This window comes from Carcharhinus amblyrhynchos, chromosome 16, assembly GCF_965287045.1.
Source record: "Carcharhinus amblyrhynchos chromosome 16, sCarAmb.v2.hapA, whole genome shotgun sequence".
Classification (NCBI taxonomy): Eukaryota; Metazoa; Chordata; class Chondrichthyes; order Carcharhiniformes; family Carcharhinidae; genus Carcharhinus; species Carcharhinus amblyrhynchos.
In genome coordinates this window covers 4,786,076-4,930,254 of record NC_137339.1, presented here as the reverse complement: position 1 = coordinate 4,930,254, position 144,179 = coordinate 4,786,076, and the positions used below count along the sequence as shown (strand labels likewise).

At 48.8% G+C, this 144,179-nt stretch overlaps 1 protein-coding gene across 1 annotated transcript; it reads left to right on the top strand.

Annotated features, from left to right (window-relative positions):
* Nucleotides 1-34,875: 34,875 nt before the first annotated feature.
* raly (RALY heterogeneous nuclear ribonucleoprotein) lies at nt 34,876-143,325 on the top strand. Its single transcript, XM_080204602.1, has 9 exons — nt 34,876-35,002; nt 103,976-104,240; nt 106,725-106,797; nt 107,705-107,755; nt 119,907-120,067; nt 121,771-121,884; nt 132,698-132,861; nt 140,316-140,360; nt 141,903-143,325. Exons 2-8 carry the CDS (start codon nt 103,985-103,987, stop codon nt 140,355-140,357), a joined length of 861 nt encoding a protein of 286 aa, XP_080060728.1. The 5' UTR covers nt 34,876-35,002; nt 103,976-103,984; the 3' UTR covers nt 140,358-140,360; nt 141,903-143,325.
* The last annotated feature ends 854 nt before the right edge of the window (nt 143,326-144,179 follow it).

The following is a 144,179-nucleotide window of genomic DNA, read 5'->3' as shown; positions in this document are numbered from 1 at the left end:
ACTCTTAAATAGCTCAAAAACCTCACGTGTGAAAGTCGATTTAGGATTTGCTGAACAAAATGGGTGTCATTGAGTCAGAGTGGTCTACAAAATAGGAAAAGGCCCTTCAGCCCATCAGGTATTAGAACCCTACAGTGTAGAAACAGGCCCTTCAGCCCATCGAGTCTGCACCGAACACAATCCCACCCGGGCCCTACCCCCCATATCCCTACACATTACACCCACTAATCCCTCTAACCTACACATCCCTGGACACTAAGGGGCAATTTTTTAGCATGGCCAATCAACCTAACCCACACATCTTTGGACTGTGGAAGGAAACCAGAGCACCCGGAGGAAACCCACGCAGACACGAGGAGAATGTGCAAAAGACAAGCCACCCAATGCTCTAATTCCATTTTCCAGCACTTGACCTTGTATGCCTTGGCATTGCAAATGCACATCTAAATTCTTCTTAAATGTTATGAGGGTCTCTGTCTCTGCCACCCTTTCAGGCAGCGAGTTCCAGACTCCCATCACCCTTTGGGTGGAAAAAGTTATTCCTCACATCCCCTCTAAACCTCTTCCCCCTTACCTTAAATCTATGCTCCCTGGTCTTGATCCCTCCACCAAGGGGAAAGGTTTGATCCTGTCTACTCTATCTATGCCCCTCATAATTTTATACATCTCTATCATGTCCTCCCTCAGTCTCCTTTGCTCCAGGGAAAACAATGCCAGCCTATCCAATCTCTCTTCGTAAGTAAAACTCTCCAGCCCAGGCAGCATCCTCTGCACCCTTTCCAGTGCTGTCACATCCCTCCTGTGGAATGTGGATTCCAGAACTGCACACAGTACTCTAGCTGTGGCCTTACCAATGCTTTATATAGTTCCAACATAACCCCCCTACTCTTAAACACTATGCCTCGGCTAGTAAAAACAAGTATACCGTAGGCTGCCTTAACCTCTTGATCCACCTGTCCAGCTACTTTAAGGGACCTGTGCGCATGCTGGAAAGGATTCTCTAAGAGATGGTATCAGATTTGCTGCCAACCTCTGACCTGCTTTACAGGACAGTTTGTCATGGTTATTAGTATTCTACGTGTGACCCAGAAATGTTGCATGTTCGCTGTAATGGATGCTGAGTGAGATTTCAAAGATTGGCACAGAATTCAAACCCCTGTTTTTCCTCCTTGGAACCAAAGGTTTGGGGTTTATAAGAACGTGAGAAATAGGAGCAGGAATAAATCATTTCATCCTCTCGCCTGCTCCATCATCGAAGCAGGGCTAGACTGCAACTTAAACTCGCTAATATCCCATTTCCCTTAGCACACAATTCTGATTTGATTGGATTTATTATTGTCACATATATTAGCATACAGTGAAAAGTATTGCTTCTTGCACACGATACAGACAAAGCATACCATTCATAGAGAAGGAAAGGAGTGCAGGGTGTTACAGTCACAGCTAGAGAAAGATCAACTTAGTGCAAGGTAAGTCCATTCAAAAGTCTGACAGCAGCAGGGAAGAAGCTGTTCTTGAGTCAGTTGGTACGTGACCTCAGGCTTCTGTATCTTTTTCCCGATGGAAGAAGTTGGAAGAGAGAATATCCGGGCTGTGTATTTGCTGCATTATATAAAACATACAGCAGAGAAATCTGAACCAACATGTCTATACTGGTGTTTATACTTTATACAAATCTCCAGCCTCTGTACATCATCTATCACCATATTGTTTTGTTTCTTTCTCCCTCATGTATTTGTCTCACATTCCCTTAAATGTGTCAATAGCATTCACCTCACCCACTCTCCGTGGTAATGAGTTCCACCACTCACTGGGTGAAGCAGTTGGATTTATTGGTGACTATCTGATATCGATCACTCGGAGGTTTGAAACATCCTATTGAAACCACCCGTCATTTTAAAGATCCCACTCAAGTCACCCCCTCAATCTCCTGTTTAGCAGGGAAAAGAAACCCCCTCTGATGACACTGTGGAAATATCCGATCTCTGTAGGATCCCAGCGGAAAGCTGTTGATATCTCTTGGCTGATACAACAGACACTCACCTCATTTGTTGGATTTATTTGGAAAGGAGAGAGAATATTTTACCGCTAAACTGTTCATCCCATAAAGACAAAAAATAGAGTTGTTGAGATGATCTGCGCAAAAACCCAGCTTGCAGGTGCAGCAGGTGGTCAGGAAGGCTAATGGGATGTTGGCCTTCATAGCGAGGGGGATTGAATATAAAAGTAGGGAGGTCTTGCTGCGGCTGTATAGGGCATTGGTGAGGCCGCAGCTGGAGTACTGTGTGCAGTTTTGGGCGCCGTACTTACGCAAGGATATTTTGGCCTTGGAGGGAGTGCAGAGGAGGTTTACTAGGCTGATGCCGGAGTTGAGGGGGTTGAGCTATGAGGAGAGGCTGAATAAACTAGGCTTGTACTCGTTAGAGTTTAGAAGAATGAGGGGAGATCTCATTGAGACGTATAAGATGATGAATGGGATGGATAGGATAGAGGTAGAGAGACTCTTCCCGCTCAGAAAGGACAGTAGGACTAGGGGGCACAGCCTCAAGATAAAGGGGGGGCGGTTTAGAACGGAGTTGAGGAGGAACTTCTTCACTCAAAGGGTGGTGAATCTCTGGAATTCTCTGCCCGTTGAAGTGGTGGAGGCTGCCTCGCTAAATATTTTTAAGACGCGGGTTGATGGGTTCTTGATAAGAGAGGGGATTAAGGGTTATGGGGAGAGGGCGGGAATGTGGAACTGAGCCAAGACAGATCAGCCATGATCTTATTGAATGGCGGGGCAGGCTCGAAGGGCTAGATGGCCTACTCCTGCTCCTATTTCTTATGTTCTTATGTTCTTTATGTAAAAGATGTTCCCCATCCTTTCAATAAAATGTTTAGGTTTGGGTGAAGAGTGCATTTACCTAATCTCCGCTGCACAGAATACTGACCCTCTAGCTGACTGGCTTCCATCTAGTTCCTTCTTTAAGTCACACAGCGTCCCTTCCTGGACACATCTCTGCTGGATCTCCACCACCACCGTGTCAAAATCTAAAACTCCCCGTCACAAAGTGAGTGGAAAGACCTTCGCTACACAGACTGCAGTGACTCAAGAGAAAAGGTACCTACCTGACAGCAACTAAGGACAATAAATGTCTCACAACACCAGGTTTATCTGGAATCGTGAGTTTTCACTGCTCTGCTCCTTCAGCAGGCGAAAGCTCGTCACTCCAAATAAACCTGTTGGACTTTAACCTGGCGTTGTGAGACTTCTGACTGTGCCCAGCGCAGTCCAACGCTGGCATCTCCACATCCAGATTAAATATCAACCATGCCCACATCCCATTTTTAAAAGTGAGTCTGGTTGTAATCTCTGGGAGAACAGTCCAGTTCCTGAGTAGCCCAAGAATCTCAGGCAATTGCTTCAGTTTCTGGAGCAGAATCGACAGGAACCCTCCGCCTTCTTGAAAGGGCTCCTACACTGGCTCAGTCCACAGGATTCCTTCACATGAGAGACCAATGTTAATGGTCAGTACGGTGAGGATGGACAGTTTACCTGGATCTGTTTTCTACTCTTGTACGGTGGGATCTTATCACCTCACTCACGCTGAAACTGTAAAATCCCCACCCCAGCTCAACGACCTTCCCATGATCCACCCCTCTCCCATCCTGATTCCTGTGGGGAGCGGGAAGGAAAAATTCCAGCCGTAATCCTAGTTCACTCGATACCTCGGCCAACTGACATGACAAAGTAAACCCAGGAAGTTATTATTCTGACTTTTCACCTCTAACTTCATGTCACTCATTGTCCAGTTGGCAGAGGGGAGGGTTCTTGAATCAGGGCTTATAGCTTCATGTCCCACTCCAAAACATCGAGTGGATAACCAGCTGACACTCCAGTGTTGAGGGAGTGCAGCATTGTTGTAAGGGCCATCTTTTGGATCAGATGTACAATCCATGACCGATCTGTCTTCTCAGATGGACAGAAGGGCAGGGAGTCCACCCCACTGTCCTCCCAAAAATTACCCCTCAGTCACAGATCTGGTCATTTTCACATCGCTGTTTAGCACAAAAACTGCCTGCAGAGTTTTTTCCCACATTGTAACAGCAAGTACGTTTCAAAAGTAGGCGATAAAGTCAGCTGTGATATCCTGAGCTCCTGTATAGAAGTTAGTCTTTCTTTGGTACGGAATGATATTGCACCTGTACATGTACTCGGTCATGCTGTACTCAGTATGCATTGTGCTGCAGATTGATAACTGAATGTTGGTGGGGGCCCTGATGGGGATCAGCAACCGCAGCAATAAATTCCAGGGCCTCCTCTCTCAGATTGGATGCTCTTTCCAGAGAGGAGGGTGAGTGAGTGAGTTTGCAGTCGGTGTTAACGTCACACCCACAGGGGCTGAAGGCAGCCGTTTCATTAGCACACCAGCTTGACAGTTTATTGGACGTGTGGCCATTGAGGTCGAGTCTGATTTATGAGGTGCCTGAGTTTACTCAATCTGATGCTAAGTGATTAAAATTGTGGCAATATTTTGTCCTCGATGTTAGAGTCTCTCATCTTAATGAACACGAAACTCACCAAGAAAACAGGATGTCCCAGCTAATCAAAAATGATTTGTCGCCATCATATTTTCTGGTTGTTTTACACTGCCTGCATTAACCTTGTGTTAAATCTTTCCTTATAATTTTTATTTTTGGCAAGTGCTTAAGATGTTTCAATTTTTCTTTTGAGTTTCTATCAATAGCTAGTTCACAAGAGTACATTTAATTTATATTGAGTGCCTATTAATAGCCTCACCTTTGGATCAGATGAGCTAACAGTACAGGGTAATTGCAACATCTGAATCAGTTCAATCAATGTAATTGGGAGAAAGTGCTTACTAATAGCTGATTTTAACTCAGAGTTAGACTACAGCCACAAACAGTCAGCAACCCTAAGGCAGCAACAATAATTCGCATTTACACAACACCTTTAAAGTAGTCAAATACCCCAAAACCAGGAAATGGCAAATGGAATTTAATGTTGGCAAGTGTGAGGTGGTCCACTTTGGTAGGAAGAATGGTAGGAAGGACTATTACTTACGTGGCGAAAAACTGCAGCAGGCGACGGTGCAGAGGGACCTCGGGGTCCTTGTGCATGAGTCGCAAAAACCCAGCCTGCAGGTGCAGCAGGTGGTCAGGAAGGCGAATGGGATGCTGGCCTTCATAGCGAGGGGGATTGAATATAAAAGTAGGGAGGTCTTGCTGCAGCTGTATAGGGCATTGGTGAGGCCGCAGCTGGAGTACTGTGTGCAGTTTTGGGCGCTGCACCTGCGCAAGGATATTTTGGCCTTGGAGGGAGTGCAGAGGAGGTTTACTAGGCTGATACCGGAGTTGAGGGGGTTGAGCTATGAGGAGAGGCTGAATAAACTAGGCTTGTACTCGTTAGAGTTTAGAAGAATGAGGGGAGATCTCATTGAGACGTATAAGATGATGAATGGGATGGATAGGATAGAGGTGGAAAGACTCTTCCCGCTCAAAAAAGACAGTAGGACTAGGGGGCACAGCCTCAAGATAAAGGGGGGGCGGTTCAGAACGGAGTTGAGGAGGAACTTCTTCACTCAAAGGGTGGTGAATCTCTGGAATTCTCTGCCCGTTGAAGTGGTGGAGGCTGCCTCGCTAAATATTTTTAAGAAGCGGGTTGATGGGTTTTTGATAAGAGAGGGGATTAAGGGTTATGGGGAGAGGGCGGGAAAGTGGAACTGAGCCATGATCAGCCATGATCTTATTGAATGGCGGGGCAGGCTCGAGGGGCCGGATGGCCTACTTCTGCTCCTATTTCTTATGTTCTTATGTTCTTAAAACTATTTTGGGATATCCAAGATCTGGAAGGGTCATCCAGACTTGAAACGCTGGCTCAGTTCTCCCCCCACAGACATATTTTACTTTGATCCCAAACTGATTCACAGAAACGTTATCAAACAACATTTGAGACTGAGTCACAGAAGGAGATGTTAGAATAGGTGGACAGGATTTTGGTCACACAGGTCAGTTTTCAGAAGCAAAAGTACAAGAGGAAGGAAAAAGGTTTTCAGGAACAGCTTAAAAAATGTTCTTCTCCTACCCTGAGGAGATGCCGTTAACACTGGCACTGCTTACACTTGAAACTCTCATTAAAACAGGAAGGAGACAGCGGGGTGGGTGTTGTGTTGCAGCTGCAGTATGTGGGGTATCTGGACACCAATGTGATCTACAGCACCAGTATCGGCTGTAAGTGCCTGCTGCTCGAAGAACCTCAGCTCAGAGTTGCTGAGCTGGAGTCTGATAGTCCGACCCTGCGATACGCTTCGGAGAGGCAAAGTTATCTAGACACTTAATCCAGAATTCTTTGGCTGTTTGCTCCCGATGGATTCTCTGATCCCACCGGCAGCACACATCTCCAGCAGGTTTCCCAGGAATGGGGTGACTACAATGGGAACTCCCTTTGTCAGCAGCAAGACCTGAAGATCCGACTACTAGATAGCAGTGCTCCATCTCTCACAGCCAAGAAGCCCGCTGATGGGAGGATAGAGAGTTCTAGTCTCTATCTCCTGAGACTGTCACATCAGCGAGGTTGGATACTTCAGGTTTTGTCCATGGTCAGAGTGGTTATGACTATGTGTGTTCAGGAAGAATTTGGGACTTGTGTTCTGTGCTGCAGAGGACAGTATCTGTCCTGCTCACTGTGCTGTCTCCTACAGCAAGTACAGTCCTTCTCACTTCCTCCAATTGAATGGCCCTCTGTATCACACTGCGGTGGTTAGTGGGTTTATCCACTCTACAGCCCCTGCTCTCATCCACACAGACTAGATCTGTTAGATATGTTTAAGGCCTGAGGTTCTCCTGTGCTACCACCTGGATCTCCATACTTGCCTTACGCATAGTCATAACCACTCTGACCATGGACAAAACCTGAAGTATCCAACCTCGCTGATGTGACAGTCTCAGGAGATAGAGACTAGAACTCTCTATCCTCCCATCAGCGGGCTTCTTGGCTGTGAGAGATGGAGCACTGCTATCTAGTAGTCGGATCTTCAGGTCCCGTTGCTGACAAAGGGAGTTCCCATTGTAGTCACCCCATTCCTGGGAAACCTGCTGGAGATGTGTGCTGCCGGCGGGATCAGAGAATCCATCGGGAGCAAACAGCCAAAGAATTCTGGATTAAGTGTCTAGATAACTTTGCCTCTCCGAAGCGTATCACAGGGTCGGACTATCAGACTCCAGCTCAGCAACTCTGAGCTGAGGTTCCTCGAGCAGCAGGCACTTACAGCCGATACTGGTGCTGTAGATCACATTGGTGTCCAGATACCCCACATACTGCAGCCGCAACACAACACCCACCCCGCTGTCTCCTTCCTGTTTTAATGAGAGTTTCAAGTTTAGAAATATCACTCACAGATTATTGATGGGTTATTTCATGTAGTTTAACTGGGGCAGTTATTAATTTAGTTTGTTGATTATGTCTCCCTGTTATCAGTTTAAATTTACAGGCTTAGTTCAGAAAACAAAACTTTAAAAATCACCAACCAAATAACTATCGAATTGATGCCTCTGGTGTTGACTTGCAGACCTTACTGTCACTCACTCCCTCACTCGTATCTCAGTTTGTTCTGTAAAAAATAGACCAGTATCTCTTGCTTCGATCACTTGCCCGGGTTAAGTAATGAATCCTCCAGATAGACTTCATGCCACTTACTCCAGTTACTCATGGCTTGAAGTGGTTGTTAACAGAAATTTTATCCGGTCACCTTCAGATTCTTGTTGCCTGGCTGATGCCTCATTAAACGGGAGAGCGTTTTGTTTAACACCCAATTCTCATGTTTTGAAAGAAGTGTCCAGCTGTAAGGATAGACGTGGCTGGAGGGAAATGATTTTTATTTAGCCATAATCCTGGATTTCAGATTCTCTCCTCCTGGAGAGACAGGAAGCTCCGTTGCCTTAAACCCTTGAAGCAATGATGATATTGAACTCACTGCCACAGGGTTAGAGCTGATAGGATTAAAGAAGGTTTAATGTTTATAAAGAGGGAAAGAATAGAGGGGCGAGGGGCAGAGGTCCGAGGTCAGGCTGAGGAGGTGCAGATACACTGACACAGGCCTGTTGGATTGGATGGCCTCTTTCTGTGCGGTACTTTGAGGTGGGATTTTTAAAAATATATTCACACAATATGGCACCATCGTCATGGCGTTCTTGAGAAGGTGGCATTGATAACGGATTGGTTTGTTTGGTCAAAGTTAATCCCATTCAGACCGAGTAAAGACATTAGTGAGCCTGGTGCGTTGTCATGACGATCTGACGGGGCAGGGTTTAACTCCAGGGTGAGTTTGGTGGTGTGTGGAACCTACCCCCACCCCCCCACAAGCCTGCCTCTACTCCGATTAAAGCTGGGGGTGGGCTTGGGGGGAGGGATGGTTGGTCTTCCTGCCCTCAGCTGAGGCTCGTGCCTGGGCAGTTGATGCCAAATCACCGAGGGCCCCACCTGCCTTCACTGGTACTCATCGAACAGAGGGTGGGGATCTCACCTTGTGGGAAGTCCCAAAACGCTATGGTGGGTTTGGGGGGCAAGGAGGGAGTTCCCTCGCTGACCGTCTCTCTGTGTCTGATGGGGAGAGTGACATTAGGGAGGGGAGGGAGTGGGGCCCACTGAGAACCAGCCCCTGCCCTTCCCCCCCCACTTCACCCTGCGACGACGCCAACCCTGGAACTGCCCTCCCCGTGGCCTGGCGATAGCTGGATAAGCGGTTTGATCAGTGGGATTGGTTTTAAGAAGCATTCTGACAGGGGAAAGCAGAAGGTGGGGGAATGGGGAGGGAGATAATCCCAGAGTTTCGAGTCGAAGCAGGCCTTGTGTTTATTTGGTTGGATTGATCGAGATACAGAACCTAAAATGGAGTCTTAACAAAATGTGTTCATCAGAAGGACATCTCTGGGATATTGGAACAAGAGTGGCCTGGAATGGAAGTGCAGCTTATTTTGTGTCCGGTAATATTTACCGATTTTATATAAAACTCCCGGCCTGACATCACATTTCACACTAACCTGACTGATGTGTTGCGGACACAGGCCCTCCCCCTCTCCTCAGTCAGGCAGATCCGTCAGGAACCTGCCCAATCCTTTGGGATGTTGACAGCAACAAAATGGTCCCCACACTTCCACTAACCAGCTCCAAAAACTCAGCAGCAAGGACTGTGCACGGAAACTTCCAGAACACAGCTTAAAGGTGCAGGCTCCATCCCTGATGGTTCCTGCGGGGGGGGGGGGGGGGGGGCGGTTGGTATTGGCAGGGTGGGCAATGTGGAAGGAGGGTCGTGCAAGGGGGTGGTGGAAGGGTGAGAGGGCACGATGCCAGGTAGAGGGGGGCAAGGAGGTGAATGAGGGTGGTGAACGTTGAGAGCAGAGGGAGGGAAGCTGCAGCCCAACAAGACATCAGGAAAAGCTCATAGTCAACGGGGTTTAGAGTCATAGAATCCCTACAGTACAGAAGGAGGCCATTCGGCCCATCGAGTCTGGACTGACCACAATCCCACCCAGGTCCTATCTCCATAACCCCATGCATTTATTCCAGCTAATCCCCCTGACACGAAGGGGCAATTTAGCCGACCCGCTTAACCCGCACATCTTTGGGCTGTGGGAGGAAACTGGAGCACCCGGAGGAAACCCATGCAGACACGGGGAGAATGTGCGGACTTCGCACAGACAGTGACCCGAGCCGGGAGCCGAACCCGGGTCCCTGGCACTGAGAGGCAGCAATGCCAACCACCGTGCCAGCCCAGGGGATACACAAAGATTCCGGATGGTGGAGTAGAGGGCAATGTGGGAATTGGGGGCCTCGCAGGTGATGGGCTGGGGGGGGGGGGGGGGTGTGGGGGGGTGTGGGGGGGTGGTGCAAACGTTCACTTCAGTGATTGAAATCGTGTGGGGATAGTTACTGTGGGGGGGGTGGGGATTGTTACTGTGGGGGGGGTGGGGATTGTTACTGTGGGGGGGGGGGTGGGGATTGTTACTGTGGGGGGGTGGGGATTGTTACTGTGGGGGGTGGGGATTGTTGTTGTGGGGGGGGTGGGGATTGTTACTGTGGGGGGTGGGGTGGGGATAGTTGCTGAGGGGGGTGGGGATAGTTGCTGAGGGGGGGGTGGGGATAGTTGCTGAGGGGGGTGGGGATAGTTGCTGAGGGGGGGGTGGGGATAGTTGCTGAGGGGGGTGGGGATAGTTGCTGAGGGGGGGGTGGGGATAGTTGCTGAGGGGGGTGGGGTGGGGATAGTTGCTGAGGGGGGTGGGGTGGGGATAGTTGCTGAGGGGGGTGGGGTGGGGATAGTTGCTGAGGGGGGTGGGGTGGGGATAGTTGCTGAGGGGGGGGTGGGGATAGTTGCTGAGGGGGGTGGGGATAGTTGCTGAGGGGGGTGGGGTGGGGATAGTTGCTGAGGGGGGGTGGGGATAGTTGCTGAGGGGGGTGGGGATAGTTGCTGAGGGGGGTGGGGATAGTTGCTGTGGGGGGTGGGGTGGGGATAGTTGCTGAGGGGGGTGGGGATAGTTGCTGAGGGGGGGGGTGGGGATAGTTGCTGAGGGGGGTGGGGTGGGGATAGTTGCTGTGGGGGGGGTGGGTTTAGTTGCTGTGGGGGGTGGGGATAGTTGCTGAGGGGGGTGGGGATAGTTGCTGTGGGGGGTGGGGTGGGGATAGTTGCTGTGGGGGGGGGTGGGTTTAGTTGCTGTGGGGGGTGGGGATAGTTGCTGTGGGGGGGGTGGGGATAGTTGCTGAGGGGGGTGGGGTGGGGATAGTTGCTGTGGGGGGGGGGGTGGGTTTAGTTGCTGTGGGGGGTGGGGATAGTTGCTGTGGGGGGTGGGGATAGTTGCTGTGGGGGGGGTGGGGATAGTTGCTGAGGGGGGTGGGGTGGGGATAGTTGCTGTGGGGGGGGGTGGGTTTAGTTGCTGTGGGGGGGGTGGGGATAGTTGCTGAGGGGGGTGGGGTGGGGATAGTTGCTGAGGGGGGTGGGGTGGGGATAGTTGCTGTGGGGGGGGGTGGGTTTAGTTGCTGTGGGGGGTGGGGATAGTTGCTGTGGGGGGGTGGGGATAGTTGCTGTGGGGGGGGGTGGGGATAGTTGCTGAGGGGGGTGGGGTGGGGATAGTTGCTGTGGGGGGGGTGGGTTTAGTTGCTGTGGGGGGGTGGGGATAGTTGCTGTGGGGGGGTGGGGATTGTTGCTGTGGGGGGGTGGGGATAGTTGCTGTGGGGGGGGGTGGGGATAGTTGCTGTGGGGTGGGGATAGTTGCTGAGGGTTAAGTGCTCCCCACTTCAGCAGTGTCTGCTAACCCAGTGCATCTCCCTCAGATATGTCCCAAGGTGAATTACAATGCTGCTCACAGCTCCACACACCCCCTCAGACCCTCCATAGGGGCTGTGTCGAAACTATCCAGATACGTGCGGCACTCGCTGCTTCTGCATCATCAGTTTGCCGTGCTCTTCACAATCTGCCTGTACCCACAGGCGAGTCCTCGACACCCTACACTCAGCCCCCTCCTCCAGATCATCTATATAAATGGTAAATAGCTGAGGCCCCAGCACCGATCCCTGGGGCACTCCACTAGTCACCAAACGCCAATCCGAATAGCACCCATTGACCCCCACTCTCTGCCTCCTATTAGACAACCAATCCTCTATCCACGCTAACACCTTACCCCCAACTCCATGTCCCCTAACCTTCTGAAGCAATCTTTTGTGAGGCACCTTATCAAACGCCTTCTGAAAATGGAGAAATACCACATCCTCCGGTTCCTCTGTCTACCGCACTAGTCACATCCTCATAGAATTCCAATAAATTCATCAAACACAATTTCCCCTTAACAAATCCATGCTGCGTCTGCTCTATCAAACCATTCTTTTCTAGGTGCCTCGCTATTTCTTCTTTGATGACGGATTCAAGCATTTTTCCAACAACAGACGTTAAACTAACCGGCCTCTGATTCCTTGCCTTTTGTCTGCCTTTTTTAAACAGCAGCGTAACATTAGCCGTTTTCCAATCTTCCGGCACTTCCCCGGAATCCAGCGAAGTTTGGTAAATAATCACTAAGGCATCGACTATCACCTCTGCCATTTCCTTCAGAACCCTGGGATGCATTCCATCCGGTCCTGGGGACTTGTCCTCCATCAGTCCTGCTAGTCTATCGAGCACTACCTCTCTAGTGACAGTGATCGCATTCAGGCCCTCAACTCCTACCATCCTTCTATCTTTAATACCCGGCAAACTATTCGCGTCCTCCTCCGTGAAGACTGAAGCAAAAAACTTATTTAAGGCCTCGGCCATTTCCTCATCTCCCACCGCTAAATCCCCCCTCTCATCCTCTAATGGTCCAACATTTACCCTAGCCAGCCTCCTCCTCTTTATATATTTATAAAAACTCTTACTATCCTTTTTTATATTTAGCGCTAGTTTTGTCTTTATGTGTATGTGGCAAAGCCTACATGTAGGTTGTCTTTAGTGTGTCTTTATGTGTATGTGGCAACATGTAGGTGTGTGTGTATAAACATGCCTGAAGAGGGGGTTTCACTCTCCCTCTCTTGACCCCCACTCTCCATTTTTCCTTTCTCTTTAACCCAGTCCCCAAAGGAAGGAGATGATAGTTCCTTCTCCAACCACCAGTAGTGCCAACACTCTGACTCAGGAATAAAGAATTATTAACGTCACATTACATTAACACTGCAATGAAGTTACTGTGAAAATCCCCTCGTCACCACACTCCGACGCTTGTTTGGTTACACTGAGAGAGAATTTAGCACAGCCAATGCACCCTCACCAGCGCGTCTTTCAGACTGTGGGAGGAAACTGGAGCACCCAGAGGAAACCCATGCAGACATGGGGAGAACGTGCAGACTCCGCACTGACAGTAACCCAGGCCCCTGGCGCTGTGAGGCAGCAGTGCTAACCACTGTGTCACTGTGCCACCCCGCTGTGGCTCAGTGGGTTAGTGCGCTGCTCTCTGAATCAGGAGGTTATGGTTTAATTCCCAACTCCGGAATGTGGGTTCAAAATCAGGCTGACATTCCCAGAGTGCCACACTATTGGATCAAATGTTAGAGTGAGGCACTTTCTGCTGTTCCAGATCTCTTGGTGCTGTTTGATAGAGCGGGGGAGTTAACCCCCAGTGTCCTGGTTTAACACCACTAAAAGAGAACAGATAGTCTGGTCATTATGTTTTGTGGGAGTTTGCTTTATATCCGACAATATAACAGCGACGAGACGCCAAACAATGCTTCATTGGCTGCAAAGCATCCCGGGGTATCCTGAAATCATGACAGGCGCTATAGATATTCAAATATTTCTTTTAATTTAATCAGAGACCCGCAATGGAAAAACAGTCAAACACCAAACTGCAGAGGAAATAGTCGGTGAAGAAGGATTGCAGCAAATCACAGAAGATATTAATAAACTTGCAGAATAGGCATATATTAATTTGAACTTGGGAAAAAATGTGAGGTTGTATAATTTTACAATACAAGGCGGTTATATTTTGCCCAGCAATTAAAACCAGCTCGCTGTGTAACATCAGTTAAAAGAGATCTGCCTTGACTCACCTGTATCAACAAAAGCAGCTTGTGTTTATAGAACACCTTTAACACAATAACACACCTCAGCTTCATAGGAATGCTGGCAAATTCCGCACTGAGTCACATAGGAGACTATTAGGACAGGAAGGAATGCCAGCTTTAAGGAGGAGGGAAAGGTGGAGAGGTTTAAGGAGGAATTGTAAATGATCTGTCCCAGGCTGCCGCCTTTACTGAGACTGCCTACCTTACATTCCATCCACTCGGAAATTTGAACCTGGTGGAAAATGCCGCTCTGGGAACACTGAGGTGCCAATGCTTTCCACCCGGAAATCCGACCAAAGGTGGGAAATCTGCTCTTTTCCCACTGGTTTAACATTAAAGTACCAACAGCCAGTGGATCGAAGGAGTCTGGCAACTGTTACTCAGGATCCTTTCTGATATAACATGGTCCTAATCCCATGATGGAATTGGAGCAATGTGTCGTTAACTGGGATCTCCTTTTAGAACATAAGAAATAGGAGCAGGAGTAGGCCATCTGACCCCTCGAGCCTGCCCCGCCATTCAATAAGATCATGGGTGATCTGATAGTGGTTCAGTTCCACTTAGCCGCCTGTTCCCCATAATCCTTAATTCCCTTATCGATCAGAAATCTATCTACCCGTGACTTAGACACATTTAACGAGGTAGCCTCCACTACTTCAATGGGCAGAGAATTCCAGAGATTCACTGCCCTCTGAGAGAAGAAGTTCCTCCTCAGCTCTGTTCTAAACTGACTCCCTGTTATTTTGAGGCTGTGTCCTCTAGTTCTTGTTTCCTTTCTAAATGGAAACAATCTCTCTGCCTCTATCCAGTCTAGCCCCTTTCATTATCATATATGTCTCTATAAGGTCACCCCTCAGCCTTCTAAACTCTAACTTCTGTTCAAAAATTTCTCTATCCTTGCCTTAAAAACATTCAATGAGGGAGCCTCAACTGCCACACTGGGCAGGGAATTCCAGATTCACAACCCATGAGATAAACCAGCAGGAACTAACTAATGTTGTGTGTTGAAGTGGAAGGATCTCCTCAGAATGTCTTTACTCAGTCTCCATCTTTCCAGCTTGAAGAGAGGCAGTGGTAAAGGCCAACTGCCATCCACCATTCAAAACTCAAACGGGAAAACATTCACTACTCCCAGATTAACCTCACCCCTTCAAAATATTTCATTCATGGGACATGGGCATCGCTGGCTGGGCCACCATTTATTGCCCATCCTTAGTTGCCCTTGAAGGGGCAGTTAAAAGCCAATCACATTGCTGTGGGCCTGGAGTCACATGTAGACCAGACCAGGAAAAGATGGCAGATTTCCTTCCTTAGAGGAAGGACATGAGTGACACAGATAGGTTTCATTGTCACCGTTAGACTTTTGATTCCAGATTTTTATTGTATTCAGGTTTCGCTATCTGCAGTGGTGGGATTTGAACCAGTGCATTACCCTGGGTTATTACTCCTGTGACACAGCCACCACCTCCCCTCTGTCTGCTGGGGCTATTAGTGCAGGAAAGGCCTTGGGGACCGGACCCTCCCTCTCAGGAAGAGTGATGCCTTCAATGACTTTCATTCTCATGCAGAAGGATATCTCCGGTCACTTTGCAAAGAGCGAGGGGAGGTGTTAGAGCGAGGGGAGGGGGAGGCCAGGACGCGAGAATCGGGATATTTTGATAGGAAAGAGCGTGTGTTGTTCACTCTGAAGCAAATGATGGAAATAAAACTGATCCCTGAAAATTGGTTCTGAAATTTGTTCGGGACATCACCTTAGAAAGGGTTCCTCCTGTTCACTGCTGAGATACTGGGATAGGATAACAGGGGCCTCGCTGAGGAAGGGTATTAATGGGAGTTCAGCTGTCATTGTTGCTAGAAATAGTTTTACTGTCACGCGGTATTTCAATGGCATTTTTAAATGACGTCTGTGAATAGTGCGTTCAAGTTTCCTTTCATTTTAATTCCCAGCTGCCACGCGACCTGTGAGTACTAAACTCAGAGCTGCTAATGTTGTGTTTTAAAGGGCCTGGGTTTAGCTCTGTGTAAGGGAGGGTGGGGTGGGGGGGAGGGTTTAGATATCAAAGGGGGGGGGGGGTTAGGAAGGGGTGGGGAGGGGGTTAACGCTCAGCTTGCTGCAATCTAATCCCTTCGCTTTAATTAGTGATGATGGTAAAAAAGTCTGCAAAATATTTCCTCAAGGTTTTCACCGTGGCGAATGTTAAAGGCAGAGCTGCCAGATTGTTCACAGTTACTGGCCTCCTGCCGGCAGTGAAGTTAATATCCAACAACAACTTGCATCTATATAGCGCCCTTTACAACCTCAGCCCAGTCCAAAGCAGCCAATCCGGTACTTTGGATGCCTTGGCCCTGTTGCAACCAATTGACAAACAGCGAGCTCCTGCCCCTGGCATCAGCCTGAGAGAGCAGACTGGTAATCTCCACCCTGATTGGATCCCCAGGGCGTGTGACTCTGTAATGGGAAGTTGGGGTTGGTACCAAAGATCCGAATATTTTCCACACTCCACAATCTCCCCAAAACATTCATTCACTTTGCCCCATTCCACTGCTTTGTTTACCCAACTCTCCTTTAAAAGTTAGGGTGGCACGCTGGCTAACGCTGCTGCCCCACAGCGCCAGGGACCCGGGTTCAACTCCGGCCTCGGGTCACTGTCTGTCTGGAGTTTACACATTCTCCCCGTGTCTGCATGGGTTTCCTCCGGGTGCTCCAGTTTCCTCCCACAACCCCAAAGATATGTAGGTTAGATGGATTGGCCATGCTAAAACTGCCCTTTTACTGTACTGAGATGTGCAGGTTAGGGGGATTAGCCACTGAAATGTCAGGGGATTAGCGGTATATATGTGGGGTTACGGGAATAGGGCCTGGGTGGGATTGTGGTCGGTGCAGACTCGATGGGCCGAATGGCCTCCTTCTGCACTGTAGGGATTCTATGGAATCATGGGCTCTGCTTTCATTATTATTTCCAGAAAATCGTTTGAATATTCCCCACACAATTAAAACTAAATACTCCCAAAACCCCTGATCTCATTCCCTATCCAGCCTCCAGAGTCCAGCTCACTGACCCATGGAAAAATCTTTACCATTCCAGGCATCTGAAATAAAACCATTAATAGTTTTGAACATTTTTATTGGTTTCCTCACTTTGTCCTAATGAAATTATTCCCTGAATATTGTCTAATATTCGCTTGTTTATATTCTTGTAACTAAAGTCTCTCATTCCTGCTCTCACTTTAGTGAATCTGATCAGCAATTTCTCTGACTGTTTTCTCCTTATGCTTCTTTACAGGAAATAATATAGTTTATCATTGGGAAATTGAGGCCTCCCTTTATTTGGAAACATCTCGCCTCAGCTGGACTTTGAGAAGGTTTATTTATTAGCGTCACAAGTCAGCTTACATTAACACTGCAATGAAGCTACTGTGAAAATCCCCTGGTTGCCACACTCTGGCACCTCTTCAGGGACACTGAGGGAGAATCTAGCACGGCCAATGCACCCTACCCAGCACGTCTTTTGGACTGTGGGCGGAAACCGGAGCAAACCCACGCAGACACGGGGAGAATGTGCAAATTCCACACAGACAGTGACCCAAGCTGGGAATCGAACCCATGTCTCTGGCGCTGTGAGGCAGCAGTGCTGACCATCGTGCTACCACTACAAGTGAGCCAAGGTTAACTCAATATTCCACCGCCTGTAATCCTTAAAATGAATGAGTTCCAATCAGCATTAAAATCAGAAAATCCACAAATCTGAAAGCTTCTAGACCTCAGCATTTAAACATGTACACGGAGCTAGCTCGACCGCTGAAAAGACATTTAAAAGCAGGGCAACATTCCTTATTGACTGACCTCCTGAATATAATGAGTACATGAGTAACACGGTGGCGCAGTGCTTAGCACTGCTGCCTCACAGCACCAGGGACCCAGATTAAAATCCAACCTCAGGTCACTCACTGTCTGTGTGGAGTTTGCACATTCTCCCCGTGTCTGCATGGGTTTCCTCCGTGTGCTCCGGTTTCCCCCCACAGTCCAAAGCTGTGTGGATTGGCCGTGCTAAGTTGGCCCTTACTGTCGGAGGGGTAAATATGTGGGGTTACAGTGATAGGGCTTGGGTGGGATTGTGGTCGATGCAGCCTTCATGGGTCAAATGGCCTCCTTCTGCAACTGTAGAAATTCTATGGATTATCCAGCCAGAGGGGACCTCATTCTAATGAAAGCACTCAGTAGATTCAAATGTTTGCAAGCATCTCTCTGTGTCCCCTGGACATTACAACTCTCGGTGGATTGTTAATTAAGGATTTGTGGATATCTGCTGTACAAATAGAGAGAAGAAATATAATCTTCTGGAAGAATTTTCTAAATCAAAAATGGCACCAAATGGGACCCAGCCATAACAACCTGCCCAATAATCCTTCAATTAATTGGAATAAGAACTCTACACTTGACAATCTATTTGTCCAAATGCCAGATGGACCATGGCCAACACTTTGTACAATGTTGATATAAATTGTATTTGTGCCAAAGAACAGTGACAACAACTCGGATTTGCATTTATTTAGGGCCTTTCACATAATTAGATATCCCAAAGTGCATTATCACACATAATTTAACTTAGCCACATCAGAAAGTAGCGGAACCAAAGCTCGGTCAAGGTTTTAAGGAGCATCTGGATAAGAGACAGGTAGAGAAGCAGAGGGATTTACACAGGGAATTCCAGGCCTCAGGGGCCTAGGCAACTGAAAACACAGTCACCAGGAGCGGAATAATTCAATTCAGAGATGTTCCAGACAGCAGAATCAGACAAGTGCAGGATTCTGAGTGAGTTGTGAACTGGAGGAGATTGCAGAGATAGGGAGTGAGGAATTGAGAAGAAGACAGAGTGATGGCACTGGGAAGAATTACAGGCCAGTGAGTACAGTGGGTGGAGAGTGAAACAGTCCCGTTAGTGAGTCATGTCGACTCTTCCTGTCTGAGATGGACAAGAATTACACCCAAAGCGGCTAAATAAAATGGACCATCGAACGATGTAGTGCTGAAGGAGGCCATTTGGGCCATTATACTCATGCTAGCTCATTGAGAGAGATATCTATTGAACCCACACTCCCGTTTCTTCATCACAGCCGCGAAAAAAATTCCCCTTCAAATATTTCCCTGACTCCGTTTTGTAAGTTGTGATTGAATCTGCTCCCAGCACCTTTTCATCCAGATCGTAACTTGTTGGGTCATATTTTCTTCATTTTAAATGGCTGCACTCTGGTTACAAAGCTTTCTGGTCACAAACATTTTTGCCGTGTTTCTTCTCCCCAAATCATTCATCATTGTGAATACTTTTAATCAAATCTGCTTTTAGCCCTCTCTGAGGAAGGCGAATGATTGCAGTTTCTCTTTCCTTCCCATAACTGAGATTCCTCAAACCTGCTACCATTCTGGGAAGTCTCTTCGGTATCTGTTCCAAGGTCTTGACATTTAGCTGAAGCTGCTGTGTCCAGGATTGAACACAAATACTCCAGCTGTTTTATAAAGGTTTAGAATAACATCCTTGCTTTTGCCCACTGTGTCTCTATTAATAAAGACAAGGAACCCATCTGCCCCTTCAACAGCCATCGCAACTTATCTGTCACCTGTGTACATCTCACACCCTCCCCCCTTCCCCTTCCCCTGGCCTTCAACCCCGAGTCACCCACTTCACAATTGAACTGCGTCATTTGGGTTGTGTTACTTCTCAGCTTTCTACCAAAATAGATCATTTCACACTTCTGTGTGTTAGCCTCGATCACAGAGGGAGTGGTATTAACGAGAGGCTCTGTCAAAGCACTGAGACAGGCACAAACACAGAATCACAGAATTGTTGCAACGCAAAGGGAGGCCATTTGGCCCATCTTGTCTGGACCAGCTCTCCAGATCAGCATCGTGATCTAGTGCCAATCCCCTGCCTTTTCCCCATACCCCTACCATTCTGGGAAGTCTCTTCGGTATCTGTTCCAAGATCTTGACATTTAGCTGAAGCTGCTGGGTCCAGGATTGAACACAAATACTCCAGCTGTTTTATAAAGGTTTAGAATAACATCCTTGCTTTTGCCCACTCTGTCTCTATTAATAAAGACAAGGAACCCATCTGCCCCTTCAACAGCCATCGCAACTTATCTGTCACCTGTGTACATCTCACACCCTCCCCCCTTCCCCCCCGCGCCCCCCCCACCCCTGCCCTTCAACCCGGGTCACCCGTTTCATAATTGATTTGTATTCAAATAACCATCTAAGTTCCTTTTCAATGCCTCGATTGAAGCTGCCTCCTCCACACTTCCAGGCAGCACATCCCAGACCTCAACCACTCACTGGGCGAAAAAATTTCTCTCACATCACATAAGAACATAAGAAATAGGAGCAGGAGTAGGCCATCTAGCCCCTCGAGCCTGCCCTGCCATTCAATAAGATCATGGCTGATCTGAAGTGGATCAGTTCCACATTCCCGCTTTCTCCCCATAACTCTTAATTCCCCTGTCTATCAGAAACCTATCTACCCGTGACTTAAATATATTGAGCGAGGCAGCCTCCACCACTTCAACAGGCAGAGAATTCCAGAGGTTCACCACCCTTTGAGTGAAGAAGTTCCTCCTCAACTTTGTTCTAAACTGCACCCCCCCCTTATCTTGAGGCTGTGCCCTCCAGTCCTGCTGTCCTTTCTAAGCAGGAAGAATCTCTCTACCTCTACCCTATCCATCCCTTTCATTATCTTATACATCTCTATAAGATTCCCCCTCATCCTTCTGAACTCCAATGAGTACAGACCCAATCTATTCAACCTCTCTTCATAGTCTAATCCCTCATCTCCGGTATCAGCCTAGTGTACATAAGAACATAAGAACATAAGAACATAAGAAATAGGAGCAGGAGTTGGCCAACTAGCCCTTCGAGCCTGCCCCGCCATTCAATAAGATCATGGCTGATCTGTCGTGGCTCAGTTCCACTTTCCCGCCCTCTCCCCATAACCCTTAATCCCCTCTCTTATCAAAAACCCATCAACCCGCGTCTTAAAAATATTTAGCGAGGCAGCCTCCACCACTTCAACAGGCAGAGAATTCCAGAGATTCACCACCCTTTGAGTGAAGAAGTTCCTCCTCAACTCTGTTCTAAACCGCCCCCCCTTTATCTTGAGGCTGTGCCCCCTAGTCCTACTGTCCTTTCTGAGCGGGAAGAGTCTCTCCACCTCTATCCTATCCACCCTCTCGTTCCTGATCCCTTTATGAGCAGGAACAGTTTCTCCTTGTCTACTCTGTCCAGCCCCATCATGAATTTAAACATCTCTATCAAATCTCCTCTTAGCCTTCTCCTCTCCAAGGAGAACATTTGATTTGATTTATTACTGTCACATGTATTAACATACAGTGAAAAGTGTTGTTTCTTGCATGCTATACAGGCAAAACATACCATTCATAGAGAAGGAAAGGAGACGGTGTAGAATGTAGTGTTACAGCCATTGCTAGGGTGTCGAGAAAGATCAACTTAATGTGAGATAGTCCATTCAAAAGTCTAACAGCAGCAGGGAAGAAGCTGTTCTTGAGTTGGTTGGTGCGTGACCTCAGACTTCTGTGTCTTTATCCCAAAGGAAAAAGGTGAAAGAGAGAATGTCCGGGGTGTGTGGGGTCCTTAATTATGCTGGCTGCTTTGCCGAGGCAGTGGGAAGTGTAGACAGAGTCAATGGATGGGAGGCTGGTTTGCCTGATGGATTGCGTTACATTCATGACATTGCAGTCTTGGGCAAAGCAAGAACCACCAAGCTGTGATACAACCAGAAAGAATGCTTTCTCTGGTGCATCTGTAAAAGTTGGTGAGGGGTGTAGCTGACATGCCAAATTTCCTTAGTCTTCTGAGAAAGCAGAGGTATAGGTGGGCTTTCTTAACAATAGTGTCAGCATGGGGGGACCAGGGCTGGTAGTTGGTGATCTGGACACCTAAAAATATGAAGCTGTCAACCCTTTCTACTTCATCTCTATTTATGTAGACAGGGGCATGTTCTCCTTTACACTTCCTGAAGGTGATGACAATCTCCTTTGTATTGTTGACTCTGAGGGAGAGATTATTGTTGCTGCACCAGTTAACCATTTTCTCCACAGTCCCAACCTCTCTGATCTATCTTCGCAAATGAATTTCCTCATCCCTGGAACATTCTTGTAAACTCCTTCTGCACTCTCTCCAATGTGTTCACGTCCTTTTTACAGCGTGGCATCCAATATTCCAGTTAAGATCCAACTAGTGTCTTATATAAGTTCAGCATAATCTCCTTGCTCTGTATTCTGTGCCCCTATTAATAAAGCCCAGGATACTTTATGCTTTATTACCTGCTCTCTCCATCTCTCTGCCACCTTCAGTGATCTTTGCACCCAGTATATATAAACTTCAGAGTTTTCCTCTTTATTCCACATTGCCTCTCCATGTTCTCCCTATCAAAATAAATGACCTTACACTTCTCCACATTGAACCTCATCTGCCACCTATTAGTCCGCCAAATTATCTATGTCCTTTCACTTCAGGTCTTGAACAGCAGGTTAGGTGTAAGGATTCGCATTTTAATCAGTAATCTCTAAACTGTCTGTGCTTTATATGCTCTGTCTGAGGCCAGAACTCTCCATTCACCTGACGAAGAGGCAGTCCCCTCGAAAGCTTGTGAGAATATTATCAAATAAATAGGTTGGACTAAAACCTGGTGTTGTCAGACTTTTTACTACTTTTGAAGTTCTACATTGTTCACAGTTTACAAAATTTCCCAAGATTTATCTCATCTGCAAACTTTGAAATTGTCTCCTTCACACCAAGATCTGAATTATTAATACAGTCTCCATGTGTAAATTCCTTTTTAGGTTCTTAATTGCCTTCCACCCCATTTCTCTTTGACCATCCTTTTACTATTTACCTGTGGATTGGGATTTTCCTTTGGGATTCCCAGTCTTTTCCCATGATCCCACTTCACTGCTCTAATGTTCTTTCGTACCTTCCCTCTGAGCTCCTCTTGGTTCTCAACTTTATTTTCTACCTGGCACCTGTCATAAGCACACTTTTCCTTCCTAATCTTAGAATGATTGAATTGTAGAATTGCTACAGTGCCTAAGAGGCCATTCAGCCCATCAGGTCTGCACTGATTCTCTGAGGTATGATCTTACCTAGGCCCTCTACGCTGCCCTATTGTAATACCACACATTTGTCATGGCAAATCCATCTCAGCTACACATCTTGGGTCACCAAGGGGCAGTTTGGCATGGCCAATCCACTTGACCAGCACGTCTTTGGACTGTGGGAGGCAATCACAGCACCCCGAGGAAACCCACGCAGACACGGGGAGAATGTGCAGACTCCGCACAGACAGTGACCCGAGGCTGGAATTGAACCTTGGTCCCTGGTGTTGTGAGGCAGCAGTGCTAACCATTGTGCCACTGTGCTGTCTCTTAATTTCTATCTCCTTTTTCATCCATGGAGCTCTGGATTTGTTTGCCCTTTTTAAGGGAATATATCTTGACTGTGTCTGGACTATTTCTATTTTGAAGGTAGCTCATTGTTCAGTTACAGGTTTTCCTGCTGACCTTTTGTTCCAGTCTAACCAGCTCAGCTCCATTCTTGCCCCATTAAGGGGGTAATTCTCCCAGTGAATTATTTTCACTCTGGGTTGCCCATTCTCCTTTTCTATCAGCGTCCAAAACCTCGCAATACAATGATCACTGTCTCCTAAATGTCCCCCCACCGACACTTGATCTACTTGGCCCACCTCACATCCAAGAACAAAGAGAGTATCCTTCCTGATGGAGTGGCCTTAGTCGGTGTTGGATCATTCCGACTGCAGGAGGAAGGGATCAGCAATGCAAAGTCTTACATAGAGAAAACAGCAGAGTATCTGGCCAAACTGCCCAACTGCTCCTTATGCACCGCATGAACCTCCTCTGATTCTTCTTCGCCTAACTCATCAACATATTATTCCTTTCTCTCTTATGGAAATATTTCCTCGTGTGGGGAAGAGCAACGAGAGACCGTTAACATAAGGTAGTGACTCATAAATCCAGCAAGGAATTCAGGAGAAATCTCCTTACCCAGAGAGTGTTGGGAATGTGGAACTCACCCCCACAGGGGGTGGTTGAAGTGAATGGTGTAGATGTATTGAAAACTTAAAAACTGGACAAGCACATGAGGGAGAAGGGAATGGAGAGTTCTGGTGATAGATTTAGAAAAGGAAAGATGGGAGGAGGTGTGAGTGGAACATTAACACCAGTATAGACTGCTTGGGTTGAATGGCCTGTTTCTGTACTGCGTTTCCTATGTAATTACCTTCCCTTTTAATGCGTCTATGCTATTTACCTCAAATATGCTGGGGCAACACGGTGGCACAGTGGTTAGCACGGCTGCCTCACAGCGCCAGGGAACTAGGTTCGATTCCTGGCTCGGGTCACTGTCTGTGTGGAGTTTGCATGTTCTCCCTGTGTCTGCGTGGGTTTCCTCCTGGTGCTCTGGTTTCCTCCTACAGTCCAAAGATGTGCAAGTTAGGCCAATTGGACATGCTAAATTGATCAGGGGGACAAGTGAGGGTAAATGCTCTGTGGTAGCAATTCTCTGGGGAAAGAAGTTTCTCCTGAATTTGCGACTGAGTTTATTAATGACTATTTTATGTCAATGATTTCATTCCTGCCAGTTCCCAGTCCCCCTCCTGCCTGCACCTAAACCTCACAATCTGAGAGGATGTAACAGTGAATAGTCCTCTCTCCTGTATCTTTTGAATAAAACTCACTTTCCATTTACTCAGCTGTTTGTGGAAATTCAAACCTCCATTAGGCTGCTTTAAAGATGTATGACAGAGTCAGTAACCGGGAGCGATATTGAAATATCTCCAAAGATGTGGGAAATCAGCCTGTGAGGAGAGACCCTGAGGGGGGGGGGACCTTCAATAATTTAGTTCTTCAGGTGGGCAGTGGTTTTAAAAGGTTCGGATATATCGGAGAGATTGCACTCTTCCATCTGGGCCTGGTATTAAAGCACTCTGAATCCTGACAACACCTATTCCCAGGGTGACTGTCCCTGGAAACTCTCGTGCTGCTGTTCGTGAGGAGTTATCTTTCAAAGTTCATTCTGTGTGTTGCCCAGTTTGTTTCTAACAGGACCAGGGGGAAGGGGACTGGACCCTTTGGCCTCCAGTTCTTCTGTCAGACGAACCGATCGAGGCTGATCTGTCGTTTCACTCAGTCGGACCCCCCGCTTCCAGAAGCTTCATTTCCGTGCTCAAAAAATTATAGTCAACTAACTTCCACCCTGCAGCCCCCACTCCCCCATTCCCCCTCCCCACACTCCCCCTTCCCCCACACCCCCTCCCCCTACTCCCCCTCCCCCCACTCCCCCATTCCCCCTCCCCGCACTCCCTCTATCCCACTCCCCCTCCCCCCTCCCCGCACTCCCCCTCCCCCTACTCCCCCTCCCCCCACTCCCCCATTCCCCCTCCCCGCACTCCCTCTATCCCACTCCCCCTCCCCCCTCCCCGCACTCCCCCTCCCCCCCCTCCCCCTCCCCCCACACCCCCTCCCCCCCTTCCCCCTCCCCCCACACCCCCTTCCCCCACTCCCCCATTCCCCCTCCCCGCACTCCCCCTTCCCCCACTCCCCCATTCCCCCTCCCCGCACTCCCTCTACCCCACTCCCCCTCCCCCCACACCCCCTCCCCCCACTCTCCCTTCCCTCACTCCGCCTCCCCCCACTCCCCCTCCCCCCAGTCCCCCTCCCCCCACTCCCCCTACCCCCACTCCCCCTCCCCACACTCCCCCTCCCTCGTTCCCCCTCCCCCACTCCCCCTCCCCCGTTCCCCCTTCCCCCACTCCCCCTCCCCCGTTCCCCCTCCCCCCACTCCCCCTCCCCCACTCCCCCTCCCCCCACACCCCCTCCCCCCACTCCCCCTACCCCCACTCCCCCTCCCCCATTCCCCCTCCCCCCACTCCCCCTCCCCCACTCCCCCTCCCCCCACTCCCCCTTCCCCCACTTCCCCTCCCCCCACTCCCCCTCCCCCCACTCCCCCTTCCCCCACTCCCCCTCCCCCCACTCCCCCTCCCCCCACTCCCCCTTCCCCCACTCCCCCTCCCCCCACTCCCCCTCCCCCCACTCCCCCTCCCCCCACTCCCCCTGCCCCCACTCCCCCTGCCCCCACTCCCCCTGCCCCCACTCCCCCTACCCCCACTCCCCCTACCCCCATTCCCCCTACCCCCACTCCCCCTCCCCCATTCCCCCTACCCCCACTCCCCCTCCCCCATTCCCCCTACCCCCACTCCCCCTTCCCCCACTCCCCCTCCCCCACTCCCCCTCCCCCCACTCCCCCTGCCCCCACTCCCCCTGCCCCCACTCCCCCTGCCCCCACTCCCCCTACCCCCACTCCCCCTACCCCCATTCCCCCTACCCCCACTCCCCCTCCCCCATTCCCCCTACCCCCACTCCCCCTTCCCCCACTCCCCCTGCCCCCACTCCCCCTACCCCCACTCCCCCTACCCCCATTCCCCCTACCCCCACTCCCCCTCCCCCATTCCCCCTACCCCCACTCCCCCTCCCCCCACATCCCTCCACTGCACTTTCCTCACTCCTCCCATTCCCATCCGACCCCCCCACTCCCCCCCCACTCTGTCCCCAAAGACAGGGATGAGGGGGGAGTTTCTTCTCTCAGAGGGTGGTGAATGTGTGAATTATTTACCGCACAGAGCTGTAGAGACTGGGTCACTCAGTGGGTTCGAGGCTGAGACGGACAGATCGATAGTCAGTAAGGGAATGGAGGAAGGTGGGGTTAAGGTTCCGGGTTATGGGAAGGTGCTGGCAGATGGGGTTAAGGGAGAGTTCAGGTGATTCTGATGTGTCAGTGCAGACTCGATGGGCCAAAGGGCCTTTTCTGTGCTGCAGGGTTCTCTGATTCTGTGATAAGGTGGGAAAGCAGACTTGAGGATTATTGTATCGGACTCGATGGGCCCAATGGCCTCCTTCTCCTATCGAATAGCTCCATCATCATAAGAACATAGAACATAGAACATAGAACACTACAGCACAAACAGGCCCTTCGGCCCACAAGTTGCGCCGATCACATCACCTACCAACCTACAGACCTATCTATAACCCTCAATCTCATTAAACCCCATATACTCATCCAGAAGTCTTTTAAAAGACCCCAGCGAGTTCGCCTCCACCACCACTGACGGCAGCCGATTCCATTCACTCACCACCCTCTGAGTGAAAAACTTACCCCTAACATCACTTCTGAACCTCCCTCCCCGCACCTTAAATCTGTGTCCTCTCGTAGCGACCATTTCAAACCGGGGAAATAGCCTCTGAGAGTCCACCCTATCTATTCCTCTCAACATTTTGTAAACTTCTATCAGGTCGCCTCTCAACCTTCGTCTCTCCAGGGAAAAGAGTCCCAGCTCCCTCAACCTAACTTCATAAGGCATGCCTCCCAATCCAGGCAACATCCTTGTAAACATATTCCATAAGTGGGAATATCTTTTCAGTTTTTATTCAGTCCCCTTCCTTCGCATGATGAATATCTTTAACATCGAAACAGTAAGCAACTTCTATAGATATTTTTATAAAGGGGAGAGTGTGTATTTATATACTCTGTACAATTCAGTTACAGGAATATCTGATAACTAAGCAATTCTGTTCAGCTACGTGCAGTTTTAAATATCTAAGCACATTCTGTCCTCTTGGTTCAGGATAACTAATCCCTGCAACTTCCAAACATAATTCAGTAAAAGGTCATTTGTCCTGATTCTAAAACGTACCTGATGTAATATGTCCCCTGGAGGATTCTACCCGAATCTCTATAAGGTGAGTGAACAGTAAGTACAGAGAAAGAAAATCCTGCATTGATATAGTGCCTTTCCTGACACTGGGACATTCCAAAGTGCGTTATACTCAGTGAAGTACTTTAAGAAGTGTAATCAGTGTTGCATTGTAGGGAAATTCTCTGCAGCCAATTTGTGCACAGCAAGATCCCACAAACAGCAATATGATCAGATCCACAAAGTCTGTTTTTGTGCTGTTGGGGGAGAGGGAAGTATTGGCCACAACATCATGGAGAAGGCTTCAACTCCTCTTTCAGATAATCCCGTGGGACAGTAACAAAGTCAACAGGAGCAGGTGTAGGCCATTCAGCCCCTTGAACCTGCTCCATCATTCAATGAGATCATGGTTTATCTCCATCTCAATGCCATTTCCCTCATTCTTGATACCTTGAATATCTAGAAATTTATTGATCTCTTGAATGTACATTTGGGCAGCAAGGTGGCACAGTGATTAGTACTGCTGCCTCACAGCGCCAGGGACCCCGGTTCAATCCCGGCCTTGGGCCACTATCTATGTGGAGTTTGCATGTTCTCCCCGTGTCTGCGTGGGTTTCCTCCGGGTGCTCCGTTTTCCTCCCACAGTCCAAAGATATGTGGGTTATGTTGATTGGTCATTGTAAATTGCTCCTTCATGTTGGGGGATTAGCCAGGGTAAAATACGTGGGGTTATGGGGATTGTGGTCGGTATGGACTTGATGGGCTGAATGGCCTCTTTCTGCACTGTAGGGATTCTATGAACCTCCATGGCCCTCTGAGGGAGAGAATTCCAAAGATTCACCACCCTCCGAGTGAAGAAATTCCTCCTCATTTCAGTCCTAATTGGCTTGGCCCTGAGACTGTGTCCCCTGGTTCTGGAATGCCCCCCGGCCCCCACCCCCCACCCCCTGCCCCCCACCCCCCACACCCCGCACATCCCCAGATTTTTCTCTGTCGTGTTTGTTTATGAGTGTCACGAGTAGGCTTACATTAACACTGCAGTGAAGTTACTGTGAAAATCCCCCAGTTGCTGCACTCCGGGCCCGCTCGGGTACACTGAGAGAGAATTCAGCATGATCAATTCACCTAACCATTAGATGGGGATCTTACTCAAACTTACAGGACACTGTAGTAGGGGATAGGGAGAGGATGTTTCCACTAGTAGGAAATGCTAGAATCAGAGGGAACAACCTCAGGCTAAAGGGACGATCCTTTAAAACAGAGATAAGGAGGAACTCCTTCAGCCAGAGAGTGGGGAATCTGTGGAACTCTTTGTCACAGGAGGCTGTGGAGGGTCAGGTCAGGGGTTATGGGGAAAAGGCAGGAGAATGGGGAGTGAGAAAAATATCAGCCATGATTGAATGGCAGAGCAGACTCGATGGGCCGAGTGGCCTAATTCTGCTCCTTTGTCTTATGGTCCTGATCAGCACATCTTTCAGACTGTGGAAGGGAACCAGAGTACCCAAAGGAAACCCACGCAGACACGAGGAGAATGTGCAGACTCCACACAGGCAGTGACCCAAGCCAGGATTTAAACTCAGGTCCCTGGCGCTGTGAGGCAGCAGCACTGACCACTGTGCCACCGTGCATGTATTATCTCACATGTAGTGAGAGTCAGACTGATGAGAATTCACTGTGTCCCAGGGTTCAAGCTTCAATACCGATTGTTACCTCTTTACTTTAGATCTTTCTTTCACTCTGAGCCCCAGTACCAGTTAGCCTCAAACCTTTCAGTTTTAACACAAATCATCACGTCCCCCACTACCCCCCTCCACCTCCCATCCCCTCTCCCCCCTCCCATCCCCTACTCCCCCCTCCCGTCCCCTCTCCCCTCTCCCCCCTCCCCCTCCCCCTCCCCCCTCCCCCCTCCCCCTCGCCTCCCCTCCCCCTGGCTGAAGTCTTCACCTTGACCACAGTGTCAGTGAGCTCGGTGACAGTGCACATTGCTCAGCTCCTCCTGTGAGGATTTACGATGCAGATTGCAGCCTCCTCTTATGGGCTAGAACAGGTTCAGAGGGCCGAATGGCCCACACCTGCTCCTTGTCCATTCACGCTGCCCTTCAATCAGTGATGATGCTACTATGGAGACACAGCGGGAAAGTGTCCTCCTGCATTATAACGATTCTGTGATTCTAACAGAAATATATCCAACGGGCAGAAGTTAAGGAAATAGGAAATGTCGGAATTGCTCAGGAGGTGCTAGGACCTTTTGTTTTCCTTTTTTATATTGCTTTCAGGTGGCCACTATTCATCATTCTGCCAGTTACACCTCCTCTATATATCTAATAAATACTGCGGATACCGGAATCTGAAACAAAAAGAGAAAATGCTGGAAAATCTCAACAGCTCTGGCAGCATCTGTAAGAGACAAAACTTTAACAAAGGGTCATGTGGACTCGAAACGTCAGCTCCTTTCCCCCCTTACAGAGGCTGCCAGACCTGCTGAGGTTTTCCAGCATTTTCTCTTTTGGATTCTCTACACACACGTCTCGCTTTTTAACTGGTCCCATTACCACTGCCGTTGGCATTCCATCTTTTATCATTGAATCCCTCTGCTCTTTCACCCAAACACATTCCTTTCCTTTTGTTCTGTTTCTTATCCTCCCACATTTCTAACTGTTTCCATGAGACAGCATCGATCTGAAACATTAACTCTGTTTCTCTCTCCACAGGGACTGCCAGACCTGCTGAGTATTTCCAGCACCTTCTGCTCTTATTCAGGTTTCCAGCACCCATGTACTTTGCTAGAAACTAATATTTAACAGTGCAGAAGGAGGCCATTCAGCCCATCGAGTCTGCACACTCACTGAAAGAGCATTCCAGGTCCTGCCCTCTGCCCTGTAATCCCACACATTTACCAGGGCTAATAGAGTCATAGAGATTTATAGCAGGGAAACAGGCCCTTCGGCCCAAATTGTCCATGCCACTACTTTTTTTAACCCCTAAACTAATCCCAATTGCCTGCGTTTGGCCCATATCCCTCTATACCCATCGTATCCATGTAACCGTCTAAACACTTTTCAAAAGACAGAATTGTACCCACCTCTATTACTACCTCTGGCAGCTTGTTCCAGATACTCACCACCTTCTGTGTGAAAAAATTACCCCTCTAGGCCCTTTTGTATCTCTCCCCTCTCACCTTAAACCTATGCCCTCTAGTTTTAGTCTCCCCTACCTTTGGGAAAAGATATTGACTATCTAGCTGATCTATGCCCCTCATTATTTTATAGATCTCTATAAGGTCGCCCCTTGGCCTCCTACGCTCCAGAGAAAAAAGTCTCAGTCTATCCAACCTCTCCTTATAACTCAAACCATCAAGTCCTGGTAGTGTCCGAGTAAATCTTTTCTGCACTCTTTCTATTTAATAATATCCTTTTCATAATAGGGTGACCAGAGCTGTACACAGTATTCCAAGTGTGGCCTTCCCAATGTCTTGTACAACTTCAACAAGACATTCCAACTCTTGTAGTCAATGTTCTGATCAATGAAACCAAGCATGCCGAATGCCTTCTTCACCACTCTGTCCATCTGTGACTCCACTTTCAAGGCGCTATGAACATGTACCCCTAGATCTCTTTGTTCTGTAACTCTCCCTAATGCTCTACCATTAACTAAGTAAGTCCTGCCCTGGTTCAGTTTACCAAAATGGATCACCTCACATTTGTCTAAATTAAACTCTATCTGCCATTTGTCAGCTCACTGGCCCAATTGATCAAGATCTTGTTGCAATCCGAGATAACCTTCTTCACTGTTAACTATGCCAGCGATCTTAGTGTCATCTGCAAACTTACTAACCATGCCTCCTAAATTCTCATCCAAATCATTAATATAAATGACAAATAACAGTAGACCCAGCACTGATCCCTGAGGCACACCGCTGGTCACAGGTCTCCAGTTTGAAAAACAACCCTCTATAACCACCCTCTGTCTTCTGTCATCAAGCCAGTTTTTTGTTCATTTGGTTACCTCACCCTGGATCCCATGAGATTTAACCTAATCTCCCTAAACTGCACATTCCTTTGGATACTCAGGAGCAACTCACCATGGCCAATCCATTTAATCTACACATCGGTGGACCGTTGTCCCCTGTCACAATGAAATGCATGCTCTACTTGTAAGTAAGAGCAACTCTTACTGGTTAGGAAAACGATTGGAGCATTATTCTCGAGTATGTACAAGAACCCATTTCCATCAGTGTGGGGCTAAGGAAAGGAAGTCGGTGCCTGTGTTCTCTGGGTGATGTGAATAAATCTATGTTAAGGCTCCAGATTCCTCCTTTACACAGTGAATTATCAATGATTTATAACACACCCTTGGGCGTCACCTTCATGCCTGTCAAATACAAACAAAGCAACGTATAAAGTAGGAGCAGTAGTCCATTCAGACCATCGAGCTCACTTCGGGTAGTGAGAATTATTTTTGTAAGAATCAGCTACCCAGAATGCTTGAGGGAATGTCTGACAGCGCGAAACCCAAGCAGAAATCTGTGATGTTTTTATGGTTGACCATTCTCTTGCATTTGGGGTGCAAACTGTGGTGTTTTTAATGGTTGGCCATCCTCTTGACACACCCAGAGAACTGTGAGGAAGCGAGTCCCAGATTTTTGATGCAGTGATGATGAAAGAGTACTTGATATATATCCGAGTTGGTATATGGGCAAGGACCTTGGAAAGGGAGGTTTTTGATTTGATTTATTATTGTCACATGTATTGGGGTACAGTGAAAGGTATTGTTTCTTGTGCGCTATATAGTTAAAGCATACTGTTTATAGAGTACCTAGGGAAGAAGGAAAGGAGATGCAGAATGTAGTGTTACAATCACAGCTAGGGTGTAGAGAAAGATCAACTCAATACAAGGTAGGTTCATTCAAAAGTCTAATGGCAGCAGGGAAGAAGCTGTTTTTGAGTCGGTTGGTACATGACCTCAGGCTTTTGTATCTTTTTTCTGAAGGAAGAAGGTGGAAGAGAGAATGTCTGGGATGCGTGGCATCCTTGATTATGCTGGCTGCTTTGCCAAGGCAGTGGGAAGTGTAGACAGAGTTAATGGATGGGAGGCTGGTTTGTGTGATGGATTGGGCTACGTTCATGACCCTCTGTAATTTCTTGTGGTCTTGGGCAGAGCAGGAGCCCAAATGGTCTCGACCATTTTCACTCCATCCCCATTGATGTAGACAGGGAGAGGTTCTCCACTACACTTCCTGAAGTTGATGACTATCTCTTTTGTTTTACTGACATTGAGGGATTATTGTTGTTGCATCATTTCACCAGATTTGCTATCTCTTTCCTGTACTCTGACCCACTATGTGGTCTCATCAGCAAACTTGAGAATTGAGTCGGAGTGGTGTTCACACAACTTTGAAGTGTTTATCCTTCATTGTACTCCATCTGCCAGACCCTCGCCCGCTCACTCACACTATCTATATCCTTTTGCAGACTTTGTCTTTCGAGCTGTTGTTGTAGAAGCCACAGGTCCTGTCCAAGCGGTGAGTAAATAAGAACATAAGAAATAGGAGCAGGAGTAGGCCATCTAGCCCTTCGAGCCTGCCCCGCCATTCAATAAGATCATGGCTGATCTGTTGTGGCTCAGTTCCACTTTCCCGCCCTCTCCCCATAACCCTTAATCCCCTCTCTTATCAAAAACCCATCAACCCGCGTCTTAAAAATATTTAGCGAGGCAGCCTCCACCACTTCAACGGGCAGAGAATTCCAGAGATTCACCACCCTTTGAGTGAAGAAGTTCCTCCTCAACTCCGTTCTAAACCGCCCCCCCTTTATCTTGAGGCTGTGCCCCCTAGTCCTACTGTCTTTTTTGAGCGGGAAGAGTCTCTCCACCTCTATCCTATCCATCTCATTCATCATCTTATACGTCTCAATGAGATCTCCCCTCTTCCCGAAAATACTTTTCGGGAAGCCCAGGACTGCCACAGGATGGCTTTACTGCCTTGGATTCGAGCCAAGGACCCCACAGCGCATTGCTCTAGGTTTGTGGTTGGCCTGTTCAAAGAGCTAGGGGAGGCAATTGTGTAGTGGTATTGTTGCTGGACTAGTAATCCAGAGACCTAGGGTAACATTCTGGGGACCCAGGTTTGAATCCCACCACAGCTGATGATGAAATTTGAATTCAATAAAAATCCAGATTTTTTTAAAAAATGGGAGAGTCTTTTGACCCGTGAAAGCATTGTCAATTATCGGAAAAACCCATCTGGTTCACTAATGTCCTTTAGGGAAGGAAATCTGCCGTCCTTACCCTGCCTGGCCTACATGTGACTCCAGAGCCACAGCAATGTGGTTAGCTCTCAACTGCCCTCAGGAATGGGCAATAAATGCTGGCCCTGCCAACGATGCGATGTCCCACAAATCAAAGAAAAACCACTCGGTGTTGTATGTGTACAACAACAACTTGCATTTATATGGAGGAAGCAGCAGCAGATTGGTGGGTAGCTCAGCCACAGCACGCCCATGTCACTCCTTCCAGCTGCCTCTCTCAGTTTGAACTTTTAGTAAGAAGTCTCACAACACCAGGTTAAAGTCCAACAGGTTTATTTGGGAGCAAAAGCCACTAGCTTTTGGAGCACTGCTCCTTCATCAGGGGAGTGGGAGTTCTGTTCACAAACAGGGCTTATATAGCCACAAATTTACAAAATAATGGTTGGAACGTGAGTCTTTACAGGTAATCAAGTCTTAAAGATACAGACAATGTGAGTGGAGAGAGCGTTAAGCACAGGTTGAAGAGATGTGTATTGTCTCCAGACAGGACGGTTAGTGAGGTTTTGCAAGTCCATTTAGAGACATAATTTCTTGCGGAAGTTAGCTGTGTATTTGGTAGTTATTGTTGGTACAGACTCGATGGGCTGAAGGGCCTTTTCTGCACTGTAGGACCCTATTTAAACCAGTCACGCCGCAATGCCAGCCTCCCAGCAGCAGTGGCACTACAGGGCCTTTGTCAGGAGAGGAAAAGTGGATAATAAACTGCCAAGTTTACATAAGAGTTTCCATGACAAAGACAGATGAATTTATAATGAGTTGAGAGGGAGGGGGGATTAACATGACTAGACAGACAGGATTCGCCAGAATCAAATGGAGATGGGGGTGAGAGCTGGTTGGAATGTGGGTTAAAATGGTGACACTGGCAATGTTTGAATGGATGGGAGAAGCTGCAGCTATTTAATTCTCTAATTTCTCAGCTTCAGGATGGGCTAGAGGAGGAGGAGGAGGAGGAGGATGGCTCTCAGGCGAACGCACCATTTCTGGCAGAGGGAAGAGAGGGGGCTGGGAGGGAGGTGAGGTCCCCCCCAGCCGCACTGCCCCCTCCTCCTCTCCCCCCTGAGGCAGAGGGGCCGAGTGGCCAGCCTAGCCGGTGAGGGGGTGCCCGGTGGGGAGGGCTGCAGGCTGCGGCTGGCTTTGTGTGTGTGGGGAGCTGGGCTCTCCCCCTGGGTTAGAGTGGAGAGTGCTGGTGAATTTCACTGCGCTGTGTCTCCCCGGCTTGTTATTTCGCCGGCTCGCTATTTCTCTGCCTCCCCCCCAGTCAGTCTGCTCCCATCCTTCCATCCTCAGCTCCCACTCCCTCTCCCTTTGCCGTTTTTTAACTCCCGAATTTTCTTGCCTGTCCGGTGAGTAATTTTACTGTCTATGACGCTTTGATTTTTTTTTAAAAAAGACACAAAGAAAATTCCCTTCTTTGGATTTTTTTGCTGTTGTGTTTCTTTATAAAAGACAGGAATGGGAAGAAGAAGCAGTGTTTATATAAGAGTAGTTTCTGTTTTGTTCTTGTCAGCCAGTGTGAATATGTATAAAAATACATTTATTTTTTGCAACGTTAATGTTAATGTCATGGACACATCCCAGGTTTTGTGTGCACATTTAAACTGATGTCTCAGTTTAAACATCCGTCCCATTTTTGTCCCGTTTCCCCCTTTATGTCTCTAATGCATTTTTAATCAGCTGTCCTCCCACCCCTCCTTTCCCCGTGCCTGTGTGAAATAATCTCAATTCGTTTGAATGAATTAACAAAATGTAATTTTAATGTTCAGAATCTTGTGTTATTTTCCTCACCCCCTTTCTTTATAAAACCTTCCATTTCCATCCCCCCCCCCCCCCCCCACAAAAAAAAGTTTATTACTTCTTTCTGGGTTGGCAGTGATTTGGCAGGTGAATTCTCTCTCCTGTAAATAGTTGCTGTAGTTGATGGAGAGAGATAGGGGTGTTGTGTAGAAGGTGATTCCATGGAGAGAGAGAGAGTGAGAGGATTTTCACTGTAGCTATGTTTTGTTTTATGCAATCCCCCTGCTTCATATTTCTCTGTATGCAGCAGCGGGGGACAAAACCTGTCAAAGTACAACAATCAGTACCTATAGCAAATTATCACATTGACAGAAGTGAAATCAGAATGCTGGTAAAAGTTGCATGTGTGAAAGGAATATTTGAGATGCTGTTCAAATCACTGTACAATAAGGTTGTATTTTGCCACAGAGAGAGATGGCTGTAAAATGTATCTCTCACCCCCTGAATATTTGAGGGCGAGTGTTTCCACATCGTGCTCTTGAAAGCTGAAAATACCATTAAAAATGTCAAGGGAACTTTTAACCTGGTGTAGCCCCTGCAAAGGGCAAACAAGTGTTAATTTTTCATGTTTCCTTTTACAAACTCTTGGCAGACGTGAAGATTGGATTGAGATGGGGCGTCTAATACAAACATCAATCCAATAAAGATAAGCTCCTTTCTTCCTCCTTCAGGTTTGACAGTTCGAGGACACTTATCCAATAAGATCTGATCCTTACAGAGTGGAGCCTTCTCTCGGGCTGGCCTCACAGCACCAGGGGCCCGCCAGGTACAATTTTGGCCTTGCACCTTCTCTCCGTGTCTGTGTGGGTTTCCTCCGGGTGCTCTGGTTTCCTCCCACAGTCCAAAGGTGTTTTAGGTGGAAAAACACCTAAGTTAGATGGATTGGCCATTCTGAATTGCCCCTTAATGTCCCAAGATGTGTCAGTTAGAGGGATTAACTGAGGGAATTTACCCTGCTATGTGGATAGAGCGGGCCTTGGTGGGATGCTCCTTCGGAGAGACAGTACAGACTTGATGGGCCAAATGGCCTCTTTCTGCACTGTAAGGATTCTATGGTTCTGTGGAAAACAGGCCCTAGAATTAGTTTATCAAGGCGTCTAATCTCCACGCACATTCAGTGAGTGGTGGGACTGGTTGCTGTGTGCTGCTCCAGTGGTTGCTATGAGTATGCCTGATGGTTTGCTGTTAGTACAGTTGACCATATTCAGAGTTCCGTTCACACTGTTTCAGGGGAGCTCTGGTGGGGGCTGGTTTAGTTTTCCTCTGAGATTATGATTGGGATGTAAATTTCAGTCTCAATCTCCATCCTCGCCCAAACTGATTGGTGAATATGTCTTGGGAGTTTGCTCCAATTCCCTTTGGGATGGGATCTTGCTGCCCTGGGCTAGACTCTGGGTTCAGTGCCAACGCCAGGCTTGGTATCTGTGCCAAGATTGTGGAATGTCTGTGTTACTGTGACTCTGGGATGATTCAAGGCCCTTGTGGAGGTGTGAGGATCCCAGGTAGACTCTCCAGGAATTAAAGTGTGATCTTCTGGGTGCAGTTGTGGACTCTCTGCAGGAGAAATAAAGCCCAGGGCAATCTATATAATGTTCATTTGTTCTACTGGAAGTTGGAGCTCTGCAGTGTGGCGGGGAGCAGTTGTGGGAGTCTGGAAGTGACTGGGACAGGCACATTGTCCAGACACAGCTGATACCGGGGTTCGAGGTTGAGGAATTATTTAAGAATTGTTCAGGGAAGTGGGTGAGGGGAAATGGGTTGAAGGGGATGAGACCTTGGTGTGTGATGACAGAACATGCTCAAAGGGCCAAATAGTCTAGTCCTCCTTCTATTTTGCATATTTCTACAGTGTGCCTGGAGGGAAAGGCCAATGTGGGCCGAAGGGCCTGTGTCTGGGTTGTAACCTGATTGGTGAACATTACCAGCCCTGTTACACAGGGTCTCTGACTGTTTAAATTGCAAAGGCTAATTGTAGACTGAATCTCCCCAGTGAAGGCACCACGAGGTTTGAACAAAACGGGTTAGAGAGTGAGGTGAATGGAAGAGCAGTGATTGGCAGACATCGCATTGGAATGTCAACAGTCTATCGGAGGAAGGAAGTTGAGGCTGAGGGAAGTGAACTATTCCACAGTAAGGAGCATCTTGAGGAAGGAGTGGGTTAAAAGACTGTCTGATGGAAGGAGTGATGATGCAGGGAAGAAGGAGAATCTAAGCTTTTGGCCGCAGTCTTCACACCGTGTACCTGACAGTCACCTCCTGAGCCGGAAGTTTCTGGCTTCACTTCACAAACCTGACGGTTATCTGAACAGCTGCTTCCCCCGAGTGGGACGGACCAAAAACTGGGAAGTGGGAATAGGCCGGATTGCTCCGTATCGGCTGGTGTGGATGTGATGGGCTGAATGGCCTCCTCCTCTGCCAAAGTTTTCTGGTTTTTTAGCTTGAGCACTCAGTCCCGGCCTGAGAGAGCGCTGCACTGTGAACCCCAGGCCCTATCCGGCACCTCGGGAGGGGATGTGAAAGAGTTAGTGGCAGTATTCAAAGAAGAACAGGAAGATAAATCTCAATGTCAATCATAGCCCAAAGAAACAGATCATCTGGTCATTTTCACATTGCTGTCTGTGGGAGCTTCCTGTGATAGAAACTAGAACTAGGAGCAGGTCACTCAGCCCTTCGAGTCTGCTCCTCCATTCATTCTGATCAGAGATGATCATCAAATTCAATATCCCAATCCCCCACCGCCCCCCCCATATCCCTCGATCCCTTTAGCCCCAAGAATGATATCTAATTTCATCTTGAAATCGGATAATGTTTTGGCCCCAACTACTTTCTGTGGGAGTGAATTCCACACACTCACCACCCTCTGGGTGAAGAAATTTCTTCTCACCTCAATTCTAAAACGTTTACCCCTTATCCTCAAACTATGACCCCCTAGTTCTGGACTCCCCCACCCAATCCATCTCTTCCGCTCTGTTCACCCCTCGCCTCCCAAACAGAGCACCCAGACTTTCCCCCCTCCATAGAGGCACCCTGGCGATAGAGGCGCCCTGGCGATAGAGGCACCCTGGCGATAGAGGCACCCTGGTGATAGAGGCGCCCTGGCGATAGAGGCACCCTGGCGATAGAGGCACCCTGGTGATAGAGGCACCCTGGTGATAGAGGCGCCCTGGTGATAGAGGCACCCTGGCGATAGAGGCAGCCGTGTTTCTTTCTTTGCGACATTTCAAAAAGTACTTCAGATTTGGAAAGCATTTTGAAATGTCCAATGGCCATGAAGATTGTTTGTTAATTGCAAACCTTTGTTTCCTTCTCTGTTAATGGGGAAAATGATATCTAACCTATTGTAGGACACCTGTCTCTTTGTTTTACTATCCTGTTTTATACTCAGCAAATGGACCAAAGACCATACAGGGCAGAGTTAGCACCTTCCAAACCCACGCCCACTACCACCGAGAAGGACGAGGCAGATATATGGGAACACCATTCCCTAGAATCTTTCCTCCAAGCCACTCTCCATCCTGAGTTGAAACTATATTGCTGTTGCCTGCACTGTGAGTGTTATTTGTTGTGATATGGGCCAAGGTCTCCATTGAGAAACATGCCTGAGTTTATACAGTGTGTCTCCTGCTGTCACAATGCCTTTCAGCACCTGGTCAGATTCTTCTAGAGACATTTTATCAGATAGAACTTGCTAGAAGTTGCTTCAAAGAGATTGGTGGATTTGGTGTATTTTGTTTATTCTCGCCCATGATTTTTAATCAGTAAGGAAATCGAGGATTGTGGGGAAAGGGCAGGAAAGTGGAGTTGGGGATTATCATATCAGATCAGTCAGGATCTCACTGAATAGTGGTGAGATTTGATGGGCTGAGTGGCCTATTTGTACTTTTTGGGGTCTTATTGTATATGGACTGTCGCTGGGTCAGATCGTGATCAGAGAAACTGTTCCTGTTGGTGGAAGGACGGAGACCCAGAGGGCACAGATTCTGATAATTGACAAAAGAGATATTGGTCTTCTGAGGGGGAAATGTTTTCACCCAGCGAGTGGTTAGGATTGGGAATGGACTGTCTGTCAGTGTGGTACCTCTCAGTTCAACTGAGACTTTCAAAAGAGAATTGGATCATTATCTGTGGAGAAAATATTTACAAGGATATAGGTCAAAGGTGTGGCAGTGGGACTACTGAGTTGATCCTGGCACAAGCAGAAGGGCTGAATGGCCACCTTCTCTATTGTGACCATTCTGTAATTCTATAACGAGGCAGATGCATGTTCTCCCCGTGTCTGCATGGGTTTCCTCTGGGTGCTCCGTTTCCTCCCACGGTGCAGGTTAAATTAACTCTAGTGTTAAGGGGATTATCTGGGTAAATATGAGGGGTAACAGGAATAGGGCTTGGGTGGGATTATGGTTGGTGCAGGTGGGCCGAATGGCCTCCGTCTGCACTGTAGGGATTCTATGAAAAGTGGCAATCGTCTGGACAGAGGTCAAAGGTCAGGGCCCTGTTTTGAGAGAAGGGAAATGCATTCGAGGAGCTTTTACTGATTTCACAAGAACGTGAGGTATAAGAATTATTTCTGTTATTGAAAGAAATGTTTGCGACTGAGGTTAGATTTCCAACTCTGACCATTGGCTGAAAGGTTTCATCATATGATTGGTTGAGATGAGCCACCTGCCTCCTGTCATTGGTTCATTTTCCAGGAGCACTGTCCTCCCTCGGCCAATTGGAAAGGGAACAGACACTTTGGCTCCAGTGTTAGGGGTGGGGGCGTGGGGGTGGGGGCGGGAGTGCAGGGGGTGGGGACGCGGGGGTTGGGAGCGCAGGGGTGGGAGCGCAGGGGTGGGGGGTTGGGTTGGGGTGGGGGCGCGGGGGTGGGGGGTTGGGTTGGGGTGGGGGCGCGGGGGTGGGGGGTTGGGTTGGGGTGAGAGTGGAGGTGGGACGGGGCTAGGGGGGGAATGGAATGGGTCAAGATCAGCAACCCAGAAATCCCGAGAGTTTGGACGGTCTGCCAAAATTAAGGACAGGACATCATAAGCTATTGACTGTGTTTTTTGACCAGATGGAGAGGCTGGGGCTGTGGTGGACAGTCCGCAGCATTGCTGAAGGTCTGTGGAGGTGCACACTCGGAGGGGAACAGCGAGGAGGGGTAGACATAGGAGCAGGAGTGGACCACTCAGCCCATCAAACCTGTTCCATCGTTCAATACCATCATGCTGATCTTGGGTTTCAACTTCTCATTCCCACCTATTACTCCCCTCCACTGATTCTCTGAGAGATCAAAAAGCTTTAATATATTTAATGGTGGAATAGCTACAATCCTCTGGAGTGGAGAATTCCAAAGATTCACCATCCTTCTCCTCATCTCCGTCCTAGATGATTGGCCCCTTACCCTGAGACAGTGCCCTGGTGTTTTAAATTCCCTAACCAGCGGAAACTATCTCTCAGTATGCACCCTGTCAAACCCCTTCAGAAGTGTATAGGTTTCAATGAGATCACCTCTCATTCTTCTAAACTCCAGAGAAAATACACCCAATTTCAGGCTAACCCCCCCCTTATCCCAGTGACCAAGGTTAAAATCCAATCGGTTTATGTGGTATCACGAGCTTTCAGAGTGCTGCTCCTTTGTCCTGTCACACTACGTCAAACCCCCAGCATTTGGCCTAGGCTTACAAAATCTTACTAACTGTCCTGGCTTCACACCTCTTTAACCTGTCATTATCCCCCTCTCCACTCGCACTGTCTGTACCTGTAAAGACTCACATTCCAACCATTACCTTGCAGTTGAGTCTGTGTCTATATATATATATATATGCTGTGTTTGTGAACCCAACTCACTACTCACCTGATGAAGGAGCGGCTCTCTGAAAGCTTGTAATACCAAATAAAGCTGTTGGACTTTAACCTGGTGTTGTGAGACTTCTTACTGTGCCTACCCCAGGCCAACAGTGGCATCATGTCTAGGGTGCAGAGAAAGATCAATCTAATACATACCTGGTCCATCGAAAAGTCTGATGGCAGCAGGAAAGAAGCTGTTCTTGAGTTGGTGGGGTCCTTAATTACACTGGCTGCTTTTTCGAGGCAGCGGGAAGTATAGACAGAGTCAATGGATGGGAGGCTGGTTTGGGTGTAGCCTTTGTAGTTTCTTGTGGTCTTGCTCAGAGCAGGAGCCACACCGAACTGTGATACATCTGGGAAGGATGCTTTCGATGGTGCATCTGGAGACATTGGTGAGAGACGTAGTGGACATGCCAAATTTCCTTAAACTCCTGAGAAAGTGGAAGTGTTGGTGGGCTTTTTTAACTATAGCTTTCCCATTCTTATGACCAAACTTCTACACATCCCTTCATCTGCCATCATGTTGCCCACTCAATTAACAGGTCTATATCTTTTTGCAGCCTCATCATGTTTTCCCCACAGCTTACCTTCCCACCTAGCTTGGTATCATCAGCAAACTTGGATATATTCCATCCTATATATGGATTATACATAGCTCAGGCCCCAGCTCTGAGCCTTGAGGCATCTCATTATTTAGAATAAATAATTCTCTGTTTACTGCCCATTAACCAATCCTCCGTCCACGTTACTAACCCCTTGAGCCCCCACCTTACCCATTAACCTTTTGTGTGGCTCCAATACCCTTTGGAAATACAGGTAACCTACACTGGGGGGGAGATTGGATGATGACGAGAAATCATGAAGGGACAAAATCTGACGGTGATAGTGGGAAATTTGTTGAAAGGGCCGGGTTTGAGTGGGAGGAAGGAGCATTGCTTCTTCTCTTGGCCCACAAGCAGTGCTGGAAAGTCTGCCGAATCCAGCAGCTCCTGTCTCTCTGCACCTGGCGAATCTCCTGCGTCCTGGGAAACCTCCAGCCCGTGGCTCCCAAAATCTGGGGTATGGAACCTCATTTAACACAAGGAGGTCATGGTATTATCGCTAGGCTACTAATCCAGAAACTCAGCTAACGTTCTGGGGACGTGGGTTCAAACCCCGTCACGGCAGCTGGTGGAATTTGAATTTGATTAAAAAATGTCTGGAATTATGAATCTACTGATGACCGTGAGCCCGGTGCTGTGTTAAGAATGGTAATGGGGAGAGAGCAGCTGCCTCGAGTCTAACTCCTTAATACTGGGGGGCAGCTGATCACATTTTAGTCTGGGTGTCAGGGGAAAAACCCATGTTCGCTAATGTCCTTTAGGGAAGGAAATCTGCCACCCTTACCTGGTCTGGTCTACATGTGACTCCAGAGCCACAGCAATGTGGCTGGCTCTCAGCTGCCCCTCTGGACACGGGCATCTAGGGATGGGCGATAAATGCTGGCCCAGCCAGCAATGTCCACCAATAAAAAAAATTTCTAATCACTGACTGGGCCTCAGGTGTGGGTATTTACTGATTTACTGCCAATAGTGCAGGGATAGGTTAAAGTTCTTCCCTTTGCCAGCCAAATTGAGACTGAACTGTGAGTGAAACAGGCATCTCCAATATATTTCTAACTGATAAATGGGAATGGTAGGGGGTGGGGAATAAGCGGGCTGTGTTTTTTAAGGGCCTTTTCGGCCATTTCTCCCGGATGTTGCTTGCAGCAGTGTTTCCGAGATGAATCTATCCTTCCTCGCCAAGCCTAGAGGGGTTGGCAATTCTACACTGCAGCCTGGTGCTGTGTTAGGAATGGCAATGGGGAGAGAGCAGCTGCCTCCAGTCTAACCCCTTAATACTGGGAGACAGCTGATGACTTCAGCCTGGTTGTCAGGGAGTCTTAGACACAGAGCAGGATCTAAATATTTCTGCTTGCTCCGCTGAAACCAGCTCTGATCAGGTAACTGGATGAATCAACTTAACCTGCAAGATTTGATTGCGCAGAAAATAAATAGGATTTGAGAATGTGAAGGAGGCTTCGACTTGTTTCTTTTTAAATCAGTATGTCATAATTAGGCGAATATATTGAGTTAAGGTTCACTGCGATCTTTCTTTGGTGAGCAGTAATTATCTCCGAGCTTTAGCATGAAGGCAAAATACTGCAGCTGCTGGAAAATCTCAGTGGGTCTGGACAGCGTCTGTGGAGAGAGAATAGGGCCAATGTTTCGACTCATTCTCTCTCCGCAGATGCTCTCAGACCCACTGAGATTTTCCAGCATTTTCTGTTTTCATCTCTGGGCCTTGTTCACTCCGATCCCGACCAATGGGATTGAATCTGAGGTTATTATTCCCAGTGCCAGGAATCTTCATTCTCAGTTCTTGTCTAAGGAAGAGTCTCACTTGCCCCAGTCCTGCTCAATTCTGCCTCGTGCCTTTGTTACCTTCAGACTTTAGTGTTTCCGAGTATATTTCTGACCCCTCTCATGTTCTGTCCTCTGTAAACTATTGGAGTACTGTATACAGTTTTGGCCTCCTTATTTGAGAAAGGATATACTGGCTCTGGAGGGAGTGCAGAGGAGATTCACTCGGTTGATTCTGGAGTTGAGAGGGTTGGCTTATGAGGAGAGACTGAGTAGACTGGAGTTATACTCATTGGAATACAGAAGACTGAGAGCAGATCTTGGCTTATGAGAAAGACTTTTGACTATACTGATTGGAATATAGAGGAATGAAGGAGGGATCTTGTATATCAAATTATGAAGGGAATAGATAAGGTAGAAGCAGGGAGGTTGTTTCCACTGATGGGTGAAACTAGAACGAGAGGGGATAGCCTCAGAATAATGGAGAGTAGGATTAGGACTGAGTTGAGGTAGAACCTCTTCACACAAAGGGTTGTGAATCTGTGGAATTCCCTGCCCAGTGAAGTTGAGGCTACCTCACTGAATGTTTTTAAGGCAAGGATAGATAGATTTTTGAACAGTAGAGGAATTAAGGGTTATGGTGAGCAGGTGGGTAAGTGGAGCTGAGTCCATGAAAAGATCAGCCATGATCTTATTGAATGGCGAAGCAGGCTCGAGGGGTCAGATGGCCGACTCCTGCTCCTAGTTCTTGTGCCATCCAAAACTCCACTGCCCATGTCCCAACTTGCGTCAAGTCCCTTCACCTATGACCTCTGTGCTTGATGATTGGTTCCTGCTTAAGCAACACTTCCATTTTAAAATACTCATTCTTGTTTTCAGGTTTCTCCATGGCATCACATTTCCCCGCCTCTGTAACCTTCTCCAGCCTCTCCTCCAATTCTCACCTTTTAAACATTCCCAATTTTAATCACTCCACCACTGATGGCTAAACTTTCAGCTGTCCAAGCTCTGGAATCCCCTCCGATCATCTTCACATCTCTGGTCCTTTAAGGAACTACCTAAAACCTTTGATCACACTGTCCGTTGCCTGTTCTAATATCTCTTTGGATGTTTTATTCTGTTAGGGTGCTAAATAAATGTGAATTATTGTTGCTGTTTGGAGGTTTAAGGCTAGTTCTAGTTGTGAGCTAATGATTAGATAGTTAAAATCAGCTTTTTTATTGGAATCAGCTATTATTAAGTGTTTACCTTTTTTGATTCATTCATGGCACATGGGCGTCGCTGGCTGGGCCAGCATTTATTGCCCATCCCTAGTTGCCCTTGGAGGGCAGTTGAGAGTCACCCACATTGCTGTGGCTCTGGAGTCACCTAGAGGCCTGACTGGGTACGAATGACAGATTTCCTTCCCTAAAGGATATTAGTGAACCAGATGGGTTTTTCCCCACAATTGCCAATGGTTTCATGGTGATCAGTATAGTTTTAATTCCAGATTTGTTTTTTATTGAATTCAAATTCCACCATCTGCTGTGGTGGGATTCGAACCCTGGTACTCAGAACATTGGCTCAGTTTCTGGATTAATAGTCCAGTGATAATATCCCTAGGCCATCGTCTCAATTGCGTTGAACTGATTCAGATATTGCCATTACTCAACTGTTAGCTCATTGCATCCAGAGGTGGACTATCAATAGATATTCAATGAAAATTAAATGTACTCTTGGAGCTCCCTCTGTAAAGTTCTGTGTCTCTCTGTCTCTCTCCCCCCCCTTTTAGAATGCTCATTAAAACCGAGCTCTGTGACTAGGTCATCTGTCCGAATATCTCCTCGTGGCTTAGTGAAAGATCACGGGATTGGGGATAATACACTGACGTGGATTGAGAATCGGTTAACAGATGGGAAAGGAATAGGAATGAATGGGTCTTTTTCGGAGTGGCAGGCAGTGACTGGGGACAGAGCAGGGGGTAGGAATCAGTGCTTAGCCCCAGCTATTCACAATATCTATCAACTGTTTGGAGGAGGGAATCAAATATAATATTTCCAAGTTTGCTGATGACATAAAACTAAGTGGGCTTGTGAGTGGTGAGGAGGGAATAAAGAGGCTTCAAGGTAATGCCGACAAGTGGGCAAATGCATCACAGATACAGTGTTGTGTGGGTAAGTGTGAAGTTATCCACTTTGACAGCAAAAACCAAATGGCAGAGTATTATTTAAATAGTGATAGATTGGGGAATGTTGATATACTAAAGGGATCTGGGAGTCTTCATACACACACCAGGCATACAGCTGCAGCAAGCAGTTAGGAAGGCAAATGGTCTGATGACCTTCACTGCGAGAGGGTTTAAATACAGGAGCTGACCGCAGCTATACAGGGCCATGGTGAGGATGCACCTGGAGTATTGTGTACAGTTTTGATCTCCTGTACACAATGGGAGAAAGGATATACTTGCCAGAGAGGGAATGTTCACCAGACTGATTGCTGGCATGGCAGGATTGTCGTATGATGAGAGATTGAGTCAATTCCTGTGTTCAATGGAATTTAAAAGAATGACACGGGATCTCATTGAAACATATAAAATCCTGATGAGACGGGACAGGCTGGATGCAGGGAAGTTATTCCTTCTGGCTGGAGGGGCGGCACCGTAGCACAGTGGTTAGCAATGCTGCTTCACAGCTCTAGGGTCCTGGGTTCGATTCCCGGCTTGGATCACTGTCTGTGTGGAGTTTGCACATTCTCCTCGTGTCTGTGTGGGTTTCCTCCGGGTGCTCCAGTTTCCTCCCACAGTCCAAAGATGTGCGGGTTAGGTATCTTGCAATTGTCCTGATGAGTGCAAGACAAAAAGCTTCAACAAAATGTACTTTTTTCTTAGCAATACTCAAGTTCTATATTACCAACTAATTAGACCAAAGAAATTGCTAAGAAATTGCCCCTTAGTGTCCAGGGATGAATCCCACCACAGCAGATGCATAGGTTAGAGGGATTAGTGGGTATAATATGTAGGGATATGGGGGTAGGGCCTGGGTGGGATTGTGTTTGGTGCAGACTTGATGGGCCGAATGGCCTCTTTCTGCACTGTAGGGTTCTATGAGGACAAGGAGGGCTCACCGTCTCGGGCAGAGGTGAGGAGAAATTTCTTCACTTGAGAGTGATGAACCTGTGGAATTCTCTAGCACAAGGTTATAGAGACCGAGTCACAGAAGGAAATGGATACATTTTTAGACACTAAATGCATTGAGGGGTGTGGGGAGTATGGCATTGAGACAGAGGATCATCAGGCTGAATGCCATATTAGGCTTGATGGGCAGAATGGCCTACTCCTGCTCCTATTTTCTATGTTTCTATAATTGCTGCTGTGAAATACCTTGGGATGGTTAACTATGTTAAAGGCGCTATATAAATGCAAGTTGTCAGAGACTCCCTGTATGAAAAGGAAACATTTATTCCACTTGGGGCAGTGGTCTAATTAGTTGGTAATATAGAACTTGAGTATTGCTAAGAAAAAAGTACATTTTGTTGAAGCTTTTTGTCTTGCACTCATCAGGACAATTGCAAGATACCAATGTAAGGGAATACAGCAAACTTATACTGTATCAGAAGAGAGCGCTGATTGATTCCTGAGTGGACTCTGATTGGTAAGAGGCATTGCCATGGAGAATGCATCAGTTGATGATGACGATGGCTGTTAACTGCCAAGCATTGTTTGAAATTGAAACCAGTTTTTTTTATTTATTAGTATCACTAATAGGCTTACATTAATACTGTAATGAAGTTATTGTGAAAATCCCTTGTTGCCACACTCCAGCGCCTGTTCGGGTATACTGAGGGAGAATTTAGCACGGCCAATCCATCTAACCTGCATATCCTTGGAGCGTGGGAGGAAACCGGAGCACCCGGAGGAAACCCATGCAGATATGGGGAGAACCTGCAAACTTCACACAGACGGTGACCCACGCCGGCCCCTGACGCTGTGAGGTAGCAGTGCTAACCACCCTGCCACCAGGCAATTTGATGGGTCGAGGTATTGCCCTGAGGAATGAACCAGCGAATGGCTGTCACTTATTTTCTTTAGCTGAAACAGGCTGGATGTTTGTACATGGTTCTTTGTTTCCTGGATGTTATTGATAAATGTAGCTCCCAGTACATGTAAGTGTTGTTTGATACGATCCTCCAGTCTTTGGGACATAATCCCACACTGGTACTGAAATCCATATTCCACGTTTGTGTGTTGGGCGGAGGGTATTGCAGCATCCTGACAGGTACCAGTCATGTTGCTGCTGCACTCTAGCAGGATGGAGGAGCCAGCTTCACTTGCTGCCCAACGTTTGGAGATATCTTGTCCTTCCAGGGTAATCTGAGGCAGACCTGGGCACTTCCCAGGACCAAAGTGACTGCCTTAGGTTCACTCATGAGTTTAGGTGAAATACTGTGTGAAATGATCCGACCAGGGTAACCATTACCCTGCAGGGTGAGTCTAATACGTCCGATTTCACATCAAGCTCACATGGTGAACAAACGGCTCAGGCCCTGTTTACGAGGTTGTCAATGAGGTTAATCTTATAACGTGAGGAACTGCCAGAATCCCGGCGAGCGTATTGACCAGTGAAGGTGGGATTGTGGAAGGCCGTGTCGGAGGAACACTGTCAGATCTCTCCAGTTTTATATCAGGGAAAGAGAGTTTAATGAACTGCTCCATTGTGAAGGTGAATTTGAGCACAGGATGGAGTTCATTTAAGGTGCGAAAGGAAATTATTACCCGTGGCTGCGGACTGAAATTTAGCAAATATATCATCCATATTTCAGAAATAGAGGGAGGAGTTTAGATGTCATTTCATTGAAGACACTTCCTTACGGAACCCAACTAAGAGGTTTGAGAGAGTTCAGCCTAAAGGGGATTCCATGGCAACACTATCTCTTTGGGCATACATAGTGCATTAAAGCTAAACTCAACTGCACAGGTCACGAAAGTTCAATGAGTACGGATTCATGCAATGGTGGTGAGTCTACACCACCCTGATATAGAACTCCACACTGGAAAATTCCTTCAAATACGAGACTTGCATATCGATAGCAAGGCTGTGTCCATCTGATCATTTGACATTGCCAGCCTATTCACCAATGTTCCTCATAAGGAAGACACTCACTATATCATGTCCCTTCCACTGTTCACAATGGCCAAGGTACAGACCACACCCAACCAGCCTGTGCTTGCAAAACTCAAAACACAGTGTCTAACATTAGATGTGATTCCACGATAGGACAACATTTGCTGAATAATCAGTGTGTTAAAAATGATGCTGACGGCTGGATTGAGTTGTCACTGTGTGTGGCACATTGAGTGCGCTGGAATACATGTACATTAATCCACAGATCCTGTCCTTCATGGACAGAAAGAACAGGTACACATATTGCTGCTGTTTTTCAGCAATAAACATGTGTTCTGATTCAGTCAAGAATTGTGCTTTCAATCCAGTTATTCTAAACATTACTGTGAAACATCCTCACAATCCAAAGTTTTGTTCACCTGACTACAGAGGGGTTGGAGAAACCTACATCTGGTTTTGGTGGAGTAAAGGTGAGAATGATGGAATGGTTTTACCAGTGTGCTGCCTCTTGTATTCCAACTGCTGTGCCTCCAGGTTCAGGCTATAGGTTGCCTCCATCCTTGTAGCGCAGTCCCTATATTCCAATTAGAAAGTGATTAACACACCATTTGGCCCAATTGGGGAGGCCATAGCCTACTGATATTGTCACTTGACTCGTATTCCAGAGAGCCAGAGTAACGGTCCGGAGACCCAGCTTCAAATCCCACCTTTGGTAGATGATGAAATGTGAATTTAAAATCTGGAATTAAAAGTCTAATGATGACTATTGTTGATTGTAATAAAAACCTATCTGTTTCACTAATGTCCTTTCTAGCAGGAGGATTTGAGTGTAGGAATAAGGATATCTTGCTGCAGTTAGACAGGGCCTTGGTGAGGCCACACCTGGAGTATCGTGTGTAGTTTTGGTCTACTCTGAGGAAGGACAGTCTTGCTATTGAGGGAGTCCAGCGGAGATTCCTGATTCCCGGAATGGCAGGACTGATATACGAAGAGAGACTGGATCGACTGGGCTGGTACTCACTGGAATTTAGAAGAATGAGAGGGGATCTCATTGAAACATATAAAATCCTGATAGGACTGGACAGGCAAGATGTGGGAAGAATGTTCCTGATGTTGGGGAAGTCCAGAACTAGGGTTCAAAGTCTAAGAATAAGGAGTAAGCCATTCAGGACTGAGATGGGAAAGAGTTTCTTCACTCAGAGTTGTGAACCTGTGGAATTCTCTTCCACAGAAAGCTGTTGGGGCCAGTTCAGTAAATCTGTTCAAGAGGGAGCTGGATACGGCCCATGCGGCTAAAGGGATCAAGGTGTACGGAAAGAAAGTGGGAGTGTGATATTGCAAGTTCATGATCAATCATGATCATAGTGCATGGTAGGTTCAGGGTCGAAGGCTGAATGGTCTGGTCCTGCATTTATTTTCTATGTTTTAGGGAAGGAAGTCTGCTGTCCTTACCCGGTCTGGCCTACGTGTGTCTCTAGAGCCACCACAATATGGTTGAATCTTAAATACCCTTAAATGCCCCCGGGGATGGGCAGTGAATGCTGAGCCAGCCGGTCATGCCCACATCTCATGAATGAATAAAAAGGAGGTGGGAAAGGAAAGGTGGGAGTAAAGTTTTCTCCAGGTTACTGCTGGCTTTACCATCCCCAGCAAGAAGTCTGACAACACCAGGTTAAAATCCAACAGGTTTATTTGGTAGTAAATGCCACTAGCTTTCGGGGTTTGCCTCTTTGTCAGGTGAATGGAAGTTCCGATCGCGAACAGAGTCAGGTTTGTGATCAGAACTCCCCACTTACCTGACGAAAGGGCAAACCCCGAAAGCTAGTGGCATTTACTACCAAATAAACCTGTTGGACTTTAACCTGGTGTTGTCAGACTTCTCACTGTGTTTACCCCAGTCCAACACCAGCAATTCCATGTCATGTTTACCACCCCCAGTCAGTCCGTGTGAGAGGCTGTGGGTTGTGTAAAAGGCCCCCTGCTTGTGTCTGTCACCAGCAGGAGAGTGGATGGATTGCTTGGGGTGGGTGTGGGTTGGTTTAGAGGGTCAGTGGGGGTCAGGGTGAGAGGGTTGTAGCATTCCCACTCTCCCAGCACCAAACCGTTCTGGAAAGATATTTAGCCAATGAATCCAGCCCTTCTCACCTCTCTTTAGCTATCGGTTTTCATCAAAATGAAGGTTTTAACTCACTGATCTGAATCCTCATTTGGAATTGGAAGTGTACGTGGTGAGGAAGGATTTCCTTGTTTATATTTTGTCGTTTTAATCATCATTCGCTGCCTCCCCAACCCCACTGGGTGAACATTAATCTCTTTGTCACCCAAACAGATGATACTTGATTGACAATCAAACAATTTTTTTTTAGATCTCTAATAATTTTATAGTGTCATTGGTAGGCTTACATTAACACAGCAATGAAGTTACTGTGAAAATCCCCGAGTCGCCACACTCCAGTGCTAATTTGGGTACATTGGCCTTGCTAAATTCTCCCTCAGTGCATCTAACCGGCACATTTTCGGACTGTGGGAGGAAACTGGAGCACCCGGGGGAAACCCACGCAGACACGGGGAGAATGTACAGACTCAGCACAGATAGTCACCAAAGCTGGGAATCGAATCCAGATCCCTGGCACAGTGAGGCAGACGATTCCAAATAGTTTCAGTAGTTTCGTGGAAGTTTTTTTTTACCGTCTGTGATATTTATCATAACAGTATCCAGAAAAGAATAACTTCTATCTGGAAATCTCGAACACTCCCAGAGCCTCAGCAACACCTCACATATGGAGGATGGAGGAGTCGTGATTATTGACGAGAGGAGCTCAGATTCCCGGGAGAATGAAGGGAACGTGTCCTCACTGTTTGTTTTTTTTTCCCCATTTCCTCGTCCTATCACATGCTGTGCACATAGGGGTATGTTCGGTTACACACAATATCTGTCCCAGATGTTATAATCTGTAACCTGCTGCAAATCTTGCTCTCCCCAAACCCTCTGACTCTGAAAATGTGGGTGCGATATGCTGGAACTCCTCCTGAACTCACTTCCCTCTTTAAATCCTTTGTGAATGTACATCCCTTTTGGCTAAGCTTTTATTCAACACCCAAACACTTCCCTGTACCCCTGCAGCCCACCCCCTCACACACACACACACACACACCATCCCTATCGCCCAACGCCCCCCCCCATGCCTTCCCCAGATTTGTCCATTGTGAGCACTGTATCCCTTTCCCCCTGTGATGGCAGTGAAGGGGATCCCACTGGAATTACACGGGGTACGTGTTGTATACAGGTACCCAGGGTGCACTGCATCCTTCTATTTCTAATTTTGACCCTAAAAGGATGGAAACTGCAACTTTAATATTGCTGGGAAGTGGAAATCATTTATCTTGTTGCTCATGTAGCCTCAGAGATGGGTAAGAAATTATTTATTGTCCGCTGGGTGATCTTTCTCTTTCCCTGAGATCCAATCATTCTCATTCTCCAATCATTCTCATTCTCCAATCATTCTCATTCTCCAATCATTCTCATTCTCCAATCGTTCTCATTCTCTTCCTCCTAGTGCAGATTTTAACTTCTTTCTCTACTTTCTTGGTTGAATTATGGTCCGTGCTCCCACATTCTCCCTTCCCAAGTTGTAAAGATTCTCGGTCTGTTCTCAGTCTCCAGAGCCATTTCAAATCAAAGCTTGCGCACCTGCGCAAGGATATTTTGGCCCTGGAGGGAGTGCAGAGGAGGTTTACTAGGCTGATACCGGAGTTGAGGGGATTGAGCTATGAGGAGAGGCTGAATAAACTAGGCTTGTACTCGTTAGAGTTTAGAAGAATGAGGGGAGATCTCATTGAGACATATAAGATGATGAATGGGATGGATAGGATAGAGGTGGAGAGACTCTTCCCGCTCAAAAAAGACAGTAGGACTAGGGGGCACAGCCTCAAGATAAAGGGGAGGCGGTTTAGAACGGAGTTGAGGAGGAACTTCTTCACTCAAAGGGTGGTGAATCTCTGGAATTCTCTGCCCGTTGAAGTGGTGGAGGCTGCCTCGCTAAATATTTTTAAGAAGCGGGTTGATGGGTTTTTGATAAGAGAGGGGATTAAGGGTTATGGGGAGAGGGCGGGAAAGTGGAACTGAGCCACAACAGATCAGCCATGATCTTATTGAATGGCGGGGCAGGGTCGAAGGGCTAGATGGCCTACTCCTGCTCCTATTTCTTATGTTCTTATGTTCTTATGTTCTTCCAATGTCTTTTACGCAAATACATCCTCTTCCAGCAGGTCCCAAGGTTCTCTGCAGCCAACGTTTGCTGTGTGGCTAAATTGTGTTCAGCAAGATCCCACAAACAGCACTGAGGTCATTAATCAGTTCCTGATGCTGGAATTGTAATTGTGGACAGTTGTTTTGGGGGGGTGGGGGGGGAGAGCTCCCCTGGCTATTCTTCAAAACAGCATCATGGAAATTTTTATGTCCACCTGACAGACTCAGTTTAATTGAATTTAAAAGGCAGCGAGCAGGATTCTCATCGCTACCCACCCTGCCTCAAGCGAGAAGAAAGAATTTTCCATTCCAGCCAAAACTCCATCCATTCTCACTGGAGAATCCCAGCCATGAGCGAGGATGGAGATCTTTGGCAAGACTCTCTAACAGTGCAGCACTCCCTTTGATTACTTTGTGATAATCTTACGCGTTCTAACAAATCCCAGCTCGATGGGGACAAGTGACAAGTCCCCAGGCACAGATGGTTTCATAGAATAGAATCCCTGCAGTACAGAAGGAGGCCCATTGAGTCTACATCAAGCACGATCCCACCCAGGCCCTAATTCCATAGCTCCTCACATTTACACTGCTAATCCCATTGGCTGTGCTAAATTGACCCTAATGTCAATCAGCCTAACCCGCACACCTTTAGAATGTGGGAGGAAACTGGAGCACCCCAAGAAAACCCACCCAGACATGGAGAGAATGTGCAAACTCCACACAGACAGTGAGCCGAGGCCGGAATTGAACCCGGGTCCCTGGCGGTGTGGGGCAGCAGTACTAACCAGTGTGCCACCGTGCTGCCCTTTCTGTCCCAGAGTTTGAAAGATGTTAGGTGCGAATGTTGCAGAAGCTTGAACTACAATCTTCCAAATTTCTCTCGGCTCAGGAATCATTTCCTTTAGATTTGGAAATCTCAATCTGTAACCCTGTGATTTAAGAGAGAAATCAGCAAGTTCCATATCAGTTAGTCTAACGCCTGTTGTGACTGGAGTCTATAATTGAGGATCGAGTGACTGAATACCTTGGAAATGGTTGTCAGAGAGAGTTATGGATTTGCAGAGCAGATAATGCCAGAGAAAGTTGAGGCAGAGGAATACAAAGCCCCTAGTGAGCCACAGCTGGACCAGGTGAACAGCTCTGGGCCCCACACCTCGGGAAGGATCGATCAGAGGGAGTGCAGCAAAATTTATCAGCATCGTACCTGGACAAGGGTTAAATGATGAGGCGAGGTTGCACCAACTAGAGTTTTATTCCTTGGTATTTAGAGGCTTGAAGGATGATTTGCTCAAAGATTCCAACTTATTAAAAGGAACCGATAGGGCAGAGAGAAACTTTCTGATGGTTTGGGGAGTCTTGAAGCTTGGGGCTAGGGAACAAAGCCCAAGTGTTAGAGCCAGACGTTGCAGGAAATTTTTCTGAGATTTTCCAGCCCCACCGTTCCCCTCCCCCACCCGCGGTGAGTTTTCCTGGAGCAGAGGCAGCTCGCCATTGGCCGCTGGTGGAATCTTCCGGTCTCACGGAAGACGATGGCAATTTAACCCATCCCCCTGCCAGGGAACACACGGGAGGGGACGGTTTTGGTGGGACAATCTCTTGTTGCTTGCGGATTCCAGCAATGATGAATGAACATTGGTGTGTTTGCACGTCAGGACAGTGGGTTCCCAGGAGCTAACGGGGTTCCCATGTTGCTGCTTTGTCCCTGTAGGTGCTGGAGATCAGGGCTTTGGAGCAACCTTTCAGCAATATCAGTGTCCAATCCTTTTACTCCTTTTTAAGAAAGTGATACATGAAATCTGCAGCAGCGATTCTCTCTGGTTCCAAGTTTTGGCCATCAGTGTAACTTTGACAAGCTTCAGTGTATCTCTGACAAGCTTGTTAGCTGCAGAATGGCTGATCTAGCAACTCTCCAGCAAACAATCTGCCAAATAAAATCCTTCAGACATCTCAATAAATGAGATTCCCCGCTGAGTTCCTGTTTCTGTGTGGGATTTCCAAGTCTGGTTGAAAATATTCCTGGAGGATCCTTCACGTCGTCACGTGACCACCAAACTCCAATCCCTCCCTGTTCCCCCACCTGATTGGGCAGCTCTCTTTCCCCTGTGGGATCTTCCACATTCACCACTAGGCCTTGGTTTAGCAAGACAGCCCCTCTGACAGTGCAGCACACCCTCAGTGCTGCTTTCGAAGCCACTGTCTAGATCTTGGTGCTCCAGTCTTTGTGGTTTGAAGCCACAATGTTCAGACTCTGAGGTGATTTACTCACTGAGCCACAATTGATACGTTGGGGGCCTGAGGAAAGCAAATAAGGCTTACATTAACACTGCAATTAAATGACTGTGAAAATCCCTGAGTCACCACAATCTGGCACTTGTTCAGGTCAGTCTACCCAAGCAGCATGTCTTTCAGAATTAAAGTGGATTTAAATTAACCTTGTCGAGTTGATGAGATGTCAGACAGTTGTAACGGGGTGAAGGATGGGAGGTTAGCAGCGAGAGAAAGCTACCCCTCAGGGCAGCAGCCATTCTCTTATCAGTAACCTGTCTTTAAATAACGGCACAGTTGAACAGATCTGGGCCTGTTGCCATTCTTTTATTGAGCGTTGAGTTGCTGTCTGTTCCTGCTGCCTCAGGAAGTTGAAGGTACTGACTCACACAAGCTGCAGTCAGGAGCTCCTGTCAGTGACGTCAGTGTGTGTGCTGTGGGTATCACGGGGACCAAGTGCTTTTGGTGCTGGACTCACAATCCTGAGGCAGAGAGTTCAAATCCCAACATGTGAAATTTCAATTCGAAAAAGTTGATCCTTTTAGAGGTTATCATTTGGACAATTTTTTAAAAATATTTCTTTGTTTATAAGATGTGACCTTCCCTGGCGAGGTCAGCACTTCCTGTCCATCCCCGCTTGACCTTCCCTGGCGAGGTCAGCACTTCCTGTCCATCCCCGCTTGACCTTCCCTGGCGAGGTCAGCACTTCCTGTCCATCCCCGCTTGACCTTCCCTGGCGAGGTCAGCACTTCCTGTCCATCCCCGCTTGACCTTCCCTGGCGAGGTCAGCACTTCCTGTCCATCCCCGCTTGACCTTCCCTGGCGAGGTCAGCACTTCCTGTCCATCCCCGCTTGACCTTCCCTGGCGAGGTCAGCACTTCCTGTCCATCCCCACTTGACCTTCCCTGGCGAGGTCAGCACTTCCTGTCCATCCCCGCTTGACCTTCCCTGGCGAGGTCAGCACTTCCTGTCCATCCCCGCTTGACCTTCCCTGGCGAGGTCAGCACTTCCTGTCCATCCCCGCTTGACCTTCCCTGGCGAGGTCAGCACTTCCTGTCCATCCCCGCTTGACCTTCCCTGGCGAGGTCAGCACTTCCTGTCCATCCCCACTTGACCTTGGGAAAGTGCTGGGGAGCTGCTGCCTTGAACCGCTGCAGTCCCTGTGATGTGGTAGAGGGTCGGCTTATGAGGAGAGACTGAGTAGACTGGGGCTATACTCATTGGAATTCAGAAGAACGAGGGGAGATCTTCTAGAAACATATAAGATTATGAAGGAAATAGATAAGATAGAAGCAGGAAGGTTATTTCCATTGGAAGGTGAAACTGGAACTAGGGGGCATGGCCTCAAAATAAGGGGGAGCAGATTTAGGGCTGAGTTGAGGAGGAACTTCTTCACCCAAAGGGTTGTGAATCTGTGGAATTCCCTGCCCAGTTGAGGCTCCCTCATTGAATGTTTTTAAGGCAAGGATTGATAGATTTTTGAACAGTAAAGGAATTAAGGGTTATGGTGAGTGGGTGGGTAAGTGGAACTGAGTCCACAACAAGGTCAGCCGTGATCTTATTGAATGGGGGGGGCAGGCTCGAGGGGTCAGATGGCCGACTCCTGCTCCTAGTTCTTATGTCCTTATAAAAGCTATCGTGACTGCTTCACTATCTTCCCCAGGGAGCAGACGTTCTGGCTACCTGGTCTGGTCTACACGTGACTCCAGTTTTTCTCTGGGGGGGGCTGGGGGGGGCCGGGCTGGGCCTGGGACGGGCTGGGCCTGTGTAATGTGTCGTCATAAGGAAGAGAACGGTGCAGCATTCTCTCAGCTCCACACTCGGGGTATCGGCCTTGTACCCCTGTCTCTGGAGTGTGATTGGAGTTTCTGAATCCGAGAGGAGAATGCCGGGCACCAATCCGTGGCTGATATCTGAAGGTGATTCCAGTTGTATAGAGGAACACGTACAGTGAGATTAACTTCTCAGTCCAACACCAAGCCTTCCTCGTGACTCCAGTTTAATAACCAGACTGTAGTTTATGGTGTTCTGAGTAATACCTTCGCCCAGATGTGAAAAATCCTCCTCTTCTCTAGCCAGAGGTTATTGTTCAGTAAATCTATTAGAAAACAGACCGCAGAATTTTCAAACGACTGCTCATAACTCACATCAAAGAGTGAATCCTTTATGTCCGTGTACACTGGCTCGAGGGAGCAGGCAGACTGCAGCCTCTGACATCTCTGGGTGCTATTCGGATTGGCGGTTGGTGACTAGTGGAATGCCCCAGGGGTCGGTGCTGGGGCCTCAGCTATTTACCATTTATATAGATGATCTGGAGGAGGGAACCCAGTGTAGGGTGTCGAAATTTGCTGATGACACCAAGATTGGGGGAACGGCAAATTGTGCGGAGGGTGTGGAGAGTCTGCAGAAGGATCTAGATAGGCTGGGCGAATGGGCCAGGAAATGGCAAATGGAATTTAATGTTGGCAAGTGCGAGGTGGTCCACTTTGGTAGGAAGAATGGTAGGAAGGACTATTACTTACGTGGCGAAAAACTGCAGCAGGCGACAGTGCAGAGGGACCTCGGGGTCCTTGTGCATGAGTCGCAAAAACCCAGCCTGCAGGTGCAGCAGGTGGTCAGGAAGGCGAATGGGATGCTGGCCTTCATAGCGAGGGGGATTGAATATAAAAGTAGGGAGGTCTTGCTGCAGCTGTATAGGGCATTGGTGAGGCCGCAGCTGGAGTACTGTGTGCAGTTTTGGGCGCCGCACCTGCGCAAGGATATTTTGGCCTTGGAGGGAGTGCAGAGGAGGTTTACTAGGCTGATACCGGAGTTGAGGGGGTTGAGCTATGAGGAGAGGCTGAATAAACTAGGCTTGTACTCGTTAGAGTTTAGAAGAATGAGGGGAGATCTCATTGAGACGTATAAGATGATGAATGGGATGGATAGGATAGAGGTGGAAAGACTCTTCCCGCTCAAAAAAGACAGTAGGACTAGGGGGCACAGCCTCAAGATAAAGGGGGGGCAGTTCAGAACGGAGTTGAGGAGGAACTTCTTCACTCAAAGGGTGGTGAATCTCTGGAATTCTCTGCCCGTTTAAGTGGTGGAGGCTGCCTCGCTAAATATTTTTAAGAAGCGGGTTGATGGGTTTTTGATAAGAGAGGGGATTAAGGGTTATGGGGAGAGGGCGGGAAAGTGGAACTGAGCCACGACAGATCAGCCATGATCTTATTGAATGGCGGGGCAGGCTCGAAGGGCCAGATGGCCTACTCCTGCTCCTATTTCTTATGTTCTTATGTTCTTATATTCCTGTCTGGATGCTGAGCTTGTTGGGGACAGGATTGACTGGTTCCCAGTGGCGGCCTGTTCAATCTGCTGTGTGTCCACCCTGAGAGAGCCAGAGCTACCCAAACACAGGGAGCTCGCAGGTTCCCTCTGTCTGTGCGACGTTTACCTGGGATTATCTACAATTTACAACATTGAAACAGGCTCTTTAACCCAAAGCAAAGCATCTCAAACTAACTGAATGCTGACTTTGCTGATTCATAGAATCCCACAGGCCGTTCGGCTCCCTGGGCACTAAGGGGCAATTCAGCACAGCCAATCACCCTAACCCGCACATCTCTGGACTGTGCGAGGAAACCCACACAGACACGGGGAGAATGTACAGACAGCAAACCGAGACTGGAATTGAACCCGGGTCCCTGGCGCTGTGAGGCAGCAGTGTTAACCACTGTGCTGCTCCAATTGGATATCACAGCTTCTCCTGTGCTGTTCCCTCATCCTGACTGGGAAAGGGAATAGGCTGCCCTGTTCCCTGGACAGTGACTGTAATTCCAAAGGATTTCATTGGATGTAAAGCACTTCTGGACGGCCTGGTGTGGTGTAAGGTGCTGTCGCAGTGAAAGTTCTTTACCGAGTGGCTCTTACTATCTGAGTGCATTCGAGAGGGATGCAGAAAGTGATAACCACACAATCTTTCTATTAGCCTCCTCTCGCTTTCTACTCACCTGTTAAAATGGGTGGACAGTTGGCCGGGTTCCCTCACAGATTTTGCACACCGCGTTTCCATTACGAATATCAGAGAAGGATCTCAGCACCAGGAGGAAGAATTGCCCAGTGACACATTGTGAATAAACCCCCCCTCCGTGTTCACTAATACCCACCCCCAGCCTGAGAGTATATGTGACTCCCGTACCAGGCCGGTGAGGTTAACTCCATCTCCCTCTGACAGTGTCTGAAACCACTAACTGCGGGAGGTTCAAGCTGAAACCAGCACCTTCTCGAGGGCCACAGGGGATGGGCAATAAATAAATAAATGTTGTGATGTCCACACCTTGAGGGTGAATTTCAGAGCATGTTCATTGCAATCGGGACATTGCACGAGATGATTGAATGATAGAATCCCGATGGTACAGAAGGAGGCCATTTGGTCCATCAAGCCTACACTGACAAACAGCCCTATCTCTGTAATCCCACAGATTCACCCCAGTAATCTCCCTGACACAAGGGGACAAATTAGCACGGCCAATCAACCTAACCCGCACATCCTTGGACTGTGGGAGGAAACCGGAGCACCCGGAGGAAACCCACGCAGACACGGGGAGAATGTGTAAACCCTACACAGACAGTGACCCGAGGCTGGAATCGAACCCGGGTCCCTGTGAGGCAGCAGTGCTAAGCACCGTGCCACCCCCATTTGCAGTGAGGGTAAATTGTTTGGGATAATGTGGAAGGATCTTTAATTGTGCTGGCCTGTGTTGGGAAGGCTTGTTGCTGCCAGCATTGAGCTCACGGATTGGAAAAGTGTCGGATCCTTCAGCACTGCACTGACAGAGACAGGAACAAAGAATAAAACTGCAGCCTCTAATAGCACCACAGACCAGCCAGCCTCAAACCCTGTCCACCGATGGAAAGATTTGATATAACCCTGCCTCCGGAATAGGGATATTGTAAATGTAAAACTTATCACAGCATAAATATACAATTTCACAGGAAAATGTACTCTGTGTGCCTGTAAAAGACTGACACACTCACTCTAGACCGTGGCTATCAGCTGGATAGGAATGTTTGATCAGTGATGTTATATAATCCAGCAACTCTGAGATTTGCCTGGATGGAAAAGGTGGATCCTGAGAGCTGGAATGTACTCTCATCGCCTCTGAGAATCACCCTGATACCAGGGCACAGGGTTGGGCGGGGTGGGGAGTGGGGGAGGGACAAACCTGGTCAAAGAGGTAGGTTTTAGAAGAGGGGGAAAAAAAGGAACTTGTGTTTATACAGTGCCCCGAATCACTTTGGAAGCGAGTCAAGCACTTTGGAAGTGTAGTCACTGTTGTAATGTCGGAAATGAAGTTTGTCACAGGGTGGCCTTAGAATGGAGATGAAAGGTGGTGAAATGTGTTACTTGGCAGGAGAATAATGATCTTTAAAGTTGCTGTGAAAAATCAAAAGAACCCTGTCAGTAAAAGCTTTCTCCAGAACTTGATACCAGAATAGATATTGATCCATAGCCAGAGGGACACTGGAACCTGATTCCATCGGCAAAGTACCGGAGTCAGGAGTGAGTCTGATAGACACAGCATCTGGAACACCCCATACCCCTCAACCAGCCAACTGGGATTGGCCCAGGAAGGGGGGGTGGAGTGAGGGGAAGGGGGGAAAGAGTTGGGGAGGAGAGAGGTGGAGGATGGGAAAGAGGGATGAGTGGGAAGAGGAGGGAGGTGGAGGGGAGAATGGGAGTGGAGGATTGGGACGGGGATGGGGAGAGAGAAGGGAGCTGTCTGAAGTGCGGGAGGCAATGAGAGCGCGGAGATGGGAATGGGAGAGATGGGAAATGATGAGATGCAGAATTGAACATTGACAAATGATGATGGGAGTTGGAGGTGGAGGGGGAATGGAGAAGGTGGAGATCAGGCCTGTCCCAGAAAGATGTTCTATGTTTCCAGTTTCCCCCTTTATGGAGAAAATAGAATCAATTTCCACTGGTATTCTGAATGTGATGGATATAAGAAGAAGAACAACACAGCACGGGAAACAGGCCCTTCGGCCCAACAAGCCCGCGCCGCCGTCCCATTGTCTCAGTGACCTATTCATGATTTTAATCTACGCCTAATGTGCGAGGATCAGGGAGGTCCAATATAGGGACAATTTGTTACCCAATCAATCAGCCTAAAACTGCGATAATTGGGAACCTGCCTGTGGAGATGTTCCCTCAGAATGGCGACAGGCCGGTGGTGGTGACTGGAACCCTGGGGGTAAAGCAGAGAGACATCAGCTGGGAAGAGGTTCTGTTTGATGGATTGAGGGTTGGAGATCAGAGGTGATTACTGTTACATTGCTGTCGTGGGAGCGCTGACACAGAGTTCCAATCCTTCCTGACAATCTCTGCAACATTCACATCAAATCTTTCAAAAACCCACACGTGCTGGTTTTTTATACTGTTTTAAACAGGCCGGAGTTTCTATCCCAAACATCAATCTCCAACCTCTGAGGGTGCTCGCCTCAGTGACCCCCCCCCCCGGGAAGCTGTGTCCCTGCTCTGGGGAACCAGCTCTTAACCAACAACTGTCAGAACATTCTGGAAAATCTCAGCAGCTCTGACAGTATCTGTGGAGAGAGAGAGACAATGTTTCGAGTCTGGATCCACATTCCACAGACCTGCAGAGATTTTCCAGCATTTTCTGTTTTTATTTCAGATTCCAACATCTGCAATATTTCACCCCTCCCCCTCCCCTCCCCTCCCCCTCCCCTCACACTCCCCCTCCCCCTCCCCTCACACTCCCCCTCCCCCTCCCCTCACACTCCCCCTCCCCTCACACTCCCCCTCCCCTCACACTCCCCCTCCCCTCACACTCCCCCTCCCCTCACACTCCCCCTCCCCTCACACTCCCCCTCCCCTCACACTCCCCCTCCCCTCACACTCCCCCTCCCCTCACACTCCCCCTCCCCTTCTCTGTCCCCTCGCCCCTCTCTGTCTCCTCGCCCCTCCCCCTCTCTCTGTCCCCTCGCCCCTCCCCCTCTCTCTGTCCCCTCGCCCCTCCCCCTCTCTCTGTCCCCTCGCCCCTCCCCCTCTCTCTGTCCCCTCGCCCCTCCCCCTCTCTCTGTCCCCTCGCCCCTCCCCCTCTCTCTGTCCCCTCGCCCCTCCCCCTCTCTCTGTCCCCTCGCCCCTCCCCCTCTCTCTGTCCCCTTGCCCCCTCTCTGTCCCCTCGCCCCTCCCTCTCTGTCCCCTCGCCCCTCCCTCTCTGTCCCCTCGCCCCTCCCTCTCTGTCCCCTCGCCCCTCCCTCTCTGTCCCCTCGCCCCTCCCCCTCTCTCTGTCCCCTCGCCCCTCCCCCTCTCTCTGTCCCCTCGCCCCTCTCCCTCTCTCTGTCCCCTTGCCCCTCCCCCTCTCTCTGTCCCCTCGCCCCTCTCCCCCTCTCTGTCCCCTCGCCCCTCCCCCTCTCTCTGTCCCCTCGCCCCTCCCCCTCTCTCTGTCCCCTCGCCCCTCCCTCTCTGTCCCCTCGCCCCTCCCTCTCTGTCCCCTCGCCCCTCCCTCTCTGTCCCCTCGCCCCTCCCTCTCTGTCCCCTCGCCCCTCCCCCTCTCTCTGTCCCCTCGCCCCTCCCCCTCTCTCTGTCCCCTCGCCCCTCTCCCCCTCTCTGTCCCCTCGCCCCTCCCTCTCTGTCCCCTCGCCCCTCCCCCTCTCTCTGTCCCCTCGCCCCTCGCTCTCTGTCCCCTCACCCCTCCCCCCTCTCTGTCCCCTCGCCCCTCCCCCTCTCTCTGTCCCCTCGCCCCTCGCTCTCTGTCCCCTCACCCCTCCCCCCTCTCTGTCCCCTCACCCCTCCCCCCTCTCTGTCCCCTCGCCCCTCCCTCTCTGTCCCCTCGCCCCTCCCCCTCTCTCTGTCCCCTCGCCCCTCGCTCTCTGTCCCCTCACCCCTCCCCCTCCAAGTGGAGATGGATTCACTCCTTGAGAATTTTCTCCAGTAGTTTCCCTTTCACTGATGTGAGACTCACTGCCCTGTGGTTCCCTGGTTTATCTCTACAACCTTTCTTCAATGGCGGAACCACATTAGCGTTTCACCAGTCCTCTGGCATCTCCCCGATGGCCAGAGAGGATTTAAAAACTTGTTTAGAAACAGTCTGGGGCCTGGAGATTTGTCCACTTTTAAGCCTGCCAACACCCCCAGGCCTTGCCACTCCCTCTGTCAATCTGCTGAAGAACCTGGCAGTCTCTCTCCAAGCTCCATATCTTCACCCTCATTCTCTGGGGTGAAAATAAGGGTGAAGTATTCGTTTCCTAAAACTAGCTTTATATTCCAGATTTATTCATTAAATTCCATCAGCTACCTCCCCGTCCAGTGGAGGATTGACCTGCAGTGAGTGCTGTTCTTTAATTCTTTGGGATGTGGGTTGTTGCTGGCCAGGCCAACATTGTTACCCACCTCTAACTGTCCTTCAACTGAGTGGCTCGCTAAGCATTGCTAGGCGGGCAGTTAAAAATCGACCAGGTTGCTGTGGCTTTAGAGTCACGTGTAGGCCAGACTGAATAAGGACGGCAGATTTCCTTCCCTAAAGGACACTGGTGAACCAGACGGGGTTTATGGCTATCAGAGGTCACCTTGACTGAGACCGCTTTTATATTCCAGATTTATTAATTGAATTTAAATTCCACTAGCTGCCGTGGTGGGATTTGAACCCTTGTCCTCAGACCAGTAACCTGGGCCTCAGGGTGACTAGTCCAGTTACAGCCATTCTGGGTTGGCTTTTGCTGGGGAAACAGACCTGCAATTCTCCCACACCCTGCTTACCTCACAGTAATCTCCAGCCAGTGTAATGTTGGCACTGTCGCAGTGTCAGAATTATTCAGTGTCTCTTTGATCCAAGGCCTTTTGTATTGCACATAATATCAATCTTCCAGTTTTGAATAAAGGAGCCTTTTGTAATCTAAATGTAAGGAGCGTTTTTATGCTGATGCAATTAGTGAAGATTATCAGAGCCAAATGCAAGCCAAGGCAGATGTTGCAATTGGAGCTGTCTGCTCTGATAGAAACACAACACATTCTCCTCTCTGCCTTACACATCCAAAATAGAAACTTGGTACCCTTCAACCAGGGCTTGGGATTGGAAACAGTTTTCACCCATATGTAACACACAACTGTCACTTGTATATCACTCTGGGGGCTTCCCAAAATGATTCCCAGACAATAAAATGCAATCAAAGTGTGGTCACAGTAGGTTTATGGACAAACATAGCAGCCAATTTGAGAACAGCAAGATTCCACTAACTAGATACTTGGTTTTGGTAACATTGGACTTCTTCAATTCTTGCCTCTTGTATCAGCTCTAAGCTCTGGAACCTCCCCCCACCTCCCCACCCCGCCCCCACCCACCCAAACCTTTGACAACCGGGAAGCCACCCAGAACCCAAACCAGGGCAGGTTGGGGGATGGTTTCATTGACGTTTTCAAGCTATTAAGGGGAACAGATAGAGAGGAACTATTTCCACCTCAAAGGACGCAAGGAACACCCAGTGCCACCTGGAGGTTCCCCTCCAAGCCACACACCATTCAGACTTGGAAATGTATCGCCATTCTTTCACTGTCACTAGGTCAAACTCCTGGAGGGTCCTCCCTAACCAATCCAGCTCACCTCCAGCTTCCTGAGGGCAGGATGTTTGCTGTTGATTGCACGGTGTTTAGTACATTCACAACTTCTTGGGCACTGAAGCAGTCTGGATTGGCAGTGAACGCTGGCCTGCTCAGTGATGCCCACATCCAGGAGACCCCATGCTGACGCTATAGTTAAAAAAGCTCATCAACCCCTCCACTTTCTCAGAAGACTAAGGAAATTTGGCATGTCAGCTACAATTCTCACCAACATTTACAGATGCACTATGGAAAGCATTCTTTCTGGTTGTAACACAGCTTGGTATGGGCTCCTGCTCTGCCCAAGACTGCGAGAAACTACAAAAGGTTGTGAATGAAGCCCAGTCCATCACACAAACCAGCCTCCCATCCACTGACTCTGTCTACACTTCCCACTGCCTCAGCAAAGCAGCCAGCATAATTAGGGACCCCACACACCCCGGACATTCTCTCTTCCACTTTCTTCCTTCGGAAAAAGATACAAAAGTCTGAGGTCCCGTACCGACTGACTCAAGAACAGCTTCTTCCCTGTTGCCGTCAGACTTTTGAATGGACTTGCATTAAGTTGATCTTTCTCTACACCCTCGCTGTGACTGTAACACTACATTCTGCACTGTCTCATTTCCTTCTCTATGAATGGTATGCTTTGTCTGTACAGTGCACAAGAAACAATACTTTTCACTGCATGTTAATACATGTGACAGTAATAAAATCAAATCAAAGGTGAACTCCTCACGATTTTCACCGTTGTTTATTGGAGCTGTCAAATTGACAGCTGCATCTCTCAGTAATTCCACACATTTCCAAGGTGTATCTTTGTAATTCAGTAATAATTTTCAGCCAGGCTTGAATAATTGTTTGTCACAGGTTTTGGTTTTATTCTGAAAAAAATTACTAATATAAAACAACAATTATTAAAACTGGAATCTTAATGAAATTCTCATCAGGATCCCTGTAGGTGAGATTGGAGAAGCAGCAGTTCTTCTCTGTTTCTTGTTTCATTTTCACTTATCTGTCACTCAGTTGTGGAGATGTTGGTTATCTCTCTCCTTCTCAATCACTTCCTCCTGTCCGTCCTGCCACCCAACAACCCAGCCTCGAGGACTATCGAGGGAAAATGCCCTCCGCAGTGACTACCTGTCACACGGGGGACCTCACAGGCTGCAAAGTGATGTCCCAAAAGGTCAGAAAAGGCATCACGTACGGACGAGGGGGGTAAGGCTGGGGTGTGGGATTGAATTTGATAGCTCTTTCAAAGAGCTAACACAGACAGATAGGATGGGCCGAGTGGCCTCCCCTGTGCTGTTTGTCCAGTGAGCTGGAGAGGACTTTACCAGACTTGCCCAGACAGCAGCTTTCCCTGATCACAGTGAGGTTATTTCTCCAGTGAATGGGAGTGAGCAGAGAACAGTCAGTGACAGAGTGGTCATTTACTGAGCTAATTCTCAGAGACACACCTTCACATCCAATGGACAGATTTAAATTCAATTAAGATATGGAATAAAATGCTCCTGACATGAAACGAGTGGATTGCGGTAAAACCCATCTGTCTCGCTGGTGTGGGTGCCATCCTTACCTGGTCTGGCCTGTGTGTTTGATTTGATTTATTATTGGTACATATTAACGTACAGTGAAAAGTATTGTTTCTTGCGCAGACAAAACATACTGTTCATAGAGAAGGAAAGGAGGGAGTGCAGAATATAGTGTTACAGTTAAAACTAGGGTGTAGAGAAAGATCAGCTTAATGCGAGGTTGGTCCATTCAAAAGTCTGACAGCAGCAGGGAAGAAGCTGTTCTTGAGTCGATTGGTATGGGACCTCAGACTTTTATATCTCCTTCCTGAAGGAAGAAGGTGGCAGAGAGAATGTCCGGGGTATGTGGGGTCCTTAATTATGCTGGCTGCTTTTCCTGAGGCAGCGGGAAGTGTAGACAGAGTCAGTGGATGGGAGGTTGGTTTGAGTGATGGATTGGGCTACATTCATGACCTTTTGTAGTTCCTTGCAGTCTTGGGCAGAGCAGGAGCCCAGACCAAGCTGTGATACAACCAGAAAGAATGCTTTCTATGGTGCATCTGGTGTGACGGCAGACTCACACAACGGGGGAGGTTTTTTGGCTGTTCTTGCCAGTGTGGGATTCCCGGGGGATGGAGGGGGTGGATTCAATGAAAAATCCCATTGACAATGGCGGGACCAGGAGGATTCCCTACTGGCCCATTGCAGATCACCTCCTGCCCTCCGCCATGGCAGGGTGGGGAATCCCACCAAATGTGTTTAACTCTTAACTGCCCTCTGAAATCACTCAGCGCTCACCCGGTTGTGTACCATCGCTGCAGAGTAAAGCATTGCGGGTGTACCTACCGCAGGCACACTGCAGCACTGTCAGAAGGTGGGTCACCCTCACCTTACCGGAACTCGGGGGGGAGATGGTAAATGTTGGCCTTTCCACCGATATCCACATCCCATAAACAAACAAGTCCGGGTGTATGATGTGTAGCAGTGTGTTCCCCTGCAGGCCGGGTGAATTGGGGGGGGGGGTGGAGTGAATTCATTCTGACCAGGATTTGAGATGTCACGAGCAGTTTCCTTCAGCAGCAGAGCTCTGCATATTGCTGATGCTCGCGTGAAAACCAATGTCTAATCTCTGGAAAAGGGAATGAAAACTTCCTCCTTTACCCCTCCTCCCATTCGCACTCTCTGAAACCTTTGGAGGAAATAAGAACATAAGAACATAAGAAATAGGAGCAGGAGTGGGCCATCTGGCCCTTCGAGCCTGCCCCGCCATTCAATAAGATCATGGCTGATCTGTCGTGGCTCAGTTCCACTTTCCCGCCCTCTCCCCATAACCCTTAATCCCCTCTCTTATCAAGAACCCATCAACCCGCTTCTTAAAAATATTTAGCGAGGCAGCCTCCACCACTTTGAACTCGATCCCGGGTGTGCCCCATCCCCTTCCTGGTTCCAGCCCCAGTCATTCCGTAGCTGGTGGCCCGGACACCCAGGCAGGCGGGGAGCGTTGCCCAGGGGCGATCCGGATGGCTGGGTGGGGATGTTACACCAACAAACCAGCCAGAAAGAGCAAAGTGTTTTCTCTGAGGATTTGATAGAATTCAGCTGCGAGCAGATTTTCTATTCTGCCCGGCCTGTTGGAATAAATAAATCCCCTTCCGCTAAGTGGAGCTTTAGCCAAAGATAACATGTATTGTGAGTAAGCTGGAAACAGCCTCGGGCCAACCAGCAGAGACGGCAGCTCCTGACTGGGTGCCAGAGTAATCTAGAAAAGACAGGGACACACAACAGCTGCTAAGTGACTACAACAAGTGATTAGAGTCCAGATTAATTTGTATTTGGCGTCGCTGATTTATGCAGTCTTTAACAAGCGTGTGTTCAGGTGCTTTCTTTGTTAAGACGACTGAGCTGTTTATCCTGCTGTTCTCCACAAGGACGCTTGTAAAACGGGAATCCGAAACTCCAGCTGCAGCTTGTATTTCAATCATCAAATCTCTCCTTCACCATCGTCTCCCCCCCCCCTCCACCCCTCACCCCCACACTACCCCAGCAAAAAAAATAAATACATTGCAATCCCAGCGTTTTCCAATCTCTCTCCTGGCAATCCTCCACCTCAGGCTGACAGGTCCTTCCACATCCAGACTCAGGTTGTCTCACATTGTCACAAATATTCAAAGGGTGAAAATATGAAACCCTCCCACTGGTCCGACCTTCAGTGATCGCGGTAACAGGATGGCCACCTCTCCTATTAACGGAGAATCCCTAAAGTACAGCACGAGACCATTCAGCCCATCGAGTCTGTGCTGGCTTTCTGAAAGAGGACGAGAGGGCACAGCCTCAGGATAAAAGGGGGGGCGGTTTAGAACGGAGTTGAGGAGGAACTTCTTCACTCAAAGGGTGGTGAATCTCTGGAATTCTCTGCCTGTTGAAGTGGTGGAGGCTGCCTCGCTAAATATTTTTAAGATGCGGGTTGATGGGTTTTTGATAAGCGAGGGGATTAAGGGTTATGGGGAGAGGGCGGGAATGTGGAACTGAGCAGCGACAGATCAGCCATGATCTTATTGAATGGCGGGGCAGGCTCGAAGGGCTAGATGGCCTACTCCTGCTCCTATTTCTTATGTTCTTATGTAAGAGCATTCCACCCAGGCCTTCCCCTTGGCTCTATTCCCATAAACCAGGCATTAATCATGGCTTATCCCCTAACCTACACATCTCGGGACACTGAGGGAGAATTTAGCATGGCCAATCCCCCTAACCTACACATCTCGGGACACTGAGGGAGAATTTAGCGTGGCCAATCCCCCTAACCTACACATCCCGGGACACTGAGGGAGAATTTAGCATGGCCAATCCCCCTAACCTACACATCTCGGGACACTGAGGGAGAATTTAGCGTGGCCAATCCCCCTAACCTACACATCTCGGGACACTGAGGGAGAATTTAGCATGGCCAATCCACCTAACCTACACATCTCGGGACACTGAGGGAGAATTTAGCATGGCCAATCCCCCTAACCTACACATCTCGGGACACTGAGGGAGAATTTAGCGTGGCCAATCCCCCTAACCTACACATCTCGGGACACTGAGGGAGAATTTAGCATGGCCAATCCACCTAACCTACACATCTCGGGACACTGAGGGAGAATTTAGCATGGCCAATCCCCCTAACCTACACATCTCGGGACACTGAGGGAGAATTTAGCATGGCCAATCCCCCTAACCTACACATCTCGGGACACTGAGGGAGAATTTAGCGTGGCCAATCCACCTACCCTGCAAACATCTTTGGACTTTGCGAGGAAACCGGAGCTCCTGGATGAAACCCATGCAGATATGGGCAGAATGTGGAAACTCCACACAGTCACCCAAGGCTGGCACTGAAGCCGGGTACTTGGCACTGTGGGGCAGCAGTGTTAACCAATGTGCTGCCATGCCACCCTATGATCTGAGTGGTCTCTTGCGGTGCAGTGGGTAGTGTCCCTGCCTCTGAGCGAGAGGCTCTGGATTCATGTTCCACTCTCGACTTGATGCCCAAGGAAGGAGGGTTCATAAAACAAAAAAACAGAACGGCGCAGGAAAAGACCCTTCAGCCCATCCAAACGGCACTGACAGGTGATGCCTTTCTTAACTAAAGACTGAAGATGTGTGGGTTAGGTTGATTGGCCGTGCTAAGTAATGCTAGTGTCAGGGAGATTAATGGGGTAAATGTGTAGGTTTACGGGAATAGGGTCTAGGTGAGATTGTGTTTGACACAGACTCGATGGGCCAAATGGCCTCTTTCTGTAGTGTAGGGATTATAATGACCTTTTCCTCTATGTGGTCCATCTGTCTGTATTCCCGGCCTATATATCTGTCGAGATGCCTCTAAAACATTGCTATTGTATCTGCTTCTACCACCTTCCCTGGCAGCTCACTCCAGGCACTTACCACCCTCTGTGTAAAAAAACCTGCCTCCCACAGCTCTTTTAAACTTTCCCTTTTTAACTTCAACTTTATTTATTTGTGTCACAAGGAGGCTTACATTAACACTGCAATGAAGTTACTGTGAAAATCCTAAAGCCATGTCTCCCAATAACTGACATTCCTCCTCTGGGAAAAAGACTATCCGTTCCACCCAGGTCTCTGGTAATTCTGTAAACAGGTCGCCCCTCAGCCTCCGACGGGCTGAGTACCGACCTGTAAATCCTTCCAACACACGTCAAAGGCAGGCGATAAGAGCGGGGACAGATTCCTGGTCAGTCACGTGGTGGAAAGAATGTTGGAGCCTCTATCATCACCATCCATACATCTATGTGAAAGAACATATTACCAAAGCAAGTCTGATTCTCTGTGTGAACCACACACAGCCTCACTGTGAAATACAGACTGGAAGGTGTGAACTGGATTTATCCATTTTAAAAAGCTCGAGACTTTTGAGTCCTTGTGAATTCCTTTAATGATGTTCTGAGTTCACTCCGGGCGCTGGTAAACTGCAATAAAATTCCTGTAAAATAAAAAAAAATCTGGTGAAGAGTAAAACTCAAAGGTGAAATAACCAACAATATTTTTTTATAACACGAGAGACCTCTATTTAGCAACAGCCTCTGTTTTAATAGTGGCTTCATCACTCAGTAATTAGCAGCTTAAACAGGGTGTGAACCGCTCACAGTGGACTGCAATGGCAGGGAGACAGGTTGAGAGAGAGAGAGAAAGTCTGCTGATTCTCTGACACACTCTCACCTCGAGGTCATCTTGACAGAGACAAGTAAGCAACAAAGACAGCAACTCCCCACCCCCCACCTGTACCCCCCGCCAGTGCTCAGAAATGGACAATAAAAAGCCTAGAGAAGAGGGACAGCATTCATTGGCCATCCCTAATTGCCCTTGAGAAGGTGGTGGTGAACTGCCTTGGAATCAGCGAGCCAAGAGTCAGATAAGGACCAAGGAAAAAAATAGTAAGAAAGGGAAAAGAAATGTTAAAAGTGCCCACCTTACGATTTTGTACCTGAATACTCAGAGCATTCGAAAGAAAATGGATAAATTAGTTGCTCAGATAGATGTAAAGGGGTGGGATGCAGTTGGCATGATGGAGACATGGCTCCAAGGTGAGCAAGGAAGGGAACTAAACATTGAGGGTTATTCAGTATTTAGGAAGCACAGACAGAAAGGAAAAGGTGGTGGAATTGCATTGTTGATTAAAGATGATATTGACACGATATTGAGTAAAGATATTATCATAGATGATGTGGAATCCGTATGGAATCTGTAAGGAACAACAAGGGACAAAAAACATTGATGGGGATGGTCTACAGACCACCAAACTGTAGTTGTAATGTTGGGAAAAGCATTAGACAGAAAATCAGAGATGCAGAGAAAGGAACATCTGTGATTATGGGCAACTTTAATCTGCATATAGATTGGGAGAATCAAATTAGTCACAGTACAGTAGAGGAGGGATTTCTGGAGTGTATACGGGATGGTTTTCTGGAGCAACAAGGAAACAGCATCTTGGATGTTGTGCAATGAGAAAGGATTAGTTGGCAGTCTGGCTGTGAGAGAACCCTGGGGACGAGTGACCATAATATGGTAGAATTCTTTGTCAAGGTGGATAATGATGAGGTTGATTCTGAGACCAGGATCCTGAATCTCACTAAAGGGAACTGTGATGATATGAGGCATGAATTGGCCATGGGGAACATGACTGAGAGGAAAGACAGTAGACAGGCAGTGGCAGGCATTTAAAGAACAAATAGGTGAACTCCAGAAGCTGTTTACTCCTGTTTGGTGGAAGTGTGGAAAGGGAATGGCTTATAAGGGAAATTAGAGATAGGATCAGATTCAAGGAAGAAACATACAAAGTGTCAAGAAAAAGCAACAGGCCTGAGGATTGGGAGCAGCTTAAAATTCAACAAAGGAGGACCAAGGGGTTGATTAAGAAGAAAAATAAAGTATGAAAGTAAACTAACGGGGAACATAAAAAACTGCCTATAAAAATTCCTGTAGATGTGTAAAGAGAAGAAGATTGACAAGAACGAATGTAGGCTCCTTACAGTCAGAAACAGGAGAATTCGTAACAGGGAATGAAGGAATGGCTGAGGAATGAAATCTGTACTTCAGTCTTACAAAGGCAGACATGAATAATGTACCAGAATTGCTGAGAGAAACATGTTTTAGTGAGGAGCTGAGAGAAATCAGCATTAGTAGAGAAATGGTTTTGGGGAAATTGATGGGATTGAAGATGGATAAATCTCCATTTCCTGATAATCTTCATCCCAGAGTACTTAAGGAAATAGCAGATCTATCGGTGGTTATTTTCCAAAATTCTTTGGGCTTTGGAATAGTTCCTACAGAATGTCAGCTCGCTATTCAAAAAGGGAGGCAGAGAGCAAACTGGGAACTGTAGACCAGTGAGTCTAATGTCAGTACTGGGAAAGCTGAAATCTATTATCAAGGATTTCATAACTCAACATTTGGAAGGCAGTGGTATAATCGGACAAAGTCAGCACGGATTTACAAAAGGGAAACCATGCTTGATGAATCTACTGAAATTTTTTGAGGATGTAACTAGTAGAGTTGACTAAGGAGAACCGGGGGATGTGATTTATTTAGATTTTCAGAAGACTTTTGACAAGGCCTCACATAATGGACTACTATGTAGAGTTAAAGCACATGGGATTGTAGCTAAAGTATTGAGATGAATAGAAAGCTGGTTAGCAGATAGGAAGCAAAAAGTTGTCATAAATGGGTCTTTTTTCTGATTGACTAGTTCAACAGGCATCAGTGCTAGGACCCTAACTGCTCATATTAGATATGAATGATTTGGAAGAGGGAACTGAATGTATTATTCACAAATTTGCAGATGATACAAAGTTGTGTTGGAAGGTGAGCTTGTGAGGATGATGCAGAGGTGCTCCAGCATGATTTGGACAGGCTGAGCATGTGTTCATCTGTATGACTGATGCAGTATAATGTGGATAAATGAGATTATCCAGTTTGGTAATAATAATAGGAAGACAGATTATTACTTGAATGTATGTAAATTGAGAGGGGTGGATACTGAATGAAACCTTGGTCTCCTCGTGCATCAGTTGCTGAAAGTAAGCGTGCAGGTACAGCAAGAAGTAAAGAAAGCAAATGGCATGTTGGCCTTCCTAGCGAAAGGATTTGCGAATAGGGATGTCTTGCTGCAATTCTATAGGGCATTGGTGAGGCCACACCTGGGGTATTGTGTGCAGTTTTGATGTCCTTATCTGAGAAATTATGTCCTTGTTATAGAGGGAGCACCAGGCGAAGGTTCACCAGGCCGATTCCGGGGTTGGCAGGTCTGTCATATGAGGAGAGATTAAGTTGGTCAGGATTATATTCACTGGAGTTTAGAAGAGTGAGAGGGGATCTGATAGAAATGTATAAAATTCTAACAGGGTTAGACAGGGTAGATTCAGAAAGAATGTTCCCAATAGTCCAGCGTTAGGGGTCATAGTTTGAGGATAAGGGGTAAACATTTTAGAACTGAGGTGAGGAGGAATTTCTTCATGCAGAGAGTGGTGAATGTGTGGAATTCACTCCCATAGAAAGTAGTTGAGGCCAAAACATTATCCGATTTCAAGAAGAAATTAGATTTTGCTCTTGGGGGCTAAAGGGATCGAGGGACATGGGGGGGAGGGGGGGATTAGGATATTGAATTTGATAATCAGCCATGATCAGGATAATGCTGGAGCAGGCTCGAAGGGCCAAAGGGCCTGCTCCTTCCAGTTTGAATGGAACCTCTGCAGACCACATGGTGTAGGTACACCCACAATGCTGTTAGGGAAGGAGCTCCAGGATTTTAACCCAGTGACATTGAAGAAACGATGATATATTTCCAAGTCAGGATGGTGAGTGGTTTAGAGGGGAGCTTGCAGGTAATGGTGTTCTCATTATCTGCTGTCCTTGTCCTACTGGATGGTAGTAATCTGCAAAGAGAGAACTTACTAAACTGCCCAAAAAACCAGTCAGTTCCTTCAACTTACTGTTGGGCCCAAGTTCCTCATATCTTCTTTCTGTGACTTGGTGTCAATTTAGAACATAAGAACATAAGAAATAGGAGCAGGAGTAGGCCATCTAGCCCTTCGAGCCTGCCCCGCCATTCAATAAGATCATGGCTGATCTGTCGCTGCTCAGTTCCACTTTCCTGCCCTCTCCCCATAACCCTTAATCCCCTCTCTTATCAAAAACCCATCAACCCGCGTCTTAAAAATATTTAGCGAGGCAGCCTCCACCACTTCAACAGGCAGAGAATTCCAGAGATTCACCACCCTTTGAGTGAAGAAGTTCCTCCTCAACTCCGTTCTAAACCGCCCCCCCTTTATCTTGAGGCTGTGCCCCCTAGTCCTACTGTCTTTTTTGAGTGGGAAGAGTCTCTCCACCTCTATCCTATCCATCCCATTCATCATCTTATACGTCTCAATGAGATCTCCCCTCATTCTTCTAAACTCCAACGAGTACAAGCCTAGTTTATTCAGCCTCTCCTCATAGCTCAATCCCCTCAACTCCGGTATCAGCCTAGTAAACCTCCTCTGCACTCCCTCCAAGGCCAAAATATCTTTGTGCAGGTGCGGCGCCCAAAACTGCAGACAGTACTCCAGCTGCGGCCTCACCAATGCCCTATACAGCTGCAGCAAGACCTCCCTACTTTTATATTCAATCCCCCTCGCTATTTGTGTTTGCTAATCACTCCTACGGTGAACCTTTTACTGGATACAAGGTTCTATATCAATGCAAGTAATGGTTTTTAATGAATAGAGAAGAATGTTGTCCAAGACACTCGGAGAACGTCCAACAAGGATTGAACAGGGTTAATATCCACCTGAGTTGGAAAAGTACTGTCAGTCTGATGTATTCTGACCTCCAACAATGTCCTGTATTGGAGATGTCAGCCTGGAGTATTTACACAAGACCCATAGACTTGGCATCCAGAGGTGACATTACTACCAAGGAAGCCAAGGTGACACATACTGATTTAGACTTGTTCTGACATAAAACAATCTAAATTTGAACCCAGTTTGAGCTCACTGAAGTGTGAAGGTGGCCTCGTATACAGAGATAGACAGCGAGGCGATGGGATTATTTTGTTCTGCTGATTTTGTGAGCGGTTATTTTTCTTTCCATAGTTGACGGTGTTGTCATGGTGGGGAGGGGGGGGGGGGGCGGTGGGGGGGTGTGGGGGGTGGTCCAACTCACTCAGTACAGACAGCAGGACTCAGAAACAAAATCCAGAAACACAGCCATTCGGTCTCTCAGCCAACTGCACACTTTCTCATTCTCCATTTTAGAAAAAGGAATTGTACACACGGGAGAAGGAACTATGGAACAGAGAGATTATATTTATCAAGCTGATTTCTCTAGAAAACAGAAGACTGAAGTAAAGGATTTTAAAAATATTATGGAAGAATTTTATTGGGTAGATGTAGGGAAATGATTTCCACTTGTGGGGGAGTTCAGAACTATTCGTAAATGTAATAAACCTTTGAATGAATTGAAAACTAAATTAGTATTTATAAACCTGACAAATTCAGAAATAACCACTTTTTACCAGAATGGTGAGATTGTGGAACTCAGTACCACAGAAAGGTGAGTAGTGATTAAAGAGCAAGCTGGATAAACACATGATGGAGAAGGGTATGGAATATTGATGGAGTGAGATGAAGAGAAGTGGGAGGAAACTTCTTACAGGCGTAAACGTCAGCATGGACCAGCTGGGCCGAACGGTCTGTTTCTCTGCTCTAAGAACTTTGTAACACACTTGTAGATAGCTTTATTCTTGTGACTATTGATCACTATTGGGTGGCACAATGGTTAGTACTGCTGCCTCAGAGTGCCAGGAATCTGAGTTCGATTCCCAGCTTGGATCACTGTCTGTGCAGAGTCTGCATGTTCTCCCCGTGTCTGCGTGGGTTTCCTCCGGGTGCTCTAGTTTCCTCTCATGGTCCAAAAGATGCGCTGGTTAGGTGCATTGACCGTGCTAAATTCTCCCTCAGTGTACCCGAACAGGTGCCGGAGTGTGGCGACTAGGAGATTTTCACAGTAACCTCATTGCGGTGTTAATGTAAGTCCACTCGTGGAATCCCTACAGTGCAGAAGGAGGCCATTCGGCCCATTGAGTCTGCATCGGCCACAATCTCACCCAGGCCTTATTCCCGTAACCCCAACTATATTTACTCTGCTAATCCCCCTGACACTAGGGGCAATTTAGCATGGCCAATCAACCTAACCCGCACATCTTTGGACTGTGGGATGAAACTGGAGCACCCGGAGGAAACCCACACAGATACAGGGAGAATGTGCAAACTCCACACAGACAGTGACCCCAGGCCGGAATTGAACCTGGGTCCCTGGTGCTGTGAGGCAGCAGTGCTAACCACTGCACCCCCCCCACCCCCCCCCCGTGCTGCCCCTACTAATATATAAATACTTAAAGGAAAACTTTAAAAAAAAACTTATTCTGTGTTGGGGCTGATGGGTAAGGAAATCAGTTACAAGTTTCAGAGTTAGGGGAGTGGAGATAATTGAACAGGGGTAAAGGATGTTATTCCCCCATTTTGCAGAGGTGCAGCTTGTCCTTATTTTCTTGTTTTCAGTTTAAGTCCCTCTGTTCCTACTGGCTGTGTAAATTTCACTCTGTGATTACAACCCCTACACTACCGTCCCCGGCAGAGTGGGATAGTTATAGCGTGACACGTTTACATTTATAATGACCATAAATGGGGACAGAATCTTTACTGGCAAACTTGGCATGAAGTGTGGACAGGTACATTTTTGTTGTATTAATATACTTTTCAGAGAGGAACGAGAGGGAGGCTTTTCAAATCATCAGGCTTTTAATCGGGAGAATATTTTCCCCTGGTTGGGGGTGTTTTTGATGAGAGGACATAACTTAAAATTGTCATTGAGAGCTGGAAACCTCACAGGATCGAATTCTTCAGGTATAGAATTCTTAGCATGTGTTATTCTTTGTCCTAATTAAAGCAGAAATCATTGGACCTGTACGTGAAGAATGGATTTTCTTTTTATTCAGATGTGAGCTTCCCTGGCTGGGCCAGTGTTCATTGCCCATCCCTAATGTCTTTGCAAAGATGGTAATGAGCTGCCTTTTTGAACCACTGCAGTCCCTGAGGTGTAGGCACACCCACGGCGCTGTCAGGGAGGGATTTTAACCCAGCGACAGTGAAGGAACGGTGATATATTTCCAAGTCAGGACGGTGAGTGGTTTGGAGGGGAATCTCCAGGTGATGGTGTTCTCAGGTATCTGCTTCCCTTGTCCTTCTGGTTGGGACACTCTTGGATTTGGAAGATGCTGTGTAAGGAGCCTTATTGCATCGCTGCAGTGCATCTTCTAGATGGTACACGTAACTGCCAGTGTGTCGGTGGGAGAGGGAGTGAATGTTTGTGGGTGGGGTGCCAATCAAGCTTTGTCCTGGGTTTGTATTTGAATCAGGTGAAGATTTAGTGGCAAGAGGAGCGAGTGATGCTGCCTCTGGTTCAGATTGGTTTAACAAAGGGCTGAGACTGACGTGGGGCAGGATTTTTCAGATTCCGGGGTTTCTGACTCACTACCCAACGAGTTGTGGGCAACACACGTCCAGAGACTATTTCCTCAGGTGGCTGTAGCTGTTACTAGGGGGCATAACTATAAGGTTCATGGTGGGAGATTTAGGAGGGATGCCCGAGGGAGATTCTTTACTCAGAGGATGATTAGGGTGTGGAATAGACTGCCTGCTGTGATAGTGGAGTCGGACACTTTGGGAACTTTCAAGCGGTTATTGGATAGGCACATGGAGCACACCAGAATGACAGGGAGTGGGATAGCTTGATCTTGGGTTTGGACAAAGCTCAGCACAACATTGAGGGCCGAAGGGCCTGTACTGCGCTGTAATGTTCTATGTTCTATGTAACCCCGTGCCTACTGATCACAGCAGATTCACAATGGCCAGGACGGACACTCCACACAGGCCCCAGCTTCAAGTATCAGGGTCTGGGATCGTGTCAGTGTGGGGGTCTTACGGTGGGGCGGATGGGAGGGGCTGGGGTTAGTGTTGGGGGGGGGGCGGTGAGGGAGCCCCTGGGTGGGGCAGTGGGGGGAGAGACCTCAGAGAGAGGAGATGTACGATGTGGAAAAGGAGCTTGTGAGAGTAACATCCCCCATTTCCTGCCTAGGCCCAAGCAGGCCCCCCCCCCCCCGCCTACCCCCTCCCACCCACCCACCCCACCCACGCCCATGAACCTCTCCTGTCAGTGTGAAAATGGAGGCTGGGTGGAAGGGCCCCATTAAATGGTCAATGTTTGAATAATGACTGTGGGGGGGGCATGGGAAAGTCACTAGGAGAACATTATCGGCCTCCCCTCACCCACCACCCATCCACCAACAGGGAGCTGTAAAACTCGGCCTATCAGATGTCGTAAGGAGAACCTGCATTTCTGTGGCACCGTTCAGGACCTCTAGACATGGGGAAGCATCTAATCGGAGACTGAATCCTGTGTCTCTCTCGTGGGGACCATGGTCTGGATTCAGATGGAGTAAGGATGGGGTCTGCCTGCTCCAAGCTGCAGACTGGCTTTGTAACTTTCAGAATGGGGTGAAAATTTTAAATAGAATTTTGCAAGAAAATACTTTTGAAGTCTGGTTCCTGTTGTATTGTAGAAAAGACAGGAACCCATTTGTGCACAGCAAGCTCTAACTAACAGCAGTGTAGCACAGTGACACTGTGGTCGGCACTGCTGCCTCATAGCGCCAGACCCTGGCCTCTGGTTTCCTCCCATAGTCTAAAGATGTGCGGGGTTAGGCAGATAAATAGAATCCCAGAGAACAGAAAGAGGCCATTCAGCCCATCAAGTCTGCAGTGACTCTCCAATAGATCATCTCACCTAGGCCCTATCCCCATAACCCCACTGATTTACCTCGCTGATTTCCTTAATCTACACAGCTTGGGATGCTATGGGACAATTTAGCTTGGTCAATTCATCCAACCTGCACATCTTTGGATTGTGGGAGGAAACTGAAGTACCTGGAGGAAACTCACGCAGACATGGGGAGAATGCGCAAACTCCACACAGACGGTGACCCAGAGCCGGGTCCCTGGCGCTGTAAGGCAGCAGTGCTAAGCACTGTGCCACCCATGACCATGCTTAATGTCCGAAGGTGTCTCTAATTTCAAGCTGTTGTCTGATTTCAAGAAGAAATGAGATATAGTGCTCAGGGTTAAAGGGGTGTGGGAGGAAGAGGGAATCAGGATATTGAATTTGATGATCAGCTATGATCATAATGAATGGCGGAGCAGGCTCGATGGGCCAAATGGCCTATTCCTGCTTCTAGTTTCAATATGTAGATTAGGGAGATTGGCCACGGTAAATGCATGGGGTTACGGGGATAGGGCAGAGGGTGGGGGAGAGCCTGGCTCGGATTCTCTGTCAGAGAGTTGGTGCAGACCCAATGCACCGATTGGCCTTTTTTTGCATTATATGGTTACAATGGTCAGATAATTTATATCAGAGTTATTGTTTAAGGGATAAAGATTGACCAGAACTCACCCGCTCCTCTTAAAAATAGAGCAACGAAGTAAAGACGTAATGAGAAAGGTGGAAATCCTTGTCCTGGAGTTACCAACTCCGGTTGACATTTTCCTGAAGATTTTCTCCTGACCCCTCACTATCAGAATCCCCACCCCCACCGCCTCACCATTGCTTGTCTGTCTGACTCTGCCCCACCCACGTACAGCCAACTGGAAAGTAATGATCTCATTGGGTGATTCTTGGCTGCCAATCAAACAGCCTTTTCTTCCAGCTTCAATAATAAACAGAAATTAAGAGAAGACCCCAACCCCTGGCTGTAAAGCTTCTGTTTCGTACCCCAGACAATGAATGTTTCATCCTGGAGATTCCAGGGTAATTCTAGAGGGTTGGGAACACTGTCTGCAATGTCACATCAAAGGAAGAACCTTGTTAAAAATAGGTATAGGAATGTAGGAAACAGGATTTAATAAATCCTTCAGGACGGGATAAACAGTATCCTCATTTCCCCACTGTACTGATTTTCCTCCTGGGGCCCTCTTGCCTGATGTGTCAAACACTTAGAATGTGACTGATGTGTATCTTTACCTTAAAGATAAGGGTGTCACAGTGGCACAGTGGTTAGCACTGCTGCTTCACAACACCAGGGTCCTGGGTTTGATTCCCAGCTTGGGTGATAGGGTGGAGTTTGCACATTCTCCCCATGTCTGTGTGGGTTTCCTCCCAGCACGCTGAAAGACATGCTGGTTAGGGTGCATTGACCCGAACAGGTGCTGGTGTGTGGCGACTAGGGGAATTTCACAGTAACTTCATTGCAGTGTTAATGTAAGCCTTACTTATGAATAATAAATAAACCTTGCTGACCCACTTTGTATCAGTAACTCCGAGTAGCCTCACTTAGCAAAAATAAATCCCAATTTTGAAACATTGAATTGACTTGCGACCTCCCGAGATTTCCAATCTCCTTGGTGTGAAGAATTTTCTCCTGATGTCACTCCTGAAGATCCTGGCTGGAATCTTCTGGACTCCACCCCCCCTCAGAGGAAATAGTTTCTGTTGATCTATTAGGCCTTTTAATCATCTTTCAAAAAAAAATCTTAATTAGATCACCCATTAATCCACCAGACTCAAAGGAATACCAGCCTAGTTTAGAGAATCTGCCCTCATAATTTATCCGTTTTAGCCTTGGCATCATTCTGGTGATGGGAAAGTGAGTTTTCCTGAAGGAACAGAGTAATATTTGATGAGGTTTTTCTGGTGCATGAAGTGAGTTGAGTCCATGTGATGTGTACATGGTCGGTGAGTTCATTATCTTTCTATTGAGAGGGTGCAGAGGAGATTTACAAGGATGTTGCCTGGATTGGGAGGCATGTCTTATGAGGATAGGTTGAGGGAGCTCAGTCTTGTTCTCCTTGGAGAGACGAAGGTTGAGAGGCGACCTGATAGAGGTTTATAAGATGTTGAGAGGTATAGATGGGATGGATTCTCAGAGGCTATTTCCCAGGGCTGGAATGGTCGCTACGAGAGGACACAGGTTTAAGGTGCTGGGGAGCAGGTAGAGAGGAGATGTCAGGGGTAAGTTTTTCACTCAGAGGGTGGTGAGTGAGTGGAATCGGCTGCCGTTGGTGGTGGTAGAGGCAAATTCGATAGGGTCTTTTCAGAGACTTATGGATGAGTACATGGGATTTAATAGGATTGAGGGTTATAGGTAAGCCTAGTAGGTATGGATATGATTGGCGCAACTTGTGGGCTGAAGGGCCTGTTTGTGCTGTAGTTTTTCTATGTTCTGTGTTCTTAATCAATGTTTTTTCCATGTGTCTGTGTCTTGAACACTCTGTGTTGTCACTGTAGTGGTTGGGGGGGTGGTCTTTCGGGTCATTGTAGTGGTTGGGGGGGTGGTCTTTCGGGTAATTTCAGTGGTTGGGGGGGGTGGTCTTTCAGGTAATTTCAGTGGTCGGGGGGGTGGTCTTTCAGGTCATTTCAGTGGTTGGGGGGGTGGTCTTTTGGGTCATTGTAGTGGTTGGGGGGGTGGTCTTTCGGGTCATTGCAGTGGTTGGGGGGGTGGTCTTTCAGGTCATTGCAGTGGTTGGGGGGGGTGGTCTTTTGGGTCATTGTAGTGGTTGGGGGGGTGGTCTTTTGGGTCATTGCAGTGGTTGGGGGGGGTGGTCTTTCAGGTCATTGCAGTGGTTGGGGGGGGTGGTCTTTTGGGTCATTGCAGTGGTTGGGGGGGGTGGTCTTTCAGGTCATTGCAGTGGTTGGGGGGGGTGGTCTTTCGGGTCATTGCAGTGGTTGGGGGGGTGGTCTTTTGGGTCATTACAGTGGTTGGGGGGGGTGGTCTTTCGGGTCATTGCAGAGGTTGGGGGGGGTGGTCTTTTGGGTCATTGTAGTGGTTGGGGGGGTGGTCTTTTGGGTCATTGCAGTGGTTGGGGGGGGTGGTCTTTCAGGTCATTGCAGTGGTTGGGGGGGGTGGTCTTTTGGGTCATTGTAGTGGTTGGGGGGGGTGGTCTTTCGGGTCATTGCAGAGGTTGGGGGGGGTGGTCTTTTGGGTCATTGTAGTGGTTGGGGGGGGTGGTCTTTCAGGTCATTGCAGTGGTTGGGGGGGTGGTCTTTTGGGTCATTGTAGTGGTTGGGGGGGGTGGTCTTTCGGGGCATTGCAGAGGTTGGGGGGGGTGGTCTTTTGGGTCATTGTAGTGGTTGGGGGGGTGGTCTTTCGGGTCATTGCAGTGGTTGGGGGGGGTGGTCTTTCAGGTCATTGTAGTGGTTGGGGGGGTGGTCTTTTGGGTCATTGTAGTGGTTGGGGGGGGTGGTCTTTCGGGTCATTGCAGAGGTTGGGGGGGGTGGTCTTTCGGGTCATTGCAGTGGTTGGGGGGGGTGGTCTTTCAGGTCATTTCAGTGGTTGGGGGGGGTGGTCTTTCAGGTCATTTCAGTGGTTGGGGGGTGGTCTTTCAGGTCATTTCAGTGGTTGGGGGGTGGTCTTTCAGGTCATTTCAGTGGTTGGGGGGGTGGTCTTTCAGGTCATTTCAGTGGTTGGGGGGTGGTCTTTCAGGTCATTTCAGTGGTTGGGGGGGTGGTCTTTCAGGTCATTGTAGTGGTTGGGGGGGTGGTCTTTTGGGTCATTGTAGTGGTTGGGGGGGGTGGTCTTTCGGGTCATTGCAGAGGTTGGGGGGGGTGGTCTTTCGGGTCATTGCAGTGGTTGGGGGGGGTGGTCTTTCAGGTCATTTCAGTGGTTGGGGGGGGTGGTCTTTCAGGTCATTTCAGTGGTTGGGGGGTGGTCTTTCAGGTCATTTCAGTGGTTGGGGGGTGGTCTTTCAGGTCATTTCAGTGGTTGGGGGGGTGGTCTTTCAGGTCATTTCAGTGGTTGGGGGGTGGTCTTTCAGGTCATTTCAGTGGTTGGGGGGGTGGTCTTTCAGGTCATTTCAGTGGTTGGGGGGGGTGATCTTTCAGGTCATTTCAGTGGTTGGGGGGGTGGTCTTTCGGGTCATTGCAGTGGTTGGGGGGGTGGTCTTTCGGGTCATTGCAGTGGTTGAGGGGGTGGTCTTTCGGGCCATTGCAGTGGTTGAGGGGGTGGTCTTTCGGGTCATTGCAGTGGTTGGGGGGGTGGTCTTTCGGGTCATTGCAGTGGTTGGGGGGGGTGGTCTTTCGGGTAATTTCAGTGGTTGGGGGGGGTGGTCTTTCGGGTAATTTCAGTGGTTGGGTGAACAGATAGCACACTATCTCTAAGAAAGAAGTTGCATTTATATAACACCTTTCACAACCTGAGGGTGCCTTAAATTGAATTGCAGCCAATGAAATGTTTTCAGAGCCTCAATTTTAACATTTGTAAAAGGTATACATTAACGCTGCAATGAAGTTACTGTGAAAATCCCTGCGGCTCCACACTCCAGTGCCTGTTCAGGCACACTGAGGGGGAATCTATCATGGCCAATGAACACTAACCAGCACGTCTTTCGGACCATGGGGGGGAAACTGGAACACCCGGAGGAAACCCACGCAGACACGGGGAGAATGTGCAGATTCCACACAGACAGTGACTCAAGCTGGGAATCGAACCCGGATCCCTGGCGCAGTGAGGCAGCAGAGCTAACCACTGTATCACCATCCCACCTCCCATCCTTGTTTCCCACGGCCTGGCCTCTTCCCAACTCCATTAACCTCTCCAACCCTACAACCCTCCGAGTCCTCTGCACGCTTCCAATTCGGACCTCTTTCTTATCCCCAGTTTTAACTATTCCATCACTGACACTTTCAACGCCCCTGACTCTCAGCTCCAGGATCCCCTCCCTATTTCTCCCTCAACTTTGAAAACCTACCTCTTTGACCAAGCTTTTGGCCACATTTTTGAAGATTTGTTTATCTGGATAACTTTCCAATTGTTTCTGTGACACAATGTGTGGTGTTTTAATGTGGTAAAGGGGCAATATAAAAGATATTGCTGGAGCGCAGTCATTTGTCTGGAACCCAGCTGAAGAGCAACGTAGTGAGTGAGCAGATAAAACCATAAGATATAGGAACAGAATTAGGCCACTCAGCCCATCGAGTCTGCTCCGCCATTCAATCATGGCTGATATTTTTCTCATCCCCATTCTCCTGCCTTTTCCCCATAACCCCTGACCCCCTTATTGATCAAGAACCTATCTATCTCTGTCTTAAAGACACTCAGTGACCCGGCCTCCACAGCCTCCTGTAGCAAAGAGTTCCACAGATTCCCCACTCTCTGGCTGAAGACATTCCTCCTTGTCTCTGTTTTAAAGGATCGTCCCTTCAGCCTGAGCTTGTTCCCTCTGGTTCTAGTTTTTCCAATAAGTGGAAATATCCTCTCCACGTCCACTCTATCCAGGCCTCGCAATACCCTGTAAGTTTTAATAAGATCCCCCCCCTCATTCTTCTAAACTCCAACGAGTACAAAACCCAGAGTCCTCAACCGTTCCTCATACGACAAGCTGAGATGATGTGTTTCAGGTGCTTGTTGAAGAGTAAATTTCAGACAGGGTAATTCCCCTGGCTGCCCTGTGAGCTTTTCAGAGAGCAGACAGGCCCTGGGTTTAGTGTATCAGTTGAAAGGTGGAGTGTTGAACAGTGCTGCCGCTCCTCCCTGCTGTTACTGCCATTCCCGGCACAGCCCCAACCATTGGCTCTGAGCAGAGCTGCCAGTCTGATCTCTTTCCCCAGTTTTTGCTCCTTGGTTTGTAGGTAGCAGCAGTTAGACACTGGGTAACATATCCAGTGTTTCTATAGTGGGGTTTCTGTCTCCATCACCCTTTCAGGCAGTTCCCATCAGAGAATGACCACCCTCTGGATGAAAAGATTTCCCAACTGCCCTCTAATCCTTCTTGGATCACAGCACCCCTACAGTGGAAACGGAGGCCATTCAGCCCATTGAGCCTATACCAACTCTCCGACAGAGAATCTTACCCAGCGCCAACACCAACCCCCCCCCCCCCCCCACAACCCTCCCCACCTTATCCCCGTAACCCCCTGTATCCTAATGTACATATCTTGAGATACTAAGAGGCAATTTAGCATGGACAATCCAACTAAGCCACACATCTTTGGAATGTGGGAGGAAACCGGAGCACCCGGAGGAAACCCACGCAGACACAGGGAGAATGTGCAAACTCTGCACAGTTGCCCAAGGCTGGATTTGAACTGGGGTCTCTGTGAGGCAGCAGTGCTAACCACTGTGCCACCGTGCTGCCCTTACAATCGCTTTAAATCTTTGCCTTCTCTTTCAACTCAGGACAGACAGGCCCTTGTCCATTTTATCCAGGCCCTCGTCATTTTTTAAACCACAATTAAATCTCCCTCAGCCTCCTCTGTTCTAAAGAAACAGAGCCTTACCCACCCACCTTCTCCATCGCTAAATTGTAATTGATAAAAGTTCTTGCTAATTTTCTAACTATACATGTTAAATATATTCTTAAATAAACTTTGTTTGACAAAAGCTCCCTAGTGGGTCACTTGAATCATACCTGAAATGCATCCTAGTCAAATTCAAATTGCAAACTTTATGATCCAGGCAAACTCTATAGAACACTTTGGAGTTTCTAACCTGAACCATAACATATACCTGGCATCCTGGACAATATTTATCCCTCAGCCAGTATCACAAAAGCACAAATTATCTGATCATTCTTGCAATGCTGTTTGTGGGAGCTTGCTGTGCATTAATTGGTTTCCATGTTCCCCACATTATAGTAGCGACTACACTTCAAAAAGAACACCATTGTTGTAAAGGGCACATCTTTACAGGACTGAGACAAATAAGGGGAATTGTTAGAGATCTTTATATTTACAAAGGGGGTTAATACGGTCAGTGAAATGTTTATACAAATGAACAAGACCAAAACTAGAAGCACCAATGGGAGATGGTCAATTAAACCAACATCAAACTGAGGAATGGTAAGAATGTGGAACTATGAGCACAGGATGTGGTTGGGAGTGTAGGGAGCAACACGAGAGATCAGTCAGTAAAAGTGGTGACAGAGAGTTAGCCTGGTCACAGCCTCGATATCCTCTCCCGTGTAATCATATCCTTCCTGTGAAGTGATGACCTGAACATAATGTTGAGCTCTCTCGCTCTGACCTAACTCATTTTTTATAGTTATGGCAGGAACTTTCTGTACTTCTGTAGGAAGCTGTGCCAGATGCCCCCCCACTGTCCTCACCCTCTGCCATTCCGCCCCCCCCACCTGCCCCCTCCACCCCCTCCCCCCCCGGTCATCCTGCTGCTTTCCGGGATGTGTACACACACATTCCGACATCCCTCCCACTCTCGTGCTTTTCCCTGTATTTATATCATTTTCATTTATTCCACTGTCTTGTTTCACCTCGCCCCAAATAAATTCCTTTACAATCCTCCAGGCTGAATTCTATTTGTGTAATAAATCGAGGGTGATTTGATGGAGTTTTAGAACAAGGGGCTCATTGCCAATGCACTGATTGACTGTATATACAAGCAGACACTGAAGGGATAACTGTGACTGTACCCGACAGCACCCTGGCTCCCTAATCGATCCTTCCCAATCTGGGATCCGCGCCCTGGCTCGGTTTCCCGCCTCAGCACCCCACAGGGCCTGGCCCAACCATGTTGCCCCTTAAAGGGGCCACGCGACCACAATTCTCCTGCCCACCTCACCAGTCCGTTAATGTCTTCCTGCAGTCCACAGGTTTTGGATTTGCTTTCATTGTGAATGATGTACCGGCCAATACTCTATTTATTCAACTCTTTACCAAATATAAACTTCAGACATGCCCCCAACCCGGACAAAAAGAAGCTGCTGACCAATCAGCTCCTTGCCTTGCTGACATTGCACTGGGTGTATTTCCCCTTTCTCCTCCACACTCGTACCCCTCGACCTCCGCCAGTCACCCTGACCATCGCTCTGGCGACTCACTGAAATCTCACAGCTTCACGTTCCCTTAACTTCCCGACCTCCAATTCTTCCTTAGAAACTGACCTCTGACAGACACGATCGCTAACTCTCTGTCACCACTTTTACTGACTGATCTCTCGTGTTGTTCCCGACACTCCCAACCACACCTTGCGCTCATAGTTCCACATTCTTACCATTCCTCAGTTCGATGTTGGTTTAATTGACCATCTTCCATTGGTGCTTCTAGTTTTGGTCTTGTTCATTTGTATAAACATTTCACTGACCGTATTAACCCCCTTTGTAAATATAAAGATCTCTAACAATACCCCTTATTTGTCTCAGTCCTGTAAAGATGTGCCCTTTACAACAATGGTGTTCTTTTTGAAGTGTAGTCGCTACTATAAGGTGGGGAACATGGAAACCAATTTATGCACAGCAAGCTCCCACAAACAGCATTGCAAGAATGATCAGATAATTTGTGCTTTTGTGATGCTGACTGAGGGATAAATATTGTCCAAGATGCCAGGTATATGTTATGGTTCAGGTTAGAAACTCCAAAGTGTTCTATAGAGCTTGCCTGGATCATAAAGTTTGCTATTTGAATTTGACTAGGATGCATTTCAGGTATGATTCAAGTGATCCACTAGGGAGCTTTTATCAAACAAAGTTTATTTAAGAATATAGTTAACATGTATAGTAAGAAAATTAGCAAGAACTTTTATCAATTACAAACAAGAAACAAAGAATCATGATAATGTATAACCCTTAATAAAGATATCTACAGTGTTCCGATCAAACCAATCCCATAGGCAAAATCCCTTTCTCACAGGTTTAATACAGCACAGACTAATGCTCACGTGATACTGGAAATTAAGTCCTTTAGTTGAAGTTTTCAGTTCTCTGAATTCACTCTGAACAGTTTGAAGACAAGCCAGCTTCCTAAAACACCAGAGACACTCTGGTCCAACCCCCAACAACAGCAGATTTTCATTCTTCAGGTAAACAAGATCTTGTTTTCAGTTAACCAACAGAATTTACAGGGAGAGAGGGAAATCACTGCTTTTTAGCTTGCTGTCCCTTTGAAAACTAAAAACTCAACCCTGCAGCTCCAGACTGAAAAATAACTGTCCAGAAACACATGACCATGCTCCTAACAATACAGGATGTAAAACTAATCCCAGAATAAACACAACAACTCCATTTAAACCACTTAAGCAGCAATAAAAGGGCTCATCAGCCTGGCAATAATAACGGTATCACTGAAGCTGTGAGCTGCAGAAATCATGTTTTTTTAAAAAAAACCTTTCTTGAAGGTACACTAATGTCACAATAATAACATCCCCAATCTTAGTGCCCTGGGATCTTTTCAATCTAACTCAGAGGGCAGGTAGGATCTCAGTTTGACTTTGTATCAGAAAGGCAGTACTACAGGCAGTGCAGCACACCCTCAGTACTGCACTGGGAGAGCCAGCTGGGAGTTCTGTGCTTAGGGCTCTGCAGTGGGATTCAAACCCCAGCTTACTCAGTCCGGGAGGTGAGAGTATGCGACATACAGCATTGCGGAGGGGGGAACTGAGGCAAACAACGCCAACAACAAGAATCCATCATCGAATCAGCTCTGAGCTTTGTAAAGATTCGGAATCACTGAGGGTCAGCGGTGTGATGGGGTAGAGCTCTCGCCCATGGCTGTGGGTTCAAACCCCTCTCCGGACATTCACACGTACAATACAGGCTGATAACTGCTGTGCTGTGCTGTTGAGGGGTGCCATGCTGTTGGGTGCCAGGAGGTGGTGGGGGTGGGGGGGTTGGCGGGGAGGGCATGCTGTCGGGGGGTGAGGGGTGGGCTGGGAGAATGCTTCCTTTGAACGACACGTGGAAGTGAGACCCTCAGCTTGGGTTCTTTTCCCTCAACAAGCAGCAGGTTGTCCCCTCCTTGTTGTTTGTGGGAGCTTGCTGTGCACAAATTGGCTGTGCGCTTTTCCTGGATTTACTGCACTGACTGGGCTCCAGTGGGCTGTGAAACCCTGTGGGACTTCCCGAGGTCCTGAAAGACACAATTTTAATGCAAATCGCGGAGAGTCAGGAAGAAAATTTGCGGGTTTTTTTCCCCTCGGAAAGCTTTGTGGATATTTGATAAACCGATATTGAAAGCGTTTAAACTTTTCCCTCTGTCAAAGTGAATTTTGAAGGAGTGCAGTTTACTAAAGCTTAATTGGATTTATAATTATGATTTTATCCTCGGTGGTTTTAAATTGTAAATTCTATTGCCTGCAGAGAGAGAGGAAACAGGACCCTGCCCTTAATGAGTTGTTCAGGGTCCCAGTCACTGAGGGTGGACCAGGATTGTACTCAGGGGGATTTCTACAAGAGGTGATTTCCACTTACACAGTCTGCACTCTGTCATCTATCGCTCCCATTAAATTCTAAGCTAACACATAGTTAAAGACTCCACAGTTGGGGAGGATGTGTCAGTCGCAGGTTAAATGTACTGTGGGTTGTGGATGGTTTCAGAGTCTGTCTCTGGAGTCCCCGGATAGGTTTACACATTTGCTGCATTATAATTCATCTGCCTTCCAGATGTTTCTGGCAGCTGGCTGCGGTGGTGAAAAGGTATCAATTCAAATCAAACCCGGGACCTATCCCCTCCGGCCAGGGAGCCAATCTGTCTTCCCAACAACTGTCATCAGGATTGACTCTGCTACAGCGAGTGCCCGATGGGGAGAGGATGGCCAACACTTGTTGCTGCCTCTGGAAAGCTTTCCAATAATAATATGTATGTGGGTTTTATTTATTTAGGAAGGTTGTAAAGTCCCATTGCTGCAGGTGAGGCAGTGAATCATTTCCCCAGCTCTGCAGCAGTGTACAGTACACAGAGAACCATAACACCGACCACTCAGCCCGTCTAATCCATCATTCTGCCCCCTCAGTTCCTCACGCTGTCCATTAGCAACCTCCTTCCTGGGCTGTGATTCCATCAATCCACCTTTCCGCCGATGGGATCAGCCATTCGGCCCATCGGGCCAGCCTGCTTGCCGACTCCATCATCCTCACTGTAACAGCCTGAGTTTTTTCCTGCCCTCTCTCCATATCCTGGAATTCTCATTCCGTGCTGAATGAGTTTGCCTCTCCCTTTTAAGCATCTCCATCGGCTATGATTCATTTATTCAACGTTAATTTGGGTTTTATTGTTGTGACTCTATGTGAGTCACAGTAAGTGGTGCCATTCAGCCCATCGAGGATCTGCCTGAGGTTTCCTCCCTGGAAACACTCACCTTATTTATCAGTGTCACAAGTTGGCTGACGTTAACAATACAGTGAATTACTTCCCGGGATCCTGCCTGGGGTGGAAGTTGGAGCAGCTACTGGTGAGGGACCCTTCACTATTATAAGTCCTCTGCTAGCCCATTTATACCACATCAGTTGATCTAAAATTGTCCTCAGTTGTGAGGAAGACACTGGCCTGTCTTTCTGACACAGTCCCCCGCTCTCCATCTGTTGTATCACCTCCCTCGTTCCCCTTCACACTCTGGAATCTACCATCCGTGGAATATATTGACACATTGGCAATTTGAAATTCAAACTAAAAGTGGTGGAATTATAGAGTGTGTTAGAACAGAGAGAGAGAGGTTTGTGTTAGGGATGAACACTACACCAGGAGAGTTTCTGCAATCTGTTTAAATTAACTGTCTCAATATTTATCCCATTTCTTTTTGTGGATTATTTCCTGTCTTTTGGGTTAAACATTAAACTGAGGCCCGGTCTTCCCTCGCTGTATAAACAGGGAGGATCCCATGGGAATACTTGAAGAAGAATAGGGATTCTTCCCAATGACTCGGTCACTCTTTAATCGCTCGCCCATCACCAAAACAAATGATTATCTCGTTGCTGTTTGTGGGATCTTGCTGTGCAACAATTGGCTGCCAAGTTTCCTGCATTATTAACAAGGACTACCCTTTAAAAAGAGCCGCCATTGGCTGTCAGAGCAGCCTATCCTTCCTCCTGTTTTGTGATTGGCTGAAATTGCTGACTGGCTGCACACAATTGGGATATTCCAGTGGGAACAGCCCATTGCCCAGTCTGTCCAACAGCAGCTTTCCGTACACCTGACTGCTTCGGGGGTGGTGGCTGTCTGCCCAACAAGGACTTCTAGAATTTTCTCACTGCTGCCAGCTGTACCTATCAGCTGGAACCCGCAGAGAGAGAGAGAGAGAGAGAGCTAGAACCCACAGATAGAGAGAGAGCTGGAACCCACAGATAGAGAGAGAGAGAGGGAGCTGGAACCCACAGAGAGAGAGAGAGAGAGAGAGCTAGAACCCACAGATAGAGAGAGAGCTGGAACCCGCAGATAGAGAGAGAGAGGGAGCTGGAACCCGCAGAGAGAGAGTGAGGGAGCTAGAACCCGCAGAGAGAGAGAGAGCTAGAACCCGCAGATAGAGAGAGAGCTGGAACCCACAGATAGAGAGAGAGAGGGAGGGAGCTAGAACCCGCAGAGAGAGAGAGAGAGAGCTAGAACCCGCAGATAGAGAGTGAGAGAGCTAGAACCCGCAGATAGAGAGAAAGCTAGAACCCACAGATAGCGAATGAGGGAGCTAGAACCCGTAGAGAGAGAGAGAGAGCTAGAACCCGCAGATAGAGAGTGAGAGAGCTAGAACCCGCAGAGAGAGAGAGAGCTAGAACCTGCAGATAGTGAGACAGCTAGAACCCGCAGATAGAGAGAGAGCTAGAACCTGAAGATAGAGAGAGAGAGAAAGCTAGAACTGCAGAGAGAGAGTGAGAGCTAGAACCTGCAGAGAGAGAGAGAGAGAGCTAGAACCCACAGATAGAGAGAGAGGGGGAGCTGGAACCTGCAGAGAGAGAGTGAGGGAGCTAGAACCCGCAGAGAGAGAGAGCTAGAACCCGCAGATAGAGAGAGAGCTGGAACCCACAGATAGAGAGAGAGGGAGCTGGAACCCGCAGAGAGAGAGAGTGAGGGAGCTAGAACCCGCAGAGAGAGAGAGAGAGAGCGCTAGAACCCGCAGATAGAGAGTGAGAGAGCTAGAACCCGCAGATAGAGAGAAAGCTAGAACCCACAGATAGAGAATGAGGGAGCTAGAACCCGTAGAGAGAGAGAGAGAGAGAGAGCTAGAACCCGCAGATAGAGAGTGAGAGAGCTAGAACCCGCAGAGAGAGAGAGAGCTAGAACCTGCAGATAGTGAGACAGCTAGAACCTGCAGATAGAGAGAGCTAGAACCTGAAGATAGAGAGAGAGAAAGCTAGAACTGCAGAGAGAGAGTGAGAGCTAGAACCCGCAGATAGAGAGAGAGCTAGAACCCGCAGATAGAGAGAGAGTGAAAGCTAGAACCCACAGAGAGAGAGAGAGCTAGAACCTGCAGATAGAGAGAGAGAGAGCTAGAACCCACAGAGAGAGAGAGAGCTAGAACCTGCAGATAGAGAGAGTGAGAGCTAGAACCTGCAGATAGAGAGAGAGCTAGAACCCGCAGATAGAGAGAGAGTGAAAGCTAGAACCCAGAGAGAGAGAGAGAGAGCTAGAACCTGCAAATAGAGAGAGAGAGAGCTAGAACCTGCAGATAGAGAGAGAGAGAGTGAGAAAGCTAGAACCCGCAGATAGAGAGAGAGAGAGAGAGAGAGTGAGCTGGAACCCGCAGCTACAAGTCCCTGTGAAGTGCCGGGGTTTGAGATTAGGGACTTGCAGGATAAGCTGCGGGGAATGATCCCTCAGCCTTTATGTGAATGAGAGTGAAATGGGGCAGAATTTTCCCATGGGAATCGGAGCAGGCAGAGGGAGGGGTGGAGCACACAAAGGCCTATTGATCTCAGGTGGAATTTTCCAGCATTGGGATGAGTGCGGCTGGAGAATCCCGCTGTCCCTCTCTCTCTCTCTCTGTCTGTCTCTCTCTCTCACAGTCTTCCTTTTGAAAGTTGGTCAGACATACAGTTTTTTTTATATAAGTTTATTTATCAGTGTCACAAGTAGGTTTACATTAACGCTACAATGAAGTTACTGTGAAAACCCCCGAGTTGCCACACTCCAGCACCTGTTTGGGTTACACTGAGGGAGAATTTATCACGGCCAACACACCCAATCAACACGTCTTTCAGTCTGTGGGAGGAAACCGGAGCAGCCGGAGGAAACCCACGCAGACATGGGGAGAATGTGCAAACTCCACACAGACAGTGACCCAAGCCGGGAATCGAACCCGGGTCCCTGGCACTGAGAGGCAGCAGTGATAACCCAGTGCCACCGTGCCACGCAGTCTGGATTAACGAGGTATATCTACAAACTCTGGTAGCCTCAATAACGTTCACTCTCAGGCTCCTTTAATGGATATTTACTCTCTCGTGTCCCTGTCACAAAATACACGGGAGGATCTGCTCAGGAAGGGGCTGACATCGGGCCGATCTCAATGCTCATCTAGCCTGGATCGTGTGATGAATGGTCAGATGGGTGAGGTGTCAGTGAACTGACCAAGTGGGTCTGGGGAGAGACCCAGAACATTAAGCTACTCATTCCCTCCCCTCCCCTCCCCTCCCCCTCCCCTCCCCCTCCCCCTCCCCATCATGACTCAGTCCGCAGACTGGGGCTCGGAGACCAGGTTGGACGATGGCTCCTGCCCCGGGTCCTCAATCCCAGGGAAGGCCCATTGCTGTCTATTTAATTGCCCGAGTGGCACTCGACATTGCAAAGAGACAACGTGAGGCTCTTGCAGGCTCCAGCTGGGGCGTCGAGACCCCTGTTACCCCCTCTCCCCCCCGTGAATTTCACCCCGGTGTGTGTGAGTTGAAGGTTTGTTAATCACCATTTTATGTGGGCCTCCATCTTGTCCCGGTCATGTTGGTCGTAGGCAACTCAGTGTCACCCTTGGAGAAATGGACAGATTTGAGTGGAATCTCTGTTTTGATGAGTGATTACTGGAGGATTTTGTTTTCATGTGTTTAATTATGTTGCTAAATGGATGATTGATTGGTTTGCCGTGTGAAGACTTGCAAATTAGCTCTTTTATCTTCAGGTTGAAAGTCTCTGTTTCAGCGATAATCCTGACTCAAACACAAAAAAAAGGTTCTTGACAAATGAGACCATTTATCAGGAGTTGACAGGCTGGAATTCTTTTTACATATTATTATTTTAAGTGAAGGTGCTGAGTGTGGATCTGTCCAATGAGGCTACTCAGGGAGGGAGGCCATTAATCTTCCTAACGCTGGATCCTCCTCCATCCCATCTCCCCACTTCCATTGATCCAGCTCCCTGGGCCCGGAGCTCCGGAATTTTCTCCGGAAACCTCCCAGCCTCTGTCTGCTCCTTCAAGGTATACCTTACCCCTGTGACCACCCGTCCCAATATCTCCTTTGTGAGACTGGGTCATGGAATCCCTACAGTGCAGGAGGAAGGAGGCCATTCAGCCCATTGAGTCTGCACCAGCAACAATCCCACCCAGGCCCAATCCCCGTCACCCCATGCATTAACCCACTAGACCCTGACATTAAGGGGCAATTAATCATGACCAATAATCAACCGAACCTGCACATCCTTGGACTGTGGGTGGAAACCCATGCAGACACGGGGAGAATGTACCGTTTCCATACAGACAGTGACCCGAAGCTGGGAATCGAACCTGGGTCCCTGGCACTGTGAGGCAGCAGTGCTAACCACTGTGCCACTGTGCTGCTCTATCAGATTCAGATCCTGTTGTCACAGTGACTGGGTTAATGGAAACTGGGGCAGGAAGCACAGAATCACTTTTCTTTCCAATTGAACTGGTTAAAATCATATCGAAACCACTCGAACCACCAGCCTACAAGTGATTGTACGTTGACAATACCAGGTTTGCTCAGAGTTAATGCAGCACTTTATAAAGCAGCCCTTTACAAGGATGCCCAGGTACCTACAGGCTGTGCCAGGGTCCTGGGTTCGATTCCCGGCTCGGGTCACTGCCTGTGTGGAGTTTGCACATTTGTGTTTGCATTGGTTTCCTCCGGATGCTCCGGTTCCCTTCCACAATCCGGAAGACCTCCTGGTTAGGTGCTAAATTGCCCCTTAGTGTCAGGGGGATTAGCTCGGGTAAATGGGGATATTGTTGTTGTTGCAGACTCGATGGGCTGAGTGGCCTCCTTCTGCACTGCAGGGTTCTGTGATTCTGTAAAATGGTATTTACTTTCCCTGTGGGACAAGGATGGCTTTCGCTCCCAAATAAACCCGTCGGATTTTAACCTGGTGTTGTGAGACTTCTTACTGTGGACAAGGCAATGCACGGAGATAAATCTAGAATGTTCCTGAGAAGTGACAAGACTGTAAATGCTCATTGAAGTATCTGTGCCGCTATCTGCTTTATCGTGACCCCACCCTCTCCCCTATCCCCACCCCCAAACTGGCATTAACATTGTTTAAACCTGGATTTGCTGTCTGGGGGGTGGGGGGGGCTGTGCTGAAAGAGCTATTTGGCCATGACAGAGTCATGTTAAGTGAGGCCGTGTAACCAGGTGGAAAATCATCTTGACCAGCTCTTTCTCCCGGACGTGAGGGCCCTTTAAGATGACGGGCGAGTTTGCCAAGCGTCAGCCCTTGGCTCAGTGGGTAACACTCTGAGTCCAAGGCTGTGCCTTCAAGTCTCGCTGCGGGGGGGTGCTGCACTGTCTGAGGCGCTGTCTGTCAATGAGACATTAACCCAAGGCCCAGTCTGCCTCCTGCAGTGAACGTAAAGATCCCCCGGCAGTATGTGCGGGAGAACAGGGCCGACTTTCACCCGTCGACCGGGATCACTCAGAACAGCCGGGCTTTCGAGTCATTCGCTGCTAATGGGATCTTGCTGTGCATTTCCCTACGTCACAACAGTGTCTGCAGTTGCAAAGGACCTGATTGGATGTAAAATGCTTTGGGATGTCCTGAGGTTCTGAAATACGAGTTCCAGTTGTTTTGGGATCTGGAGGGAAGGTTCTGTTTAGACCGGGATTGAACCGGGATCAGGAAAGCTATTTGTTATTTCCAGCTCTGTGTATAAAGGGAATAAATTTCCACTCTGCAAGCGATTTGCTTGCTGTGAGATAAACCATGGCCTGGAAGGTATAGAACCAGCCCGTAAATCACAGTCAGCCTGGCGTTCCAGATATTGAGTTCTGTCCGATGAAAGCTGATTAATTTTGGAAACTGCAGTGTTTCCGTTTAGTTTTACAGAAACAGAGAAGTTTCCACGTCTGACTGGGATCCCGAGGAGTCGAGGTTTCCTTCAGCTGAGAGTCAAACTTCCAGCGAGGTGGGAGAGGAGAGGGCGTTAGAGAGTCATACAGCACAGAAAGAGGCCCTTCAGCCCATCCACTCTGCACCGGCCACCAAACACCTATCCATCCCAATCCCATTTCCCAGCACGTGGTCCACAGCCTTGTATCCCGTGGTGTTTCAAATGCTCATCTAAACGTGTCTTAAATGTTGGTCAGGGTTCCTGCCTTATCCCCTTACAGCCAGTGAGTTCCAGATTCCCTAAATCCTCTCTAAATCTGATTTGATCTGTTGTTAACATACAGTGAAAAGTATTGTTTCTTGCTCATTATACAGACAAAGCATACCATTCATAGAGAAGGAAAGGAGAGAGTGCAGAATGTAGTGTTACAGTCATAGCTGGGGTGTAGAGAAAGATCAGCTTAATGCGAGGTGGGTCCATTCAAAAGTCTGACAGCAGCAGGGAAGAAGCTGTTCTTGAGTCGGTTGGTACGGGACCTCAAACTTTTTCCCCATGGAATAAGGTGGAAGAGAGAATGTCCGGGGTGCGTGGGGTCCTTAATTATGCTGGTTTTGTTGAGGCAGCGGGAAGTGTAGACAGGGTCAGTGGATGGGAGGCTGGTTTGAGTGATGGACTGGGCTTCATTCATGACCTTTTGTAGTTCCTTGTGGTCTTGGACAGAGCAGGAGCCCAGACCAAGCTGTGATACGACCAGAAAGGATGCTTTCCATGGGGCATCTGTAAAATCTCCTGCCACCTACCATAAATCCCTGCCCCTGGTTACAGAGCCTCCTGCCCAGGGGAAATGTTCCTTCCTATCTGAGTCCCTGATAATTCTGTAAACCTCAATCCGGGTTCCCCCCTCAGCCTTCTCTGCTCCAAGGAAAACAACCCCAGCCGATCCAGAATCTCTTTGTGGCTGGAATCCTCCAGCCCAGGCAGCATCCTGGTGAATCTCCACCCCCCTGCCCCCTCTCTCTCTGTTCAGTGCAATCACATCCTTCCTGTGGTGTGGTGATCAGAACTGCACACAGTGCTCCAGCTGTGTTTTATACAGCCCCATTATAATCTCACTGTGCTTAGATTCAGCGTCTCAGGCAAGTACCCAATATGTCACATTAACCACCTTATCTATCTTGTCTACACGATCTCCCCGCTGACAAAGCCACACTGACTATCCTTGTTTAATCCTTGCTTCTCCAAGTGGAGATTAATTCTGTCCCTCAGAATTTTTCCAGTAATTTAGACTCACCAGCCTGTAATTCCCTGCCTTTTCCTTATTTCCCTTCTTGGATAATGGCAACACATTTGCTGTTGTCAGTTCCACACATTATTCCCTAAATGCCCTACTGAGCATTCACTCTGTTCCCCCATTCGCGAGCCTACTCCTCGGCACCTCACTATCTCTGGGTCAAAATCCTCAAACTCTCTCCCTAACAGCAATGTGGGTGTACCTACACCACATGGACTGCAGCGGTTTGAGAAGACAGCTCACCCACCACCTTCTCCAGGGGTTACGAGGGATGGGCAATAAATAAGTTTTTTTTAAAAGTCTATTTATTAGTCATAGATAAGTCTTACATTAACACCGCAATGAAGTTACTGTGAAATTCGCCACACTTCAGTGCCTGGTCAGGTCAATGCAGATCTTTCAGACTGTGGGAGGAAACTGGAGCACCCGGAGGAAACCCACGCAGACACGGGGAGAATGTGCAGTCCCCACACAGACTGTGACCCGAGCCGGGAGTTGAACCCAGGTCCTGGTGCTGTGAGGCAGCGGTGCTAATCACTGTGCTGGCCGAGGCCAGTGATACCCACAACCTGGCAAAGGAATGAGGTGTAGAGGATGGACACATTGAGAGGGAGGCTGGATGGCCCTGGGAGGGTGACAGGAATAGGCGGCTCAGCTGATAGGAGTGAGCAGGTGGACCTGAACAGCAGCATACAGCGTGGGGCCGAATGGCCTGTTCCTGACAGTCTCAGAGTGGATGATGAATGGCCTGACTGGCGAAGGAGCTGGGATATGAATCAGTGTCGAGGTGCTGAGGGGTCGGTGATCAATACCTTCCTCTCCCGATCGATGGAGAGGAGGGATCGGAGCTGTAAACTGTGACAGGAGCGACAATCAGCCAAATAACCCAGATAAATCCAGCTTCAATCCCCTCCCATCTCTCCGTCTCCCTGAAAGACATTCAAGAATTGAAAGAGGAAATATTCTGTACTCTCGGTGAGCGGCCGATCGGTTGTGATGGGCACTGGGATTGAGGCCTAACAGAGTGAAAGATTGGTTAACAGGCCATGGCCAAGCCTCTCGCTGTCTCCCTCCACTCCAATCCTGCCTTTCTTCAATCACTCTGCGGGATTATCCCGTCCCGACCACCATGGGAATCGGAGTGGGCGGGACACGGACCTCGGGCAGGATTTTCCAGCCTTGGGGTGACCGCAGCTGGAAAATTCTGGCCAGTCACATGACCAACTCTCCAGGAATGGCCCAGAGTTTCACAAACCCTGGGATTCTCACACCAACATCCAACAGGACAGAAGATCAAATGGAGATTTAAAAAGAGATTTGCTATATTTTTTATTTGTTTGCGGGACTCGGGCACCGCTGGCTGGGCCCATTTATTACCCATTCCCAAGGGCAGCTGAGAGCCAATCCCATTTGCTGTGGCTCTGGAGTCACGTGTGGGCCAGACCGGGTAAGGACGGCAGATTTCCTTCCCTGAAGGACATTAGTGAACCAGATGGGTTTTTCCGACAATGGTTTCATTGTCATCGGGAGATTCTTAATTCCAGATTTTTTTTGTGTGAATTCAAATTCCACCATCTGCTGTGACGGGATTCGAACCCAAGTCCCCAGAACATTAGCTGAGCTTCTGGAGTTGATGGCAATAATGTCACTCGGCGATTGCCTAGTTCTTTGGACAATTTTGTTTCATTGTTCTGGAAATATTGGGACCAGCGAGGAAAAGGTTCGTAGGCAAGGATCGTCCAATCAGGTAGCAGAGAAGCTTTTTCCATTCTTATTGGCTGGGAGAATGGCAGCGGCAGGTCACATGATGAAATCACATGATGAATGTGTCCAATCAGTTGGCGATCTGAGGGTCAGGTCAGAATATGGGTGGCACGGTAGCACAGTGGTTAGCACTGCTGCTTCACAGCTCCCGGGGCCTGGGTTCGATTCCCGGCTCGGGTCACTGTCTGTGTGGAGTTTGCACATTCTCCCCGTGTCTGCGTGGGTTTCCTCCGGGTGCTCCGGTTTCCTCCCACAGTCCAAAGATGTGTGGGTTAGGTTGATTGGCCATGCTAAGAAATTGCCCCTTAGTGTCCAGGGATGTGTAGCTTAGAGGGATTAGTGGGTAAGTGTGTAGGGATATGGGGGGTAGGGCCTGGTGGGATTGTGTTCGGTGCAGACTCGATGGGCTGAAGGGCCTCTTTCTGCACTGTCGGGTTTCTATGATTCTAATAACTGGGTGCTTATGAATTGTGCAGTTCAGGTCACCAGGAGGATGTGGAACTTTAGAGAGGGTACAGAAAGGATTTACCAAGATATTATCTGGTCTGGAAGGTATTAGCTATGAGGAGAGATTGGATAAACAGCTTGTTTTCACTTGAACGTCAGAGGCTGAGGGGCGATCTGATAGTTCACAAAATTAAGGGAGGTGTGGATAGAATGGATATTCAGAGTCTTTTTCTCAAGGTAGAAATGTCAATTACTAGGGGACATAGGTTTAAGGTAAAGGGGGAAAGTTTAAAAAAAATGTGAGAGGCATGATTTTTTACACGAGGGTGGTAAATGCCTGGAATGCACTGCCAGAGGAGGTGGTAGAAGCAGATACAATAGCAATGTTTAAGGCAGATTTTGACAGATACATGAATAGGCAGGGAATAGAGGCATATGGACCTGCAAAAAGTCTAGTTTAGAAAGGCTCCATGTGTCATTGCAGGTTTGGTGGGCTGAAGGGCCTTTTCCTGTGCTGCCCCTCCCCCGCTATTTAACTGTTGCACATACTGATCCAAACGAGGTCACTTGCATTACAGTGCTGAGGGAGTGCTGCACTGTCAGAGGGTCAGTGCCGAGGGAGTGCCGCACTGTCAGAGGGTCAGTGCTGAGGGAGTGCCGCACTGTCAGAGGGTCAGTGCTGAGGGAGTGCCGCACTGTCAGAGGGTCAGTGCTGAGGGAGCGCCGCACTGTCAGAGGGTCAGTGCTGAGGGAGTGCCGCACTGTCAGAGGGTCAGTGCTGAGGGAGTGCCGCACTGTCAGAGGGTCAGTGCTGAGGGTGTGCCGCACTGTCAGAGGGTCAGTGCTGAGGGAGTGCCGCACTGTCAGAGGGTCAGTGCTGAGGGAGTGCCGCACTGTCAGAGGGTCAGTGCTGAGGGAGTGCCGCACTGTCAGAGGGTCAGTGCTGAGGGAGTGCCGCACTGTCAGAGGGTCAGTACTGAGGGAGTGCCGCACTGTCAGAGGGTCAGTACTGAGGGAGTGCCGCACTGTCAGAGGGTCAGTGCTGAGGGAGTGCCGCACTGTCAGAGGGTCAGTACTGAGGGAGTGCCGCACTGTCAGAGGGTCAGTGCTGAGGGAGTGCCGCACTGTCAGAGGGTCAGTACTGAGGGAGTGCCGCACTGTCAGAGGGTCAGTGCTGAGGGAGTGCCGCACTGTCAGAGGGTCAGTACTGAGGGAGTGCCGCACTGTCAGAGGGTCAGTGCTGAGGGAGTGCCGCACTGTCAGAGGGTCAGTGCTGAGGGAGTGCCGCACTGTCAGAGGGTCAGTGCCGAGGGAGTGCCGCACTGTCAGAGGGTCAGTGCTGAGGGAGTGCCGCACTGTCAGAGGGTCAGTGCTGAGGGAGTGCCGCACTGTCAGAGGGTCAGTGCTGAGGGAGTGCTGCACTGTCAGAGGGTCAGTACTGAGGGAGCCCCGCACTGTCAGAGGGTCAGTACTGAGGGAGTGCCGCACTGTCAGAGGGTCAGTACTGAGGGAGTGCCGCACTGTCAGAGGGTCAGTACTGAGGGAGTGCCGCACTGTCAGAGGGTCAGTGCTGAGGGAGTGCCGCACTGTCAGAGGGTCAGTGCTGAGGGAGTGCCGCACTGTCAGAGGGTCAGTGCTGAGGGAGTGCCGCACTGTCAGAGGGTCAGTGCTGAGGGAGTGCCGCACTGTCAGAGGGTCAGTGCTGAGGGAGTGCCGCACTGTCAGAGGGTCAGTGCTGAGGGAGTGCCGCACTGTCAGAGGGTCAGTGCTGAGGGAGTGCCGCACTGTCAGAGGTGCCATGCTTCGGGTAAGATATTAGAGCTGTGTGGATGGGAAGTGGGGGAATTTGCTGCAGAATGTTGGACAATATTTATGATGTAAGCGATAAGATTACCAGTGATATTATCTGGTGTTGCTTTGTGCAAACTGGCTGAAGATTTCCGATTCTAAAGCTGGATATTTTCTTTCTCCCCATCCCTGTTTGTTGTTGTTACCATGGATACATCCCATTCACTCTGGGCAGATTTATTTATTGGAGAAACATTGATGTAAACATGCCGTGTGTAGTATCTCAGAAGGTCAGAGTGCTGTAACTCCAACCCAGCTTTCACCGAATTAACACCAGGATGGAACAGAAATGGGTCAGATCCGGAGCTCGGACTGAACTGGGACTGAGTTACAGACAGTGTGAATACACTGGGCTTCAGGGCAGAAACCAGGCCAACACCACCATCTGGTGGAATCAATCCAGCATTGCAGCATTTCTACTCATTCCAAAACTTGAAACAGTAGTGGGTGAGCTGGGCTAGTGGGTGGGCTGTGTGAGTGGCCCTCCGTCACCTGAGTGGGCCACAAGATTGAAATCAGACTCGTTCACTAACTGATAATGAAATTGAATAGAAACATAGAAACCAGAAGCAGGAGGAGGCCATCTGGCCCTTTGATCCTGCTCTGCCATTCATTCTGATCAGGACTGATCATCAAATTCAATATCCTGATCCCTTCCACCCAATATCCCTCGATCCCTTTCTCCCCAAGAGCAAAATCTAATTTCTTCTTCAAATCACACAACATTTTGGCCTCAACTACTTTCTGTGGGAGTGAATTCCACACATTCACCACTCTCTGAGTGAAGAAATTCCTCCTCACCTCAGTTCTAAAATGTTTACCCCTTATCCTCAAACGATGACCTCTAGTTCTGGACTCCCCGTCCATCGGGAACATTCTTTCTGAACCTGCGCTGTCTAACCCTGTTAGAATTTTATACATTTCTATCAGATCCCCTCTCACTCTTCTAAACTCTAGTGAATATAATCCTGACCGACTTAATCTCTCCTCATATGACAGACCTGCCAACCCCGGAATCAGCCTGGTAAACCCTCGCCTGGTGCTCCCTCTATAACAAGGACATTCTTCCTCAGATAAGGACATCAAAACTGCACACAATACCCCAGGTGTGGCCTCACCAACACCCTGTACAATTGCAGTAAAACATCTCTATCTCTATACTCAAATCCTTTCGCTAGGAAGGCCAACATGCCATTTGCTTTTACTTCTTGCTGTACCTGCACGCTTACTTTCAGCAACTGATGCACGAGGAGACCAAGGTTTCATTCAGTATCCACCCCTCTCAATTTACATACATTCAAGTAATAATCTGTCTTCCTATTATTATTACCAAACTGGATAATCTCATATTTATCCACATTATACTGCATCTGCCATGAATATGCCCATTCACTCAGCCTGTCCAAATCACACTGAAGTATCTCTGCGTCCTCTTCACAGCTCACCTTCCCACCCAACTTTGTATCATCTGCAAATTTGTGAATAATACATTCAGTTCCCTCTTCCAAATCATTCATATCTAATATGAGCAGTTAGGGTCCTAGCACTGATGCCTGTTGAACTAGTCAATCAGAAAAAAGACGCATTTATGACAACTTTTTGCTTCCTATCTGCTAACCAGCTTTCTATTCATCTCAATACTTTAGCTACAATCCCATGTGCTTTAACTCTACATAGTAGAGGTGGTGCGGGGGCGATGGTGAACAAAGTGTCTCGTTCGCTGCGCTGAAACCCTGGGGCGCAGTTACCCATCACTGACTTAAAAAGTCTGACAATTCAAACTAAGTTCAGTTCTGATGAAAGGTCATTAACTGGGAATGTTAACGCTGCCTGACCTGCTGAGTATTCCAAGCTGTTTAGTTCTTAGTTCAGATTTCCGCAGTATTGTTTTATATTAATTCTGGCAAAAGGTGTATAGCTCAAAAAGTTGCTTCCTAGTTGATGGATGAACCTTTGCCCCAGACTCTTCAATCCCTTCCCTCGAGCCCAAAACATCTTAAACTCCTTCCCGATCAGAAAGGAACTCCATCCTCAGTTGTATGATGTGGTTGTCAGAGGCTCAGGGGCATCGTAGGGTCCATATCACCATTCCCAAATTTCTTCTTGCAGTTGTACCGCAGGAATGAGAGAATTTGACTCTATTCCTCGCAATGATTTTTATTTTTTTTTTAATTTCTAGGCAGTGAACATGTCGACCAAGATTCAGACCAGTAACATCACCAACAAGAACGACCCTCGTTCAATCAACTCCCGAGTCTTCATCGGAAACCTCAACACGGCAGTGGTGAAGAAGTCTGACGTTGAGACTATTTTTGGGCAGTATGGCAAGGTGGTCGGCTGCTCGGTACACAAGGGCTACGCCTTCGTCCAGTACACAAACGAGAGGACGGCGCGGGTGGCCGTGGCCGGTGAGAACCACCGTGTACTTGCCGGACAGACTCTCGGTAAGAGCCGCAGCCGCTGCAGGACAGGTTTGGCGAACCGAACGGCCACTTGAGGTTCCTACCATCCGGTCCAGTCTCAGTGGAGAATGCCGTTCCCCGAACCTCGCTGCCCACAGAACTAGGACGGGCGTGCCGGTAAAATTCCAGCCAATCCGAGCCTGTATCATCCTGCTTTGGAATTCCTTCTCCCTGTTCCGAAAAATCCCTGCTGTGTTTTTCCAGCACTTTCTGTTTCTTAATTTAAAATCTGTATCCCTATTTTCAAATCCCTCCGTCCCCTCACACCCAGCGCTCCCTCCCTGGCCCTGTGCTATCTCTGTAATCTCCTCCATCCCTACAACCCTCCCAGATATCGGTACTCCTCCAGAATTCCGGATTTTAGCTGCTTCCTCATTGGTGGACCTACCTGGGGTCTCACCTTGGGAATCCCCTCCTGAAACCTCTCAATCTCTCTCTCTTCCTTATCTGAAACATCCTAATCCCACCTCTCCCATTGACTGAGCCAGGAGTTACCTGTCTTTATAGAGTCAAGTTGTGTTTGATCATTAGTGCTCTGAAGTACCGAGGGGAGGAGGGGGTTGATTTTTGATTTGACTTGTTATTGTCACATGTATTGGGATACAGTGAGAAGTATTGTTCCTTGTGCGCTATACAGACAAAGCATACCGTTCATAGAGTTCAGAGGGTAGAAGGAAAGAAGAGGGTGCAGAGTGAGGTGTTACAGTCATAGCTGGGGTCACAGGGTGGGTCCATTCAAAAGTCTGACAGCAGCAGGGAAGAAGCTGTTTTTGAGACGGTTGGTACGTGACCTCAGGCTTTTGTATCATTTTCCCAAAGGAAGAAGGTGGAAGAGAGAATGTCCGGAATGCGTGGGGGTCCTTAATTATGCTGGCTGCTTTTCCAAGGCAGCAGGAAGTGTAGACACAGTCAGTGGGTGGGAGGCTGGTTTGAGTGATGGATTGGGCTACATTCACAACCTTTTGTAGTTTCTTGTGATCTTGGGCAGGGCAGGAGCCCAGACCAAACTGTGATACAACCGGAAAGAATGCTTTCTATGGTGCACCTGTAAAAGTTGGTGAGAGTTACAGCTGACATGCCAAATTTCCTTAGTCTTCTGAGAAAGTAGAGACATTGGTGGGGCTTTCTTAACCAAAGTTAAGTTGGGGGGACATTTTGGTGACATTGAGCTCCACCACTGGGGGTGGTTTAATGGGGGAATGATACATCGATTGTTGTTGAATTATTCAGTTTGGAGCGCTCTCTGCTGAGTGAATTGAGAAATGGAGAGAAAAGCTTGTGGCTATTCACATCTGAAAAAGAATGGGCAAGAAGGAGTCCGATATAGCTCTCGGGGCTAAAGGGCCCAAGGGATGGGGGGAGTGGGCTGGGATCTGGATATAGAATCGATGATCAGCCGTGATCATAATGAATGGCAGAGCAGGCTCGATGGGCCGAATGGCCTCCTCCTGCTTCATGTTTCTATTATTATCACATAAGAACATAAGAAATAGGAGCAGGAGTAGGCCATCTGGCCCCTCGAGCCTGCCCCGCCATTCAATAAGATCATGGCTGATCTGAAGTGGCTCAGTTCCACTTTCCCGCTTTCTCCCCATAACCCTTAATTCCCCCGTCTATCAGAAACCTATCTACCCGTGACTTAAATATATTTAGTGAGGTAGCCTCCACCACTTCAACGGGCAGAGAATTCCAGAGGTTCACCACCCTTTGAGTGAAGAAGTTCCTCCTCAACTCTGTTCTAAACCGCCCCCCTTTATCTTGAGGCTGTGCCCTCTAGTCCTACTGTCCTTTCTGAGCGGGAAGAATCTCTCTACCTCGACCCTATCCATCCCCTTCATTATCTTATACATCTCTATAAGATCCCCCCTCATCCTTCTAAACTCCAACGAGTACAGACCCAGTCTATTCAGTCTCTCGTCATAGTCCAACCCTCTCAACTCCGGTATCAGCCTAGTGAACCTCCTCTGCACTCCCTCCAAGGCCAGAATATCCTTGCGCAGGTGCGGCAACCAAAACTGCACACAGTACTCCAGCTGCGGCCTCACCAATGCCCTATACAGCTGCAGCAAGACCTCCCTACTTTTATATTCAATCCCCCTCGCTATAAAGACCAGCATCCCATTCGCCTTCCTGACCACCTGCTGCACCTGCAGACAAATCATATCTTCCATGTCTTCAGAAGCATCCCAAATATTGGCAGCCTTTGACCTCCCGTCACTATGGTTACGTAGGCAAGGCTGGCAGTGGATTGGTGGGTGAGGATTAAAACTTCATTCAGAGTTTCACCTATGACAGGAACAGCGAGCTCCCAGCAGCTGTGTCCCCCCATCGGTTAGGAAATAAAGGGTGTTTTTAAAAAAGAGTGGAATTGGAATAAGGGGAAATGAGACTAATCTGAGCCAGGGAAAGAGTTGACTAAGGTTTGGATTGATTTTTGTTTAAATTATCTTTTTAATTCTCTCTCAGATATCAACATGGCTGGAGAACCCAAACCGAATCGGCCCAAAGGATTAAAACGTCCCAGTTCAGCTCTGTACAGGTAAAACTCGACACTTACAAACTCACTAAACATCTCTGTCAGCTCCATGTTCTCATTTGTAATTTTTCAGACTGGAGTTAAAGTAAAAAGTGAAGTTTATTTATTAACCACAATTAAGTCTTACATTAACACTGCAATGAAGTTACTGTGAAATTCCCCCAGTCGCCTCACTCCGGCGTCTGTTCGGACCAATGCACCTTAACCAGCACGTCTTTCAGACTGTGGGAGGAGACCGGAGCACCCGGAGGAAACCCACACAGACATGGGGAGAATGTGCAAACTCCGCACATTGCCAGGGATCCAGGTTTGATTCCCGGCCTTGGGACACAGTCTGTGCGGAGTCTGCACATTCTCCCCATGTCTGCGTGGGTTTCCTCCGGGTGCTCCGGTCTCCTCCCACAGTCTGAAAGACGTGCTGGTTAGGGTGCATTGGTCCGAACAGATGCCGGAGTGAGGCGACTGGGGGAATTTCACAGTAACTTCATTGCAGTGTCAATGTAAGACTTACTTGTGGTTAATAAATAAACTTCACTTTTTACTTTAACTCCAGTCTGAAAAATTACAAATGAGAACAAAGGTGTGTGGGTTAGGTGGATTGGCCATGCTAAAATTGCCCCTTGGTGTCAGGGGGATTAGCCGGGTGAATGTATGGGAGTTACGGGGATAGGGTTGGGGTAGGATTATGGTCGGTATAGACTTGATGGGCTGAATGGCCTTCTTCTGCACTGTAGGATTCTACTCTATGAAATGTCAGTAAGCTGCTAGTCACAAGTTCGGGTCAAGTCTGTGTAATGCTGACTATGATGGGAGATTGTTCCTGTTTGACTTTTGTTAACCCCGAACTGTCCGAAACGTTCACGTCCTCATTTCTGATAAACTTCCATTTCTTTCTGTTTTGTGGCCCAAGCTCCAGCTACGAGTTTGATTATGATTACTTCAGAGATGATTTCTACGAGAGGTAAGCACTGTGATTCGTTCCAATTCCTCTGTGATTAACTCTGAGGTTAGATGATGAAATCTTATCAAACACATCCTGGAGTTTATGAGGAGTCCCAAACCTTGAATCTGATGAAAGGATTGATCTATTTAAATATATTGAATAAAAGAGAAATCCATTCTCCGTCTTGTTTAATCCCCGTAGGATGACATCATCAGGAATGGATAATATATTACAGATCATACCCATGTTCCATTTCTGACAACTTCTCTGTTCCACACTTCTTGATTTGATTTGATTTATTATTGTCACATGTATTAACATACGGTGAAAAGTATTGGTTCTTGTGCGCGATACAGACAAAGCATACCGTTCATAGGGAAGGAAAGGAGAGAGTGCAGAATGTAGTGTTACAGTCATAGCGAGGGTGTAGAGAAAGATCAACTTAATGCGAGGTAGGTCCATTCAAAAGTCTGGCAGCAGCAGGGAAGAAGCTGTTCTTGAGTTGGTTGGTGCATGACCTCAGACTTCTGTATCTTTTTCCTGAAAGAAGAAAGTGGAAGACAGAATGTCCGGGGTGTGTGGGGTCCTTAATTATGCTGGCTGCTTTGCCAAGGCAGCGGGAAGTGTAGACAGAGTCAGTGGATGGGATACTGGTTTGTGTGATGGATTGGACTACATTCATGACCTTTTGTAGTTCCGTGTGGTTTTCGGCAGAGCAGAAGCCCAGACCAAGCTGTGACACAACCAGAAAGAATGCTTTCTGTGATGCATCTGTAAAGGTTGGTGAGAGTCATAGCGGACACACCAAATTGTAATGATTCTGTGAGTTCAGATTTAGACCAATGACTTGGAGGTTTCATGTATAATCACGTAAGAATGAATTTCTAGACTTTCACCCATATCACAGAATCAGGGCAAGAAGCTAATCCCAACTCATCAGCTACTCCCAACCCATCAGCTACTCCCAACCCATCAGCTACTCCCAACCCATCAGCTACTCCCAACCCATCAGCTACTCCCAACTCATCAGCTACTCCCAACCCATCAGCTAATCCCAACCCATCAGCTACTCCCAACCCATCAGCTAATCCCAACCCATCAGCTACTCCCAACTCATCAGCTACTCCCAACCCATCAGCTACTCCCAACCCATCAGCTACTCCCAACCCATCAGCTACTCCCAACCCATCAGCTACTCCCAACTCATCAGCTACTCCCAACCCATCAGCTAATCCCAACCCATCAGCTACTCCCAACCCATCAGCTAATCCCAACCCATCAGCTAATCCCAACCCATCAGCCACTCCCAACCCATCAGCTACTCCCAACCCATCAGCTACTCCCAACCCATCAGCTAATCCCAATCCATCAGCTACTCCCAACCCATCAGCTACTCCCAACCCATCAGCCACTGCCAACCCATCAGCTACTCCCAACCCATCAGCTACTCCCAACCCATCAGCTAATCCCAATCCATCAGCTACTCCCAACCCATCAGCTAACCCCAACCCATCAGCCACTGCCAACCCATCAGCTACTCCCAACCCAGCAGCTACTCCCAACCCATCAGCTACTCCCAACCCATCAGCCACTCCCAACCCATCAGCCACTCCCAACCCATCAGCTAATCCCAACCCATCAGCTAATCCCAACCCATCAGCTACTCCCAACCCATCAGATAATCCCAACTCATCAGCTAATCCCAACCCATCAGCTACTCCCAACCCATCAGCTACTCCCAACCCATCAGCCACTCCCAACCCATCAGCCACTCCCAACCCATCAGCTACTCCCAACCCATCAGCTACTCCCAACCCATCAGCTACTCCCAACCCATCAGCTACTCCCAACCCATCAGCTAATCCCAACTCATCAGCGACTCCCAACTCATCAGCTACTCCCAACCCATCAGCTACTCCCAACCCATCAACTAATCCCAACCCATCAGCTAACCCCAACCCATCAGCTACTCCCAACCCATCAGCTACTCCCAACCCACCAGCCACTCCCAACCCATCAGCTAACCCCAACTCATCAGCTACTCCCAACCCATCAGCTACTCCCAACCCATCAGCTAACCCCAACTCATCAGCTACTCCCAACCCATCAGCTAACCCCAACTCATCAGCTGCTCCCAACCCATCAGCTACTCCCAACCCATCAGCTACTCCCAACCCATCAACTAATCCCAACCCATCAGCTAACCCCAACCCATCAGCTACTCCCAACCCATCAGCTACTCCCAACCCACCAGCCACTCCCAACCCATCAGCTACTCCCAACTCATCAGCTAATCCCAACCCATCAACTACTCCCAACCCATCAGCTAATCCCAACCCATCAGCTACTCCCAACCCATCAGCTAATCCCAACCCATCAGCTAATCCCAACTCATCAGCTACTCCCAACCCATGAGCTACTCCCAACTCATCAGCTGCTCCCAACCCATCAGCAACTCCCAACTCATCAGCTACTCCCAACCCATCAGCTAATCCCAACCCATCAGCTACTCCCAACCCATCAGCTAATCCCAACCCATCAGCTACTCCCAACCCATCAGCTACTCCCAACCCATCAGCTAATCCCAACTCATCAGCTACTCCCAACCCATCAGCTACCCCCAACCTATCAGCTACTCCCAACCCATCAGCTACTCCCAACCCATCAGCCACTCCCAACCCATCAGCTAACCCCAACCCATCAGCTACTCCCAACCCATCAGCTACTCCCAACCCACCAGCCACTCCCAACCCATCAGCTAACCCCAACTCATCAGCTACTCCCAACCCATCAGCTACTCCCAACCCATCAGCTAACCCCAACTCATCAGCTACTCCCAACCCATCAGCTAACCCCAACTCATCAGCTGCTCCCAACCCATCAGCTACTCCCAACCCATCAGCTAACCCCAACCCATCAGCTACTCCCAACCCATCAGCTACTCCCAACCCACCAGCCACTCCCAACCCATCAGCTAACCCCAACTCATCAGCTACTCCCAACCCATCAGCTACTCCCAACCCATCAGCTAACCCCAACTCATCAGCTACTCCCAACCCATCAGCTAACCCCAACTCATCAGCTGCTCCCAACCCATCAGCTACTCCCAACCCATCAGCTACTCCCAACCCATCAACTAATCCCAACCCATCAGCTAACCCCAACCCATCAGCTACTCCCAACCCATCAGCTACTCCCAACCCACCAGCCACTCCCAACCCATCAGCTACTCCCAACTCATCAGCTAATCCCAACCCATCAACTACTCCCAGCCCATCAGCTAATCCCAACCCATCAGCTACTCCCAACCCATCAGCTAATCCCAACCCATCAGCTAATCCCAACTCATCAGCTACTCCCAACCCATGAGCTACTCCCAACTCATCAGCTGCTCCCAACCCATCAGCAACTCCCAACTCATCAGCTACTCCCAACCCATCAGCTAATCCCAACCCATCAGCTACTCCCAACCCATCAGCTAATCCCAACCCATCAGCTACTCCCAACCCATCAGCTACTCCCAACCCATCAGCTAATCCCAACTCATCAGCTACTCCCAACCCATCAGCTACTCCCAACCCATCAGCTACTCCCAACCCATCAGCCACTCCCAACCCATCAGCTACTCCCAACCCATCAGCTAACCCCAACCCATCAGCTACTCCCAACCCATCAGCTAATCCCAACCCATCAGCTACTCCCAACCCATCAGCTACTCCCAACCCATCAGCTACTCCCAACCCATCAGCCACTCCCAACCCATCAGCTACTCTCAACCCATCAGCTAACCCCAACCCATCAGCTACTCCCAACCCATCAGCTACTCCCAACCCATCAGCTAATCCCAACCCATCAGCTACTCCCAACCCATCAGCTAATCCCAACCCATCAACTACTCCCAACCCATCAGCTACTCCCAACCCATCAGCTAATCCCAACTCATCAGCTACTCCCAACCCATCAGCTACTCCCAACTCATCAGCTAATCCCAACCCATCAGCTAATCCCAACCCATCAGCTAACCCCACCCATCAGCTACTCCCAACCCATCAGCTACTCCCAACCCACCAGCCACTCCCAACCCATCAGCTACTCCCAACTCATCAGCTAATCCCAACCCATCAACTACTCCCAGCCCATCAGCTAATCCCAACCCATCAGCTACTCCCAACCCATCAGCTAATCCCAACCCATCAGCTAATCCCAACTCATCAGCTACTCCCAACCCATGAGCTACTCCCAACTCATCAGCTGCTCCCAACCCATCAGCAACTCCCAACTCATCAGCTACTCCCAACCCATCAGCTAATCCCAACCCATCAGCTACTCCCAACCCATCAGCTAATCCCAACCCATCAGCTACTCCCAACCCATCAGCTACTCCCAACCCATCAGCTAATCCCAACTCATCAGCTACTCCCAACCCATCAGCTACTCCCAACCCATCAGCTACTCCCAACCCATCAGCCACTCCCAACCCATCAGCTACTCCCAACCCATCAGCTAACCCCAACCCATCAGCTACTCCCAACCCATCAGCTAATCCCAACCCATCAGCTACTCCCAACCCATCAGCTACTCCCAACCCATCAGCTACTCCCAACCCATCAGCCACTCCCAACCCATCAGCTACTCTCAACCCATCAGCTAACCCCAACCCATCAGCTACTCCCAACCCATCAGCTACTCCCAACCCATCAGCTAATCCCAACCCATCAGCTACTCCCAACCCATCAGCTAATCCCAACCCATCAACTACTCCCAACCCATCAGCTACTCCCAACCCATCAGCTAACCCCAACTCATCAGCTACTCCCAACCCATCAGCTACTCCCAACCCATCAGCTAACCCCAACTCATCAGCTACTCCCAACCCATCAGCTAACCCCAACTCATCAGCTGCTCCCAACCCATCAGCTACTCCCAACCCATCAGCTACTCCCAACCCATCAGCTAACCCCAACTCATCAGCTACTCCCAACCCATCAGCTAACCCCAACTCATCAGCTACTCCCAACCCATCAGCTACTCCCAACTCATCAGCTAATCCCAACCCACCAGCTACTCCCAACCCATCAGCTACTCCCAACCCATCAGCTACTCCCAACCCATCAGCTACTCCCAACCCATCAGCTAATCCCAACCCATCAGCTACTCCCAACCCATCAGCTAACCCCAACCCATCAGCTACTCCCAACCCATCAGCTACTCCCAACCCATCAGCTACTCCCAACTCATCAGCTAATCCCAACCCATCAGCTAATCCCAACCCATCAGCTAACCCCACCCATCAGCTACTCCCAACCCATCAGCTACTCCCAACTCATCAGCTAATCCCAACTCATCAGCTACTCCCAACCCATCAGCTACTCCCAACTCATCAGCTAATCCCAACCCATCAGCTACTCCCAACCCATCAGCTAATCCCAACTCATCAGCTACTCCCAACCCATCAGCTAATCCCAACCCATCAGCTAATCCCAACTCATCAGCTACTCCCAACCCATCAGCTACTCCCAACCCATCAGCTAATCCCAACGCATCAGCTACTCCCAACCCATTAGCTACTCCCAACCCATCAGCTACTCCCAACCCATCAGCTACTCCCAACCCATCAGCTAACCCCAACTCATCAGCTACTCCCAACCCATCAGCTAATCCCAACGCATCAGCTACTCCCAACCCATTAGCTACTCCCAACCCATCAGCTAGTCCCAACCCATCAGCTACTCCCAACCCATCAGCTAATCCCAACCCATCAGCTAATCCCAACCCATCAGCTAATCCCAACCCATCAGCTACTCCCAAACCCATCAGCTACTCCCAACCCATCAGCTAACCCCAACTCATCAGCTACTCCCAACCCATCAGCTAATCCCAACCCATCAGCTACTCCCAGCCCATCAGCTACTCCCAACTCATCAGCTACTCCCAACCCATCAGCTACTCCCAACCCATCAGCTAATCCCAACTCATCAGCTAATCCCAACCCATCAGCTAATCCCAACGCATCAGCTACTCCCAACCCATTAGCTACTCCCAACCCATCAGGTACTCCCAACCCATCAGCTACTCCCAACCCATCAGCTAACCCCAACTCATCAGCTACTCCCAACCCATCAGCTAATCCCAACTCATCAGCTACTCCCAACCCATTACCTACTCCCAACCCATCAGCTAATCCCAACCCATCAGCTACTCCCAACCCATCAGCTACTCCCAACCCATCTGCTACTCCCAACCCATCAGCTACTCCCATCCCATCAGCTAATCCCAACCCATCAGCTACTCCCAACCCATCAGCTACTCCCATCCCATCAGCTACTCCCAACCCATCAGCTAATCCCAACCCATCAGCTACTCCCAACCCATCAGCTACTCCCAACCCATCAGCTAACCCCAACCCATCAGCCACTCCCAACCCATCAGCTAATCCCAACGCATCAGCTACTCCCAACCCATCAGCTAATCCCAACCCATCAGCTAATCCCAACCCATCAGCTACTCCCAACCCATCAGCTAATCCCAACCCATCAGCTACTCCCAACCCATCAGCTACTCCCAACCCATCAGCTAACCCCAACCCATCAGCCACTCCCAACCCATCAGCTAATCCCAACCCATCAGCTAATCCCAACCCATCAGCTACTCCCAACCCATCAGCTACTCCCAACCCATCAGCTACTCCCAACCCATCAGCTACTCCCAACCCATCAGCTAATCCCAACGCATCAGCTACTCCTAACCCATTAGGTACTCCCAACCCATCAGCTACTCCCAACCCATCAGCTACTCCCAACCCATCAGCTACTCCCAACCCATCAGCTACTCCCAACCCATCAGCTAATCCCAACCCATCAGCCACTCCCAACCCATCAGCTAATCCCAACGCATCAGCTACTCCCAACCCATTAGGTACTCCCAACCCATCAGCTACTCCCAACACATCAGCTAATCCCAACGCATCAGCTAATCCCAACGCATCAGCTACTCCTAACCCATTAGGTACTCCCAACCCATCAGCTACTCCCAACCCATCAGCTAATCCCAACGCATCAGCTACTCCTAACCCATTAGGTACTCCCAACCCATCAGCTAATCCCAACCCATCAGCTAATCCCAACCCATCAGCTACTCCCAACCCATCAGCTACTCCCAACCCATCAGCTAATCCCAACCCATCAGCTACTCCCAACCCATCAGCTAATCCCAACCCATCAGCAACTTGATGATCTCATTCCACGATGGCTGCTGTGGAAACTGTTCCCCTGGTGGAGGTTTTATCATTCCTATTCCTTCCCCTTTGACCAATGTTCCCTGATGCTCGAAGATAACCCATTTTCCCTGCTATTCACTTTATTATCACGGAATTGTTGCAGTGCTGAAGGAGACCATTGTGTCTACACTGACTCACCAAACGAACATCATGACCTTGTGCCGTTCCCCTGCCTCTTCCCCTGTCTCCCTGCATGTTGTTTGTATTCAAATAATCATCTAACATCCTGTTGGATGCCTCGATTGAACCTGTCTCCACCAGGCCGAGCAGCCCAGATCCAAAGCACGTGTTACGTGGTAAAGATTTTTTTGTACATCACATTTACTTCTTCTGTAGATACTTTAAATCTGTGCCCTCTTGATCTTGATCCTTTTACGAGCGGGAACATTTCCTCCCTGTCTACTCTGACCAGCCCAGCATGATTTTGAACATCTCCATCAAATCTCCTCTTGGTCTTCTCCTCTCCAAGGAGAACAGTCCCAAGTTTTGCATCCTGGGATCTACGCTTGTAAACCTCTTGTGCGCTCTCTCCAGTGCATTCACCTCCTTCCTATTGTGTGGCACCCAGAACTTTACACAGGATTCCAGCTGAGTTCAGTATATCCCCCTTGCTCTTGTGCTCTACATCTCTATTAATAAACCCCAGAATACTGTATGCTTTATGAACTGCTCTCTCCATATTAAAATGTAGTATTCTTTAGAAAAGGAAACTTTACTTCAGATATGACTCCATTCCAGCGCTGTCCTCTGAATTTATTCACAAGTCACTCAGTTTGTATCAGCCCGTGACTAAATGGTTGAAGAATGTGGCTCACTCCATTTCCTCAAGGGCAACTCAGAACGGGCAATAAATATTGGCCTTGCCAGCTAGATGCACAATGTGAAAAGCTGCCATCTCCTCCCAGCTCTGGTCTTCTATCCTCCGTAACAAACCAACCAACCAACCAAACAGGACCCAGCACCTCCTGTCCAAGCACCCCACCCCTGCCTGGACCCTACAATCCCATTTCAACTCATTTTACAAGGACTCAGTCTTGATGTTCTCTCTGGGAGTTGATTGGATATAATTTGGTATCAGCTTAGTAACGGCTCTGTTTTTGGAAGCTGTACATCGATCACAAGAAATTTCAGGTTGGTAGCTGGCCCTGTTTTAAAGACTTTTTATTAGAGTCACAAGTGGACTTAACATTAACACTGCAATGAAGTTACTGTGAAAATCCCCTAGTTGCTACACTCCGGTGCCTGTTCAGGTACACTGAGGGAGAATTCAGCACGGCCAATGCACCCTAACCTGGACATCTTTCGGACTGTTGGTCATTCGGAGAAGATTGACTCTCGAGTTCCTTCCAGTGAGTTCCACCATTCTAATAAACATCTAGTTGAAAGTCAAACAGATTGACCTCATTTAAACTAAACATCAAGATAATTATTATCAGGATTTTGCTAAATTGAGCATGAAATCTTCAGATACAACATGAAAGACCCACTAGGGTCATCAGGGCTGGTTAAATCTGTTTCCATTTAATAAACATGACGTATGTAATGTACTCCAGATCCATCGAAATGTTTCTGCGGAGGATCTCTCCCGACTGCTGCCCCTTAATGTTCCACATTCTCTGCCTTTCATTTATCTTCCTCCTTTATCCCTTCGTTACCTTGTTCTTCCTGGGGAAGGCCCTGATTCTGTGTCTGAAAGTTTGGGAAGGTTCCCACTTCCGTCCCTGGGCTGCTGTGTGTTAGCTGAGAGGCGGATGGACAGATTGTCCAGGGGTTTAGGGAGGAGAGTTCTCATCGAGAGGTGCATTGGACCCGGAGCTGGTTGAGGAATCTGACTGGGGAGATGGGGAGAACGGGCAGAGTCTGGAACAAAGGGGCCAGAATCTGAAAACTAAAAACCAAACCATCCCAAAGTGAATAACAAAAAGTAGTGAAAGTCTCAACCCTCCCGGGAAAGGCTGCAATTATTGAGGGAGAATAAGGGCTGTGAGACTGAGGTTATTGACATGGAGGAAAGCTGGAAACAGGGATTTGTGATGCAGATCAAGCACTGATTAACTCAATCCATCCAGGAGGGCAGCAGATACCTGGGGAGCACCACCACCCGGAAGATACTCTCCACACCACCCAGCATCCTGACTTGGAAACATATCGCTCTGGCACTGTGCTGGGGGGGGGGGGGGGGGCTCTCACTCTGGCACTGTGCTGGGGGGGGGGGGGGCTCTCACTCTGGCACTGTGCTGGGGGGGGGGGGGGGCTCTCACTCTGGCACTGTGCTGGCGGGGGGGCTCTTGCTCTGGCACTGTGCTGGGGGGGGCTCTCGCTCTGGCACTGTGCTGGGGGGGGCTCTCGCTCTGGCACTGTGCTGGGGGGGGGGCTCTCGCTCTTGCACTGTGCTGGGGGGGGGGGGCTCTCGCTCTGGCACTGTGCTGGGGGGGTGCTCTCGCTCTGGCACTGTGCTGGGGGGGGGGGCTCTCGCTCTGGCACTGTGCTGGGGGGGGGCTCTCACTCTGGCACTATGCTGTGGGGGGGGGGGGGCGCGCTCTGGCACTGTGCTGGGGGGGGGCTCTCGCTCTGGCACTGTGCTGGGGGGGCTCTCGCTCTGGCACTGTGCTGGGGGGGGGCTCTCGTACTGGCACTGGGCTGGGGGGGGGCTCTCGCTCTGGCACTGTGCTGGGGGGGGGCTCTCGCTCTGGCACTGTGCTGGGGGGGGGGGCTCTCGCTCTGGCGCTGTGCTGGGGGGGGCTCTCGCTCTGGCGCTGTGCTGGGGGGGGGTGCTCTCACTCTGGCACTGTGCTGGGGGGGGGCTCTCGCTCTGGCACTGTGCTGGGGGGGGGCTCTCGCTCTGGCACTGTGCTGGGGGTGGGGGGGGGGCTCTCGCTCTGGCACTGTGCTGGGGGGGGCTCTCGCTCTGGCACTGTGCTGGGGGGGGGCTCTCGCTCTGGCACTGTGCTGGGGGTGGGGGGGGCTCTCGCTCTGGCACTGTGCTGGGGGTGGGGGGGGGCTCTCGCTCTGGCACTGTGCTGGGGGGGGCTCTCGCTCTGGCACTGTGCTGGGGGGGGAGCTCTCGCTCTGGCACTGTGCTGGGGGGGGCTCTCGCTCTGGCACTGTGCTGGGGGGGGGGCTCTCGCTCTGGCACTGTGCTGGGGGGGGCTCTCGCTCTGGCACTGTGCTGGGGGGGGGCTCTCGCTCTGGCACTGTGCTGGGGGGGGGCTCTCGCTCTGGCACTGTGCTGGGGGGGCTCTCGCTCTGGCACTGTGCTGGGGGGGGGCTCTTGCTCTGGCACTGTGCTGGGGGTGGGGGGGGGGGCTCTCACTCTGGCACTGTGCTGGGGGGGGCTCTCACTCTGGCACTGTGCTGGGGGGGGGGCTCTCGCTCTGGCACTGTGCTGGGGGGGGCTCTCGCTCTGGCACTGTGCTGGGGGGGGGCTCTCGCTCTGGCACTGTGCTGGGGGGGGGGCTCTCGCTCTGGCACTGTGCTGGGGGGGGGGGCTCTCGCTCTGGCACTGTGCTGGGGGGGGGCTCTCGCTCTGGCACTGTGCTGGGGGGGGGCTCTCGCTCTGGCACTGTGCTGGGGGGGGGGGCTCTCGCTCTGGCACTGTGCTGGGGGGGGCTCTCGCTCTGGCACTGTGCTGGGGGGGGGCTCTCGCTCTGGCACTGTGCTGGGGGGGGCTCTCACTCTGGCACTGTGCTGGGGGGGGGGCTCTCACTCTGGCACTGTGCTGGGGGGGGGCTCTCACTCTGGCACTGTGCTGGGGGGGGGCTCTCGCTCTGGCACTGTGCTGGGGGGGGGCTCTCACTCTGGCACTGTGCTGGGGGGGGCTCTCGCTCTGGCACTGTGCTGGGGGGGGGCTCTCGCTCTGGCGCTGTGCTGGGGGGGGAGTCTCTCGCTCTGGCACTGTGCTGGGGGGGAGCTCTCGCTCTGGCACTGTGCTGGGGGGGGCTCTCGCTCTGGCACTGTGCTGGGGGTGGGGGGGGGCTCTCGCTCTGGCACTGTGCTGGGGGGGGGCTCTTGCTCTGGCACTCTGCTGAGGGGGGCTCTCACTCTGGCACTGTGCTGGGGGGGGGGGCTCTCACTCTGGCACTGTGCTGGGGGGGGCTCTCACTCTGGCACTGTGCTGGGGGGGGGGGCTCTCGCTCTGGCACTGTGCTGGGGGGGGCTCTCACTCTGGCACTGTGCTGGGGGGGGGGGCTCTCGCTCTGGCGCTGTGCTGGGGGGGGGGGGCTCTCACTCTGGCACTGTGCTGGGGGGGGGCTCTCACTCTGGCACTGTGCTGGGGGGGAGCTCTCGCTCTGGCACTGTGCTGGGGGTGGGGGGGGGCTCTCACTCTGGCACTGTGCTGGGGGGGAGCTCTCGCTCTGGCACTGTGCTGGGGGGTGGGGCTCTCGCTCTGGCACTGTGCTGGGGGGTCTCTCACTCTGGCACTGTGCTGGGGGGGAGCTCTCGCTCTGGCACTGTGCTGGGGGTGGGGGGGGGGCTCTCGCTCTGGCACTGTGCTGGGGGGGAGCTCTCGCTCTGGCACTGTGCTGGGGGGGGGGCTCTCACTCTGGCACTGTGCTGGGGGGGGGCTCCTCGCTCTGGCACTGTGCTGGGGGGGGGCTCTCGCTCTGGCACTGTGCTGGGGGGGGGCTCTCGCTCTGGCACTGTGCTGGGGGGGGGGCTCTCACTCTGGCACTGTGCTGGGGGGGGGGCTCTCGCTCTGGCACTGTGCTGGGGGGGGGCTCTCACTCTGGCACTGTGCTGGGGGGGGGCTCTCGCTCTGGCACTGTGCTGGGGGGGAGCTCTCGCTCTGGCACTGTGCTGGGGGTGGGGGGGGGCTCTCGCTCTGGCACTGTGCTGGGGGGGGCTCTCGCTCTGGCGTATGTTTCTGATCTAATGGAATCCTCTCTCCTGCAGGATGCACGAATATTCAAGTCGGCCATCGCTGATTCCCAGGGCCATTCCGGTGAAGCGTTCCCGAGTGATCGTCCCGGTTCTACGCAGAGGGAAATCTGGGATTCCCCTGAAATTAATGGCACGCTCCACAGCCGTAACAAAAAACACTGCAAAGTTAAAATGTGAGTTTAGTAGAATGACAGCAATCAGCCATTCAGTCCAATTGGCCAATACTAGCCCACACGAGCCTCCTCCCGCTTGTCATCTCATTCAATTCACCCCATCAACAAATCCATCCAATCTTTTCTCCTGAGCTTCCCCCGACAGGGATCAACTATTCCATGGGATAGACATTCGGATCACTCTCTGTGATTCACTGACAGGGAAATATGATTGGTAAAGGGAGAATGTGAGAAGAGAATAATGTAAAAGGAAACCAAAAATCTTCTCCCAGCCGAAGCAGGCAATAATGTGGCTTCCATTCGGAACTAACTAGGTGACGTATGCTTTGAGATGCTGGGCAAGGCTAGATATAGAATGAGTTTGGTGCTTACTAAGGGACTAAGCTGACAATACAGCTGTAAAAGTGGAAATGGTTAAGGTAATGGATGAGGTGAAAATTGATAGGCTGGACATATTGGAAAGACTGGCTATGCTTACAATGGATAACTAACCTGGTCCTGATGGCTTGTAGTCCAGGATGCTAAAAAGTGGGAGTAGAGATAGTGAAAAGGCTTGCCATAATTTTTCAATCTTCCCTAGATATGGGGAGATGCCAGAGAATTGGAGAGTGGCAAAGATGAAACACTTATTCAAGAAAGAATGTCAGGATGTTCCTAGTAACTGCAAGTGGTCAGCTTAACATCAAAGGTAAGGTTTTAAAAACAACAATCCAAAAAAAAAATCAGCTAGCGCTTGGAGAGATTGAGGTTATTTAAAGAAAGCCAGCACAGATTTGTAAAAGGCTAATCTAACTGAATTATTTGATGAAGGGGAAAGTGATGGGAAGGTTTTTACACTGACACAGAGGGGGAAATACAGATTACCCTTTAGAGATGGATAAGTTTCACAGATTGAGGCAGGTTTAGCTGGTCAGGACTGTGCCAGAATGACCTTCTGTTTAATTGTGAGAGAGATTGGATGATGATTCTATCGATGTGGGAAGGGAATGTAAGGAATTCAGTAACGGAATAGAGGGATAAGCAAATTGGGATTCTACTGCTTGGCTGAGAAGAGGAAATCGCTGCCTGTTCCATCCTGTCTGTATCGCCAGTTCCACATCTCTCCCACTTCAGATTATTACCAAAAACCTCCGACCTCGCCCCGTGGCTGGGATTCTCCGACCTCCCCCAAAGCTGGGATCCTCTGATCTCGCTACAATGAATGGACATTTATCTGAGTCCCAGATTCTCCAATCTCGCTGGCAGTGGGTGAGGAACAGATGAGATTGGAGAATCTCGTTTTAAATGTTGACTTTACTCAATTTTGTGTGAACCTCTTAATAAATCTGTAAACTCACCTGTAAACTGTGTGACAATTACAATCTCCAGGGCCCCACTATAACCGTCTCTGATTCCACTAATCCCGGCTTCTTGTACATCCCGAGTGTTTACTCCTGGGCTGTGGGTGGCCATGTGTTTACGGGGAGACCAGAAAGAGGAAAGAGCAGGGAAACAGAATTATTTGTTGAAATGCAGTCAAAAATGTGTCCATTGCAGGAAGGGAAACTGCTCTAATTTCCATTAGTTCCCTGAGGGACAAAGGAGAAATGGTTTATGCTGTGGGAAAAACAAAATCTTACAAATGACTTGGAAAGGCGAATGTTTGTATTGGGAGTGTAAGGAGTTCCTCTGGGAGGTCATCACTATCCCCTCTGTCTTTACAGTAAAATCTAATGAATTACAGAGGATCAAAGTGGAACTGACGCAGATTAAATCCAATATTGACTCACTCCTCGGGAGGCTGGAAGAGATCGCCAGGGAGAAGGTCGGGCACACAGGTGAGTAAAGCAAATGGAATCCTGGCCAATGGTGGCTGATCTTAAACCAAAAATTTTAGCTATTTATTAGTGTCACGAGTTACCTTAACACTGCAATGAAGTTACTGTGAAAATCCCCCAGCTGCCACACTCCAGCACCTGTTCGGGTACACTGAGGGAGAATTTAGCACGGCCAATATACCTAACCAGCACATCTTTCGGACTGTGGGAGGAAGCCGGAGGAAACCCATGCAGACACGGGGAGAACATGCACACTCCACTCAGACAGTGACCCAAGCCAGGAATCGAACCCTGGTGCTGTGAGGCAGCAGTGCTGACCGCTGTGCCACAGTGCATGGGCGTGGGGAGTTAGGGTGGGGCTGAGGGAGTGAATGGGGATGTGGGGGACTGATGGGAGGGATGCAGGGGAGATGTGAGGGGTTATGGGGCGTGTGGCGATAGGATTGGAGAGTGGGGATGGGTGAGGAGGTTGTGGGGGGGGATGTGGGGTGGTGGGGGTGGCAGTGCTGAGGGGGTGCCGCACTGTCAGATGAGGGGGCGAGGGGGGGTGCTGCACTGTCAGATGAGGGGGTGGGGGGGGTGCTGCACTGTCAGATGAGGGGGTGGGGGGGTGCTGCACTGTCAGATGAGGGGGTGGGGGGGGTGCTGCACTGTCAGATGAGGGGGCGAGGGGGGGTGCTGCACTGTCAGATGAGGGGGTGGGGGGGGTGCTGCACTGTCAGATGAGGGGGTGGGGGGGGTGCTGCACTGTCAGATGAGGGGGTGGGGGGGGTGCTGCACTGTCAGATGAGGGGGTGGGGGGGGTGCCGCACTGTCAGATGAGGGGGTGGGGGGGGTGCCGCACTGTCAGATGAGGGGGTGAGGGGGGGTGCCGCACTGTCAGATGAGGGGGTGAGGGGGGTGCCGCACTGTCAGATGAGGGGGTGAGGGGGGGTGCTGCACTGTCAGATGAGGGGGTGGGGGGGGTGCTGCACTGTCAGATGAGGGGGTGAGGGGGGGTGCCGCACTGTCAGATGAGGGGGTGAGGGGGGGTGCCGCACTGTCAGATGAGGGGGTGAGGGGGGGTGCCGCACTGTCAGATGAAGGTTGGAAAAGTTATTTTCTCTTTGAACAGAGCTGGAGATAGGAATATATCTGACGGTTCAGATTATTGCTGAGCTGAGCTGAAGGAGCCAGCACTGTCTGTATCTGTCAGTGTGTGTGTGAATTTTAATGTGGAATTGAGAAGACAGGTTCAGCTCTCAAATAAACCAGTAAAACCTGCAACTCCAAACTCTTTATCCGGTCAGCGTCCTGCTGAATCCGACATTGTCCGATATTCCAGGAAGCACCCAGTTGTTTAGAATAATTGACAAGTAAAGATGAGAGATGTGTTTTGAGATTGTTCTGTCACTTCCCAACTCACCGAGCTGTAGATTAGTTGTAAACAAACTCACCTTCTCCCACAACGGTGACAAGTTATCGTTCTGAAAGCATTGCTGTCTGAGTCATGGTAAACCTTGGAACTGAGTAATTTATCGCTCAGTGTAACTCTTTCTGTCGAATTTTATACCTTCCTGTTTCTGAAAGACATCCTTCTCTCACCTTCCAGCGTGACTGAGGGAGGGACTGAGGGAGGGGATAGACTGAGGGAGGGACTGAGGGAGGGGACAGACTGAGGGAGGGACTGAGGGAGGGGACAGACTGAGGGAAGGGATAGACTGAGGGAGGGGACAGACTGAGGGAGGGGACAGACTGAGGGAGGGACTGAGGGAGGGGACAGACTGAGGGAGGGGACAGACTGAGGGAGGGACTGAGGGAGGGGACAGACTGAGGGAAGGGATAGACTGAGGGAGGGGACAGACTGAGGGAGGGGACAGACTGAGGGACAGACTGAGGGAGGGGACAGACTGAGGGAAGGGATAGACTGAGGGAGGGGACAGACTGAGGGAGGGGACAGACTGAGGGAAGGGATAGACTGAGGGAGGGACTGAGGGAGGGGATAGACTGAGGGAAGGGATAGACTGAGGGAGGGGACAGACTGAGGGAGGGGACAGACTGAGGGAGGGACTGAGGGAGGGGACAGACTGAGGGAGGGGACAGACTGAGGGAGGGACTGAGGGAGGGGATAGACTGAGGGAAGGGACAGACTGAGGGAGGGGACAGACTGAGGGAGGGGACAGACTGAGGGAGGGGATAGACTGAGGGAAGGGATAGACTGAGGGAGGGGACAGACTGAGGGAGGGGACAGACTGAGGGAGGGGACAGACTGAGGGAGGGACTGAGGGAGGGGATAGACTGAGGGAAGGGATAGACTGAGGGAGGGGACAGACTGAGGGAGGGGACAGACTGAGGGAGGGACTGAGGGAGGGGATAGACTGAGGGAAGGGATAGACTGAGGGAGGGACTGAGGGAGGGGACAGACTGAGGGAGGGGACAGACTGAGGGAGGGGATAGACTGAGGGAAGGGATAGACTGAGGGAGGGGACAGACTGAGGGAGGGGATAGACTGAGGGAAGGGATAGACTGAGGGAGGGGACAGACTGAGGGAGGGGACAGACTGAGGGAGGGACTGAGGGAGGGGATAGACTGAGGGAAGGGATAGACTGAGGGAGGGGACAGACTGAGGGAGGGGACAGACTGAGGGAGGGACTGAGGGAGGGGATAGACTGAGGGAAGGGATAGACTGAGGGAGGGGACAGACTGAGGGAGGGGACAGACTGAGGGAGGGGACAGACTGAGGGAAGGGATAGACTGAGGGAGGGGACAGACTTCCCGAGGTGCTGTTCAGTTGACAAAACTGCTCTGTCTTTAACAGAATTAAATAAAATGTGCAAACTACTTCAAAGAAGAAATTAAAGCACAGACTGTCCATCAGGCTTAGACTCTATCAACATTGTGGCCAGGATCAATGGGGTATTGGATGGAATGCATCCGAGGGTTCTGAAAGAAATGGTGGAGGTGATAGTGGATGCCGTGGTGGTTATTTTCCAGACATCGCTGGATTCCGGGGAAGTGCCGGAAGATTGGAAAGCGGCTAATGTTACGCCGTTGTTTAAGAAGGGTGCCAGGCAAAAGGCAGGGAATTATAGGCCGGTTAGTTTAACGTCTGTTGTAGGTAAAATGTTAGAATCCGTCATCAAGGAGGAAATAGCGAGGCATTGTTCCTGTGGAGCTGAATCGAGAGGCAGCGATTTTTGGGCGTGCGAGGAGGCAAAAATAAGGTATATTTTTCTGTTTATTCCGTTTAACTTTTTATTTTTAGTGTTAAGTCGCGAGTTTCGGCGGTTTTTTTTAAATTAGTTAGAAACCGGAAGTCGTCACTAGGACGCTTACCGGTAGTTGTAGTTTTTTTTTCTCTCGTGCCCCTAACACTATAAATTAGTGCAGAGAGGATTCCCGATTCTCTACACTGGTAGAGAATCCCACCCTTCCACCTCCTCTAACCTAATTATAAGTGTGAGGGAAGTTTTTTTTTATATTTTTACTTTTCTGCTGGTAATTGATTCAGGGATGGCAGTTCAGGCTGTAAGCTGCATCTCCTGTGGGATGTATGTAGTGAGGGACTCCCACAGTGTTTCAGGTGATTTTACTTGTGGGAAGTGTGTTAGATTGCAGTTTCTGGAGGAGCGTGTAAAGGAGCTGGAAGGGGAATTAGAGGAGCTCCGTATAATTCGGGAAGTGGAGGCGGACATAGAAAGGAGTTATAAGGAGATAGTCACTCCTAGGAATAAGTCTTGGGTCACTGCCAGGAAGAGGGGCAAAAAGCAGTTGGGGGGACAATCCCCTGGGGCTGTTCCCCTCCAAAATAGGTTCTCGGTCCTGGAGGCTACAGTTGAGGAGAAATCAACTGGGGATAGCCAAAGGGAGCAGGTCTCTGGGGGTGAGCCTATTGGCAAGCCTCAGGTGGTTAGGGGTAAGAGATTGGGCCTCGTGATTGGGGACTCCACAGTTATGGGGACGGATAGGAGAGTCGGAGGTAAGGGTAGGGACTCTGGGCTGGTGTGTTGCCTACCAGGAGCTGGGGTCCAGGATGTATCGGACAGAGTATTCAGGACTCTTAGGGGAGAGGGAGATCAACCCCAAGTTATAGTTCATGTGGGGACACATGACATAGGGAGATTAAGGGAAGGGGATATTAAGCAAAGATTTATGGAGTTGGGGTGGAAACTAAAGGCGAAGTCTGAAAGAGTAGTTATATCTGGACTCTTGCCTGTGCCACGGGATAGTTTAGAGAGGAATAGGGAGAGGGAAAGTTTGAACTCGTGGCTGAGGGGATGGTGCAGGAGGGAGGGGTTCAGGTACTTGAGCAATTGGGGCTCATTCTGGGGAAGGTGGGACCTCTATAAGAGGGATGGTCTACACCTGAACCAGAGGGGAATCAATATCCTGGGGGGTAAATTTGCAAAAGCGATGCAGGAAGGTTTAAACTGATTCGGAGGGGGGGAGGGATAGTGAGGAAAGGGGGTGAAAGTGAGGGGGGCATAGTTGGGGAATGCAAGGCACGGCATAGTGGGGGTGGGGCAGAGCAGGGTTTGAAATGCGTGTACTTTAATGCGAGGAGTATTCGCAATAAAGTGGATGAACTTGCAGCGTGGATCAGTACCTGGGACTTTGATGTTGTGGCCATTTCTGAGACATGGATAGAGCAGGGTCAGGAATGGATGTTGCAGGTTCCGGGGTACAAATGCTTTAGTCGGAGTAGAGAAGAAGGTAGAAGGGGGGGTGGGGTAGCATTGCTAGTCAAGGACTGTATCACAGTGTCGGAGAGAAAGTTTGATGAGGACTTGTCAGTTGAGGTAGTATGGGCGGAGATTAGAAATAGGAGAGGAGAGGTCACCCTGTTGGGAGTCTTTTATAGACCTCCTAAAAGTTCTAGAGAGGTTGAGGAAAGGATTGCGGAGACAATCCTGGTTAGGAGTGAAAGTAATAGGGTAATTGTTATGGGGGACTTTAACTTTACGAATATTGATTGGAGTTGCTATAGTTCTAGCTCGCTAGAGGGGTCAGTGTTTGTACAAAGCGTGCAGGAAGGTTTTTTGTCTCAGTATGTAGACAGGCCAACTAGAGGTGAGGCTATATTGGATTTGGTGCTGGGAAATGAGCCAGACCAGGTGCTAGACTTGGAAGTTGGTGTGCATTTTGGTGATAGTGACCACAATTCGGTTACGTTCACCTTAGTGATGGGAAGAGATAGGCATGAACCTCGGGTCAGCAATTTTAGCTGGGGTAAGGGCGATTATGAGGCTATCAGGAGTGAATTAGGAAGCATGGATTGGATTAGGGGATTACAGGGACTGGGAACGTCTGAAATGTGGAGTTTTTTCAAGGAGCAGCTACTGCGAGTCCTTGATAGGTATGTCCCTGTCAGGCATGGTGGATTTGGTAGATCTAGGGAACCGTGGTGCACTAAAAGAGTTGAGTCGATGGTTAAAAAGAAAAAGGAGGCTTATGTTCGGATGAGATTGGAGGGCTCAGATAGTGCACTAGAAAGCTTTAGATTGGCTAGGAGGGAGTTGAAGAGTGAGTTGAGAAGGGCTAAAAGAGGACATGAGAAGACTTTGGCTGATAGGATTAAGGAGAATCCTAAGGCGTTCTATAGGTATGTCAAGAACAGAAGGTTGGTCAGGGCAAGATTAGGGCCAGTTACAGACAGCAGGGGGAAGTTGTGTGTGGAACCGGAGGAGATTGGAGAAGTATTGAACCAATATTTCTCTTCGGTGTTCACGCAGGGGGACATGAATATAGCTGAGGAGGACATTGGGTTGCAGGGGGTAAAATAGACAGTATTACGGTTGATAAAGAGGATGTGCTGGAAATTCTTGAGGGGCTGAAAATAGATAAGTCCCCTGGTCCGGATGGGATCTACCCTAGGATTCTCTGGGAGGCTAGAGAGGTGATTGCAGAGCCTCTGGCTCAGATCTTCAGGTCGTCATTGGTCTCTGGTGTAGTCCCGGAGGATTGGAGGATAGCGAATGTTGTCCCATTGTTTAAGAAGGGGAACAGAGACTTTGCCGGGAATTATAGACCGGTGAGTCTTACTTCTGTTGTGGGCAAGGTTTTAGAAAAAATTATTAGGGATAGGATTTATAGTTATTTGGAGTGTAATGAATTGATTAGAAATAGTCAGCATGGTTTTGTAGCGGGTAGGTCGTGCCTTACTAACCTTATTGAGTTTTTTGAGAAGGTGACCAAAGAGGTGGATGGGGGTAAGGCAGTTGACGTGGTATACATGGATTTTAGTAAGGCGTTCGATAAGGTTCACCATGGTAGGCTTCTGCAGAAAATGCAGATGTATGGGATTGTGGGTAATCTAGGAAGTTGGATCAGGAATTGGCTATCAGATAGGAGACAGAGGGTGGTGGTGGATGGTAAATATTCATCATGGAGTGCAGTTACGAGTGGTGTGCCTCAGGGATCTGTTTTGGGGCCACTGTTGTTTGTAATTTTTATTAATGATCTGGATGAGGGTATAGTTGGGTGGATTAGTAAATTTGCTGATGACACCAAAGTTGGAGGTGTGGTAGATTGTGAGGAAGGGTCTGCAGGGAGACTTAGATAGGTTGCAGAGCTGGGCCGAGAGGTGGCGGATGGAATTTAATGCGGAGAAGTGTGAGGTAATTCACTTTGGTAGGAGCAACAGATGTGTCGAGTATAGGGCTAACGGGAGGACTTTGAATAGTGTGGATGAACAGAGGGATCTAGGTGTGTGTGTACATAGATCCCTGAAAGTTGGGAATCAAGTAGATAAGGTTGTCAAGAAGGCGTACGGTGTCTTGGCGTTTATTGGTAGGGGGATTGAATTTAGGAGTCGCAGTGTAATGTTGCAACTGTACACTACTCTAGTGCGGCTGCACTTGGAGTACTGTGTGCAGTTCTGGTCCCCGCATTACAAGAAGGATGTGGAGGCGTTGGAGAGGGTGCAGAGGAGGTTTACTAGGATGTTGCCTGGTATGGAGGGGAGGTCCTATGAGGAGAGACTGAGGGATCTAGGGTTGTTTTCGTTGGAAAGAAGGCGGCTAAGAGGGGATCTTATTGAAACATATAAGATGATTAGAGGTTTAGATAGGGTGGATAGTGATAGCCTTTTTCCTCGGATGGAGAAAGCTAGCACGAGGGGGCATGGCTTTAAATTAAGGGGGGGTAGCTACAGGACGGATGTCAGGGGTAGGTTCTTTACCCAGCGGGTGGTGAGGGATTGGAATGCCCTGCCTGCTGCAGTTGTAAATGCGTCTAGTTTGGGGGCGTTTAAGAGATCTCTGGATAGGTTTATGGACGAAATGGGATTGGTATAGGCTAGTGGGTCATTGTTTTTGTAACTGGTCGGCGCAACATCGTGGGCCGAAGGGCCTGTTCTGCGCTGTAATGTTCTATGTTCTATGTTCTATGTTCTATCTTGAGAGGAATTGCTTGATAGAGCAGATGCAGCACAGTTTCGTTAAGGGGAAGTCGTGTCTGACAAATTTACTGGAGTTCTATGAGGATGTGTCTAGGGCGGTGGATAGAGGAGAGCCGGTGAATGTGGTCTTTCTTGATTTGCAGAAGGCGTTTGACAAGGTACCTCACAAGAGGTTATTGCAGAAGGTAAGGGGGCATGGAGTTGGGGGTAGGGTGTTAGCGTGGATAGAGGATTGGTTGTCAAATAGGAGGCAGAGAGTGGGGGTCAATGGGTGCTATTCGGATTGGCGGTTGGTGACTAGTGGGGTGCCCCAGGGGTCAGTGCTGGGGCCTCAGCTATTTACCATTTATATAGATGATCTGGAGGAGGGAACCGAGTGTATGGTGTCGAAATTTGCTGATGACACCAAGATTGGTGGAACGGCAAATTGCGCGGAGGGTGTGGAGAGTCTGCAGAAGGATCTAGATAGGCTGGGCGAATGGGCCAGGAACTGGCAAATGGAATTTAATGTTGGTAAGTGCGAGGTGGTCCACTTTGGTAGGAATAATGGTAGGAAGGACTATTACTTACGTGGCGAAAAACTGCAGCAGGCGACGGTGCAGACGGACCTCGGGGTCCTTGTGCATGAGTCACAAAAACCCAGCTTGCAGGTGCAGCAGGTGGTCAGGAAGGCGAATGGGATGCTGGCCTTCATAGCGAGGGGGATTGAATATAAAAGTAGGGAGGTCTTGCTGCGGCTATATAGGGCATTGGTGAGGCCGCAGCTGGAGTACTGTGTGCAGTTTTGGGCGCCGCACTTACGCAAGGATATTTTGGCCTTGGAGGGAGTGCAGAGGGGGTTTACTAGGCTGATACCAGAGTTGAGGGGGTTGAGCTATGAGGAGAGGCTGAATAAACTAGGCTTGTACTTGTTAGAGTTTAGAAGAATGAGGGGAGATCTCATTGAGACATATAAGATGATGAATGGGATGGATAGGATAGAGGTGGAGAGACTCTTCCCGCTCAGAAAGGACAGTAGGACTAGGGGGCACAGCCTCAAGATAAAGGGGAGGCGGTTTAGAACAGAGTTGAGGAGGAACTTCTTCACTCAAAGGGTGGTGAATCTCTGGAATTCTCTGCCCGTTGAAGTGGTGGAGGCTACCTCGCTAAATATTTTTAAGACGCGGGTTGATGGGTTTTTGATAAGAGAGGGGATTAAGGGTTATGGGGAGAGGGTGGGAAAGTGGAACTGAGCCACGACAGATCAGCCGTGATCTTATTGAATGGCGGGGCAGGCTCGAAGGGCTAGATGGCCTCCTCCTGCTCCTATTTCTTATGTTCTTATGAAGTTCAGTCAACTGTATAGGGAAATCAAAGTAAACACAGATAGTGGGAGGCTGACGGAAAACCCTTGATCAGAAACTAGATCTTTTATTGCAGTTCAATTTGTTGCAGATCAAAGATTTTGGCTGGAATTTTACCGGCATGGCTGCCCCGATTCCGGGGAACAGCATTCTCTGTTGGCCTCAGGCTGGATCATACAAACCTTGGGTGGACATGCTGGTAAAATTCCGCCCTTTGAGTGCAATGGAGAGGGTTTCAATGATTTGAACTGGCTGAGAAACCACAGCAACTTCAGCTCAAAGCTGAGTGCGTACACTGGGGTTGAGTGTACAGCTGAGCAGACTGGAACCCCCACCCGGTGAAACTAATATCTCCTGTCAGTCAGAGGACTTCAAAGGGGTACACTCACACCTGCAGCTTCTGACAGAGAGAAAGGGAAATCTCTGCTGCAGAATGGAGTGCTGCAATGATTTAAAATCCTGCCAGGTGACCAGGGGGCCATGGAGGTTAAAGGTCACTGGCCGCTTCAGAATTTACTTGCTGACAGGCAGCAATGCAGAAGTTGATCACAAAGCTGCCTGAAATCACCATGCCAGGGATGATCTTCAGGTCTACCAGGGCTGGAAGGGACAGTCCAGCTAAAAGACCTCCATCCTGATGGAGAGGGGCCTTGCACCCCTTTTCCCCCCCCACCCCCAGGCTAAACCTATCCAACCCCCAGGGTCCTAGAGGGACAGACTGGCAGCTGCAGAGGGACGAATGGCCTTTGGACCGACTCCCTCAAGCCCCCTTGGTGGGGGAGGGTGGGACTGCCTCTCATTGCTGAGGGGTCAGTGATGCTTCATCGACCCTCAGGTTCCAACACAGCGGGTCCTTGTTTGTGATCTTGTACCAACGGGCACCCAGTGCAGATCCCACTGGGGAGGTGAGTGGGTAGCGAGAGCTACTTTACTCACACTGCGAGCCCACTAACTGTGTGTAAATGTGTGTGTTTGAATATGAATACACTTCCTGCCCACTCTGTCCTGGAACCCGATCAGGGCAGCAAGGCTGGGAGGGTCATGCTGCACTCAGCACAGGGAAATCCTGCTCTCTCGCCAACTCCCAATCCTCCAAACCATTGCGATCACTGACAGGTCTGGAGAACCTCCCTCCCCACCCGTCCCCAGGTCACTCTTTTCAGGCAAATTTAAAATCTCCCATCATCACGCACTATTTCCTTCCTCCCTCGTGAGACTGTCCAGCCTCCTGTGAAATGTATCCAAACCGTAAAGTGCTTTCTCCTGAATCCCCAGTTGGATTTCTCAATGACTGTCTGATATTGTCACCTACAGTTCTGCTCTTCACCACAAGAGTGAACATTCTGTATCCACTCTCTCAAAACCACTCCCAATTTTAAACACCTCTATTAGGTCATCATTCAGCCTCTGGTTTTCAGGTGAAGTGAGACGTGAACCATCTTTCCTTTGCTGGGAGACAAACCTGTTCAATGTGTGAAAATGCTTCAGTGGCACCTGTCAAAAATGAAGTGAGAATTCTCTGTGTTTTTCCAACATTCCTTTACCCTACACCAAAACTGATGATGTGACCACATGGCGGGGGGGTTGGTGGTGATGACCTAGTGGTATTATCGCGAGACTATTAATCCAGAAATTCAGTCATGTTCTGGGGACCTGGGTTCGAATCTCACCAAAGCAGATGGTGGAATTTGAATTCACTTATAAAAGAAAACAGGAATTAAGAATCTACTGATGACCATGAAACCATTGTCGAAAAAACCCATCTAGTTCACCAATGTCCTTTAAGGAGGGAAATCTGCTGTCCTTACCTGGTCTGGCCTACATGGACTCCTGAGCCACAACAATGTGGTTGACTCTCAACTGCCCTCCAAGGGCAACTAGAGATGGGTAATAAATACCGACCAGCCAGCGATGCCCATGTCCCAGGAATGAATAAAAAAACACTTTCCTGAGATTTGTGCTGTTGTGTGCATCTGTCAAACATCGATTAGATTACCTCTGGAACATGATAGGTGGCCTTGCAGATGTGAATTTTGTGATGTTTAAGCAAGTTCTCCTTTGGTTTTTGAAAGTTTAATGGATTTTTCCACAGAGCCCAGGAAAAAGGTGGATGAGACCAGGACTGAACTTTCCCACGCAGACTCTGCTTCAGAGACTGCTGATACGGTGACAGAGGAGGCTCTGGGAGAGGAGGTGGACTGTGATGAACTGGAACAGGGTGAAGCAGTTGAAGATAATGAGTGCGAGGATGAAATGGTGAGACCGGAAACATGAGCAATAGTCTGAAGAATAAAAGGCCAATTGTTCACAGCAACTAGGGGTGACATTTTCAGGGTTGCTTTGAATTGTAATAATTTAGTAAATTCAGACAGTGAAAACCAAAGATATCCACCTCCCTTCACTCAGAGTTCTCGATATTAATTATATCATTGCTCAAATTAACTTCCTTTTTTGTTTATCCAACATTCCCAACATATCAGTTCAACTGTCAGCCGTGGCTCAGTGTGTAACACTACTGACCCTCTGACAGTGCGGCACTCCCTCAGTACTGACCCTCTGACAGTGCGGCACTCCCTCAGCACTGACCCTCTGACAGTGCGGCACTCCCTCAGTACTGACCCTCTGACAGTGCGGCACTCCCTCAGTACTGACCCTCTGACAGTGCGGCACTCCTTCAGCACTGACCCTCTGACAGTGCGGCACTCCCTCAGCACTGACCCTCTGACAGTGCGGCACTCCCTCAGTACTGACCCTCTGACAGTGCGGCACTCCCTCAGCACTGACCCTCTGACAGTGCGGCACTCCCTCAGCACTGACCCTCTGACAGTGCGGCACTCCTTCAGCACTGACCCTGTGACAGTGCGGGGCTCCCTCGGCACTGACCCTCTGACAGTGCGGCACTCCCTCAGTACTGACCCTCTGACAGTGCGGCACTCCCTCAGTACTGACCCTCTGACAGTGCGGCACTCCCTCAGCACTGACCCTTTGACAGTGCGGCACTCCCTCAGCACTGACCCTCTGACAGTGCGGCACTCCCTCAGCACTGACCCCCTGACAGTGCGGCACTCCCTCAGCACTGACCCTCTGACAGTGCGGCACTCCCTCAGCACTGACCCTCTGACAGTGCGGCACTCCCTCAGCACTGACCCTCTGACAGTGCGGGGCTCCCTCAGCACTGACCCTCTGACAGTGCGGCACTCCCTCAGCACTGACCCTCTGACAGTGCGGCACTCCCTCAGCACTGACCCTCTGACAGTGCGGCACTCCCTCAGCACTCACCCTCTGACAGTGCGGCACTCTCTCAGCACTGACCTTCTGACAGTGCGGCACTCCCTCAGCACTGACCCTCTGACAGTGCGGCACTCCCTCAGCACTGACCCTCTGACAGTGCGGCACTCTCTCAGCACTGACCTTCTGACAGTGTGGCACTCCCTGAGCACTGACCCTCTGACAGTGCGGCGCTCCCTCAGCACTGACCCTCTGACAGTGCGGCACTCTCTCAGCACTGACCCTCTGACAGTGCGGCGCTCCCTCAGCACTGACCTTCTGACAGTGCGGCACTCCCTCAGCACTGACCCTCTGACAGTGCGGCACTCCCTCAGCACTGACCCTCTGACAGTGCGGGGCTCCCTCAGCACTGACCCTCTGACAGTGCGGCACTCCCTCAGCACTGACCCTCTGACAGTGCGGCGCTCCCTCAGCACTGACCCTCTGACAGTGCGGCACTCCCTCAGCACTGACCTTCTGACAGTGTGGCACTCCCTGAGCACTGACCCTCTGACAGTGCGGCACTCCCTCAGTAATGTCTCTTCAAAGATTACTCAGAGTCAGTGTTGGAGTCTGAGATCACACACCAACCGACTCAAGAACAGCTTCTTTCCTGCTGCTATCAGACGTGTATTGAGTTGATCTTTCTCTACACCCGAGCTGTGGTTGTATTCTGCTTCTCTCCTTTCCTTTTATATGTCTGTACAGCGCACAAGAAACGGGGAGGCAATGACCTGGTGGCAACATCGCTCGACAATTAATCCAGAAACTCAGCCAACACTTCCGGGACTAGGGTTCGAATCCCACCACGACAAATGGTGGAATCCGAACTCAGCAGAAAAAGTCTGGAATTAAGAATCCACTGGTGACCATGAAACCATTGTTGATTTTTGTAAAAACCCATCTGGTTCACTAATGTCCTTTAGGGAAGGGAATCTGCCGTCTTAGCCTGGCCTGGCCTACTTGTGACTCCAGAGTCTCAGCAATGTGGTTGATTCTCAACTGCCCCCGGGTAACTAGGGATGGGCAATAAATACTGGCCCAGCCAACGATGCCCATGTCCCATGAATGAATAAAAATAACTTTTCACTACAATTATACATGTGACAACAAATCAAATCATTGATCCCTCCACCAAAGGGGATGTTTCTTCCCTGTCTACCCTGTCTATGGTAAATCTCCTCTGCAGCCTTTCCAATGCTATCACACGCCTTCTGTAATGTGGAGTCCAGAACTGGACACAATATTCTAGCTGTGGCCTAACCAACATTTTATACAGATCCAACATAACCTCCCTGCTCTTAAACTCAATGCCTTGGCTCAGCAAAGCAAGTATACCTTGGGCCTTATTTTTGCCCTCTTGGTTACAAATGCCCTTGAATGGCATTGCTACGTCTTTATTCCAGACAATCACTACATCTGACCAAAATATCCCTTATCATCCCTTTAACATATCCAAACAAATTCCCCACTCCTTTTCGTATCCCCTCCTCTAACTCCCCCAGTCCTTTTTTTCCTCTGAATCTCGTTGCTCCCTCAATTGGGTGGTTCGGTGGTTAGCTCTGCTGCCCCTTGCGCTGGAGACCCCGGTTCGATTCCAGCCGTGGCTCACTGTCTGTGTGGAGTTTGCGCATTCTCCCCATGTCTGTGTGGGTTTCCTCCAGATGCTCCAGTTTCTTCCCACACTCCAAAGATGTGCAGGTTAGATGGAAGCATTCTTTCTGGTTGTATCACAGCTTGGTATGGGCTCCTGCTCTGCCCAAGACCTCAGAAAACTACAATTCGTGAACGTAGCCCAATCCATCACGCAAACCAGCCTCCCATCCATTGACTCCTTACACTTCCTGCTGCCTCTGGAAAGCAGCAGCATAACTAAGGACCTGTATACAGGCCCTTTGAAATCTGGAATCTATGTGCAGTTTTATTAAAATGGTTAAAACTTCCACCAAGATTTTAATAAGTTCACTTGAACTTTACTTAAAAAAACTTGATTGAACCATTGAATCATTCCCTGGATGCACACTAGTCAGTTTCATAGTAATTTAAATATGTTGTTGATGTACAGAAACTTTAATATTTATGAGGCTAAACTGAGAGCAGTGGGCTCAGAACTGGGTCTTTAATTATGCTGGCTGCCCTCCCGAGACAGCGGGAAGTGTAGACAGAGTCAGTGGATGGAGGCTGGTTTGTGTGATGGACTGGGCTACATTCACGACCCTTTGTAGTTCTTTGTGGTCATGGACAGAGCAGGAGCCCATACCAAACTGTGATACAACCAGAAAGAATGCTGTCACCTAACCTGCACATCTTTGGACTGTGGGAGGAAACCTACGCAGACATGGGCAGAACTGTCAATTTTGAGTCTGGAAAAGAGCTGAGAAGGTTTAAGGGCAGGGTCTGATCCAGGTGAATTGAACCTCGAATCAGAAGTAAAGGTTCCGGTCAGTCACTGACACCCGGAATTCTCTGATCTTTTGGATCAGTATAGCAGGGATCCACAAGAGTGGTGTAAACTCTAACTCAAAGTGGTTTCAGAGAGCAGTAATAGATCTGAATGATTACTGGTGTATCAGCAGTGGTCAATGGGTATTTGAGAAAGTGAATTAAATTAACAAATCCAACAGCCTATGAAAGATTGTCCCTGTATTTTGTCTTTGTGACTGACACCCTGAGATTTATCCAGAATGACTGGGCCTTTCACAGTGGATCTACACTGGTCAGTGTCTGCACTGGAGTGAATCTCAGCTGAAAAATGTGTTTGCATGTGTGCGAGATCTCGCCTCCAGAGGGACTGAACAAGATTGAAGAAACTTGTTTTGCTCGAGCCTTGTTTGGTTTTGTGTTCTCTGTTAAATTGCAGCTATTGATCATACTTTGGCTGAAGAGAAGGTTTTGTTCGGTGTGGAAATGTTTAAACTTGTTTTCAAACTGTACTGATGGAGAAAGTGAACAAAGTACAGTGCTCCCTGTATATTAATAAGAAACAGACAACTTTAGACAGGGTGTTTAGCTTCCAATGAGTGAATCAATCACAATTTCTGGACACAAATCTAAAGGCAGAAAGAGAAAGGCAGCTTACACATAATTTTCACCCATATCAGTGTTTCTGCTCCAAACAAACCCCCACCCACTCCTCTCCAGCCTTTCTTTCTGTTCCTTTCTCCCCCTTTGCTAGTTTGCCCATAAATTTATGTATAGTATTCACTTCGACCACTCCTCGTGGGAGTGAGTTCCACATTCTCATCACTCCCTGGTGTAGAGGTTTCACCTGAATTCTTGATTGGATTTATTACGGCCTGTCTCATGTTTATGGAGACAATATTCCGAGTGTGGTCGAAGCAAGATTTGAGTTTAACATGATCACACTTTGTTTGATTTGATCCCCTCTAATGTCTTCCATTTGAGTTCTCTGCCTGAAGTCAGATCCAATCCACAACACCACCATCTTCACCAAGGAGGCAGGTGCCGAATCCACCCCAGCCTGAACGGGAACTGAACCCTAAGCTCTCGGCACTGATCTGATCCACAATCCAGCCAACTGAGCCAAACCATGGGGGCAGCACACGTTGCGTTCTGGACAGTGATGGTAGAGCCCCCCCCCCCACATTCTATCCATCACATCTGATCAGGAATCTCTCCCACTCCAGCTGCCTGCCATTGGCACGTGTTGGAAACATTTACCCCAATTGAAGGCTCAAGCTACCTGACCACTTTACAAACACAACTTCCTTGACCATTAAACCCAGTCTGTGAGAGTCTTGGCAGTGCATTTTGGCAGCCATTTCCATTGTGTTGAGGTGTCAGTGCTGAGCCCAGCCCTGTTCCTCAGCCGTTGCCTGTGCCCAGTGGATGCCAGCCTATCATCTACGAGTCACAAGGTCGTGGATTCAAACCCCATCCAGAAACATCAGCACAAAATCCAGGCTGGCGAGAGTCTTTACTGAGGGAGTGCCGCACTGTCAGAGGTGCCTTTCCAAATGGGTCTTTTGGTTGACATGGTAAGTCCCTGGCCATGTCTGCACTCTCGAGTGGAATATAAAAGATCCAAAGGAAAGGATGGGGATTAAGAGAGGGGATTAAGGGTTATGGGGAGAGGGCGGGAATGTGGAACTGAGCCACGACAGATCAGCCATGATCTTATTGAATGGCGGGGCAGGCTCGAAGGGCTAGATGGCCTACTCCTGCTCCTATTTCTTATGTTCTTCTGAGTTCCAGCAGATATTCTGAACCAGGATTTGATTCTCAGCCAACAAACACAAAAGAATAACTTGATCATTATCACGGTGCTGTTTGTGGGATCTTGCACAGTGACTATGTGCCATAAGTATTGAATTGACTGTACTGGGAGACCCTGAGGTTGGTGCTCGCCAAATACAAAACTCACTGGAGGAAACTCAGCTGTGAATTAGTGCACAGCAAGCTCCCACAGACAGTAACCCAATAATCTCTCTTAGTCACACTGTCCAGGACCTTGGGGTGAGCCTGCTGCCCTCTTCACTGTAATACCACAAGATCTTTTACAACCACTTGAGAGAGTCCACGGTGGCTGGTTTAATGTCTCATCAAAGGTTAGAGCGTTGACAGTGCAACAGTCCCTCAGTACTGCACTGGCAGTGTTAGCCTGGATTATGTGTTAAATCTCTGCGGTAAGACTTGTACCCACAGTTTCTCAGTGAGAGTATCTCAGTCATCCAAGGCTAGTCCCTGTATCACCTCCTCGGTTACCCACCAATATGATCGCTTCATTGAGTAATTTCTTGTTGAACCTGTTGGCCTGATTCCAATCTAACGGGTGTCAGTTAGAGTGCAGTATTATCATTAGTATTTCATTCTATGATTGAGTTGTTTGATTTCTGAACCATTGATTTTATTTAATTATCGTCACATGTAATTAGCATTCAGTGAAAGTATTGTTTTTTGCGCGCTATACAGACAAAGTATACCATACATAGAGAAGGAAAGGAGAGTGCAGAATGTAATGTTAAGCCTGGCTTTTTATGTTTAATTTTGTGCCATTTTCTGGCTGATAAAAATCTCATTTAGACATGAAACCACTTGCCTGCACTGTGTTGTAATGAGGTGAACACAGAATCTGATTTTGATTCATTTTAACTGTGGGTTATTGTCGGAATCTCAGCAAAAATTCACCTTCATCTGATTCGATCTGAAGTTGCAGTGACATTGCCAGATCCCCATCCTCAATAATCTGTCTCCCACCCGCACATTCACCCGCGTGCCTGCACACACACCCACCCGTACATACACCCACCTGCACACACACCCTTATACACACGCACACAAACACACACACGTGTAAACATGCACTCATGCACATAAACATATGTACATATATGTATAATGACTATAAAAAGTTTAATGTTTACTTATTAGTGTCACAAGTTGGCTCACCTTAACGCTACAATGAAGTTACTGTGAAACCTCCCCCCCCCCCCCCCCCACCCCCCCAGTCGCCATACCGGCACCTGTTCAGGCACAGCGAGGGAGGAAACTGGAGCACCCGGAGGAAACTCACACAGACACGGGGAGAAGGTGAAAGTCCGCACAGACAGTGACCCAAACTGGGAATCCAACCTGGGTCCCTGGCGCGGTGACACAGCAGTGCTAACCACTGTGCTAACGTGACACCCATAAAATAAACCTTGGAAACCTGATACGATTTGAGCACGTAACCTTCTGATCTAAAGTCAGACGCGCTACTATTGTGCCACAAGCTCACACATATTACAATATCTATAAAGGAAAACACTGCGGATGCTGGAAATCTGAAATAAGGATAGAAATTGCTGGAGAGACTCAGCAGGTTTGGCGGCACCACAGGGAGAGAAACAGCATTAATGTTTTGGGTCATACAAAATGTAATTGCTTCGTAATTTAGGAACTGCAGCGACTAATTTAGACATAGCAAGATCCCACACGCGGTAGAGTGATTGAAAAGATGTACATAATTGGTTTGATGTTGGGTGAGGGACAAGCACCGGCCACAGGATACCTGAGAAAATGACCCTGTTCTTCAATTCTAGAGAACGAACATCCCCATCCACAGTGGTTAGCACTGCTGCCTCGCAGTGCCGGTGACCCGGGTTCGATTCCCAGCTTGGGTCAGTCTGTGTGGAATCTGCACGTTCTCCTCGTGTCTGCGTGGGTGTGCTCCGGTTTCCTCCCACACTCCAAAGATGGGCAGGTTTGATGGATTGGCCATGCTAAATGGCCCCTTAGTGTCCTGAGATGTTTAGGTTTGGGGGATTATTAGGCTAAAGACATGGGGTTACAGGAATAGGGCAGGTGGTGGGCCTGGGTAAGATGTGCTTGTGGAGAGGCGGTACAGACTTAATGGGCTGAATGGCCTCCTTCTGCACTGTAGGGATTCTATGACTCACTGAACATTGGTATCACTAATGTTAAAATATTTCCCTTCTCTGTAGGAGACCAATCACAGAGTGGAAACAGAAGGAACATTAGAATAAAAGGTATTCTATTTGCTTTACGTGATTTGCTGTGACGAGTGTTTCATAATCATTCTCACTGAGTAAATAGTGTGTGTGCTTCTAGTCAGCAACTAGCAGCTGAAGATTGTGCATTGGGAGCACCACCCATATACCCACTCATATACCTATATACACCCAAAACACCCACCCATATATCCATATACACACCCATATACCCATATATACACCCACATACCCAGCCCCTGCCAGCTCCCTCATGTCCCCCACATTCCTGTTCCACAGGATCTTCAGAAATAAGATTGTGGGATGAGTACTGGCAGAGTTAGTGATGGACCAGGCCAGGAATTTAGAGCAGTCTATTTTAAAGTAAGGAGTTTATTTAAACAGAGTCTCCATGGGCCACAGCAAACTGAACCCATTACCGAGGCTGCTGTGCTGCAGACCTTCTGGCTAGCTGGCAGCTGGTGGGAGAGGTTGGTTGTCTTTAATAATAATAAATAGTCTGTCCTATACACTGCTACAACCTGTGTGGATGGTCTAAAAAATGGGCGATGAAGCTCAGTGTAACCAAATATCAAGCACAGCACAAAGGAAGCAAAAAGTGAAGGATCCTCTGAGTTGAAGACCATTATTGGATGAAGTGGAAAGCGGTCTAGGCAGTTAGTAAATCTGACAGTCGACCTTCAGTCCTCACATGCAGCAGGAAAACTGATACAATGATAATCCATTGTCAAAACAGTGAAAAGTTTGTGACTCAATTGTGGATCACAAAAGTTACACTCTGTCCTGTGTATCCCATATCCCACGCTAGGGCACTGTTCAAGTGTTGGAGTCAGAGTAGAGAAGCATTGCTCAGCTGATCTCCACTCTCAGGGCGATGGGTTTTAAGGAGAGGAGAGAGATTTGGGTTATTCAGCAGGAAGGAGGGATCTGAGCGGCAATCGTAATGAGATGTACACGGTTATATGAGGAATAGATAGGGTGGATTCTCAGAGGCTATTTCCCCGGGTTGAAATGGTTGCTACGAGAGGACACAGATTTAAGGTGCGGGGAGGAAAGTACAGAAGTGATGTTAGGGGTAAGTTTTTCACTCAGAGGGTGGTGAGTGAATGAAATCGGCTGCCGTCAGTGGTGGTGGAGGCGAACTCGCTGGGGTCTTTTAAAAGACTTCTGGATGAGTATATGGGGTTTAATGGGATTGAGGGTTATAGATAGGTCTATAGATTGGTAGGTGTTGATGTGATCGGCGCAACTCGTGGGCCGAAGGGCCTGTTTGTGCTGTAGTGTTCTATGTTCTATGTTCTATATTAAGGGACTGAAAAAAAATCTGGAATATTAACTGTATTAGATTGCAAAAGTAGTGTCAGAAAAACAGGTTCAGCTTGGAGAAGGCAGATTAGAGCATCCCTGCATTGTCATTTGCTCAAAACTCTGAGAATAAATCATTCATTAAATTGCCACAGTTAATATATTTAACGGCATTTCCCATGCCCCATTGTGCTCAGGGAGCCTCTCTGGGCAGTGTTGACATATTGCCTTGCCATTTCTCCTTCTACTTTACAGGTTGCAAGCGAGTGGTTTCTAGCGGGCCGTGTAATGGGGAGGCAACATGAAACCAACTGAGGAGCTCAACACATCATTTAAAGAAAAGCAACAGGGGGCCATCGTTATCTTCAGCTCAACTACACCAAGAGGAGGAGGAGACATCTGTAAAACATTTAGGCATCTGATCTTATGTCATTACAGGAAGGTTAAAAAACCCTGCTGGTATGCCACAGAAGTTGCTACAAAAAAACACCACATACCGTGAGCAGGACTGATAATGGATTACCACAGCAAGACTGTCTGGGTTTTGTGACAAATATCAGATCGTACTTCATTGCTCCCGTCTTCTTGAAATGTACAAAAGTTGTTGTCGACTTTCATCCCACGTGAGAATATTACATATCTATGTCGCATACTTTGTAAAACAAAACCATTCTCCCAGTTTATTCCCTTCTCTGCTGGGACTCAGTGTAAACCGTCTCACCCATGAACAAATGTCATCAGTCCCATCTAACATTGTCCTCCCCAGACACTCACTGCCAGCTGAGTGTTCAGGAAGCTTGAACAGAATGGACCACCCACACTCTCAACAACACTGAGACCATTTTCTTCTTTTATTTATTTTCAGTTTAAATGAATTCAGAATCATCCCGCCCTCCCATTCCCAGGAATCACATCCCAGCAGGATCACTGAATGACTGGATGCTGGCACACACTCCCCCTTCGGGTTGCCAACTCTGATTGGATGGGTTCCTGGAAGTGTCATCACGTGACTGACTTCCAACTTGCCCATCCTCACCCTTGCGTCACTGGCCACCAAGGACCTCATCTCCAAGTCAACTGGAGAACAAACAATCTCTTACAAAAAAATCATCCAGTTGGATTCAGTCAAACAGCCCATTTGACTCCCGGTCCCAAATCCTTTTGCAATGAACAAGTAACCAAAATAAAATGAGGAAAAAAAATGTTTTTTTCTCTGGGATGTTGCTCACTATGAGCATCCTGGTGGTTACCTGTCAATTCCTGGAGACTCCAGGGCAATCCTGGAGGGTTGGCAACCCTAATTCCAGCTGATCAAACTGGAGGAACTGCTGCAAGAAGTCACTGTCTAATATTTCCTTTCTTTCTGTGGAGAATCTCCGAGGTTTCAGCAAGTTAACAGAGTCGGGAGTTGCAAGTGAAACCTCGTGCTCCACACTAAAAATCGCAACAGCCATGTTTCTCTTCAGACCTGTTTATCTGAACTGTCTTTTTGTTTTCTACTTTTTGTCCTTTCAACTCCTGCCATTGTTCTGAATAAGTTGAATGTTAATCTACTGTGATTTGTGAATTGATTCTTACTTTTTTAAACTGGCAGTATTTTATTTCCTTTGAAGCATTCTTCAGTGTTAAAAAGAAGCAGAAAATTAAACTGTGATTGGTATGGCAACAATCAGGAGAACTAATTGACCATTGATTGACAGAACAGAATCCACTTCAGACTAATTGCCAGGTTTCTCAAGTTGCTCAGGCTCTTGTAAGGAATGATAAACTCTGTCCTAACTTAGAAACCTGTCACCCACCCTTCATTGCTGCTAGGTCCAATAGAACTTCCTTCTTAACTGCAACATATGGACTACAGCACATCAAGAAGGCAACTCACCACGGGGAATTATGGATATCTTTCAATACCAACCAAATAAATGAACTCAAATTAACTTAGGGACAAATTAAAAGGGGCCATTCCCCAAAAAGAGGGGAAAACAGCCTGAACAAAAAAAAAGTTGAAAGAAAACTTAAACCCTGAAAATTACATTAAACCCAGCACCTGCGGTGCCCAGCGGGCGCAGAAGGCATCAACTACACCCGTGGACAGCGCATGCTCCCTCTCCAGGATCACCTGGTCACGAATGTAGCTGTGGTAGAGGGACAGACAGTCAGGATGCCGACCCCATCGATTGTTCACTGCCTGGACCTGTTGATGGCTCATCTCACCAGGCCCAGGAGCAGGTTCATGAGGAGGTCACCACCCCGACCCGTTCCTCTCTGCACCAGACGCAGGGGAGTTAGGGACGAGCAATAAATCTGAGCTTGCCTATGATGTTTACATCTCATGAGTAGTTTAAAAAAAAACTTGACGGAGTGTGCTGTAACTTTATTTGACAATTTAATAACTTGCTATGGTCAATATTAAATCCTACTTATAGTTTTCCAATGCTATGGCAGCAGCCTGAGCTATGAGTGTTACAGGAGATTGTGACAGTAGACCATTGTATGGGTGCTGGTGAAGCCTCTAACACCAAGCCAGCCAGTGAG

Bases quoted from the DNA above. Each gene is read 5' to 3' on its own strand.
- raly (XM_080204602.1), top strand. From the start codon at position 103,985: ATGTCGACCAAGATTCAGACCAGTAACATCACCAACAAGAACGACCCT. The intron at 120,068-121,770 runs GTGAGTTTAGTA...CTGTCTTTACAG, and splicing joins AAACACTGCAAAGTTAAAAT to TAAAATCTAATGAATTACAG. The intron at 132,862-140,315 runs GTGAGACCGGAA...CCTTCTCTGTAG, and splicing joins ATGAGTGCGAGGATGAAATG to GAGACCAATCACAGAGTGGA.